The sequence below is a fragment of the Zalophus californianus genome, chromosome 1, assembly GCF_009762305.2.
Source record: "Zalophus californianus isolate mZalCal1 chromosome 1, mZalCal1.pri.v2, whole genome shotgun sequence".
In the NCBI taxonomy this organism is placed as follows: Eukaryota; Metazoa; Chordata; class Mammalia; order Carnivora; family Otariidae; genus Zalophus; species Zalophus californianus.
Genome location: NC_045595.1, coordinates 215,398,284 through 215,523,138, shown reverse-complemented (window position 1 = coordinate 215,523,138; position 124,855 = coordinate 215,398,284). Strand labels below are relative to the sequence as shown.

Genomic DNA, 124,855 nt, shown 5'->3' with positions numbered 1-124,855 from the left:
CTCTTAATCTCAGGAAACAAACTGAGGGTTGCTGGAGTGGTGGGGGGTGGGAGGGATGGGGTGGCTGGGTGATAGACATGGGGGAGGGTATGTGCTATGGTGAGCGCTGTGAATTGTGTAAGACTGATGAATCACAGACCTGTACCTCTGAAACAAATAATACATTATATGTTAAAAAAAATAGGAAGGGAAAAATGAAGTGGGGGAAATTGGAGGGGCAGACGAACCATGAGAGACTATGGACTCTGAGAAACAAACAGGGTTCTAGGGGGGAGGGGGGTGGGGGGACTGGTTAGCCCAGTGACGGGTATTAAGGAGGGCAGTACTGCATGGAGCACTGGGTGTTATACGCAAACAATGGATCGTGGATCACCACATCAATAACTAATGATGTATGGTGACTAACATAAAATAAAATAAAAAAAAAATCAAGTTCTCAACAAAATAGAAACAGACTCATAAATATAGACCAAACTGGTGGATGCCAGAGGGGAGGGCGTGGGGGGACGAGTGAAATAGATGAAGGGGTTTAAGAGTACGAACTTCAGTTACCGCAGTCCCGTTGTGTGGTGACAGGGTTACTGTGCTTTGTGTGGGGAGCACTAAGTAACGTACCTAGTTGTCGGGTCACTGTACTGTACGCCTTGTGTCAGCTGTACTTCAGATCAAACAAAATCAGGTTCTTTCCTGGGCAAATCGTTAAAGACGTCTTAATTCAAATTATTTTTTGGTACTGGGCACAGATTTTGAGTATTACGCTGGGAACTTTTTGCCATATTAAGATTTCTGTATTCACCATGATGGAAACTTCAGACCTTCCCTTTGAGGAATTCTCTACCTAGAAATCCTTAATTCACAGTGAAAACTCATCTCTGAGAAAGTACTTTTCCTTACTGGACACAATATTGCTCCATATATTTATGTTTTACTAAGGCAATAAAATATTTCAAAAATTAATGCTATCTCCTGTTGCTTCTTCATTCTTTTCTCAACTCTGCAGATAGTCTAATTATAGGTTAATTGGTCATTGACCAATTTTCATTTGATTTATTTTCACTTCCATCTGCAATATAAATTTTTATTTATGATTCACTTTGATTGAAAAAGGAATTAAGGGCAGAAACAGGAGGCAAAGGGGAGTCAGTGGGACCTGAGGCACATGCCGGGGTTGGATCCGTTTGCTGTTGTGACCTCGGCTTTAGTGCTCAGCTTTCTAGGAGGTGGCTGGAGCTTATACACAATAGCCCTGTGATCCCACTGGTTGCGGGTGGGTCACAGCACCTCCCTGTAAGGCATCTGCTCACAGCGGGATCCCATAATAGCCGCCCGCACAGGTGGCAGTGGAAGGAGGTTAAGGATGCCACTCTGGAGAGCACTAGGGCCACAGGCCCTTCTGTGGTGTGTGACCTTCATGCCTGGCATTTTCACTTGGGATTTTGGGTGCTGTCTCAGAGACACCCTCCTAACCCTTTTCCTCACTCAGGAGGATGAGGGTGATAACTTCAGGTTTTCTTCAGTGAACATAATTGAATCATTAGTTTGATTTTTGTTGTTGTTGTTGTTAAAGATTTTATTTACTTGACAGAGACACGGGGAGAGGGAACACAAGCAGGGGAAGTGGGGGAGGGAGAAGCAAGCTTCCCGCTGAGCAGGGATCCTGATGTGGGGCTCGGTCCCAGGACCCTCGGATCATGATGAGCCAAAGGCAGATGCTTAACGACTGAGCCATCCAGGCGCCCTGAGCCATTAGTTTCTACACGATGACTGTTGATAGGTGATTTCTAGCCTTTCTCCAGGGACAGTGATGGCCCTGGGGGCTTCTGAAGCCCATGCTTGAGACAGGTGGAGAACAGCTAGCTTGCATGGCCTTAGGCAGCCTCAGACACCTGCCCCACAGCCAGGCCTTCCGGGGGTGTGAGATGCGGTGGGCTTGATACCCTCTGTCTTTGATGCCCCCTCTGGTTCTTGGGAGGGTAGAGGAGTGGGGGCTGCTCTTGGGCCTTCCAGGAACAGGTGAGTGTTGAAACAGCCTATAGTGGCCAGAATACTTAAAAGACAAAACAAACGACCTCTTGGGTGATCTTGAGTGGTCTAACATGCATATAATTGGAGTCCCACAAAATTGGGATGGAGGGAGGCAGAAAACCATCTGAGTAATGGCTGAAATTTTTCCAGATATGAAATATGTAAGCCCACAGACCTGTGAAGCTCAGCAGGCACAGAAGAAGCACCGATTAGCTTTCAGAACTGTAAGAAAAGAAATTTCTATTGTTTAAGCCACTGTGTGCGCTCTTTTGTTAATACAGCCCTAGAAGATGAATACAGCAACCATTAAAGAAATTTTACTAACTGTAAAGGGCTAAGCACTCAAGTTAAAAGGCAGAGACTGTCACATTGAATGAAAAAGCACGACCCAGCTATGTTGTCCATGAGAAATTTTCAATGCAGAAATACAGGATAAAGGTACAAGTTTAGAAAAATATATAACAAACATCCATAAGAAAGCAAAAGTACTGTCTTAATATCAAAGTAGGTTTCAGGAAAAGGAATGGTACTAGAAATAAAGAGACATTTAATAATAATGTATATGCACCTAATAACAGCTTCAGAATATGGGAAACGTGCAGCTGGAGAGGGAATTCGATAAATACACGAAGTGGGAGATTTCAACATTGTCTCAGCAACTGCAGACAAAATCTTGAGCCAGCTTGAAGTAACGTATTTATGGGACACTTCACCTCATTCTTTTCAAGAGCTTACGGACCATTTACTAAGCCCACATGCGGGGTCAGGAAATGAGTCTCGAGAAATTCAAAGGGATTGAAGCCAGACTGTATTCTCTAACCACAATGGAATTAAATTAGAAATCAGTAACTAAAAGAGATAGAAAATCCCAATTATTTGGAAATTGGACAATACACTTCTAAATAAACAATGGTCAAAAATGAAAGTACAAGGGAAATATTTCAAGCTAAATGAAAACAATGACATAAGAGTTTGTGGGATGTAGCTAAAGCAGTGCTTACAGAAATGGTTGCAGGCTTACATGTTAATGCTGTAAATCAGGTTTCAAACCAGTGATCTAAGTGTCCACCTTAAGAAACCTAAAACCAAAGTAGAAGGAAGGAAATAACCAGATAAAAGAGTGCAAGTTAAATGCTGTAGGAGGCTTAATGGAGATCAGTGAAACCGGAAGTTGATGCTTTGAGAAAATTAACAAGCCTCTGGTCTGATCAAGAAAGAAAGAAAACCTACCACAGGCATAGAAAATGTGCATCGCCACAGGTCCTGCAGACAAGCTGGCTGTCCAGCCTGGTCACCTCCAGGCCTGCTGCCCTGGTATGGTCAGCCTGAGTTCGCCATCCCGCCCCCTCTCTGCATCCGCCCACTCCCACTGCCCCGCTTGCGGGTCCTTACATCCTGCCGCACCCATCTGCCAACGCTGCTGCTCCGTGTTCACACTCAGTTTTCTGCCTTGGCCGCGCATCCGTCTGTGCTCAGAGGCATGAGGCCGCAGAGTCAGTACAGGGAGGGAATGTCATGGGCTGCTCGCCAGTATGCCACAACACAGACGGACAAACTCCCTGAAAGACACAGTTGTCATCTAGGTGGTCATGAAAAGAAGTGGGGAATTTAGATAGCCTCGTATCTATTTTAGAAATTGAATTTGAAATTTAAAGCTTTTCCAGAAGAAAGCTCCAGGCTCAGATGGCTTCCCGGTGAATTTTATCAAAAAGTGAAGAAAGCAGTTAACAACCTAACACAAATATCCAGATATTAGAGGAGGAGGGAATACTTTGCAACTCCTTTTATAAGGTCAGCACGACCTTGATAGCAAAACCAGACCAGGACGTTACAGGAAAAGGACATTCAGATCAGTTTCCCTCACACACAGAAAATACTTAACACACTAGTATTAAATTGAATCTAGTGATAAAAGGATGTTGCATCATGATCAGAAAACTGGCAGAGGGTGATGGGCCTGTGGCTGGAGGGGGTGCGGTGTCCAGAAGGTTTTCTAGGGGTAGTAGAAAGTGGCATTTAAATGACACGGGAGGGGCCAGTGTGGGGGGAGGCCTTGCTCTCATCTGGGAGTCCTGGGAGCTCCTGCACACCCTTGCTCAGTGGGGGCTGTCCACATGTCCGCTGTCCTTGTCTGGTGTGAGAGGCTGTGGGTCCAGACACCGGGTCTTTCTCAGGTTGTATAAGGTACGTTTGGGACGTAGAAATCCTCTTTTCTTTTCCACAAAACCTGACTTGAGGCTTTCTCCTCTTGAAGCAACCTTATGCTGACTTGGCAGTCTGGGGGGAAATAATGACTTTGTTTGGCCTGGAGCCCCAGCCCCTGCACCAAGTGCCCTTGACGCCGCGTGGTGTTGGGGCTGAAGGGGATGGAGGACGTGTTGGCTCCTTGTTTGGACTGTATCTCGTCCCAAGAGGATCAGGAGATGATCCCACTGTTGCCTCACGGCTGCCGAGAAGCTCGACCAAGAACTTCAGAGCCAGGAAACAGTGCTGAGTTCACTTTCCCTCCTGAGTAGTTAGTTGGCAGAGTGGGTGTTGGCGTGGGCTCCGCGGTGGTCCCACTAACCAGGGCCCGAAATCCACACCCTGGCAGGACTCTGTGAGCACAGGTCTGCGTGTGATTGGTCCGCACGGCCCTTGTGCCTGGTCAGGGGAGCCTTCAGTTAGGTCCAGTAACGGTCAGTGTTCCAGACACTCAGGGCTCACAGCCTTCTTTCCAAGGGATGTGTGGTCAACAGGCGGCCTCCAACTGCCAGCGCCTCAGAGCCCGCCTGGAGTCCACGGGGCCTGGGGGCTGTTGGGGGCACCTGAGCTCATCTCCTGCGGCCCCACTGCCCCTCCTTCCTTAAGTGTGCATCCCAGGGGTGCACCCTGACATCTGTCTGCACACCAGACACTGGCCCAGGTTCTGGGGGACCCTGCTGATCCCGCAGAGTGCGGAGCCACATGAGAACCATGGGAGGGCTGATGGCTCATGGGGAGGGACACCACAAGTCACGCAGAGTGAAGGCAGAGTCCCCCTGAGGCCTGTGCACACCACAGGGCGTGGATGGCCCACCCTGCACCTCAGCCCAGTGCTCTGGCTGTTCCTAGGAGGGGCTGGAGCATTCCCGTCTCGGCCTGAGCTGCCCTCCCCACAAGCCCCATCCCCATTTCTCCCATCCGCTCCCTGTGTTCTGCTTGGCAGCCCCCTCGGCCGGAGGTGTCGCTCTGTGGGTGCTGGCCCTGGAGGCAAGGTCTGTGGGTGGAGTGGGTGGTCCGGCGCCGGCGGGGGGGGGCTGGCTCTTTAAGGGCGGGCGACATCACAAGGCCGCGGAAGGCCAGACAGCCGTGGAACTCCAGGACCTTGGGCTGTTTCTGGAGCGCCTGTGGGCTCTGGATTTCCACCTCCATGGGGCCGCAGGCCCACACGTGAGCACGTGAAGACGTGGCCATGGCCGAGGGCAGCGAGCTGATGAACAGGCTCATGAGTGAGAACGCAGACCTGAAGAAGCAGGTGCGCCTAATGAAGGAGAACCAGATGCTGAAGCGTCTGCTCAGTGAGAGCTGCCAGGAGCGCTGTGGTCTCGGAAGCCGAGACCTCCTCTTCACCAAGGTGCCCACCTACCCCGAGGACTGCTCCCCTGGGAGTGCAGGTGAGGCCACGGGCCTGGGCAGCCAGGGCTAGCTGGCTGCGGGGCTCCCGGGAGCCGAGGGGAGGCCGCAGGGCGCAGGCAGGGCCTGGCCTGCTGACGCCGGTGCTCTCGGGCCCCCTTCCTTCCCTCAGGTCTGAGTAAACCAAGACCCGGTTCCCCATTCTGCTGTGTGTCCTCAGGTAAGGCCCTTCTCTCTGGGCCACTAAGTCCACACCTGGAAAACGGGGTGGGGGGTTAGCCCCCATAGCAGTGGCTGCCACCCACCAGCCCCCCGCACGGAGCTCATGGGTGCAAAGCCCTGTGAGCAAGCATGTCCCTGGGGTCCTTCATGGCACCTGGATTCCTTCAGCCTCAAGGGGGACCTTGAAGAGGGAGCTCGGGACAAGCAGAGGGCGGTGGGGGGGTGGAGGTGGTTGGGGGGGTGGCGGGAAGAGAATAATGCCGCCCAAAGGGGCGCCTGGGAAACGCCTACCAGTCCTGAGCTCTCACCAGCTGCCAAGGCACATGCTTGTCACCAGACACTTGCTGAGGATGACTGGCCGCACAGGGCCTTGTCCCCTATGTGACATCCCACAACGGGGGGCCAGGACTGCCTTTTTGGGCCACCGGGGATGCCCTTGTGTGGTGGCTGCCAAAGGCACTTGTCCCCAAGCCTTGTCGGTGCTGTGACTCCTGCCAAGAGTCACAAACCCAGTGTGGCTCCATTGTCCTTTGTCTGGAGAATCGGGTCAGCCTGGGGCCTCCTCCAAGGGCTCAGAGCCACCCCTGCGTCTGCAGTGGCAGGAGCCCTGGGGCCTTCCCCCCTCTCTGTTCCTCTGGCGCTGGGTCAGGAGAGGTGCAGACTCTCACTCAAGCCGGGCTGCTCCTAGGGGGACCCTGGTCGGGGCCCAAGTCAGGGTGGCGTCTCTGGGATGGCAGCCGACACCCCTACCTGTGGGTCACCCCCAGCAAGCCCAGACTTGGCAGGACACCAGTCTTAGCAGGAGCTCCAGCCCCTGGCCAGCCTAAGGCCACCAAGCCTTTCACAGAGAGGCCTGGAGCCCCTGCTGCAGGGTGTGGGCCAAGGTCAGCGAGGCCCCGGCCATCCTTGGGGAGGGGCCAGCTCCACTGCAGTCAGGGCCACCCCCGTGCCTGGGGCTCTGGGACGCTGCCTGCAGGCCTGGCCCTGGCCCTCAGCCTTCTTTGGGGACTGAAGTTTGGAACTACTCTTGCACGGTGGCAGGAGTTTGTGAACCGAAGGGAGCTCCCCCCGCAACAGCTCACGTTTCTCACAGTCCCTTAGCATCTGCCTTCAAAGCAGGATGTGCTTTAAAACCCGTTTTCTTTGTTCAACAACACGTACTCATGGCAAACTTACAAATACCCCAGGAGGATGTAACGTACCAGGCCAGGCCCCAGCTCCTGGCCCCATGCCCAAAGTCAGCCACTGTCAACGTTTTCCTGGGTCTCCCTCTGAAATGTGTGGTGGATATGTTCATGTGCCTGTCCCAGGGGGTTGTTTGGGTTTCCCTAAGCAGAGTTGAGCTGTTGTGCACGTTGACGGCCCCCACCGTTCCCCACCACAGCAGCCAGGGCAGGGCAGACCTGCCGCAGGGGTCATGGCGGGAAACCCTTGGGTCAAGGGCCCGGTGCTGTTGAACTGTTGAGATAGAAGCCGCTGGACGCGCTCCGCCAGGCTGTGGCCTTGGCACCCTGCCGGCCCCGGCACCTTCGTGACCCCAGGGCCACACACAGCCACGCTCCGGGGGAGGGTCCCGGGCTGCTAAGTTTCTCAGTGTGTTCTGTTCTGAGTCTACAACTGCACTGTGTGCCAAGGACCATTTTAAATGAGATCGACAGTGTGTGTGTACTTGTTAATTCTGCCTTTGTCTTTGCCCTTGGAACTCTCAGAACCCTGGCATCGGCAGCCAGCGGGTGGGCCTGGGGGCGGGGGACACGCAGGCTGGGCACTGGGAGGACCCTTCTAGTCCTTTCTAAAGAACAAGAAAAATTGAGAACAAGCTTGTCGTGTTCAATTTCCGTGACCCCGGTCCAGCTGGGATGGGGTGCCCTCGGCTGGGGCCCTCGGCCTGCTCCACCCAGAGGCCTCGCGGTCCTGGGCTCCGGCCGGCTGCCCTGGCATCTGCTGGGATGGGGCTTCGCTCAGGATCTCGGGACTCAGTTCCTATGTGAGTTCTGGTTTTGGTTTTCCGTCTGTGGGTTTTCTGTGTGGGGATTTGACATCAGAGTTGTGACCGGTTTATAACCTCGATCAAGCATCTTTTCATTTTTTTTCAGTGTTCCAACCTTGTTCATGTGGCGTAGGGATTAAGAATCATTTGGAATCTGAAAGAACTTACTGTCACCCCGCAGGCCCGTGCCCTTGGAGCATAATGGTTTTGTAACTTCTAGATTTGTCTTCTTTGCTTATTGGTCCATTTAGATTTTCTGCTTCTTACTGAGTCATTTAAAAACACCTTTCGGCGAGAGCTCTCCCATGACTGTGATCTTGGTGACGGGGCGGCGATTCTCGCCTCTTCCTGGTCTTTCTGATGTTGCTTTTCTCATTCCCGGTTTCATCTCCTCATGTTTTCTGTTTCCCCAGAGTCACTGTCCGCAGCTTTGCGGTCTTGTTGACGTTTCGTGGAGCTGCTTCCAGGGTATTCCTGCTGTCATTTCCACTGTTTCTAGATTTTCTGTTTCTTAGAACCTCCTCTTCATGTCTTGATCTGAATGCTTATTTTTTTGATGATTTTTAAAAAGTAATTAAAGCATTTAAATCACTAATTTCAATCCAAATACAGTTTTAAATGTACTCATGTACATTTGTGTTCTGATTTAAATGTACATAGTGTTCTGATTTTCATTATTTCTCAATAATCATTTTTTCATTTCTTCCTTGATGTGATTGCTTTTACTTCTGAGGAATGGAATTTTGTGCCGATGCTTGTTATTCATGTATAGTTTCATTAAAATGTAGCCTGCAAATGTGCCTACTTTTTGGACTTGACTGAAGATTAAACATTTTTGTTTTTTTAATGTTAACACAACTTTACTGAAGGCTTGTGAGTAACAGAAGGGAATCACAACTCACTAAATAGGAACAAAACAAAGCCCAAACCCAGCTGAGCACAACAGAAGTCCCTCTAGCACAGGCCCTTGCCCTCTGTGGGGAGGCCGCCTGCCCTCAGGAGGTCTGAGTCCCGAGCCCTGGGGCAGCCAGAGGTGCTCTTGTGTTGCATTCTTGATCTCTGGAAGGGTGCTCCATGGGCCGTTTCTGGACTGATCAGGACACTGTGAGGCCCCTCAGCAGGCCCACGGGAATGGCCATTTTGGTCAAGTGGGCAGACAGGAGGCAAGACACATCCTGATGGCTGTTCTTTTTTTGAACATTTTTTTTCCTAGGAAAACATTGCTGGAGGTAGATTCATTGGTTCCTGAGGAGGTATATCTTAGGATATAATTTTTCTTTTTTTTCACGTTTTATTTATTTAAGTAATCTCTACCCCAACAACCCTGAGATCAAGAGTTGCATGCTCCTCCAACCGAGCCAGCCAGGTGCCCCTATAATTTTTCATTATAACTCTTAAAAAACACTATTTTTCAAGTATATATTTGCCTTATTGCTAGGAGAACAAGTTGGTCATATGGGAACAGAAAAGGATTATTTTAAATCACAAAAAGAATCAATAAGTTAAAATTGATTACATTATAATTTGAAAAATTCTGCATGACAAGTCACTATAAAAGAGATTAAAATATAAGCAAGGCACCCGATGGAAGAAGACATTTACAACACTTTTCATCAATAAGGAGTTAGTATGCAGGAGAAAAAGAGCTGCTACAAATAATTTTCAAGACTACTCACCTCCCCCCTGCCCCCCCCCCCCCCCCCGCGCTCTTCCCCAAAATCCTAAAACGAACAGAGAAAAGGCAAAGATAAATCACCTAAAGAAAACCTGAGGGGCTAGTAAGCATATATGACAGGATGTTCAGCGTCACTGGGGATTAGGGAAAAGCCATGTGATGTCATCAGCCTGGTCTGTGCTTACCTAGGACTGGTGCAGCTGCTGGAATGTTCTACATTCTACTAATGTAGATCACAGAGAAAGTTTGACAGGCACACACCTGAGCCCAGTGCAGATGGTGGAGGGTGCTCACTGTGAGCAAGGAAGCATATTATGGGATGCTGATTATAGCTTTTTCAAGGAAACCAGGAATAACCCTCATGTCTATCAACAGAGCAACGGGTATGAAAATTGCTCTGTGTGTGTGTGTGTGTGTGTGTGTGTGTGTGTGTGTGTGTGTGTGTATCACACATGTGGCCTGAAACGGTTAAATGTGTCAGGTAAGCTACCAGACAACTCAACATGGACAAATTCCCAAAAAAGATAACGCTGCAGCAAAAAGGTATGCGGCAGAATAAAACATGTATAGGATGATACCATTTATGTAAAAATGTAAAAGCATATACAAGTCCCTCGGTACTGTGTGTGGAGGCACGGGTGGGTAGGAAGCGCATGGAGGCATGCACGCTTGCCTTGCTCATGAACGTGAGGCTGGTGGCTTCCTTGGATGGGGTGGGCACCCACAGTGCCATCTTCTGTAGAGCGAGGAGGAAGGCTCTGAAGCACGGGGTGGGGTGTCACAGCCTGAGGCTGGGCACGCAGGTGTTCTTCAGTAATCTCTCCCTCCTTAGGGGTGTTTCAGGAACAGAGCCTGACTTCCCCTCCCTCCCCCTCCCAGTTGCAGACTTTGGAAGGTTCTCCAGTGCCCCTGATGCACCCTCCCAGCTGCAGACGTCCTCCCTGGAGGACCTGCTGTGCTCGCACGCCCCCATCTCCAGTGAGGACGATGTCTCCCCTGGCTATGCAGCCTCCACCCAGGTGCCCGTCAAGGCTTTCCTCAGTCCCCTCGAGCTGCGTGTACCCCGAGGCACTGACAGGAAGCTGTCCCCACTCCTGAGCCCCTTGCAGGACCCGCTGGCGGACAAGACCCTGCTGGAGCCCAGGGAGATGGTCCGGCCCAAGAAAGTGTGCTTCTCGGAGAGCAGCCTGCCCTCTGGGGACAGGACCAGGAGGAGCTACTACCTTAACGGTATGGCCCAGCAGGGGGTGGGCACCAGGGTGGGCACCGGGATGTGGTGGCGGGCAGCCGGGGAGGGTGGGCTGGTGGCCAGCTGGCCAAAGCGTCTCCATTTTCCAGCAGAGGGTAGAGAGTGTGGCTAGGAGGCCAGGGTCTGGGGCTTTTCTGTTAAAATTTTTTGCCTATTAAAAAAAAAAATTGAGTTGCTTATCTTCTTATGATCCAGTTGTCAGAGTTCTTCATATATTCTGCACACGAGTCCTTTTCTGGGCAAATGTTTTGCAAATGTGGTCCCCCAATCTGTGGCTTTTCCATTTGCATGTGTTCTTTAAAGAGCAAAACTGTTTCATTTGATGAAGTCCGGTTTATTGATTTTTTTCTTTTATGTAGTTCATGCTTTTTGTGTCAGATTTAAGAAATCTTTGTCACACTGAAGGTCACAAAGATTCTCTCCTGTGTGTTCTTCTAGAAGTTTTATGGGTTTAGGTTTTACATTTAGGTTTCTGATCAATTTCAAGTCAGTTTTTGTACGTGGTATGAGATTCACATTAGATCGCTACTTCTTCCAGAATCAGTGTTCAGAAAGATTATTTTTTTCTCCATTGAATTGCCTTGACACTTTTTTTTAAAAGTTCATTTGAGACACAGAGATACAGAGAGAGAAAGCATGAGCAGGGAGAGAGGCAGAGGGAGAAGCAGGCTCCTCGCTGAGCCAGCAGCCCGATGTGGGGCTCGATCCCATGACCCTGGGATCATGACCTGAGCTGAAGGCAGACGCTTAACCATCTCAGCCACCCAGGCGCCCCTGCCTTGACACTTTCATCCATATCTGTATAAGTGTGTTTCTGGATCCTCCATGCTATTCTATTTATCTGTCTGTGTTGATTCCAATGCACACTGTCTCGATTACTGTAGCTTTAAAGTAAGATTGTTAATCAGGTGGTATATGTTCTTCAACTTTGCTCTCCTTTTTCAAAGTTTTTCTGGCTATTGTAGGTCCTTTGCATTTCCATATGAATTTTAGAATCAACTTGTCTATTTTATTTTATTTTATTTTATTTTATTTTTTTGACAGAGAGAGACACAGCGAGAGAGGGAACACAAGCAGGGGGAGTGGGAGAGGGAGAAGCAGACTTCCCATCGAGCTGGGAGCCCGATGCGGGGCTCGATCCCAGGACCCGTGGATCATGACCTGAGCCGAAGGCAGACATTTAATGACTGAGCCAACCAGACGCCCCTGTTTTTTTTTTTTAAAGATTTATTTATTTATTTTAGAGGAGGGGAGGGGCAGAGGGAGAAGGAGAGGGAGAGAGAAACCCAAGCAGACACCCCACTGAGCACAGAGCCAAATGTGGGGCTTGATCCCAATGCCCTGAGATCAGACCTGAGCCAAAATCAAGAGTTGGACACCCAACTGACTGAGCCACCCAAGTGCCCCTCAACTTGTCTGTTTTTACAAAAAATCTTGCTAGGAGTTTGGGATTGCCCTGCATGTACAGATTGATTAGGTTAATTTTCAGGGAAATGACACTTTTAACAATATTGAACCTTTAGATCCACGAATACTGTATATCTCTCTGTTTATGTAGTTGTTTAAAAATTTCTCTCAACAATGTTTATAGTTTTCTAAGTTTGGATCTTGCACATTTTTGTTAAAGTGACCCCTTAGTATTTTCACTTTTAATGCTATAGGAAATACTTGCCTTTATCGTTATCAATTTCTGATTGTTCATTTCTAGTTTATGGTAGCACAATTGGTTTTTGTATATTTATTTCTGTGATGCTTAATCATATTTGTCAACTTGACTGGGCCATGAAGTACCCAGATATTTAGTCAGACATTCTGGGTGTTTCTGGGGAAGCGTTTTGGGTGAGTTTAACATTTAAATCAATAGACTGAATAAGCATTTTGCGCCCCCTGCTGCCCAGTGTGGGTGGGCCTCATCTAATCAGTTGAAGGCCTGCATAGGACAAAATTATCCTCCTCTACCCTGAGGAGGATAGAATTCCTCCTGTCTGACTGTCTTTGGACTTGACCTGAAACATCACTTCTTCTTGAGTCTCAAGCCTGCAGTACTCTGGACTGAAATCACACCATTGGTTCTCTTGGTTCTCAGACCTTCAAAGTTAGGCTAGAGCAACACTTTCAGTCCCTCCAGGTTTCTACTTGCTGACTCACCTTGCAGATCTTGAGACTTGTTAGTCTCTGTAATCACATGAGCTGATTCCTTACTCCCCACCCCCAACACATACACACACACCCACACCATATTGGTTCTGTTTCTATTTCTCTGGAGAACCCTCACAAAACACGACTTTGTATCTTGCAACCTTACTGAACTCATTTACTTGTTACAGGAGCTTTTTGTGGATTCCTTAGGATATATGATTGTGTCATTTGTGAATAAAGACAAGTTTATTTTTTCATTTTTAGTTTGTATTCCTTTTATTTTTTTTCCTTGTCTTATTGCATTGGCTAGAATTTCTAGCACATGTTGAATAGAAATGGTGACAGTGGACATTTTTGTCTTTTCCTAATTTAGGAGAAAAGCATTCAGTCTGTCACTGTTGAGTATGATGTTAGCTCAGGTCTTTGTAGGTACCCTTTATCAGGTTGAGGAAGCTCCCTTTAATTCCTAGTTTTCTAAGAGTTATAATGAATGGATATTGGATTTTGTCAAGTGCTTTTTCTGCATCTATTAGGATGAGCATTTGGTTTTTATTTGTAGTCTATTTCTGCAAATATGGTTAATTACATTGATTTTTTAAAAAGATTTTCTTATTTTTAAGTAATCTCTACACCCAATGTGGAGCTTGAACTTACAACCCTGAGATCGAGAGTCACATGCTCTACTGACTGAGCCAGCCAGGCACACTGCATTGATTGATTTTTGAATTATAAACCAACCTTGCATTCCTGAGATAAACCTCACTTGGTCATCATGTATTATACTTTTTTGTATTGTTGGATTTAATTTCCTAAACTTTTGTTGAGAATTTTTACAGTCTATGAAGGATATTGGGCTATAGTTTTTTTAAATGTCATTTTCTGGTTTTGGTACCAGGTTAGTGTTGACTTCAGAGAATGAGGTAGAAAGTGCTCCATCCTTTTTAATTATCTAGAAGAGTTTTTACAAAATTGGTATTATTTACTCTTTAGACATTTTGTAAAACTCACCACTGAAACCACCTGAGCCTTTAATTTTCTTTGTAGGAATGTTTCCCCTGCTGAAAATTCAATTTCCTTAGTTGATATACGGCTATTCAAATTATCTATTTCTTCTTGAGGGAGCTTTGGCCTTCACTCACAATAGTGAATTTTTGTGTTTTTTAAGGAATTGGTCCATTTCCTCTATCTTGTCAAATTTATTAGCATAAAATTGTTTCTAATGTTCCATTATTATCCTTTTAACATCTGTAGGATCTGCAGTGATACCATCTCCATTTTCTGGTAGTGGTAGTGTTTGTCTTCTTTCTCTTTTTCCCTAATATGTCTGGCTAGAGGTTTGTCAATTTTATTGACTTTTTCTTTGAAGAATAGATTTTGGCTGGATCTTGGAAGGCCCAGGTTGGACAAGAAATGATTTCTAGAACATCTTAGGTGTATATCACTTCTTCCATCTAATTTATGCGTTAAAGACAGGGGTGAGAAGAGAGGCTGATTCCTGGTGAGAGGGGTGTATTAATGTAGAAGGGAGTTTGCACCCTGCACCTCTGTGCCCCTCATGTGCCTTGATGTGTTGCTGGGCAGTGAGTCTGGTTCTCAGCCCTAACTCCCAGGTAGCTGCTGCAGCTTTGCAAAGTGATCAGGGAAGGAGCACACTGAAACTACACTGCACGGCTGAAAGAAAGTGAAGAGGACTCGAATAAGTGGAAAAACATCTTGTGTTCATGGGCCAGATGACTTCATATTATTAAGATGGCAGCACTCTCCAAATTGATCTGCAAATTCAACACAAGTCCCTGTCAAAATCCCAGCTGGCTTCCTTGCAGAAATTGCCAAAATCATCCTGAAATTCAGGTGGAAATGTAAGGGACCCAGAAGAGGCAAAAGAATCTTGAGAAAGGAGAGCAAAATCGGAGGACTCACACCTTCCAGTTCTGAAACTTACTATAAAGCTACAGCAATGCAGACAGTGTGGCAGTCTTAAGGACAGACGTACAGAGATCAGTGGAGTAGAACTGAGAGTCCAGAAATAAGCCCAAGCATTTATAGGTTTAATATGCAACAAGCCACCAAGACAATTCAACGGAGAGAGAACAGTCTGCAACAAATGGTGCGGGGTGGACAAACACATCCATGAGAGTGAAGCTGGCCCTCACACCACAAACAAGAATTAACTCAAAGTGTAGAAAATATAAAAGAGCTCAAGACATTAACTCAAATGTAAAAAATCTAAAAGAGCTCAAGACATAAAACTCTTAGAGGAAAGCACAGAGATAAAACATATAACCTTGGATTTGGCAAGAGATTTTTAGATGTGACACCAAAAGCATGAGCAACAAAAGGAAAAGTATATAGTCTGGGCTTTATCAAAAGTAAAAACTTATGTATTTCAAAGGAACACATTTCAAGAAAATGAATTCAACCCACAGAGTGGGAGAAAATATTTGTCAATCAGATGATAAGGGACTAGTACCCAGGCTATATAAGAACTCTCCACAACTCAACAGTAAAAAGACAAACAATCCGATTACAAATGGGCAAAGAACTCAAAGGAACATTACCTCAGAGAAGACATACAAAAGGAGAATAAGCACGTGAACAGATGCTCAATATTATCCGTCATCAGCAAAGTGCTGATGACACCACAATGAGACACCACTGCATGCCCACTAGGATGGCTTTCATAAAAACGAGGGACAAACACAGGCATTGGTGAGGATGTAGAGACATTGGAACGCATATATGTTGTTGCCGTGGAAACAGTTTGGCATTTCATCAAAAATTAAACACAGAATTACCATGTGTCCCAGAGTTCCACTCCTACGTATATATCTAAAGCAATTGAGCACATTTGACCACACAAAGTTTTTTATGTGAATGTTCATGGCGGCATTATTCACAATAGCCCCCAAGCCGGTCAGCGGACAAAGGGACAACCGGAATGCGGTCCCTGCACACGATGCGGTGCTACTCAGCATAGGAGCTCAGCGCTGACGGACCTCAGGGACAGCAGTGTGGGGCCAGATGCGGGGCCACGTCCTGCGTGACGACGCTGGTGGACATGTCCAGCATAGATGCGTCCACAGAGACAGGACGTACGTTGGTGTTCGCAGGGGCTGCGGGAGAGCGTCGTGTGACTGCTAGCGGGTACAGGGTTTTGTTTGGAATTTGGTTGTGGTGACGGCTGTACAACTCTGTGAATACAGAAAAACATCTGAAGCGCATACTTGAAGAGAGCGAATTTTATACTATGTGATTATGTCTCAGAAAAAATTTTAAGTTAGGTCCAAGGCTGTGTTGGGGGCCATGGCCTGTCCTGCAGCTCTAGCTCCGTGGCCCCGTCTCCCCAGCATTTCACACCAGCGTTTCTCCTCCGCCCTCAGGAACCTGCTCTGCCTCAGCTCATATCCTGCTTCCCCCACCCTGTGACCCTTCGGCCTCGGGCCCCCCCCCCAGCTCCAAGGCCCTCATGGGGTTCTATGGGGGAGCACGTGGCTCTGGGCCGTGTGGCTCAGGCGGGGCCGTCTGCCTGGGGCATCCACACCCTGCTCCCCATCCCCACCTGCAGAGCCACGCTCCCTGTTCAGCGCCCGCAGTGCTCAGTGCCCACAGTGCCCAGTGCGTGGTGCTCAGTGCCCGAGGTGCGTGGCTGAAGGAGCGAAAGCACAGTGCCCCCCGGGCCTATCCTCCGTGGCCATCTGGTGGCCCTACATTAGCGGCCTGCCCTCAAAGGAGCTGATAAGCCCGTGCTGACGGGCTGTTACGTGCTGACGGGCTGTTATGTGCTGGGAGGGGCCACCGTCCTCCTGTGCTGTGAGTGACCTGGCAGCTTTCTGGGTCGAGTGGTTAGGTGGACCCAGGCACAGGATGGGGCCAAGGAGGGCAAACGCCTGCCCACGGCCACAGGCACAGCTGGTCCTGGAGCCCTGCAGCATTCACGGCACAGACGGCTATGCAGGGAGTTCTCTGGGGCTGCTATGGGGTGTCCTGAGTGTTGGGTCACCCAGCCCAGGCACGCACAGCCTGCCCACCAGATGGACCCCGCAGGCTGCACCCAGTCGATGCCCTGGAGGGTTTGCATCATGCTCAGGTTCAGAAAAGCCCCAGGGGCTTTAGGAAAGTCTCTGCAAATGGGGCTGTTCCTGTCTCTCGTGGGGATGAAAGAGCAGAATGTGGAGGTAGCCCGAGTCTGGGGCGCCGTCGGATGGAGGGTCTCCAGTGCGGAGGCTCTGCCTGACTCTGACGCAGGCTCAGCTCACTTTGGATCTCTCACTGTCAGACGCATCTGACCAGGGGTTTTCGGAGAGCACATGGTTCCGAAGGGTGCTGGTGCATACCTGCTGTTTGATGCATAGAGGCTGCCATGGGGGTGCAGGTTGGGAAGCAGGTTTGGGAGGGGAGGGTGAGTGATGTATCTGGTAACGTCAGGGAGATCATTAAAAACAGGATCTCCTGCCAACCCAGCAATCCTCTCCACAAATGTGGGGAAGGCTTTTATTATCAAGTACCCATGAAACCAGCCTGCAATGCACGGGCTGCCAAGACAGCCAGGCAGCCTGGACCCGTGACCTGGGGGCGGGGTTACTTATGCATTCCCAAGTTAACTGGCACCCCGCCCTCAGGAAGGGAGGGGACACGTCTGGCCCACCTAACGTACCTGGTTGTAGGGGTGGGGACTGTGTGATAAGCAGGGGTCACCCTTGACCCAGGTCCCTGGGCGGACTCCCCTGGCGCCGAGGGACAAGACAATCCCGGGCTGTAAAAACAAGCTTTTAAAGACGTTTCTGTCCGTCTCAAAGGGGCAGAGAGAGAGAGGACGTAGGCTCATCGGTTGCTCAGGTTGCTCTAAGAGGGAGAAGAGGATCTCTCTCCCTTTTGGCAACAGAAAAGTCAAAGTTTTCTTCTCCATTTGTATTTACCCTCACCGTTGGGGGTAGGGGGAGCAACGATGGGGGGAGGGCCCCAGTGGCATCACCCCAAACCTGCAGGGGCCGCGTTTAGGTTGGTCCTTTCCCTAAAATGGATCCCGGGGCGCCAGCAGGGGGAAGGCGGGTGGCCCCTGACCGTCCCTGTCCTGGGCCCCGGGGCCCGTCTCACTACCCCCGCCCCTCACAGAGATCCAGAGCTTCTCCAGCCCTGAGAAGGATGGGCGCATCGTCGGGGAGATTGCCTTCCAGCTGGACCGGCGCATTCTGGCCTATGTCTTCCCGGGGGTGACCCGGCTCTATGGGTTCACCGTGTCCAACATCCCTGAGAAGATCAAGCAGGTATGCCTCTATGCCCTGGGGTCCGCTCCCTGCCGCAGATTCCCTCCCTGACGGGGGGGCGCCTCACTGCCCCGGGGACCCTCCCTGATGCAAGTTGCCCTCCCATCCCAGGGTCCCCTCCCTGCTGTAGCCCCTCACCACCCTGGCATCCCTCCCTGCCCTGGGTCCTCCCACTGCCTCCAGGGCCCCTCCCTCGCCGCGGGGCCCCCCTTGCTGCCCTGGGGGAAGGGTGCCCTTGCTGCCCCGTCAACTGTGGTGCTCGCACAGCTGAGGACTGTGGAGGCCCACGTGTGACAGAGGGTGATGAGCCCACTGCCGGGAGCGTCTCTGTTGGCACCCAGCCGCTCTGTGGCCTGGGACAGTCTCGGCCGTGGCTCCCGGGGCCACAGGGCCTTGTGCGTTCCGGCCTCTGCGCTCGCGGGGGAGCGCCCGGCTCTGGTCCCGGATACTGTCTGCTGGGACCCGGGACACTGCGCTCTGCCGGGCTGGGGGCTCGGCTCTGGGCGCGCGTCCCTGTGTCAGCAGCCTCCTTCACGGAAACCTGGTCGCTGTGCCCCCAGACGTCCATCAAGTCCCTGGACGGGTCGGTGGACCAGAAGAAGCTGCATGAGCTGACGCACCGCTACCTGACGCTCACGGCGCGCCTGGAGAGGCTGGGCTACAACCGGGACGTGCACCCGGTGTTCAGCGAGTTCCTCATCAACACCTACGGCATCCTGAAGCAGCGGCCCGACCTGCGTGCCAACCCGCTGCACAGCAGCCCGGCCGCGCTGCGCAAGCTGGTCATCGATGTGGTGCCCCCCAAGTTCCTGGGCGACTCGCTTCTGCTGCTCACCTGCTTGTGCGAGCTCTCCAAGGAGGACCACAAGCCGCTCTTCGCCTGGTGAGCCCGCCCCGGCGCGCGCCGCGCCTTTCCTGCAATAAACGTGTTTGTTCCAATCCCGGGGGCCGCGTGCCTCCTGCGTGTCCCCTCCGGCCGGGGGAAGAGCCGCGTCCGCCGACGGAGCGCCCAGGGCCGCAGGCGCTGGAGCAGGCGCCTCTCTCGGCCCGGGCCACGCACCCCAGGCGCCCAGCCCGCCCGCCGCCCACACCTGCGCGGCACTGTCGCACTTTATTAAAATAATCTATTTACCTGTGTACATTTACCTTTGGCTCTTTGAGGGCATGGAGAACACCACAGGAGGTGCCCGCCGGTATTTGTGGAATGAAGCCTGGACAGAGCCTTGAGGGGAGAGGCTGGGGCTCAGGCTGGACTCCCAGACCCTCCAGCCCTCAGACCTCCCCCCGGAGGTCTCGGTCTCCTCCCCTGAAGGGGACAGCAGCCGGTTTCCCCAAATGCAGAGCCTGAGGCAAGGATTCCATATGGGCAGGACAGCTATAGAATCTGCAGAGTGTGGTGCAAAATGAAAACACAGGTCCCTTGTTCAAAAGGAGGAATTTCAAGATAGCCAGGGCAACACCTTGGATAGAGAGGAGGGCCCATGCAGCTGTGTGGATTCCGGGGAATCTGTTTACTTGGGAGATGATTTGATGCACACACACCCCCTCCCCCCAATGGAGCCATCAGGTCGAGCTGTCTCTCCTGAGGTCTTGAGGACAGGTGACCTCCTGGGCCCCCAATCAGGACCAGGGCCTGGCACAGGCACGTTCCTGGGCCTCGGCTGTGAGTGGAGGGTCTCTGGTCACTTCTCTGCTGTGGGTGTGAGGATGAAAGTATTGGGGTGTCTGGACCAACTTCAGCTGGGGCAACCTATCCCTCGGTCCTCACAGGCCCATGTGTCCCAGAGGCCCCAGCACCTTAGGGTACTCTTTCGTCAGCTTGGGCAGCCAGAACGTGCACCACAGAACAGGGTGGTTCAGAGGACATGCTGGAGGCTAGAAGTCGCAGGTCAAGGCGTTCACAGGGCTGGTTCCTCCTGAGGCCTCTCTCCTGGGCGTGTGGATGCCGCCTTCTCCCTGTGTCCTCACATGCTTGTCCCTGTGCATGTCTCTGTCCTGCTTTCCTCTCACTATAAGGACACCAGTCAGAGGAGATTAGGGTCACCCTATGACAGACATAATTTTAACTTTATTACTTTTTTTTTCCAAAGAGATACTTTTATTTTAAAAGGCTTTAAAATTCATTGTTAATGACTTAATTATTTTTTAAATTGTATTTTATTATGTAATGTTAATCACCTTACATCACATCATTAGTTTTTGATGTAGCTACTTAAGCTCCGTAACACCCATCACCGGGCTAACCCATCCCCCCCCCCCCAGAACCCTCAGTTTGTTTCTCAGAGTCCATCGTCTCTCATGGTTCAAAGACAGTAGGAAGCGAAAAATGAAAAGAGGGGAATTGGAGGAGGAGACCAACTTTATTACCTTTTTAAAGACCCTGTCTCCAAACACAGCTGCATTCTGAGGTGCTGGGGATTAGTGCTTCCACATATGATTTTGGGGGTGGGCACCATTCAGTCCATAACTGACTCCGTCCTCCCCTTCCAGCCACTGGACACCAACCTCCAGCTGGGGGACTCTGCCACCCTGGGGGCCTGTGGAGGGTGCACAAATTTGGTGCTAGGGCTGCTTGTTGGAGGAGGGACTGGTGGGCACTCCTGGGCACCGCTGGGATGCAGGCTCTCTGTGCGTGAGCCTCGGTGCAGGACCCAGGTTTGGAAGAATGCTTTTGTTGGGCCTTTGCCGTCTGCCAGGTCCTGCTGAGGCTCCCCAACCCCGCTGTGGGACCTAGAAGCGGAATAGGTGTGATCGTGTTCTCCCAGGGGAGCCGGCTGGAGAGGACCTGGCTGCCCCCAGCCTGCGAGGGTCTCTGGGCTTCTCTGGCTGCTCCAGGGGTGGGGGCTGGAGGGGTGGGGCCCCAAGGCCCACGCAGCCGGGGGTCTCCTCACCTGCGCCCTGTGGCCGCCCCTGCCCTGCCGTGGCCGTGTGGGTGCCCGTGTCGGGAGGATGGCAGGCGGGGTCTGGCCTGCCTCTGGGAGGGCGCTGCGGAGTTTTCAGAGTGCCCTGAGAGGTGGGGCAGTTGAACCTCAGGTCTGAGGCGTCTGTGCACTGCTGGGGTAGCCACGTGACAGGAAGCTTGGCAGACTGGAAGTGCCCGACCCATTCAAGACAGTGGTGATCCGGCTGGGCTCTCTGGGTGCAGGGCCCTGGGCTGCTGGCCTGGGCACATCAGTCCTTTGTGAGGAGCCACTGGCCTCGGGCAAGAGCAACTGGGAGAGCTGGGGCTTCGTCGTGACCACTTGCCCTGCAGGGCCAACCACGAACAGCACAGACTTGACCCCTCCCCCCACTCTCCTGCCTGACCAGGCCGGGCTGACCTCTGCCGAGGGCCAGGTCCACCGATGGGGCTGCACACACGACCTCTCTTGTCTTCCTGCTACCTCAAGCTCAGAAGTTGACACGAAGAAATTTAGCAGGTCACCGGGAGAGTCATATGGAGGGTCCCTGGAGGGTCACACGGAGGGTCACTGGAGGGTCACTGGAGGGGCACGTGGAGGGTCACATGGAGGGGCACTGGAGGGGCACATGGAGGGGCACTGAAGGGGCACATGGAGGATCATTGGAGGGTCACTGGAAGGTCATATGGAGGGCCACAGAGGGTCATTTGGAGGGTCACATGGAGGGTCCCTGGAGGGTCACTGGAGGATCACATGGAGGGTCATTGGAGGGTCACTGGAAGGTCATATGGAGGGCCACAGAGGGTCATTTGGAGGGTCACACGGAGGGTCACTGGAGGGTCACATGGAGGGTCATTGGAGGGTCACTGGAAGGTCATATGGAGGGCCACAGAGGGTCATTTGGACGGTCACATGGAGGGTCCCTGGAGGGTCACATGGAGGGTCCCTGGAGGGTCACACGGAGGGTCACTGGAGGGTCACTGGAGAGTCACGTGGAGGGTCACTGGAGGGGCACACGGAGTGTCACAGGAATAACCACCAGGAGGCCCTGGGCCAAGCTGGGATTGGAGCCTGGGCTCACCTGAGTCCACCCCCTGCCCCCGCCACGGGGAGGACTTTTACCCCCTGAGGGCCCTGGTCACATGTGCTGCTTTCAGGGGAGCCGGCCCCCAGCTGGGTAGGGGATCCCTCCTCCTCCACTGTCTGGCTCACAGGGTCTGGCCCCCTTCCTGTGCGGCTCTGTGTTTGCACAGGGACCACAGCCTGTCCCTCCTTGCCATGACCGGTGGTTAATCAGCAGCCCGGCCACCATGGGAGGGCCCTGGTGGGTGGATAAAAGCCCCGCCAGGCACCGGAGGGCAGTGTCCCTCCTCCCCTGTGTCCACCCTGTGAGAGGAAAGCCGGGATCAAGGCCCAGACCATGTCCCAGCTGGTGGAATGCGTTCCCAACTTCTCAGAGGGGAACAACCAGGAGGTGAGGTGCAGGGGGCTAGGCAAGGGGCTCGGGGCAAGGAGAAAGGGGTGTGCTTGGTGTGGGGTTGGGGAGTATCTTCTCTGAAATGGAACCACTTCCTGTCGTCAGCCCACAGGGAGGTGCCGCATGGGCGCAGGGACTCAGAGTGGCTGAGCAGGGGTGAGGAAGAGGCTGTGGGCTGGGCAGTCAGGCAGGGGTCCTGGCCCTGGAGCTGGGCCATAGGGCTGTTGGAAGGTCCCCAAACCTTGTCAGTGGGCTCCCCATGTTACCTATGAGGACACTGAGGCGTAGGGAGTGGGTGCAGGCCCCTGAGGGCCACGGAGCCCCTGCTGCCTCAGAAGGTTCCGGACCCTCATGCCCCGCCCCTAGTGCAGATGCTCCCACTAGGGACTGCTTGGGGGGCTAGGGCCCTGACCCTCTGTGACATTGGCCTCTAGGTCACCTTCTTGGAGCCGCAGCAGTCCCTCCACCAGGGTTTTGATTCCTGCCTCAGTTTCTCCTGGAGGGTGCCACCTGTTTCCCTTTTCTTGGTGACCACGGCCCAGTGATGGGCCTCCCTGGGCTTGCGCTCTTTGAGGAATTCCCAAATGCTCAATACCAGCTCCTTAGGCCCATGTTTGGGTGGTGGTTGGGGGCGGCAGGAGAGGCATGGCCACCTCTGAAGCTCCTGTTCCTTCTTCTAAGTGGGGAAACTGAGGCATAGGGTCGGGCTTTCGTCCCCAGGTGATTGACGCCATCTCTCGCGCCGTGGCACAGACCCCAGGCTGTGTGCTGCTGGATGTGGATGCTGGCCCCTCCACCAACCGCACTGTCTACACGTTCGTAGGGCAGCCCAAGGACGTGGTGGAGGGAGCCCTCAATGCCGCCCGGGTTGCCTTCCAGCTCATTGATATGAGGCAGCACAAAGGTGAGGGGTCCCCCACAGGATGTGGGGGCTGCCTGGACTGCAAGCTTGCCCTGGGAGGACCCCAGAGCCCCCTGAAGGGTCTCAGGCGCAGCCCACAGAGGCTGCTGTGCCAGGCTAAGGTCCGTGGAGACCCCCTCTGTGTTTCAGGGGTTCCCAGGAGTGACTGGCAGTGAGGCTCAGGCGTCCTGTGCAGGCCTAGGGGGCTTGGGGGGCAGGGAGAAAAGACGCAGAAACCGGCCGGGCAACAGCCCTCAAAACCAAACACATCTGCTGTGGCAGGCAGGGTCAAAGGTTGGTGGACACGCCGGGGACAGGTCAGAAGGGCAGGGGCTCTGGCTACTCACAGCGGGGGGGTCAGGCCCATGTGATCCCAGCTGGTAGAGAGTTAGCAAGCCAATCTCAAAGCCAGAGCTCCCAGGGGGAGTGGAGTGGTCAGGGTTTGAGAAGGACGCTCGGTAAGCTGCGGGGGCAGGGAGGGTTGGGTAGTGGGAGCTGGTCAGGACTCCGGCTGCTCAGCTCGGCAGGCGGTGCTGGGCAGTGCGCTCTGTGGCTTAGGAGACGGAGGGGCTTGCCGAGGCCAAAATACTTGGCTGGCTGCTTCTCCCGGGATCCCTGTGGTCAGTGGGACCAGCGGCGTGTGTGGATGGAGGGCAGGGTGGGGGCAGGGAGGGCGGGGTCCACGAGCCCGCTGAGCCCACGCCCACGCCTGGGCCCCCTGGCCTCCCCTTCGTCAGCCGCCTCTCTGTGTAGGGGAGCACCCTCGGATGGGCGCCCTGGACGTGTGCCCCTTCATCCCTGTGAGGGGCGTCAGCATGGATGAGTGTGTGCTCTGTGCCCAGGCCTTCGGTCAGCGGCTGGCCGAGGGGCTGGGTGTGCCAGGTGAGTGCCCCGAAAGGGACACCCCAGGGCAGGGGCTCCCCCTCACTGCACTGCCGCGCCCTCAGTTTCTCTGCAGATAGAAGCCGGGTGCGGTGTGCGCTGTGCCTGGCCGGCCGTTTGGGAGCCGGTGGATGCCGCTTAGCTGCTCCACAAAGTCAAGTCCGTGCTTCCTAATGGAATAGTTTCACCTTGGGGAATTAACCAAATCAAGAAATTATTAACCTGAGACAAATGGGGGGCGTCTACACTCGTGGGGCACGGGCTCAGGCAGATGGGGTGTGTGAGGGCAGGGCCCAAGCCCCACCCCCTGCGGGTACAGGCCAGTGTGTTCCAAGCTCTCACCATTGTCATGGGGACATTGGGGTTGCGATGAGTTTTGTTTTCTTTTCTCTGTGTTTCTTAATTTGTCGGCCTATTTATTGTACAATGAAAATACGCTTTAGAAAGAAAGGTGAACATGCTTCCATCCTGAATGTCTACTTCTAACTCTTAGCATCTCGATGATGGGTTTTTCGGGGGGCATCTGTGCAGGGGGAGCAGTGGGGGGGGCTGCCCTGGCCCTGGGTGGGCAGAGGAGTGTCCATCAGCGATGAGGCGCAGGGAGATGGGAGCCAAGGGAGAGGGGGGTTGGTCCTCCAGGCTGAGGCTGGCAGGAGCGGCTGCCCCGTTTCTCCTCCAGGAGTGGGGGTTCTGGGCGGCCCACCGGCTGGGACCCTGACCAGCCCAGCCCCCTTGCAGTGTACCTTTATGGGGAGGCGGCGCGCACAGCCAGTCGCCGGACCCTGCCTGCCATCCGGGCTGGGGAGTACGAGGCCCTCCCTGAGAAGGTGCGTGTCTCCACCAGGGTGGGCAGGTGGAGGGGCAGACCCTGCAAGGGTGGGTGCCCTCCTCCTTCCCTGACCTTGGCGGGGTGTCCCTCCTGTGAGGGACACCGCAGCCTAGGGTGAGTCTCCCCACAGCTCAAGCAGACCGAGTGGGTGCCTGACTTCGGCCCCAGCTCCTTTGTCCCCAGCTGGGGGGCCACTGTCACGGGGGCACGGAAGTTCCTCATTGCATTCAACATCAACCTGCTCAGCACCAAGGAGCAGGCCCACCGCATCGCCCTCAACATTCGGGAGCAGGGGCGTGGGAAGGACAAGGTGAGCAGCCTCCTGTCCCCACGGGGGCTTGGCACTGTCCCTGAGGAATCCTGAGGGGCTCACGGGAGAGAGTCAGAGGTGGGGTGGTGCTGTGGCGTGGACCTGCTGACCAGCCCAGCCGTGGTGTCCATGACAAGGGGGACGAGGCAGGTGGGGTTCCAGTGTTTGAAGTGGGGGAGCACCTACTTAAAAGACCAGGGCCGCAGGTGGGGTGGAGCTGCTGTTAGAATATTGCAGTCCTTCCGTTCTTCTAGGAAAACAGCTCCTTCTGAGCCCCAGGTGCTCCCAGCACATGGTGTGGGCGAAATGCTGGCCTGAGCCTGGTGCCCTGTGAGCAGGGGCCTCAGTTTCCCTGTGGTGGGCGGGACCCTCTGCAGCTGGCTCAGGGGAGAGCTCTGGAGCGTGAGGAGGGCCGCCAACCAGCCGTCCAGGCAGCACTGCAGGACCTGCAGGCCGTGGTGTCTGTGGGGGGAGGGAGCCCTCCAGCCATCTTACGGGGCAGGGGTCGGGGGGTGGGTGCAAGTGGCTTTCAGTGCAGGTACTAGGAGAGGCTGGGCAGGGCCCAAGCTGGGAAAGACTTTTCCTTTGCAGCCAGGACTCCTGAAAAAGGTTCAGGGCATTGGCTGGTACCTGGATGAGAAGAACCTGGCCCAAGTGTCCACAAACCTCTTGGACTTTGAGGTCACAGCACTGCATACCGTCTACGAGGAGACCTGCAGAGAAGCCCAGGTGAGCAGGGCGCGTGTCCCCTGCTGGCTGGGGTGAAGTCCCTGCAGGTGAGCAGGGCGCGTGTCCCCTGCTGGCTGGGGTGAAGTCCCACCAGGTGAGCAGGGCGGGTGTCCCCTGCTGGCTGGGGTGAAGTCCCACCAGGTGAGCAGGGCGGGTGTCCCCTGCTGGCTGGGGTGAAGTCCCTGCAGGTGAGCAGGGCGGGTGTCCCCTGCTGGCTGGGGTGAAGTCCCACCAGGTGAGCAGGGCGCGTGTCCCCTGCTGGCTGGGGTGAAGTCCCACCAGGTGAGCAGGGCGCGTGTCCCCTGCTGGCTGGGGTGAAGTCTCACCAGGTGAGCAGGGCGCGTGTCCCCTGCTGGCTGGGGTGAAGTCCCACCAGGTGAGCAGGGCGGGTGTCCCCTGCTGGCTGGGGTGAAGTCCCTGCAGGTGAGTAGGGCTGGTCCCCAGGACACCCTTCAGGGCATCTCAAGTCCTGCTCCCCTGGACATTGATGCCACTGGACCTCTGCAGGAGCTGAGCCTGCCAGTGGTGGGCTCACAGCTGGTGGGCTTGGTGCCTCTGAAGGCCCTCCTGGATGCTGCCGCCTTCTACTGCGAGAAGGAGAACCTCTTCATCCTGGAGGAGGAGCTCCGCATCAGGCTGGTGAGCCGGGCCCCGGGTGAGGGGCCAGTGCGGAGGCGGAAGCGAGCCTGACGCTCCGGGAGCAGGCCCGGGGCACCCTGTCTGCCAGCCGGGCCCCACTCCTCCTCCTCCTCTGTCTTAGTGTCTGTGCTTAGATGGCGTCATGCCATTAGCATATCAGGGAACTATGGGAGTTTTTCCTTGTGATCTAGAAGATGTTCAGTCTTGTAAAAGTCCCTCGGAGAGGATGCACGCCACTTCCCCTGTCCCTTCTGGTGTCTGTGCTGGAGGCGCCGGGTTGTGGTGGATATGCGTGCACTCCCGTGTCAGCCCTGTGCCCGCCATGGGGTGCGGGCGTGTGGACCATCCACGAACATTGATGGGTTAGTTAGAAGCTGGTGCCACTGTCCCAAGTGACAACTTTAGCTGGAAGTCCTCCACAAAGAGCACATGAGTGGGTTCTCTGAAAGTGTTTGTCTTTGCTAGTTGGGTTTGTATCTCCTGATTCCGCAAATACATCTGGACTCCTTGCCCTGTTTTCAGGTCTGTGGGGTGTTGGGCGTGGTTCCTTCCAGTTTAATGGAAGAGTCTATTTTTTAGGTATTCTGGTGATTACCTTTATAACTTAATACACTTACCCCTGGTTTTGATTTATTGGTTTTAAAATTTTACCCAAATTTTCAAATATATAATTTGATTTATCAGTTTTTATCAGTACACTGATAGCCTGCTATGGAAGCGAGAAAATAAACCTACTTAGCATTTACTCACATCTTTTCTTCCTTCTCTATTTCCTGATTTTTTTTTTTTTTTGAGTTACAGTAGTTTTTAGTGGGGGTGGGAGTTCTTTTGGTTGTTAATTTTTTTGAATGTTTTCTTTTGTAGTAAAATACACAATGTGAAATTGGCATCTTAACCATCTTTTAGGTATGCAGTTGGCGATATTAAGTACATCATAATGTTATGCAGCCCTCATAACCCAGGATGGGCTTTTCTGTGTCTGCAAAGAACACCATTAGGGTTCTGATAAGGACTGCACTGATTCTGTGCGTTGCTTTGGGGAGTACGGCCATCTTAACAGTAGAAGTGTTCTAATCCATGAACATGGGCTTTCCATTTATTTACATTTTCTTTATTTCAGCAATGTTTTGTAGTTTTTATTGTACAAGTCTTTTAATCCTTGGTTAAGTTAATTAAGTCCTAACTATTTTATTCTTCTTGATGCTATTATAAATGGAATTGTTTTTGCAATTTTTTTTTCAGAGTGCTCATTGTTAGTGTATAGAAACGCACTGACTTTTGGTGTTGACTTCATATCCTGCTTCCTCGCTGAATTCATTTATTAGTTCTAGGTGGTTAAATTATTAAGTTTAAATAATATACTTAAATCCTTTTGCTCTTTATCCCTGTTAGACAGTGTCTGTTGACTCTTGGTGAAGACGGACAAGAATATTAGTGTGCTCCTGTGAGTGGTCATCATCGCAGCTCTTGATTTAAATTGTTATTCGCTATTTTCACGTTGTCAAATTTATGACATTTACCTTCTGTAAATGTTCCACATGTCTTAAATACCCACAGATATTTAACCTTAGCTCTGTACACAGGTGAAGTCATCTCTGTTCCTACTTGTCTGTCTGTTGCCCGAATCTCACAGTCAAGCAAATTTTTTAAAGAAAGGCTCATGGTGCTTTACTCTGTGGGATATGGCATGTCTGGCCACGTCTTTCTGTGAATTTGTTCTTTCAAGATAGTTGGACAATCAAAATCCCAAGTCACTTGTTTTCACCTGAGAATATGGCAAACATATCTTTTTTTTTTTTTTAAGATTTTACTTATTTATTTGTCAGAGAGAGCACAAGCACACAGCGGGGGAGTGGCAGGCAGAGGGAGAGAGAGAGAGCACGCACACGAGTAGGGGGAAGGGCAGAGGGAGAAGCAGCCTCCCGCCTGAGCAGGGAGCCCGATGCGGGGCTCCATCCCAGGACCCCGGGATCATGACCTGAGCCGAAGGCAGACGCTTAACCGACTGAGCCACCCAGGCACTCCTGCAAACTATCTTTACCATCTTCCGAAATCACATGTCCCTTGGGGAGGTCTAAGTCGGCCTGGTTATCTCCCCATCTCCAGGGACTTGTTTTACGCCCTGATGCCTGAAGTCCCCTTGTATTCACTGTGGTTTTCTCCAGCCTAGCTTCTAAGTGACTGATACAGTTTATGGCCAGGTCTGTTCTCTTTCGATCTGTTACAAAATTTTGTGTAAATTTTTTATGTTGATGTACACAGCAAAGGTGTAGGAATGGTCCCAGGAGCCTCCTCACGAGCTCCAGATTCTCCAATTATTTGCATCCGCCCCATTTGCTATATCATTCCCTCTCTGTATCCACGCATAGTCATATATTTTTTTTGGACCACTTCAGAGTAGGTTAAAGACATTGTACCATTTTACCTCAAATTTATTCAGGTTTTATTTCTTAAGAACAAGGACATTTCTTTTGCACAACCCTAGTACAATGATCAAAATCAGGAAATTCAACATTAATACTGTTCTAGTATCTCATCTACAGGCCACAATCAAATTATGCCAATGTCTCCGTAATCCCCATTATAGCCACTTATCCTCTCAGCCCAGGGTCCAGTCTGATGACAGTCCTTTTCTGCCATGTCTTCTATTGCCTTTAATTGGGAGCAGCTCCTTGTGCTCTTGCTCTTCAATGATGTTGACATAGTTTAAAAGGACAGGAAGTTGTTTTGTGCAGCATCTCATGACTACTGGGTTGTGGGCTTCTGACGGGAGCAGGGCACACGGGACGTGCTGTCCTCAGAGTGCGGGGTCGGGGGGGGACACTCACTCTCCCTGTTGCCTGGGGTCCTTGGTTCAAGCTGCTGTTATTCGCTGCAGTGTTTTTCCTTTTGTAGTGAGTGCTGTGTGGGAGGTACTGTAACAATATGTAGATACCCCGTTTCTCTTGAAATTCCAGCCATAAGTTTTAGCAGCCTGTAACGGGTTTCTAACTTTACCCTTTTTCTTTAAGAAAATGCTTTCATTTTTTTCCCCCTCAGGAAACAGAATTTATTCACAAAGTTTAAAAAGTAATGTGTACAAGTATTAACCAATGCATATTTTTATCTATGTTACAAATATTAAAAAATGCCTTAACTAGTTTCAATGCACTGTCTTTACAGATATGTGGCTTTTTAAAAATTCTTTATTTAAATTCATTTTAGTTAACATATAGTGTATTGTTAGGTTCAGGGGTAGAATTTAGTGATTCATCAGCTGTGTGTAACACCCAGTGCTCATTCTATCACAGGCCCTCCTTAATGCCCGTCACCCAGTTACCCCATCTCCCCACCCACCTCCCCTCCAGAAACCCTCAGTTCGTTTCCTATGATTAAGAGTCTCTTATGGTTTGTCTCCCTATTTTCATCTTATTTTATTTTTCTTTCCCTTCTCCTAAGCTCCTCTGCTTTGTTTCTTAAATTCCACATATGAGTGAAATCATATGGTATTTGTCTTTCTCTGATTGACTTATTTCACTTAGCATAATACGCTCTAGCTCCATTCATGTTGTTGCAAATGGCAAGATTTCATTCTTTTTGGTGGCTGAGTAATATTCTATTGTATATATATACCACATCTTCTTTATCCATTCATGTGTTGATGGACATCTGGGCTCTTTCCATACTTTGGCTATTGTGGACATTATTGCTATAAACATTGGGGTGTAGGTGCCCCTTCGGATCACTCATTTGTATCTTTGGGGTAAATACCTAGTAGGGCAATTGCTGGGTCATTGAGTAGTTCTATTTTCAACTTTTTAAAGAACCTCCATACTGTTCTCCAGAGTGGTGGCACCAGCTTGCATTCCCACCAACAGTGTAGGAGGGTTCCCCTTTCTCCACATCCCCGCCAACATCTGTCGTTTCCTAACTTGTTAATTTTAGCCATTCTGACTGGTGTGAGGTGGTATCTCATTGAGGTGTTGATTTGTACTTCCCTGATGCTGCCTGATGTTGAACAGTTTTTCATGTGTCTGTTGGCCATTTGGATGTCTTCTTTGCAGAACTGTCTGTTCATGTCTTCTGCCCATTTCTTGATTGGATTATTTGTTCTCTGGGTGTTGAGTTTGATAAGTTCTTTATAGATTTTGGATACTAGCCCTTTATCTGATAAAACATTTGCAGATATCTTCTCCCATTCTGTCGGCTGTCTTTTGGTTTTCTCCACTGTTTCCTTTGCTGTGCAAATCTTTTTATCTTGATGAAGTCCCAATAGTTCATTTTAACTTTTGTTTCCCTTGCCTTTGGAGACGTGTCTAGCAAGAAGTTGCTGCCTGTTTTCTCCTCTAGGATTTTAATGGCTTCCTGTCTCACATTTAGGTCTTCCATCCATTTTGAGTTTATTTTTGTGTGTGGTGTAAGAAAATGGTCCAGTTTCATTCTTCTGCATATGGCTGTCCAATTTTCCCAACACCATTTGTTGAAGAGACTGTCTTTTTTCCATTGGACGTTCTTTCCTACTTTGTCAAAGATAAGTTGATCATAGAGTTGAGGGTCCATTTCTGGGCTCTCTATTCTGTTCCATTGATCTATGTGTCTGTTTTTGTGCCAGTACCATACTAAAAAAAAAAAAAAAGAAAAGAAAATCCTTTCATCTCTCCCACATTTATTTATTCCTTATTAATGTGTTTGATGCTCTCCTGTACTTAACATGTTGTTTTATATTCTTTATCTGAAAGTTCTGATATCTGCCGTCTCTGAAGGTCTGACTTTGCAAATTGCTGCGTCTGTTGACTTTCTCATGGTGACTTGCTTCTTCACGTGTTTTGTGATTTTTGATTGTACATGCATGTTCTTTGCAAATTGATCTGTGGTAATTCTTGGACACCTGGGTTTAAAGTTTGGATTTGCCTCTGTTAGGTCTTGGGTACATGATCACACAGGGCCCCCCAGACTCAGTCTTTTGCTTGGAGCTTTAGAACTATTCAGGTAGAGGGTTCTATGTGAACTGTGGCCCACATCCCCTCAGCGTGGCTTGTGGTTATAATTCCAGGAAGGGTTTCTCCTGCTTCACCAAAGGGAAGGCAGAAACTGAGGAGTACCCCAATTACATCTTTCAGTGCTTTTTGTTTTTTTAATCCTAGTTCATCCTTGGAAAGGTCACCTTTCAGGGGCCTGCAGTCTGACCCTCATTCTTCAGGACTTGAGACCTCCCTGCTCATGAGGGGCTGCCTGAGGCTCTCAGATGTCCCAGGGTGGACCCAGCATTAGGGTGAGCAGGCCTGTCTGGTTCCCTTTCTGGTCATTTCTGGCCTTGAATGAGCACCTTTACTTCCTGCCAGCTTAGCCAGGCATTTAAATTCATGTTTAAATTTCTGTTTGTCTTTCTGAGGTCTTCTGTGCCAGGAGGGCTTTGCTTTATTGCTTGCTGAAGACTCTCAGGTGGGCTCTCAATTTTAGTATATGTGCTGCCGAGGCGAGCACTCAGGTGGGCTCTCAGGAGGCACTTTTGCCCATCTCCATGTCCTCGGGGAGACCTCTCGGCCACCCCCACCCCCGGGACTCTGCTGGCTTGTTTCTGTCAAGGACCACCTGTCACTTTCCAGTTTTCTAGAAAGTGTCAGCCTGCTTGGCTCAGAACGCGCTGGATTGTGCCACTGGCACATAGCACCATAAAGTGTTTTGAGTATTTTTGGTGGAAAGAATTCTAATCTTAAATGGAGATTTTTTTCCAACTTTATTTTGAATTTAAGTAAAATCCATTTTGCCTCATATATGTTTAGGTCAATCAGGCAGCTCCCGGGCTTTAAAAGTTGTGAGAACTGACACCCAAAGAATTAGGAATCTTGTGCAAAGGTGTAGTTTTGTGGGTCCCTTTCCGTGATGGGCTCAGTGTGTGGTGTTGTCTGTGGGACGCACGTGGCTTAGAACGAGGGCACCTCCTCTCTCTGGGTCCCGGTTTCCCTGTGGGGGAAGATGGGTGGGTGGATGTGTCAGGGAGTCTGTGGGGGGCCTGCTCTGGGCTGGGGGCTTTCCCAGAAGCCAGCAGTCACAAGCTTGTGGTGGGTATGTGGCCAGCTATGCCTGGCTCCCCACACAAAGGTGGGTCAGAGCAGGGACACCACCGTGACCTCAGGGGGACCCCACCATTCAGTGGCCTGCCTCGGGTGGGGGGGCCGAGCTGGCTCATCATCACCAGCCCCTCTTTCCAGGTGGTGAGCAGGCTGGGCCTGGACTCTCTGTCCCCCTTCAACCCTAAGGAGCGGATCATCGAGTGAGCACCTCCCCTACCCCCACAGAGACCTGCCTCAATCCTTCCAGAGCCTTCTGTGTAGCCACTTATTCATCAGTAAAACCAGGGTGTCTGTGCCGGTCATGAGGCTGGGGGCCAGTTGGGGGAACACAGTGAGACCCCAACAAGGTCCCACCATATCGTCATGGGGGCTTATGTGTGGTCAGGGCCACTCTGCACACTGGGACTGTGTCCCCTCCCCCGTGTGTGGGGAGAGGCCTGGGGTCAGCGATCAGGGTCTGAACCAGCCCTGCCCTCACAGCCTGGCAGTGGTGACCCTGGACCCTGCCCTCCATTCCCTGTCCCCCAAAGCCCCATCCCCTGTCCCTAGCCCTGCACAACCCAGGATGCATCCCCTGTCCTGGCCCTAGGGCCTCCCCACCCCGAGCCTCGCTGAGCCGACCCCTCCCCACAGGTACCTGGTCGCTGATGGTGGGCCTGGGCAGAGCCTGGTGGACAAGCCCCTGCGTGCCTTTGTCCGTGAGGTGGGCGCCCGCTCCGCAGCCCCAGGGGGTGGCTCTGTGGCAGCGGCCAGTGCAGCCATGGTGAGTGCGAAACGAGAGGCAAGGGGTGAGGACAGGGCCGAGGGCGCCTGGCCTGTGGTCCCGAGTCACATGCACAGCACATCTCTTGCCCAGGGCGCTGCGCTGGCCTCCATGGCCGGCCTGATGACCTATGGGCGGCGGCAGTTTGAGCACCTGGATACAACCATGCGGCGCCTGATTCCGCCCTTTCATGCGGCCTCGGCTGAGCTGACCAAGCTGGTAGACGCTGATGCCCGGGCCTTCCAGGCGTACCTGGTAAGTGCTCAGAGGGCCCACCACCAGCCTGTGGGCAGCCCCGAGTGAGATGGGGTCAGCAGACAGTGGGGGGCGTCCTGGGGAGAGAGAGCTCCCCCAGGGTCATAGGGAACTGGCACAGAGGGTAGGGGCTGTTGCAAGCTCAGGTGTCTGGAAAACAGGGGAGGTTGGAGGGAGGGGATGGTGGTCTGGCTGCTATGGGCCCTCCCCTGACTATGAAAGGCTGAGTTCAGGGGTTCTCAGGGTTTGGCCCAGGCGTGGCCCCACGCTCACATCCACAGCAGCGGGAGCGTGGGGTGGGAGGGAGAGAGGGTCCACCCAGGCTCAGCACCCCTGCCCCAGCTACCCTGAGTCTTGGAGTTGGGTCGGCGCCCCGACCTACAGATGCTGGAGGAAGGCCAGGTTCCCAGAGAAGGGCTCACATCCAGGACGGACAGGCCACAGAAATCCTAAAAGAAGAGCCAGTGACTGATGGTCTCAGAGGCTGGAGAAGACATTCCAGCCAGAAGACAAAGAGAGGACCATGGAGAGAGCTGGGAGCTCTTCACACGATGTGACAGGCCGGTCAAGTTGGAATCGGCTCGCCCACCCAATAGGGAGTCTGTGCATCAGGCGGTGGGCGCCAGAGAAGGGGCGTAGCTCAGAACCGAGGGCAGGGGATGGAGTACTCGCAGGAAGATCCGAGACGTGAGTCCAGACCAAGCCCTGCTGTGCGTCTGTGTCCCAGAGCAGTTCATGGTGGAAGGACCAGGTCGATGCATGAGCTCACAGCCACCAGCCACCCCACAGGCTTCAGGGCAGAGCCGCCTCGCGGGCCGGACTGCGCTGAAGGGAAGTCAGGGCTCCGACGACCACCGGTGGCCTCCAGGGCACGCCGTGCACCTCCGAGTGAAGACTGTATCCAGATGGGGACAATCAGAGTCTCACCTAAATAAGTTACCATCTGGAGCTAAAGTTCATGTCCTCTGGGCGGGAGGTATAGATACTGGTCATCTTTTTCCATTTGTGTTTTTACACTTAAATTTCATTTATTTGCTATTTAAAGTAGGTAAAACCTTCAGGCAGTTCAGAATTCACAGGACAGAAGAGTAGTGGGTGAGAAGTCTCTGTGCTCTGCCCCCCGCTATACCCCTGCACATCCCAAACAGGCACAATTTCTAGGGCAAGCATCCGGAGATGTTTATTTATATTGGTGTAGATCCAATTTTCCTTTTTCTCCTCATTTCTTACACAAATGGCATCATATGTGTTCTTAGTTTGCCTCTTGGGCTCGTCCCTTGACGTTCTATTAGAGATCTTTCTACATTGGTGCACACACCCCAGTTGCTAGTACAGATCTGCCCTGACTTACGGTGGAGTAATGACCGACAAACCCATCGTAAACTGAAAATACCGTAGGTTGAAAATGCATTTACTACACCCAGCCGGCGGCACCTCACAGCTTAGCCTGGCCCGCCTTCAGCTGCTGAGCACACTTGCGTTGGCCGACAGCTGGGCAGAACCACTTGCACACGGCCTGTCTCACAAGAGAGTGTTGAATAGCTCCTGTAACTGACCGAATACCGTACCCAAAGTGACCAGCGGAACGGCTGTGCGACCGCGGGCCTGCGCAGCCCCAGGACAGGGCCGCACACCGCTAGCCTGGGCAGAGACCCACACCCCACACTCCAAGCACTGGTTCTCCTGACTGCATGTCCCTTTCACACCACCACGAAGTCAAAGTATCTGATGTCGAACCCGTGTAAGTCGGGGACTGTCTGTACCGTGTAGACGTCTGGATCGCAGCACCTTTGGCCAACTCCACGGGGGGATCGTAGGCCTCTTCGTCTGCACCTGGGTTGCCTCTGTGTGAACACCTCTGGTGTCCGTCACCAGGCATACGGTGGGCAGCCTGTGGGAGTGATTCATAGAAGGACTTGCTGCCAAGTGGCCCTTGGAGGGCTGCATGGATGGGGCTCCACGGTCCAAATCTGAGGGCTCCTTCCCGGACTCCATGCCATGGACGTGGCAGTCACACGTGGTCTGCATCTCCAAGCTGCTCACTGTGCGCGGCAGGGAGCGTTTCTCAGGCTCCGCACAGCGGTGTTGTGCGCCTTTCGGAAAAGCAAGGCTCCCCTCCTTCCCGGAGCTCCCGGACTGCAGGCTACACTCGGAACTCGGGCGGGCAGCTTCTGGCGGAGGTCGTGCCGGTTCCTGACGGAGCAGCTTTGAGTTTTCCATCCTTGAACCCAGAGTCTCCCAGCTCTTCCCCGGGGCTCGTGTCTCAGTTTACAGGGCCTCCCCCGGTAAGTTACTGAGCTTCTCCCACGGTGCTTCCCAGACTCCTGTGCTCTGATGACCTTCAGACATGGAGGGGCTTTTAGGGGGGAAGCACCAGTTTAAGTATAAACACAGAACATTTCAGGCTAACCACTAGAGATTAGAAATAAGGCGAATAAGTAGAAAACAACTGGAAGGAAGTAGAAAAACAAAAATCTAATCAGAAGGCAGGGGAGAAAAGAAAGATGACCGGCAAAGGTGTCTGGTTCAGAGCCTGAAATGCAACTCGGAGACGCACAGTCGAAAGCCACACGCATGAGGGGAACGAGGTGCTTTACCCTTCCTGGGGCAACAAGAAGATGGAGATCTGAAGAAGCAAGCATCCTCATCTTGGGCCAAATCGCTTCCCAAATGAGGAAGCGATTTCCAGCTGGGGAAAAGCAAAGCTTGCGATAACCTAACTGCAGGTGGGCGGGCTCCTCTGCTGGGTGCAGCCGTGACCATGGAAAGGACAGGCCTGACTGAAACCAGCCCTGTTCCGCCTGGCGGAGACCCCGAGCACCCGGTCAGGCTGCCTCGCGGACAGGACGAATGCCCCCCTGTGTGAGGACTGCTGTGGGGCTGCACGCGGGAGACTGGGGGGAGGTGTGCGCCGCCCCAGCGGCCCAGGCAGCCCCTGGGGAACTTGGGATGGTTTCGTCCACCAGCAGGAGTAGGGGTGCTGACCCGGCGGGCTCAGGCGGGCCGGGGCCCCCTTGCTCTCAGGCATGCTGACAGAAGCGTCGACTTTTGGATGGAGATTTAGCCGAATCCAGGATGGACACATTCCCTACCTGGCCAGGCCCTTGGCCCTTGCAGGCGGGCAGGGTGGGGCCTGGGTGTGTGAGGGACAGGCCTGGGCAGACGCAGGGGCGCGGATGGGGGGCTGTCCAGGGCAGCGACCAGCGTGACCACTGTGGAGGAGGGCCTGAGCTGGTTCAGGCGGGAGGGGGAGTGGGGCACACACCCCTAACCCCGAGGCCGAGGGCTGTGTCTTGTGTCACAGGCAGTGCCTGGAGCCCGTGCTGTATGAGGGGACGCCCAGCCCCTGGGTGTGGACACTGCCCAGACTCTCCATGTGGCCCCGGGGTACGGCCACTGCTCACCCCACGTTCTGTGATTTCTTCTGGCAGGAAGCCACGAAGCTGCCTACCAACACACCTGAGGAGAGGGACAGGTGAGTGCCACAGTGGCCGTGGGGGAGGTGCCACCCCAGACGGTGGACGCCCAGGCATTTGACCTTGGAGCCATCTAACCCACCCTGTGGGGGTGTGTTTGTCCCTGTTGTCGCCCCGCTGTTCTGTCTGCTGGGGTGGAGCTGGGGGGGCAGTCCAGGTGGCCCCTGGGTGCCCTGGGCTCTGACCATCGACCTGCTTGGATTCAGGCGTGCGACAGCCCTGCAGGAAGGGCTGAGGCGGGCGGTAGCTGTGCCCCTGGCGCTAGCAGAGACGGTGGCCTCGCTGTGGCCGGTGCTGCAGGAGCTGGTGCAGTGTGGGAACCTGGCCTGCCGGTCGGACCTGCAGGTACGGGAGCGGGGGCTCGGCCTCCTGCTGCAGGGGGAGCAGCGTGGAGGGTCCAGGGACATTTATGGAGCCAGCCCAGACAAGAGCGCTTGGCAGAGGCCTTGGCCAGTCTCAGCCAGCAGAGCCCATTGGTTTATCCCGTTTTAAGAGTGGAAAGTAAGGATTTCATTTAAGCTTGCATGGCAGAGAGGCAGAAGAAACTCAACCGTACCTCGAGTCCACCCCTAAGCCCCATCCCCCAGACCCTCCTGGTGACCCCATCTCCTCCCGCTCCCTTGTTCTCTCCTCTTCCCTCCTGCTCATGGCCTCTCATCCTTCGGAAAACCCCTACACCAGCTCACAGAGGTGCACCTGTCGCCCTGTCCATAGCCCGTGGTGGAGGGCTCAGGGTTGGGGACATGGAGTGGGCGCTGAGATTTCTCAGCCCATCCTGATCACCACAGCTGTAGGGCTTTACAAGAAAGACACCTGTTCTCAGTGTCTGTCCTGAGGCTCCAGACAAGCGTCCCCTCCTTCCCTGGGGAGGCGGCCATGTGCCGTCTGGGCACAAACGGCCTGCCGTTCTGGGTTCGTCCCTGAGCCCATGCTCCCACCTGCTCTCCCCACCCTGTGGCCTGCATGTGGGAAGCCAGGAGGTGACTCAGGAGCATTGGCTGTAGGCTGGGCCCGAGGCTGGTGTGCCGGGAGGCCTCACCTCCCCCAGGGCTTCATTTTCTGTGCTCAGAGGTGGAAGGCTGTGGTTGTTCTCTCTGTCTGGAAGGGCCAGGCCGGAGCCCACCCTTCTGCACGTCCACTGCTGGGGCCTCTACAGACAGGCTGGCCCTGGGCCTCCTGGGGACCCCCAGGTGCTCAGTGCACCATCCTTACTGATGAAGTGTGAGAGGCCCTGGCTGTGGCCCTGGGTGGTGGAGAGGGCAGTGTGAGCCACCTGGGTCACGGATGGCCAGCTCCGCTCCTGGCACCTGTTGCAGGTGGCGGTCAAGGCCCTGGAGACGGGCATGTTTGGTGCATATTTCAATGTGCTCATCAACCTGAAGGACATCACCGACAATGCATTTAAGGACCAGGTGAGCAGGAGGCCCACAGGGGCCGGGCCCTGCAGCGGGACCCGGAGGTTGCCCTCAGGGCTATGGTTCCGCAGTGTGCGCCTGGGGGAAGTGTCCATCTGCTGAGATGTTCTTTGGCCTCTGCGGTGGCTGTTGTCCTACCAGGGAGTTCTGGAGTTGGGGGGCTAGGCATCGTCTGTGCCTCCACCTTCTAATGGCTGGGGGGCTGGGGAGCCATCGGGATTGGGGGCCCCCGTGCCCTCGACCCTGAACCTGCCCACCATGTTCACCTGCCCAGCGGGGCCACCCAGGGCTGAGGCACCCAAGGTAGGCCCTTACACTGACAGCACGGGGCCTCAAAGAACAGTCGCCAAACCACGAAATGGCCTTAGCTTCAGCATTTGTTATAATTTCATTGTTACTGCTATCGAGGTACATTTGAGGAATATACAAGTCACCATTTTAGAGTGTACCACTCAGGGCATTTTGCACACTCACAATGTGTGACCACCACCTCTGTCATGTTCCAGAACATTCTCATTGTCCCAAAGGAAGCCCCCCACCCATTAGAAGACCCCCGTTTCCCTGCCTCCAGCCCCGGACACCACCCATCTGCCTCTGATTCTGTGATAATCTTTAAAAACTAACAGCTCAGAATGAAGGCCTTTTCAGGGACTGAGCTTGGCCCCTTAAGGGAAGTCACTGTCTACCATGTAACCACAGTGTGTTGACTTAAAGGATAGGCTGCATGAACCCCCTCTGGGCTCAGGGCCACAGTCCTGCCCTCTGCAGTTGTGGCTAACATGGGAAGACCAAGAGGGTGGGGGGCCTGGGCCTGGCTGTCCTCAAATCTCAGGACAGACAGAGGGACTCTCTCATCCTTGCTGAGAGGCCTGCAAGGAGTTAGGGGTCCCCAGGTCAGGGGCTTGGGATCACCCCGGAGAGGACAGGCAACGTAGCATGGCCAGAGGGCACAGGGAGGTGGCAGGGGTCCAGGGTTGGTGGGGGTGGGCTGCAGGGGCAGACTGATGTCTGGGCCTGTGTCTGTCAGACCCACCAGCACATCTCCAGCCTCCTGCAGGAAGCCAAGACCCAGGCAGCCCTGGTGCTGGAGCGCCTGGAGGCCCGGCAGGAGTGACGGCAGGTGGGGAGACCGCGCGGACTCCACAGCCCTTGGTGCCCCTCCCCCTTCCTGGCAGCCTCCAGACACAGTCCCCGTGGGGTCCAGAGTGGGCTGGGGGGGGAGTCAGGGGTCCGCTTGGTGGCGGAGTCACACCCCCATCACTTGCAGCTTTTAGTAAAGTCATGACCCACCAGTGCCTGTGTAGTGTGTTTGGAGCTGGAAGAAGGGAAGGGCCAAGCTAAGTGGGCAGGATGGGGGACTCGAGATGAGTGAGCATGGGGAGAGGTGGTCAGAGGAAATGGGGGTGCTGCATGGGGGTGACACACTGGTTCCCGGGTTCCACAGATGTGTGTGAGATGCCCCTGGAGCCTGAGCCAAGCCACAGGTCACTGGGAGATGTGGGGGCTATGGGTAGGGTTCGGGGCAGGCGTCTGGGGTTCAGTGGCCCTGGGGTCATGCATGGGACAGAAGCCCCACACCAGATAGCAGGGCTCCTCCATCATGTCTCAGGAAGGAGGTGTGGCCGGTACTGCCTGATGCTGTGGGGGTGGCCGGGCAGGTGAGGATGAGGAGGAACAGGGTGCCGGGAGTTCCTGGGGAGGGGATGAGTTCCCTTGATCTGGCTGGGAGGTGACAAAGCATGAGACCCAGGGGTCCCAGGAGGGATGGACCCTGGCCACAGACTTCTCTCACAGTGGAAGCTCAGGGGGCCGAGGCTCAGTGATGGGGGTCTCAGGAGGACAGCTCCCCCATCTCCCAGCCCACAGCCCCCCTGCCTGCTACTGCATCTCCCCACAGAGCCAGGTGGCGAGGGACAGGGAGGGGGTGTGGTGGAGAGCCCCCCCGACAGACAGCCCCAGATTCAGATCCTGCTGAGCCAAGCGTGACCGCGGTGGCTGAGGGAGGGCCGTGGGGTCCTGGGTGGGAGCTCCAGAAGGAGGAAGGCAGCAAGGCTGTGGCGGGCATGAGGCTGCTGTGGTCTGGTCCTACTGGGGGCACCAGAGAGGCTGTGCACAGGTGGCCGTGTTCCCCAGGGGATGCCACCCTGGGGGCTCCGAGCCTTGAGTGAGTGCACATGGGCTCTGCCACAGGCTGAGGTTTTCCCAGTTTCGTCTTCCAAAATAGGGAATGAGTTACGTGCTCCAAAACCGGAGTGACATGGGTTCTGTGGGGAAGCCTCACCAGCCCGTTCCCGCCGGGCCCCCTTCACACCCTCCTCAGAAAATCACTGTGTTCTGTTTCATACCCACTTCATGCCCATTTAAGCAAACACAAACACATGCGAATATATGTTCTTAATTCTTCCTTCAGTGTGTAAAGAGAACGGGTTACATGCTGGATTTCGAGTCTACTTAACAAGAGCACCTTTCTTATCGGTATTTAGAGAGACTCCTACTCAAAATGGGTTTTATTCACTCATCCTTTCCCCCTATTTTCTTAACCATTTTATGGTGAAATGTAAGAAACATTCAGAAACCACGACCAACTTCTCAAGGGTTTGTGACCATATCCTGGGTGACCCTCTCCTGTCACAGAATACCCCTGACTCCCACAACGCTACTCTAGGGTGACTGGACCTGTTTTCCTGTTGGTCCATCTGGCAGAAGCAAGCATGGCGGTTTGCTGACCTCCGAGTCCATCTGGTCCAGTGTGTCATTCAGAGCCCTTGTTTCCTTGCTGATCTTCTGCTTAGATGATCTGTCCATTGCAGTGAGGGGGGGTGTTAAAATCCCCCGCTATTATTGTATTATTATCAATGTGTTTCTTTGATTTTTGTTATTAATTGGCTTATATAATTGGCTGCTCTCATGTTAGGGGCATAAATATTTACAATTGTTAGATCTTCTTTTGGATAGACCCTTTAATTATGATATAGTGTCCTTCTGCATCTCTTATTACAGTTTTGATTTAAAATTTGATTTGTCTGATATAAGGATTGCCACCCCAGCTTTCTTTTGGTGTCCATTAGCATGGTAAATGGTTTTCCACCCCTTCACTTTCAATCTGGGGGTGTCTTTGGGTCTAAAATGAGTCTCTTGCAGACAGCATATCGATGGGTCTTGCTTTTTTATCCAATCGGATACCCCGTGTCCTTTGATTGGAGCATTTAGCCCATTTACATTCAGGGTAACTATTGAAAGATATGAATTTAGTGCCATTGTATTGCCTGTAAGGTGATTATTTCTGTATATTTTCTCCGTTTCTTTGTCTTTGTTCCTTTTGGGCTCTCTTCGCTCAAAGGATCTCCTTTAATATTTCTTGCAGGGCTGGTTTAGTGATCCCAAATTCTTTTAGTTTCTGTTTGTCCTGGAAGCTCTTTATCTCTCCTATTCTGAATGTCATCCTAGCTGGATAAAGTATTCTTGGCTGCATATTTTTCTCATTTAGTGCCCTGAATATATCATGCCAGTCCTTTATGTCCTGCCAGGTCTCTGCTGCCAGTCTAATGTTTCTACCCTTGTAGGTTAAAGACCTCTTGTCCCAAGCTGCTTTCAGGATTTTCTTTGTCTCTGAGATTTACAAGTTTCACTATTATATGTCGAGATGTTGACCTATTTTTATTGATTTTGAGAGGGGTCCTCTGTGCCTCCTGGACTTGAATGCCTGTTTCCTTACCCAGATTAGGGAAGTTCTCAAGTATAATTTGTTCAAATAAGCCTTCTGCCCCCCACCCTCTCTCTCCTTCTCTTTTGGGACCCCTATTTTTCAAATATTATTTCACTTTAGGTATTATTGATTTCTTGAATTCTCCCCTCGTGATCCAGTAGTTGTTTCTCTCTCTTTTTCTCAGTTTTCTTATTCTCCATCATTTTGTCTTCTATGTCACTGACCCTCTCTTTTGCCTCGCTTATCCCAGAAGTTAGAGCCTCCATTTTTTACTGCAACTCAATAATAGCGTTTTAATTTCAGCCTGATTAGATTTTAGTTCTTTCATTTCTCCAGTGATTTCTCCTCTGTGTTTTTCAAACCCAGTTAGTATCTTTCTAATCATTGTTTTGAATTCTGGTTCTGACATCTTACTTATGTCCATATTGATTAAATCCCTGGCCATGAGTACTGCCTTCTGTTCTTTCTTTTGGGGCAAGTTTCTCCATCTCATCATTATGTACAGAAAAGAATAGATGAAAGACAGAGAAGACAGAAACAGCAACAACACCACCAGAAAAATACAAACAAAACAAAGTAAGAAAAAAATCAAGAAGTAAAACAGAATGAAACAGTAAACTAGATCCTGGTGTACTTTGATCTGTTAAAAGAAACTAGATCTCAAAATAGGAAAGAAAGAAAAACTTATGTATATACACAAATAAAATACAATGAAAGGAAACCAAGAATAAAAAAATTTATATAATGTATATATAAAAATTAAAAAATTAAAAAAAGAATGGATAAAATAAGAAAATAACTGAAAAAAAAAAAACAAAACTGAAAGACTCAAGAAGGATAAAAGCACGAATGCTACATACCGTTTTCCCCAAGAGCTGAAGTTGCAGTTCTGTGTGATCGTGAACTTGGTGTTTGCCGGGTTCCTGCGAGTCTTCTGGGGAGGGACCTGTTGTGCTGGTTCTCAGGTGTCCTTGCCCGGGTAGAAGTGCACCCCTACCAGGGGGCCTGGCTCAGTGTAAGCAGCTCTGAATCGCACTGTGTGACCCTGTGTGCTCCCTGAAAGCTTTCCGCACCTTCCAGGAAGGGGTCACCTTCTTAGTTATAGAACTGAAGCAGTTCTTTTCTCAGATCTCCCATTGATTCTGCAGGTGTTCTGAATGATTTGAAAACTAGCTAGCTGGATTCCAGGGGCCAGGTGAAATTAGGGTCCCCTACTCCCCTGCCATCTTGACTCCTCCCCCCAACAAACATTTTTAAAGCACTTCGGCTTAGTCTGGGGATAGAGGGGGACTTCACTGATGCAACAGCATCCTTCTCGGCTCAAGGCCAGCTAGACAAGGGCAGATTCCAGGGTCAAGGCTGCCCGGCCTATACACTTGGGGTGGTGTGGACGGCCAGTGCCTGGAGTCAGAACCTGCCCCAGGAGAGTGGGGCAGGGAGGAGCACCATGATCAGTCCTGGTGGCACATGAACGGTCTGAATGTCTCCTTAGCCACCATGGGGGGTCCCTGGTGGGCACAGAGATAAGGAGGCTGAGAGCAGGAGGCAGCTGAAAGCCTTTATTGTACTGGGGCATGTGCATACAGGAATGTGCACGGCCTGCTGTCACGGCTCAGTCTGGGGTAGGTGACCTCCAAGGGCCAGGCAGAGACCTCAGAGCAAGCCCAGGAGAGCTGGTGGGGCCCACCGAGAGCCTTTGGAGGGCACTGGAGGGGCTGAGGAGTCCAGGGATGAGGCTGGGCTGAGGAAGGCCAGGGGAACTGCAGACCATCCATGAGGGTCTGGAGCACTGGCCACCAGAGTGCACCCTGCAAAACCTCTGGGATCCAGGGAGGGCATGGAGGGCAGGGTGCGGACCGACGGACAGGAGTGTAGCGTGGTGGCACGCTCTGGCGGAGCTGGGGATGGGCGGGGGTCCTCTTTTCCTGACTTCACACCCACACCTGGAGATGGAGTCTGCAGCATGCGGGACCTCTGGGTGAGTCTGAGTAGCACCACGGATAGAGGACGGTGCCCGCGGGGCTGGGGAGCCCGGGGCACAAGCCTGAGTGCACAGGCAGGGCCGGGGGCGGAGGCAGGGCGGCGGGCTGGGAATGCGAGATGGGGGCTGGAAGCCGGGGCCAGGGGCTCGAGGCTGGGGGCCTGGGCGTGGGTCTGGGGGCGAGGGGCAAGAGCGGGGGGGCGCTAGCAGATCCAGCGGATGAACCTGTCGAAGAAGCCGGGCTGGGCCAGGCTGTCATAGTCCTTCTCGCGGAAGACGGCGGTGGTGTCACCCAGGCTGATCTTGGATAGCACGTCTGTGTCCACGTCGCCGCCCACGGCCACCACGGTGGGCACCACGTTCTGCTTGCGCATGGAGTGCACGGCCTCCTCCAGGCTGTCGTTGCCCGTGACGCCGTCGGTGAGGAACACGAAGGCCAGCTCGGCGTGGCGGCGCGCCCCCGCCCGCGCGCCGCGCACCACGTGGTTGATGGCGTGCACGATGCCCGCGCCCACGTGCGAGAAGGAGTTGAGGTAGCGCGCGCCTTCCAGTGCCTGGTGGATGACCGTCAGGTTGGAGGTGAGCGGGAATTCCACCTGCTGCTCACCCGGGCCCCCGAACTGCAGTAGGGCCACGCGCGCGTTGAGCGGGTCGTCGTCCCTGCGCGCCAGCGTCAGCCGCCGGGACACCTCCTCCACGAAGCGCCGCGCCTTGTAGAAGTTCTGCTCGCCCAGCCGCTCGGAGCCGTCCAGCAGGAAGACGATGTCCACAGGCCTCTGTGTGCACTGGGCCACGTACAGCTCTGGGGGCAAAACGGGGTGGTGGGCAGGCGACCCGGGTGAGGCCCCCCCGCCCCCGCCGGCAGGGCCCTGCGCTGGCCGCTCCTCCTGGCCACTCCAGGCCCTGGCACAGTCTGGTTCCCGGCCCTGGCCATGCCCTGCACCCATCTCTGTGCACACCCCTCCCACTGGAGCCCTAAGAACCACCACGGTTGTCGGGTTGCATCCAAAGGCACGCATGGCCGGGAGCCCCCACCACAGTGCGCCGGGGTGGGCCCCGTTTTCTGGAACCTGTCACCGTCTTTGCTGGTTTTGCCTTCACCAGGAAATGTCCCCAAATCTGAGGACTGAGGGGTTTATTTCCACCCTCCAAGCACCATCTCTGCTCAGTGGCCTCCTCCAGGCCCTTCTGGGGCAGGAGGGGGACCCCAAAAGGGCCTCAGTCCACAGTAGGGGTGGGAGAGAGGATCAGGGAGGCTGTCTCTGTGTTGGTAATTGACAAAAATGATCTCACAAAGACCTCCAGCCCTGAAAACCCCAGGAGGCAAGGACCCACATCTGCCATGTTGTCCCAGAGCTGCCCAATGCTGACTGGGCCACGTCTCTCCCAGCTTTGGGAGCAGCGGAGAGAGGAGCCTGCGTCCTCTGGGACTGGACATCTCTCTGGTAGGCCCTGAGCACAGGGTGGCCAGGCCCCTGCAGCCTCTCCAATGACTCACTATTACCTGAGGAGAGCCCTGCTCCCATCTGGGTGGTCACCAGCCCTGGACTTGCCAGACAGCTTTGGGAGTGAGGCTGCAGCCAAGGCTGAGGCCAAGCCTCTGGGGGATGTGGGTGCCACAGCACAGGCCGAAAACCCACTCTTCACATACACGGGACATGGTCCACCCTCCGCAGACACGCAGCCAGGCCCCTCTGCCGTGGCCTTGCTGGAGACTTCACCTCTAACCGTAGCTGGGGCTGGGGGAGGACAGAGCTGGTCCTCCTGCTTGCATCCAATTTCTCAGCCCCGCAAGCCCCACTCTGGGATGTGGGTCCAGGTATGCTGACCCCTGGGGCCAGGAGTGTGGGGATCCCATCAAGGAGGAGGTCCTGACTCCTGGCACCGACGAGCAGGGCTTCAGCCCAGGCTCCAGCCTTGGGGCAGTCCTGCAGGCACCAGCCGCCCAACTATGCAGTTGCCCGCTCCAGACCAGTCCCCAGCCACAGCATGTCACCCCAGCACATCACGTGACCACAGCAATGCGTTCACACTCTTTTTCAGCTTTTATAGAATGTTTAAGGTGTGCTCACAGCACCTGAAGGTCGCTCCCTGGGTGTGTCACCACGTGGTGTGGGCGCCAGGCTACCCGCAGATGGAACAGCTATTTCTGGCAGGCGGGATTTTTTTTTTTTTTTTTTTTTTGGAGCTTATATTAATGATGTAGCTTATTTTGGTGGCCATGCAGACGAAAAGCAGCTTCTGCTTTAAATCCACGTGGCCAGAACTTGCTGAAAAAGTCTAGCAAGCAGTCTGGGTGCCCCTGCGCTCCCAAGTCACCACCAGCAGAGACACACATGGGGGGCGGCTGGCTTGGGGAGCAGTTTTCCTCAATGCACCAACCAGGGAGGCCGAGAAAAATGCATAAGGGGTGGTGGCAGGCACAGAGGCTGCAGGGGAATCGAAGAGTTTAGGGATTATGAGGCTCTGCTCTTCTCTTTTCTTTTCTGGCCAAATAATGTCTCCCCCAAAGATGCCCATGTCCTAGTCCTGGAGACTGTGAATATGACCTTATATGGCAAAAAAAGACTGCAGGTGGAATTAAATTATGAGCTTGAGACTACTCTGGACTCTCCAGTGGGCCCGAAGTGCCACCACAAGGTCCTTATAAGAGGGAGGCAGGGGGGTCAGGCTCCAAAAAGTGTGGGCTCCGTGACCACAGAGGCAGAGACAGGAGCTGGAGGAGACAGGAAGGGTCCTCCCTGAGCCCCCGGAGAGAGCGTGGCTCTGCCACACCTGGATCTTGGGTTTTCGGCCTCCAGACTGAGAGAGAACAGCTTTCTGTTGTTTTAAGCCCCTTCTTGTGTGGTAGGCTGCCCCAGGGAGCTAAGAGGTCTGGGTGGGGGCAGCTCTGGCCAGCCCTGCACGCAGGCGGCCTCTGCAGCTTCAGCAGAGCGCCAGCACGGTCTCAGGGTCCCCCACGATGTCCCTGTGCACCAGCTTAAATGTGTCAATGAACAGTTCCATCCAGTCCTGCCGCTCGCCTCCTGTGGCGAACTTGGCTCGCTCGGCGGTGTAGACCAGCACGGCCACCAGCCTGGAGTAGGCGGCCGGGTCCTGCGTGAACTCCGTGGCGTTTAGCAACTGTTGGATCAGGGGGATGGTCCTGGGGAAGGAGGCATCCGGGCCCTCTTCCGTGCGGAGGAAGGTGACCGGGGGCTCGCCGCCAGGCCGCGGTCCATCTGCAGGGGCATCCAGAGAAGGCTTTAAGGGACTAAGTTGGCGTGAGTGGGCCTCCAGCCGCCCTCCTGGGCTGAGCGTACTGTGAGAGCCAAGGGCCTCTCTCCTCCGGGATGACTTAGGACCAAAGCGAGGAATGGGTGTTAGGCTCAGCAAGGGGGTCGGATGAGGAGGCTGCGGGGGGGCTACAGCGCCCCCATGTCAGCACGCGGGTGCCTAAGCTCACAGTGGCATGGGGAGCCAGCAGCAAAGCACGTTGCCGAGGAGACGGGGAGTAGAAGCACCTTTGGGGTTCCCACAAGACTCTTGGCACAAATAGTGGCACTGAGACTTGACCAGTCTCGGGGGTGGCTTCTAGCAGCTCAAGGCTGTGCCCCTGGACCCCCCTCAGAACAGCTTCCAGAAAGCTTGCGATTCTAATCCTTCTCTGCGCTTTGAGATGCCCATTGTCCGCTGCCCAGAACTGTCCCCTCGAGGACCCGGGAGTGGCCGTGCCGCATACACTTGGGGCTCCGCTCTCCCTCCCAGTCCCCCTGGGAGGTCAGGGCCGGACCCCGCGGGCGCCTTGCTCCGAGTGCACCACGGCCTCTGTCCTAGGGGCCCAGGAGTTTCTTTCCCCTCCAGGGAGGTGCCAGGTGGCCAACCCAGGTGACCTGGTCGCACGGGCCCCCCACCCCGGCACACACACCGCCCTCTGAGCCTCTCCTCTGCACACCCGGCCCCGGAGAGTCTCCCGCGTCTATCCCAAGGAAGCGGGGCTCGGGTCACACTGGGGCCCCTCCCTCCTTGCAGCAGCTCTCCAGAACCAGCTCAGTCTTTGCCGCCTCAGACCCTGGCCAGCTCTGTTGCTCCCTGAAACCCTCATAGCTCTGACCCAATTGAGCAAGCTGCCCCCTGGTTGGGTCCAAGCCTAGGATAGTGGGCCTCTGGGTGGATGGGGCCATGTGGCCCAGAAGGTCAGTGTCATGCCCCAGCCAGCAGCATCCACCCAGCACCCTGTTTGGGGCCTTGAAATGCTGAACAGCACACCCAGCCCCTGGCGTGTCGGGTTTGTAAGATCTCATCGCCCAGCGACCTCTGCTTTCTTCCTCTCTGGTCACAATGTCTACGACACTTGGAAATCTTCATCACTTTAAAGGATAAGCTTGTGAGTTCAGCAGAGAAGGTAACTGGGAGAAGGAGAAGGGACTCCTAGGGGGCCACACCCTTCCACTGCTGGGTCTCGGAGGCACAGGGGAAGCAAGGTCACCACCCCACCAACAGCAAAACCACACGGAGACATCACAAGAAAGGGAGCTGTGGCCGGATAGCCCTCATGAACACAGATGCAGACATCCTCAGCAGAATATTAGCAAACCAAACCTAACAACACATAAAACGATTTATACACGGCAACCAAATGGGATTAATCCCGGGCCGGCGAGGTTGGCTCACCATCTGAAAATCAACGTCATCCATCACATCAACACGGCAAAGAAGAGAAACTGCCGAAGCAGCCTGTGACAAAGCCCCACACTCACTCAGGATGAAGTCCTCAGTAACTAGGAGCAGAGGGGACCATCTCAACTTGACAAGGCGCATCGGTAAAAAGAACCTCGGCTCACTTTGAACTCAGTGGTGAGAAACTGGAAGCTTCCCTGCCAAGACCAGGGCGAGGATGCTGGGTCCCTGCTGAGCCCTGACACCAGGGCTTGGGGTCTGGAGTCTGCCCTCGAGGGGCCGACCTGACTGTGGGACCCACTGCAGGATGACGGGGTGCCCTTGGGGTCTGGAGTCTGCCCTCGAGGGGCCAACCTGACTGTGGGACCCACTGCAGGATGACGGGGTGCCCTTGGGGTCTGGAGTCTGCCCTCGAGGGGCCAACCTGACTGTGGGACCCACTGCAGGATGACGGGGTGCCCTTGGGGTCTGGAGTCTGCCCTCGAGGGGCCAACCTGACTGTGGGACCCACTGCAGGATGACGGGGTGCCCTTGGGGTCTGGAGTCTGCCCTCGAGGGGCCAACCTGACTGTGGGACCCACTGCAGGATGACGGGGTGCCCTTGGGGTCTGGAGTCTGCCCTCGAGGGGCCAACCTGACTGTGGGACCCACTGCAGGATGACGGGGTGCCCTTGGGGTCTGGAGTTTGCCCTCGAGGGGCCAACCTGACTGTGGGACCCACTGCAGGATGACGGGGTGCCCTTGGGGTCTGGAGTCTGCCCTCGAGGGGCCAACCTGACTGTGGGACCCACTGCAGGATGACGGGGGTGCCCTTGGGGTCTGGAGTCTGCCCTCGAGGGGCCAACCTGACTGTGGGACCCACTGCAGGATGACGGGGTGCCCTTGGGGTCTGGAGTCTGCCCTCGAGGGGCCAACCTGACTGTGGGACCCACTGCAGGATGACGGGGTGCCCTTGGGGTCTGGAGTCTGCCCTCGAGGGGCCAACCTGACTGTGGGACCCACTGCAGGATGACGGGGGTGCCCTTGGGGTCTGGAGTCTGCCCTCGAGGGGCCAACCTGACTGTGGGACCCACTGCAGGATGACGGGGGTGCCCTGCGGGCAGGCAGAGGCACAGCCTGTGGGGTGCTTGGCCACTCTGTGTGGCCTCTGGCAGAGACTGCGCTGGCCCAGCTCTGAGGCCGGCACCTGGGGTTTGGGCAGCTCTGGGCACTGCGTACAGCCGTCCCCAGCGGACTTGAGGGACCCCAGGCCCAGGTCCCCAGAGTGAAGCCCAGAGCTCACAGGCAGCCATGGTGTGGTCAGGCTACCACCGTGATGACCATTTCCTGGGAAGCTCTCTGTCAGACAGTGTGGGGACCCCTGACCCCAGCTCAACACAGTTCCTTCCCTTGGGCCGCCTCTGTGCCTTCGGACCTGCCCAGCGGGCCCACCTGACACTCCATGAGGAGTACGCACGCAAGCCCAGGAAATGCTGACTTCGCCCAGCAGAGGAGGGTGTGGATGCGGGCTCCACGTTTCTTATCTGTGTCCTCTGTGGGATCTGCCAGCACAGCCCAGCCTGCCCGCTCCGGCGGCCCCCGCCAGACACGTGCAGGCCTAGACAGGAGCCCCCCACAACCCCCCCGAGTGTGCGAGCTGGGTGGGCAGGCTGAAGGGCTCAAGACGTCAAACCTCACCCCCAGCCCCTCCTCAGACGTGCCAGGGTCCTGGGGTTGAGTCGCCCATCTGAAGGTTTCTTGCCAGGGAGGGCTCCCGCAGCAGCCCCTCCTCCCCAGCCCTGGGCCGCTTGTGAGTCTGGGGTGGGGGGCTTGGCAGCACCCCGAGTTACCTGTCTGGCAGGGAAGGTCCGGGCACACGATCTGAGGGTCTAGGAGCAAGGAAAGAGGCCAGGCGTCCCAGTCAGTGTCCACTGGCCGGGTCAGGGGCTGGACTCCCTCAGCGGCCCTTGGATGTCCCAGCCGCTTCTGGCCCGCCGCATGTCCTCCCCCCACCGCGCGGACCCGGGCTGGGCGGGCCGCCGCTCACCTGGGCACAGGACGTCCTCCATGTCGTCGATGAACTTCTCGGCCACCAGATCAGAGAAGAGGGTCATGTTCCGCACCTGCTGCGGCTTGTCGCACGCGATGGAGTAGAGGTTCTCGCTCTCGTGCCTCTCGTGGAACATGTCCCCGATGCCGATGGCCGTCACCGTGACGTCATGGTTGCACAGCGCCCGCAGGTTCAGGTCGTCGTCCCGGGGGTCGTGGCGGCCGTCCGTGATGACCACCGCAAACACGCGGGTCTTCTGGCGCCGGCTCTCCTTGATGAGCTGGTTGTAGGCGAACTTGAGGGCTGAGGGCGTCCAGGTGCCGCCCGCGATCCACTCCAGGTTCTTGACGGCCTCCTTGAAGCTGGACAGTGAGTCGATGCGCTCATCGTCCAGCTGGATGGCCTCAAACGTGCCCTCGTGACTGTATTGCACCACGCCCACGCGGGTTCCTGCGGTGGCCAGGCCGGGCGTGAGGTGCCGCCGCTGCCCCCGCCCCGCACGGCCTGCCACCCTCAAGCGGGGACCTCGGCGGCTCTGGGCAAAGCTGACACCCGTCCCTTGAATGTCTGTCCGCCGCCTCCCGTGACGGGGCCTCGGGACGTCCCGTCTGCCCGGCCTCCCTCCCGCCGGTGCGTGGGACCTCCCACCTCCCCTTGCCCCACGGCAGGCACAGCTGACCTGTCTCTGACTTGGGGTCCTTGGCAATGGCCCCCAGCCTGTTGACCACGTTGATGACGAAGTTCTTCTCCAGGGTGAAGTTGGTGTAGCCAATACTCTCGGAGCTGTCGATGACGAACACCACGTCCAGGGCCCCACACCGCTTCTCGCAGTCTGCCGGGAGGGGCAGGGTCAGCGGGGGGAGGGGGGGGCGGCGGGGGGCAGGTGGCTGTGTTCACTGACCCCGGGACCTGGGAGACAGGCCCGAGGCCCACAGCCAGGTGCACGAGCGGGAGGGCGTGACCCAGGCAGATGACCCTGACCCCTGGACCAGAGCCCTCCAAGGACACTGGAGTCCTAGTTCCTCTGCCACGTGGGGGCCGAGACTCACCGCAACACCCGCACGTCTCCCTCACGTAGGTCATGACATCACACTCCTGCAACACAGGGGCATCAGTCCCGGCCCGAGAAAGCGAGCTCCATGGAGGGGCCGAGAAGGGGCTCCTGGGAAGTCTTCAAGCAAGCTCCTGCTGACCTCTGACCTCACCCCTGCTGCCCTTGCTTTCCCATTTCAGGAGGGAGGGGAACACGGATTCCATCCCTGCCTGACACTCACCGTGAGGCCGGGGTCTCCAGGGGGGCCGGGCTCTCCCTGGAGGAATGGTGACAGTGAGAAGTGGCCCGGGTCTGGGCTGAGGTGGGGCAGCCCCCACACCCTGTGCACTGCCACGACCCTGAGGTTCGGGGTGGCCCAGGGCTGTGACCTGAGGGCTGGAGGCACCAGCAGCTGACCTACCTCGGGTCCTGGGGATCCTCTCGGCCCCCGAGGGCCGGGCTCACCAGGGGGACCGGGATCTGCCTGAGGGGTGAGAAGGGCAAGTGGGCGGTGGCCTCAACCTTGGGCGTGCGCCCCCCCAGCCCCGCGGCTCCCATGCGCCCCCGGCCCAGAGTACTCACAGGCTCGCCCTTCTCGCCTTTCCTCCCGGGCTCTCCTTTAGGACCAAAGTCACCTCTGCCCCCCTGAGACACAGGACACATGTCAGCCCGGGGTGAGGAGCTCGGCATGGCCCCCCCCCCCAGCCAAGACCTCCAGGGGGCCTGCTAAGGGGTACAGGTGTGCTCTTGTCCGAAGAGCCTGTGCCTGGTGGTTGGGTGGGTTACGGGGCCGCGTTTCGGGAGAGGCGGGGTTTTTGGCTGGAGAGTGGCGAGCAGGCTCAGAGCTCAGCACAGGAAGCTCGCTGGGGCCCGGTGTGAGCTGAGGGGCATGCAGGCTGCCCCATGGTGGGTGCGGAGGAGGCCTCTATACATACATACCTCAGGGCCGGGTGGGCCAGCCTCGCCTTTCTCTCCCTGGGAAGCAAGCACAGGTCACCGTAACTCAGCACAGAACCCGAAGGGCTGTCCCTGGGGCAGGAAGCTGGCTCTCCGGGGGACCCAGAGATTTTTGGAAGACCCCTCCTGCCCCCTTAGGGTGGCCTCACTTATACAATCTGTGTGCAACCGTGAGCGCCGTGGGTGAAGGCCACACCACCTGCCCTGTGTCTGGGACAATTCCTGGGGGTCTCTGCCACAGACGAGTGACCCTAGGCCCACTCGCCCTCGCCTCGACCCCCAGGAGGGAGGACCTCGCAGGAACTGGTGGGAACCTTCAGGGCCTCCCAGGGCCCCCCGACTCCTGCCAGGACTTACGGGTGTTCCTCGGGGTCCCGGGTAGCTAAATCCAGGCCTGCCAGGGTCTCCCTGTGGGAAGGGGAGCTGGTCAGCGCGGGTCCAGTGGGAAGGGAAGAGGCTGAGCTGGCACGGGCTGAGGGTGAGGGCGGACGGGGCTGGGCTGTCGGTCTGGGGGCTGTGCGTGCAGTGCCAGCCTTGGGACGTGCTCCCCCCGAGGGAGACACAGGAGGGGCTGCCCGGCCCCCGCAGGTCCCCCACGCCAAGGGGGCTGGCCGGGCATGCTCCTGGCAGCCTTGCTCGGGAGCTGAGAAGGGGCTCAGGCCCCCTGCGGCCAGTCTTGCCCAGCAGGGTAGGGGACATACCTTGGGACCAGGCTGTCCTGACTCTCCACGGGGACCAGCGTCACCGGGGTCTCCCCGAGATCCCTGAGGGCAGAGAGAACACGGAGTCGGTACAGGTAGGGACTGACCACGTCCGGCAACACTACCCTTCTCCCCTGCTGCCCTGTGGGGACCGGGTAGCCGGGGTTCACTTCTTCCAGGTGCCCCATCCTGGCTCCCAGGCCCCGCACCCTGCCTCCCCCTTGCTGCCACCTGCCTGATACAGCCGGACCCCTCAGGGCGGGACGACCGTGGGAGGTACGGGGTGCCCCCCCATGCTGCTGCCCGAGCGTGTCATGGGGACCATGTCCTGAGGGCAGGAGACCCAAGCAGCACTATGGGGGTGGATGGTGAGATTGAAGGGCAGCGAGGGGCCCGAGCCCCAGAGCCACCCAGGTGTCCTGCTACTGACCTTATTCCCGGGTTCGCCCAGAGCCCCCTGAGGGCCTCTGGGTCCAGGCAAGCCTCGGTCTCCCTGGAAAGAAGGGACACCGCTCTGTCGATCACTGAAGATTAGGCGGGAATGGGGGGTGCCCCTGCTGGGCAGGGGGGCAGGGGGGTCCCAGTTACCCGCCCCCAACCGGGGAGCTGGGTGCCTGCCCCAGGAGGACGAGTGGCCTCACTTACCTTGGCTCCTTTGTTGCCAACCTCGCCAGCCAGACCCCGGGGACCCTCAGGGCCAGGGTCTCCCTGTGAGCAGAGAGGACAAGTCAGTCTCGGGCATGTGGGGGCGGGTCACTTAACTCCCTGGAGAGGGTGACACTGGAACTCAGCCCTGCCCACTGAGTCTCATGCACCAGGGAAGGGACTGCCACCCATTTCTCGGAGGGGAAGCCCCTCCTTCAAGCCCTTGACCCACATCTTGCAGGGAACTGTCAGTCCTCTGATTTGCCACAAAGACGTCCTGAGTCAGCTCCAGGTATGTGTGTGTCTACGGCGGGGAGCCGCCGGGCGGAGCAGTGCACGGCACTCACGAAGCTGGCCCTGCCCTGCCCCTGCCCCTCGCAGGGAGCGTGGATGGGGATCGCCTGTCTGCCCCTCCTGCTTTCTGAGAACCTGCAGGGGGTGCCTCTGCCAGCGGCCGGGTACCGGGGGTCATTTTTTTATTTATTTGAGAGAGAGCAAGAGTGAGAGGGAGCACAAGCAAGCGGAGGGGCAGAGGGAGAAGCAGGCTTCCCACCGAGCAGGGCCTCGAGCCCAGGACCCCGGGATCATGACCTGAGCGGAAGGCAGACGCTTCACCCACTCAGCCACCCAGGCGCCCCTGGGGGTCACTTTTGTTTTCCCTGGTGGACCGTGGTGGGGGGACTGTTGGTTGTCCTTTGTCCCAGGGCCCTGTTGACCCTCTGGTGAGATCCCGGTGCAGGAACAGACGCGGCCAACGGCTCCCCCTCTCAGACACTCACCTTCTCACCCTTGGGGCCGTTGCTGCCCGGGCTGCCCTTGGCTCCTGGGTCCCCCCTGCGCCCCTGCAGAGAACAGGTATGTAGGTGGGGGGCCTGATGGTGGGGCCACGTGGGGACCCCCTGCTCTGCTCTCCTCACTCAGGCTTTGGGGCAGGGGCCTGGTCCTCTGTCGCGTAAGATTAGTTGCAGTCAAGGATTTAGGAGATGAGGGGCTCCTGGTCAGCGTGTAAGACCAATTAGGTCAATTAGGAGTTTTAGTTGATGTGACCGGGGCCCCGCCTGGACCAGCTATCAGCATGGTCACTTGGTCCACTTCCGGGCCAGGCCGGGCCTCGGGATGTTTCCCCTTGAGGGCCAGCCCTGCCGTGAAGCACAAGGGGACAGGGGACATGGGGGGGACAGGAGGCAGTTTCCAGGCAGGGGTGCCCCGGCCCCGGCCAGCAGGGGTTCTGCCCTACCTGGGATGCTTCCCCGGTGGTGCCCAGAGCAGGGTGTGTGCAGGAGGGGCGAGACAGGCAGGCCGGGCCCAGAGGGGACAGCGCACCCTGGCCAGCAGCCACTGAGCTCTGGGCCCCAGGCACTGGCGGGGTGGGGGTGGGGGGGGACAGAGCATGAACTCACAGGCTCGCCTTTGGGTCCTCGGGGCCCAGGTCCACCCTTGGCTCCTTTCACACCGGGACTTCCTGGGGATCCATTGTTGCCTTGGTAACCCTGCAGAGAAGAGCCACGTCGGCCCCACAGGGAAGGGCCCTGCAGAGCGCCCTCGCCCCCAGCCCGGCCGCTGCTGGGTGGGAGCAGGTCTGCCTCAGGTCGCCCAGCAGCAGGGCCGGAGGGCCTGGCAAGGGTGCCCGTGCCTCTTACTGCCCTTCTCCCGTCTGCGTCAGTGATCACAGCTGGTGTGTGGCTGGGGGGCGGGGAGCAGGGACCCGCCAGGGGCACTTGCCTTGCTTCCTTTGGCCCCGCTGTCTCCTGGGGGTCCTCTGCGCCCTGGGCGACCAGCATCTCCCTGGAAAGGTTGGAGAAATCAGCCTCGCGTCCCTGAGACGTTGGCAACAGGCCCGTGCAGCTGCACAGGTGAATCCGTCAGATAGGTGCCCCGTCCAAGGGGGCTGCCTTCTTGGGAAGGGCGGTCATTTCTGCTCCTCCAGAGGCCTGGGCAGCCAGGACTGTGGATGCAGAACAGCCAGGGCGCCCGAGAGCTTGGCAAAGGGGCCTGCGAGGCCTAGGGGGACAGTGGCTTGGTTGCTGGGGCCACCTGGGCACTGCAGAGCCGCCTGACTGGACACACAGTCCTGAGCTAGCCACACGCTGGCATTTTGGGGCAAGGCACCCCACACCCCCGGGCATGAGCGCCACGACCCCTCAGGCAGGGCACTCCTAGGCCTCCTACCCCCAAGCGCCAGTTTGCAGGGACAGGCTCTCTCTGCCGGACTTCTTGGCCGGGCTGCCCCCAGCACCGCCCCCTCCCCCCCAGAGGCCTGGCGCTGCCCTCGAAGGCCCATCACCTTGGCCGGGCTGCCTACCTTGGTGCCCTGGTCACCTTGCTCCCCAGGGTTGCCGGCTTCCCCTGCGTATCCATCGGGGCCCTGCAAGACAGGGTGACAGGGCTGTGCTGGGCTTTCCCCAGGAGTCCAGATGAGCAGAAGCCTCGTCTGGACTGAGGTTCCGCCTGGGTCTGGGCTTCCAGAACCCACCGTCAGGACTCCCAGGAGCACTGTCCCCGACCCGCCCCAGAAGCCCCCAAGAGTATTTCCTCATCGTGAGACCACAACTCTGGCTGAACCCTGGGTGGGGGTCAGAGGGGCAGGGAGAGGCTGAAAGAAACGTCCACGCCAGGTGACTCCCAGTTCCCTCACTGCAGCTCGAGGGGCTGGCCGCCACCCTGCCCACCCCCACCACGACCCTGCATCCCCTGGAGCTGGGGCTGAACCCCAGGAGGAGCACCAGCTAGCCTTACCCGACTCCCAGGGTCTCCCTTGCAGCCTGGAGGCCCGATGCGCCCCAGCTTGCCCTGGAGGAGAAGAGGGGGGCAGAGGGTGGGTCAAGGTCGTGCACCAATGACGGGCGAATGTGCAGGGCAGTCCCCTCCGCTTCACACCCAGTGGGCACCCAGCTGTGTGTTTCAGGGCCTGGACGGTATGGTGGCCTCTCTGTGGGTGGCAGGGAGTCCCTGGGATGCAGCAGCAGCATGCGGGTGGCCCGCCAGTCAGGCCAGGCTGGGCAATTCCCACGAGCTGGTCCTCAGAAGCACACATCCACTCTGGCTAGGTGCCAGTGGGGGCCGTCCAGCCACAGGCTGTGGGCAGGGGCTAGGGAGGCCCAGGGGCCCCAGGTAGGGACCCGAGGGTCTCGGGGAGGCTCTGCTCACTCCTACGTCAGAAATGCTGACATGCACCCGGCCCGGGGAGGGAGCCCGGGCGAATGAACTCTACCTTCTGTCCATCGGTCCCGTTCTTGCCGGCCAGGCCAGGGGCTCCCTGGAGGGAGAGGTGTAATCGTCAACCCGTGGAGCAGCAGGAAGGTGGGGTGCCCCGCCTGCCGGCCAACACAGCCCGCTTACCTTCCGCCCCTCGGCTCCAAATTCACCCTGCGCAGGAGGAAAGCGAGGCCAGTTAGCTTGGCGTCCCAGACACCACTGCCGCAGGGCCCAGGTCTGCCTCGGGCCGAGCAAGAGGCCAGAAGGACCCGAGAGGGCCGCCCCCCTGCGGGACTCCTGTGCCCCGATCAGGGCCACGGACTCGCTGACGGACGCAGCCGGGGGCTGGTGCTGAGTTGGAGCCGCGGCCACGTCACAGTCTCACCTTCTCTCCTTTGAAACCAGGAACACCCTGAGGTTGGAAGGAAGGAAGGGTGGCGTTACTGCGATGCCCACCGGCTCAGGGGACAGCAGGGCTGGTGGCCAGCCTCCGGGGAGAGGCATGACCAGTACTCGGCGGGGGGCGCGGTTCAGGGACAGCATTCAGGATATTGAGGCTCTTGGCTTCTCGCACTGGGGGGGGCAGGCTGGAGACACCCTGACCCTGTGGCCAGCCCCACCTGGCCCAGGCAGCCCTTGGCTTGTCCCCGGTACCCCCCCAGCCACGGGGGGCAGCGACTTGCCTTGGGTCCTGGGAATCCAATGGGGCCTTCGATGCCTGGGTCTCCCTGTGGAAGAACGAAGAGCCGTGGCTGAACCCCAGTCCTGGGGAACCGGGGCCAACGGGGCAGGGGTGCAGAGGGCACTCACCTGTCGTCCCTTCTGCCCGGGCTCTCCTGGCTCGCCCATGTTGCCCTTGGCGCCCTAAACGCAGATCATGGGGAAAGGGGTAAACTAAGGCAGGAAGCGGGCAGGGGCTTCTGAATGTCCTCTGTGTCCCCTCAGATGCCGCCGTGGGCGCCCCTCACCCCACGGGGGGCCACTGCAGTGAAGCTGCCTCCGTGGGCACCTCCAGCCCGGGCCATGGTGGGTGGCAGTGCCACCGAGGACGGGGCGCGCGGGAACATCTGGCCGGTGACCCGGTGGACGGGCATCTACAGTCCTGCTGGTCTAGACGGCTCCTTCCAGATTTAGAAAGGGAAACAGGAAGCCGTGTAGCTCATCTTCCCTTCCCTCCTCTGCCTTCGCGTGCGGCCTCTGACCAGAACTACTGGTCGTCGGACACCCCGGCAGCGAGTGCGTAAGAAGTGGGTGCACCTAATGGATTAGCAGACACCTGTTTCAGGTTCCTTGGAACAGGTGTCTGCTAATCGAGGTTCCTTGCTTTACCAGAGCGCTGCAGTGGGCAAAGCTATAATAAAAAAGCATCCCTGCTTTTCTCCAAATGCCATTTAAGAGGGAGATAAAAACTGAATTTTAGTTCGTCCAGGATCAGGAGGGCTGAGGTCATTCCAGGGGCACGTGGCCCCACGTCTGGAGCTGAAGAGAGGTTGGGGCTTCCTGGCAGCTGACCCCGGGGGCGGTCTGGGCGGCTTACCTTCTGTCCACGGTAGCCCTTGGGGCCGGGGGGCCCGGGGATCTCCAGACAGCTCACCTTGTAGCACTGAAACAAGAAGCAAGTGGTGTAGAGGAAGCGGGCGCAAAGAGCCCCAGGTGGGGGGCCGAGGACCCCTGGGCGGTAGGCCATCGGGAGCACAGGGCTGGATGGAGGAGCAGACTCGAGAGGTGCCCAGGAGGCCCCCGAACCCACAGGCACTCTGGCCGAGTCTGGGAGAACCAAGGTTACACAATGGCCGAGTGTAGGAAGGATGGAAGAGCCCTCGGCCAAGCCCCACAAATGCTCGTGTGTGGCACCGCCTTTGTAGGAGCCTCGCTGAGTGGGAAGAGCCGGGGCCGGGGATGCACAGGGACGGGGGATGCGAGGGGCCCTGAGCTGAAGTCCCGAGCTGGGTGCCACCTGTGCTGTCCTCCTGGCCCGGAGCTTGGAGGATGACCCCGAGCCTCGCCCCTCATCCACTTGGTGTGTGCTGGGTGAGTGACCCTAACGCCGACCCCTGGGTTTAAACAGCCTGGTTTGGGCCGGGAGCCCTTCATCCAAACGTAGGCTCTCAGGCCTGACATGGAGCAGAGGGGTCTTGCTCCCTGGCCTCCTCCCGTTTGTCCTGGACCCCGGGGAGCAGCGGGGGCGCTGGTGCAGTGGTCATCTCTGCTGGGTCAGTGCCTCAGAGGCCTAGCGAGCAGCCCCCGGCCAGGGTGGCAGGACCGGAAAACGCCTCTCACCTCTCCATAGGCTTCATGTTTCTGCAGAAAAGACCAAGAAATGCTACTTAGCCAGAGCCGGAGATTTGGGTGAGAATGCCCAGGCTTACCCTCACAGAGGGGTAAACTGAGGCCCAGAGCAGGACACTGCCCACTGCCGTAGTGGGGGAGCGGGCTCCAGGGCTCTGGCCTCCACCCTCCACTCCTGGTGCCCAGTGGGCGGGCGTGGCCCCGGGAGCGGCTCACCATGACCTTGATGATGCGGTTGATGGTGTCTTGGTCAATCTCCAAGTCGGGACGCACGGTGGCATAGTTGTTACGGTAGAGCTCAAGGGGCATGCTGGCCATGTCCCGCAGACCCTGCTCGTTCGGGATCTGGTCGGGGGCCACGGTGAAGATCCGGATGCCCTCCTCACGGGCCCGCTCAGCCTGCAGCTTGATGCCCCCGCACGGGCTGCCGGTGACGTAGCCGTCGGTGATAACCACCGCGAAGTGGACCCCACCCTTGCTCTTGAGCTGCCGGATCTCCTGGGTCATGTTGGCCAGCGCGCAGTCGGTGAAGGTGCCCTTCCGGATGGAGACGATGTTCTCCAGGCTCTTGGTGAAGGAGGCCCGGTCGCTGTCCGGTGGGCTGAACACCTTCACCACGTCGGAGAAGTGCAGGCCGCCATAGCGCCAGCTCAGGGCTACCTGCTCCAGGTAGGTCTCGTCCTGCAGCTGGCTGATGAACTGGCGCACGAACTGTCTCATGTGGTAGAGCAGGCTGTCGATGGGGGACTGCATGGTGACGCTCTCCGAGGTGTCCAGCACGAAGTACACGTTGATGGGGCAGTCGGCCTTCTCTGGGGGGCACGGGACGTATCACGGGCCTGCCTGTGTGGAGGGCCTGCAGCGCGAGCCCGTCGCCAGGCCTCGTGCATGTGGGCGATTCTGGGCTCTGCCCTCACTGTGGCCCTGCCACACCCCTTTCCTACCCACACCGAGCCGCCGCCCCCATGGCCCCTACCTGGGCAGCTGTTCCTCTCAGAGGCGCCGGGGGTGATGATCTGCTGCTGGGCACGGAGGGCCCCCAGGAGCCCCCAGAGCACGAGGGCGGAGCAGGGGCCTCGGAGCATCTTGGCAGCACCCACGTCCTGCAACAGGGAGAAACAGCCACTGCAGACAGCGCCCAGTGCCCCTCTGGGACCCCAGAGCCCCCTCCCCAGATGGTAGGGGCAGCCAGGGAGACGCCCTCTTCCCTCGCCCCAAGTGAGGCCCATGAATACTCAGTGGACGCACAGACCGCAAGCTTTGGGCTTGGTTCTGGGTGAGTTTCAGACGTTCGTGGCCCGTCCCTGCCCTGTGGGGGCTGGGTGTGCTGAGCAGACAGGTGCATTCGCGGAAACTGAAATGCCAGTGGTGGGCGCTGGTGGCAACAGAGCCCTGCGTGGGGGGCTCAGTAGGTGGTGACTGGGGACGGGTGCCGGGGGCGGGGGGAGAAAGGCCCAGGCTGGGGTGGGGTGGGCCTTGGCACTGGATGTCAGCCATCCACGTGACCCCATGCTGACAGACTGGGGGAAGGCCCTGGGGATGCGGTATGGGGGCTGGGATGCAGACAGGCCTCAGGGGCTGGTAGGCAGCGAGTGCCAGGGTCCTGCTCGGATGGGGGGGTCCTTCCCCAGAGGGGGTCGCCGTGCCCTGACACATCTCTGTGAGAATGGAGGGTTCCCTGCTTCTGGCTGCCTGCCTGGCAACCAGATGGGGGGAGAGGACCTGGGGCTTGGGGACGGGGGCTGGGCAGGCACTGGGGACGAGAAGGGACAAGAAGGGGCTTGTCCTGGTGCAACTCTTTGTTCACACAAACGCCTCACGGCTTCCTGGAGTCCCCAGAGCAGAGGAATGGAATATAGGGACTCACGGCCTGCAAGTGGGGCATGCAGGTGGGCTGGGCCCTCAGGGGACGGGGGGGGGAGGTGGTGCCTGGAGAGCTTTGGGGGAAAGCAAAGGAATGGGGGCACTTTGGTGCCATTTTCCTGGTGATGCCCCTCAATGCATTTTTGAGAGGAGGTGGATGGACTTTGGGGGGCAGATTTAAGGTTCATATCACTTGAGTTTAAGGTGAGAGGAGCTGGTCCTGGCATCGTTAGGGGTGAACAGGACATGGCCCTGCCTCCCCAGCCTAGGTCATGGTCAGGCCAAGAGGCCATGACCCTGCAGGTAGGGGCTGTGACCCAGCAAGGTCGTGACAGTTGCCCAGGCAAAGCAAAGCCCAGGGGGTGTGCCAGGGAATCCAGGCAGGCTTCCTGCATGAGGCGATGGAAGTGTCCAGACTGAGGGGACTGGCCAGAGGAAGGGGAGTGCCTGACTCAGGGAAGGTTCATTCAGGGAGGGCTGGGATGGAGCTGAGAAGATGGTGAGGGGCAAACCAGGGGCCCCAAAGAACCTGGGAGCCAAGAGGATGTTGGTGGCAATGGTCAGAGAAAAGAGGTCCAGAGCCATCAACCCCGCATGACAGCCAACGTGGGGACTGTGGGAGCTCGGCAGGGCGGGGCGGGGGGCTGGTCAGGGCTGAGCACCGGGATGTGGGTGCAGCTTTGTCCTCCCCCGGCCCTCCCCCTGCTGCCCCGCAGTGGGGGAGCCGTGAGTCCCCTCTGCTGTGGGAGGGAGGGGGTTGCCGAAGGGCCAGGGACTCTGCACCCACGTTGGCACCATGCCCCGTGCGTGTGCACACACCACACCAGTCACACACATCACACACACCCTCACACACACAATCAATTCAAAGAGGCCCCCATACTAAAGTGTTCTGCTGGAAAATGCCACTCTTGAAGGAAATGAAGAATTCTAAAAATAATTTACACAGGAGAAAAACACAATAGCAGCAACAATATATATATATATATATATATAAACAACACCTAAAGGGAAGAATGATTTTGGTGTCATGGTGGGCAACCCCCGAGGTGGGCCCAATTCCTCCTGCTTCCTGCTGCCACCCTCTCACAAAATCCTCACACACTCAGCTGTCACTGGCCTGCCTGTATGACCAACAGCTCGGCACACAGCTGACGGTGTGTGCCTCCTGAGATAAGCTCACAGAAGACATCACGGCTGCTGCCTGGCCCTCTCTTGGGGTCCTCACTGGGAGGAAGCCCACGGCTGTCACATGAAGGCACTCATGCAGCCCTCCAGAAGCCCAAGAGGGAGGGATCGAGGCCTCTAGCCAACAGCCAGGTGAGTGAGCTATCTCAGCCCAGTCAAGGCACCAGCTGAGCAGAGCCCTGGCCAATCCCCCCGACTCTGGCTGCACCTCATTAGGGACCCTGAGCTAGAGCCACCTAGGCAAGTCATTCCCGACCCGAATCAATTAAGACATAGTAAACGCTTATGGTTTTAAATTACTAAGTTCTGAGGTAATTTATACATAGCAATAGATAATTAATTCAGGCATCAAAATTTCTCTCCACAATATTTTATACAGAAAAACAATGAGACAGTAACTGGAGAATTTTGAGGGCAAAATAAAATGACCGAAAGATGTCTGCCTAGTCAACTTAGATTTCATGTAAAGGATAAAAGTCTCAGATGTAAAAGGGCTCACCTACATACCATTCTTAAAAAAAATTCTGCAGACAACAAAGGAATAAAAGTAAGTAAGATAGCAAAGAAACTTGAGGAATACAGTAAAATATAAAAAATGAAGAAAAAAGGAACCAGAAAGCGCAATTAATATCACTTGGATCAGCTATGACAATATATGTGAATGCTTTAAATTCTTCTGCTGAAGACAAATGTTCCCATGCACCCTGATGTTTATAGCAGCATTATCACAATAGCCAAACTATGGAAACAGCCTAAGTGTCCATCTACTGATGAGTGAATAAAGAAGATTGGTTCATATATACAATAGAACATTACTCAGTCATAGAAAGGATGAAATCTTGCCATTTAAACGATGTGGATGGAACTAGAGGGTATTATTGTAAGTGAAATAAGTCAGTCAGAGAAAGATAAATACCATATGATCTCACTCAAATGTGGTATTTAAGAAATGAAACAAACAAAGGGGAAAAAGAGAGAACCCCCCAAACAGACTCTTAATATAGAGAAGACACCGATGGTTACCAGAGGGGAGGTGGGTGGGGAGAAGGGTAAAGTAGGGGATGGGGAGTCAGGGGTGAACTTGTGATGAGCACCAGGTGATGTGAGGAAGTGTTGAGTCATTATATTGCACACCTGAAACTAATATAACACTATGGTAACTACATTGGAATTAAGATTAAAAAATGGGTAAAGAAGATGTGGCATATATATATGTATATGTATGTGTGTGTGTGGATACACAACACACACACATATACACACAATGGTATACTACTCAGTCATAAAAAAAGAATGAGATCTTGCTATTTGCAACAACATGAACCTAGAGAATACTATGCTAAAGACATAAGTCAGACAAAGACAAATACCATATGGTTTCACTTGTCTGTGGAATCTAAAAAACAAAACAAATGAACAAATAAACAAAAACGAAAATAGAATCATGAATACAGAGAACAAACTGGTGGCTGCCAGAGGGAAAGTGGTGGGGGATGGGTGAAGTAGATAAAGGGGATGAACATCTGCACATTTCCAGTGATAAATGAGTCGTGGGGATGAAAAGGAGAGCACGGGGCACCCACTCAGTCATAGTGTACTAGTGTTGTGTGGGGACGCATGGTGATGACACTTACGGTGGTGAGCAGAGCTGAATGTACAGAACTGTCAAATCACTATGCCGTACACCTGAAATTAAAAGACATCAACTATACTGCAATAAAAAAAGGAAGAAAAAAATAAAAAGATAAATATTCCTAAATTGGATCAAAAAACAAGACCCATCTGGATGAGGTTCGTGAGTCACACCGGAGGCTGTCACAGTGCAGAGGAAAGCAGGGCAGGGTGAGACAGAGAGGACAGCGGTGGGACAGCGTGGGGGCCCTTCGAAGGTGAGACAGAAGGGCGAGGAATGGTGCCAAGGGCAAGATAAAGGCTGCATCTGAGTCTAGTTTTGAGGACGTATGTATCGGATTTCATAACAAAATTATATAAAGCAAAAGTGGTGAAAAATCAAAGAAAAAGCTGACAAACTGCAGTCATAATAGAAGACTTTAATTCACCTTTGAAAGTTCTTGACAGATCACATAAACAACAAAAAAGAAGATGTGAATGTCCTCTTTTATAAAACTTTGATAGTAACGAGTAGGGAATACGTATTTTCCAAACATTTGGATTTGGATAATGAACACACACACATACCTGCCTAGCTATCATCTATATCTATCTTTGAAACCTACAAGTAGGGAATGCATGTTCTTTTAAAAATTTTACAAAATTCAATCCTAGAGTAACCACAAAAGCAGCCTTAATTAATCTTTTAAAAAATCAGAAATTGTACATGAAATTTTCTGAACCACAATACAAAAGCAGTCACTAGTAAGACAAAAAAAAAAAAAATCAAAACACCTGGAAATTTAAACAACTCTTTCTTGCTAAAACTACATAGGAATTAGGGACAGTGACAATGTTATACATATAAACAAATATGAGAAGGCCAAAGCTATAATTAGAGGACAATATATAGCCTTAGACGCTTTACGTTGTAAGATAGGAAATTAGCATAACAAATTAGGCACATAGTTGAAGCAGCTAGGGACAAAAATAAATTAACAACATGAATCTCAGGAAAACAAAGGAAAGAAAATAGTAAGAAATAAACCAACTGATTAAAAAAAACAAGAGAATTATAAATATATATATATATCTCTAAGAGCTGGTTCTTTGAAAAAGCCAATAAAGTAGAAAAATTTAATCAGAAACGAAAATGATGAAGCACAAATATAGTAATACACAAATTTAGGAATGAGTAAAATCATATAATGATGAGTGAAGAAGGTTTTTAAGAGCATACCAAGTGCAGCTCTAAGCTAATGAACGTGAAAGACCAGGTTCTGGGAAAGTCTTGAGATGAGGTGGGGACCTGACTGGACTCTGCCCAGGAAGGACTGGAAATGCTGGCAGGGGACGTGCCCCAGGGCTCCGCCCACATGGATTTGGTAGAGTTCTTTTGCATCTTCAAGGACAAATACTTCTCTACTATTTAGCTTGTTCCAAAACATAAAAAGATAAGCTTTTCAATTCATTTTTAAACTTGGAAAACCCAAGACCAAAACTTGATAAAAGAAATCCCTAAAAGAAACTCTGTGGACAAATCCCACTTTGGAATACAGTTGCAAAAACCCTAACAGATGTTAGAAAATAAAATCCAGCAGCATATCAAGGACAACTGCACCAGAACTGGACAAAGTCAGTTTAGAAATACAATGATGATGTAACACTTACAAAGTACATTAACGTAAGGCACATTAATATAAAAAGAAAATGATGTAATTGCTTTAATGGTGCCTGAAACATCCACTGCTGATTGGAAAAAAAAAAAAGGCAAAACTTGATAAGAAATTTAGGAGTTGAATTAATGTTATAAAGCATATAAGTTTCAAACTGACAACCAAGATCATATTTTATACAAAAACTGATATAGGTGTTCTTCCTTCCAGAATCTGGACCATTCCACTTGAGACAAATGCACACATACCTATATACTGAAATCACACCCTTCCTGAACTCACGGAATCCACCATGGACCTGACCCCGCATTAAAAACTCCTGCACTGAAAGAATGTCTACGAGAGCACAAGAGACACATAAGACAAAGAGTGCTGCTCTCACTCGTTACTCAGAGTTGTGTTGAAAGCCAATGCAACAGGACTCTAAAAAGAAACAAAGCATAAATCCTGGAAAGGGAAGAGGTGGAAACTGTCCTCACTAAATGGGAAATCGAAAACCCAATTAAGTCAACTATACAAAGTTTAGGGGAAGGAAGGGGATTCAGTGAGACAATTATAAGAAAAATATATACAAAAAGCTATAGATTTTCTTCTATCGGCAACAACGAATTAGGAAGTTTAATGGAAAAATACTATTTACCCTAGCAACAAAAACGACATAAAGTTAAGGAGTAAACTTAAGAATCTAAGAAAGTGCAGGACTTATTAAAAAAAATCTCAAACATTTTCTAAGGAACACTTTGGAGAGACGAACCTTGTTTCTGGATGAGAAACACAATACTTAAGAATATTCGTTATTTCTAATGGAATCGATAATTGAATGTAATTTTGATTAGAATCTCCAAGGAACATTTTTGCCTTTTTGCTTGTACATGTGGACAGAATGAATCTAAGGAAGAATAAGTAAGAGTAGCTGAGAAAAACCAGAGAGAAGGGGTGCTGGGGGGACTTGAGCTATTAAGGGCACATGATAGAATAAAATCAGAGCAATAGGGCATCTGTGGTTTAGTGGTGGAGCGGCAGCAACCCGCAAGATGACCCACAACTGAGGAGGCAAGACAATGGCCCTTTGGAGCAGTGAAGGGGCTGGGGGCCGGGGGCTTACGACGTGGCTGGAGGCAGGAGTCATCTTACCACCGAATAAATCCCAGAAGGGAGTGCAAAACACGCACCAAAAAGTCTTTGAAAAGGATGGATGAAGTGATGAGGAAATGTCTCCTGTGGTTACCAGATGACAGCTATGCCTTCTCCTGTAAGGCCCACCCCACCCTCAGGCATGGGTACTGCTACAGTTCCCACCTCACACAGGAGGACACTGACCCAGCGTAGGTAGCTTGTCCAGGGGGCTCAACTAGCAGCCAGGTGGCACGGCTTGGGGTCCACACTCTTTTTTTCTTTTTTAAAAGATTTTATTTATTTATTAATTTGGGAGACAGCACAGGAGCACAAGAGGGGTGGGGGCGGGCAGAGGGAGAGGGAGAAGCAGATTCCTCGCTGAGCAGGGAGCCTGATGCGGGACTCGATCCCAGCACCGCAAGATCATGACCTGAGCCGAAGGCAGATGCCTAACTGACTGAGCCACCCAGGCAGCCTGGGGTCCACACTCTTGATACCTGGGCACCCATGGATGACACTTCCTTCCAATAAAAACAACATGAGCAGATTGGGAGCAGACCAAGAGCCAGATTTTCCAATATATGATCAAGACTTCATATATTTTTAAAAAGATTTTATTTATTTGACAGAGACACAGCGAGAGAGGGAGCACAGCAGGAGGAGTACGGGAGGGAGAAGCAGGCTTCCCGCCGAGCAGGGAGCCCGACGTGGGGCTTGATCCCAGGACCCTGGGACCATGACCTGAGCCGAAGGCAGACGCCTAACGACTGAGCCACCCAGGTGCCCCAGGATTTCATATTTTTAAGGTTTAAAAATTTTGATGGCCTGCTATTAGGTGTGCAATGTTTATAATTGTTATAGCTTCCTGCTGTATCAAAATTTTTATTAAGATATCATGTCTTTGTCTCTCTTTTGGCCTTATACAAAGGCAAGAAGGAAAGACCAAGATCCTAAGTTTTGATGGTGAAAACATGACAATAATAAATTTTTGTAAGCCAAAAAAAAAAAAAAGATATCATGTCTTTTGTCTCTTGTAACTGTTTTTGAATTAGAGTCCATTTTATCTGATATTAGTATGGCCACCCGGCTCTCTTCTGGTTCCTATTTGCATGGAATAACATTTTTAACCTCTTCGTGTCTCTGGATGTAATGTGAGTCTCTTGTAGACAGCTAACTCTGGAACAGTGCAAGGGTCAGTGGTGCTGACCCCCTCCCCACACAGTTGATAATCTGCATATAACTTTTGACTCCCCCAAAACGTAACTGCTAATAGCCTACTGTTGACCAGAAGTCTGACTGATAATAGAGCAGTCAATAGAGGCATATTGTGTGTGTGTATTATGGATTCTTACAACAAGGTAAGCTAGAGGAAAAATGTTGAGGAAATCATACAGAAGACAAAACACATTTACAGTACTGTACTGTAAAAAAATCTGCATAGAAGTAGACCTGTACTGTTCAAACTCATGCTGATCCAGCCACAGTTGGACTGTGGGTTTTTTTTTATAATCTGTTCTGCCAGTCTCTGTCTTTTGATTGGAGAGTGGATTTGTTTACAATTAAAGTAACAACTGATAAGGAGAGATTTCTGTCACTTTGCTATTTGTTTTCCATATACCTTATAGCTTTTTGTTTCTCATTTTCTAAATTACTGTCTTTTATTTTTGTTGATTTTTGTAGTGAAACATTTACATCTTTTCCTCATTTCTTTTTGTGTATAATCTTTAGGTATTTTCTTAGTGGTTACCATAAGGGTTATATTGAACATCCTAAAGTTATAATGCTCTAATTGGAATTTATACTGGTTTTATATATATAAAGCCAGTATAAATTCAGTATGTATGTGTGTATATATGTACATACACACATATACTGCTGTCACAAAACTATATCTTTATACATTGTGTGTTCAAAGCATAACCAAATATTATTTTTAATGCATTAGTTTCTTAAATTGTGTAAAAAAATGTGGAGTCACATACCATTACCACAGTAAATTAGCTTGTATAATTGCTCATGTGTTGATCTTTACTGAGACCTTTATTTCTCCACATGGCTTCAAGTTACTGTCTAGTGTCCTTTTATTTCACCCTACAGGAACCCCTTCAGCATTTCTTTAGGTCAGGTCTAGTAGTAATGAACTCCCTCAGCTTCTGTTCATCTGGGAATGTTTTAATTTTACCCTCACTTTTGGAGGACAGTTTTGCTAGATATAGAATTTTTGGGTGACAGGGTTTTTTTTTTTCTTTTTCTTTTAGCATTTTGAATATTATCAGCCCACTGTCTCTGGTCTCCCAAGTTTCTGATGAAAAACCTGCTGATAATCTTATTGAGGATACCTTGAATATCATGAGTCACATCTCTTTTGCTGATTTCAAAATTTTGTCTTTGTCTTGGTTTTTTGAGAGTTTGATGATGATATGTCTCAGTGTGAATCCCTTTGAATTTATCCTACTTGGAGTTCATTGAGCTTCTTGGATTTTATGTTCATGTCTTCATCACCTGGGAAGTTTTGAGCCATTATTTCCTCACCTAATTTCTCTGCCGCTGCCTCTCCCTCTTCTCCTTCTGGGACTCCCATACCATGCATGCGGGTTCTTTAGGTTCTGTTCACTTTAATCTTTTTTCTTTCTGTTCCTTAGACTAAATAATCTGCATTGTCTTATCTTCAGCTTCACTGGTTGTTTCTTCTATCTGCTCAAATCTGCCTTTGAATTCCTCTAGTGAAATTTCCATTTTAGTTATTTTATTTTTCAGCTCCATTATTTCTTTTTGAATTCTACCATGGATTTCTCTTTATTGATATTTCCATCTTATTCAGACATTGTTTTCTTGGCTTCTTTAACGCCTTCCTTTAGTTTTTCGAGCATCTTTAAGATGGTTGTGTTCAGGTCTGTGGCCACTAGGTCCACCATCAGGTCTTTTTCAGGGATAGTTTCTGTTAGTTTATATATATATGTTTTCCTTAGAATGGACCATACTTTCCAGTTTCTTTGTGCTTTGTGATTCTTTTGTTGAAAATGACATTTAAATCTGATAATGTGGTATGTCTGGTAATCAGATTCTTCTTCTTCTCTAGGGCTTGCTGTTTTTGTTTATTTATTTTCTTATTTTATTGTTGTAGGCTGTCTCTGTGCCAAGGATCAGCCTGAAGTCTAAGTATAAGGTGTTCTCAGGTGTTTCCTGAGCATACATCTTCCCTGAACGTGTGCAGTGCCTGTCTAATTTCCCCCATACATGCAGTTGCATTAGAATGTCCTAATCTTCAATGTCTGGCTCCCCAAAAAAGAAAGAGAAAAGTGAATAGGGAAAAAGGGTGCCAATACTTTAAATCCCCTGGAGTAAATTCAGCCAGAGAAGGAAGGGAGGGGCTTGCAATAATGGGAAAAGATGAAACAACAATGGCAACCTCCATGGGTTTAAGAAGAAAATATCATAGAAAGTATCTTCTCTGATCACAATGGGATGACGTTAGAAGTCAATAACAGAAGGAAAAATGGAAAATTCACAGAATTGTGGAAGTTAAAGACTCACTTTTAAACAATCAGTAGATCAAAGAATAAATCACAAGGGAAATTAGAAAATACTCAGAGACCAATAAAAATGAAAATAAAACATGCCAGAATGCATGGAACACAGTGAAAGCAGTGTTTAGGAGGAAATTTACAACTATACATGTTTTCATACAAAACCAAGAAAGAGCTCAGGGGCACCTGGGTGGTTCAGTCGGTTAGGAGTCCAACTCTTGATTTCAACTCACGTCATGATCTCAGCGTTGTGAGATCGAGCCCTGAGACGGGCTCTGCACTCAGCAGGGAGCCTGCTTGAAGTTCTTTCCCTCTGCCCCTCCCCCTGTTCATGCACAGGTACAGCAGGCACGTTCTCTCTCTCTCTAAAATAAATTAAAAAGTCTTTTTAAAAATTAAAAAGAAAAAATACAAGAAAGAGCTCAAATCAACAACCTAACTGTACAGCTTAAGGAACTGGAAAAAGAAGAACAAATGAAACCCAAAGCTAGCAGAATGAAGGAAATAATAAAGATTAGAGCAGAGTTACATGAAATATATGACAGAAAAGCAACAGAGAATAACAATGAAACCAAAAGTTTGTTTTTCAAAAAGATCAACATCGACAAACCTTTAGTGAGATGAACTAAGAAAAAAAGAGAGAAGACTCAAATTACTAAAATCAGAAATTAATGTGGGGACATTACTACTGATTTGAGAGAAATAGAAAGGATCATAAGCGAGAACTATGAACAACTGTACACCACCAAACTGGATAACCTAGGTGAAATGGACAAATTCCTAGCCGTGCAAAACCTCAAAACCATGAAGAAATAGAAATTCTGAACAGATCTATAGGGAGTAAGGAGATTGAATCAGTAACGGAAAATCTCCTGACAAAACAAAAAACAAACCTAAATCTGATGGCTTCACTGGTGAATTCTACCAAACACTTAAAGAAGAACTAACATCAGGGGCGCCTGGGTGGCTCAGTCATTAAGTGTCTGCCTTTGGCTCACGTCATGATCCCAGGGTCCTGGGATCGAGCCCCGCATTGGGCTCCCCGCTCCGTGGGAAGCCTGCTTCTCCCTCTCCCCCTCCCCCTTGTTCTCTTTCTCGCTGTGTCTCTCTCTGTCAAATAAATAAATAAAATCTTTAAAAAAAAAAAAGAAGAACTAACATCAATACTTCTCAAACTTTTCAAAACAAGCTGAAGAGGAGGGAATATTCCCTCACTCATTCTATGATGTTGGCATTACCCTAATGCCAAAGTCAGACAAAGACACTACAAGAAAAGAAACTACAAACCGATATTCCTACTGAACACCAACACAAAAATCTTCAACAAAATATTAGCAAACAGAATTCAATAGGATAGTAAAAGTATTAAACACCATGAGCAAGTGGCATTTATTCCTGGAAGGCAAGGATGAATCAACATATGAAAATTGATCAATGTAATATAATCCACATGATCTCAAAAAATCTTTTGCTAAAACTTAACATCCTCTCATGATAAAAACACCCCAAAACTAGGAATAGAAAGAACCCACCTCAATATAATAAAAGCCATATATGAAAATTCCACAGCAAATATCATTCTCAATGGTGAGAGACTGAAAGCTTTTCCTCTAAGATCAGGAACAAAGCAAAGATGCCTACTTTCATCCCTTCTATTCAACATAGTACTGGAAGTCCTCACCAGAACAATTAGGCAAGAAAAAGACATAAAAGACACTCAAAGTGGAAAGGAAGAAGTAAATTATCCCTGTTCACAGATGATAGGACCTTACATGTAGAAAACCCTAAAGATCCCACAAAAGGAACTCTTAGAATAAACCAACAGAGCAAAGTAGTAGAATACAAAGTCAATACACAAAAATCCATTGCATTTCTATATACTAACAATGAACAATGCAAAACAATTCAATTTACATTAGCATCAAAAGAATAAAACATTTAGGAATTACCTTTACCAAGGAGGTAAAAGATTTATTCACTGAAAACTATAAAATCTTTTTGAGAGGCATTAAAGAAGATATAAACAAATGGAAAGACAGTCCATGTTCATGGATTGGAAGACAATATTAGGATGTCAATACCACCCAATGTGATTTACAGGTTTAATTCAATTTCTATGAAAAGCCCAATGATGATTTTTGCAGAAATAGAAAAAGCCAAAATGAAATTTGTAAGAAATCTCAAGAAACCTTGAATAGCAAAAACAATCCTAAAAGAGAAGACCAAAGCTGAGGACTCACACTTCCTGATTTCAAAACTTACTGCAGAGCAACAGTAATGAAAACAAAGTGGTACTAGCATAAAGACAGACATATACACCAGTGGAGTTGAACAGAGTCCAGAAATAAACTCTTGCATATACATTCAAGTACTTTTCAGCAAAGGAGTCATGATCATTCAGTGGGGGATAAGACAGTTCTTTAGAACAAATGGTGTGGTGAAAACTGGGTATCCACAAGCAAAAGAATGAAGTCGGACCCTTACCTCACACCATACACAAAATTTAATTCAAAGTGGATCCATGATCTAAATATAAGACCGAAATCTATAAAAGTTTTAGAAGAAGTATAGGGCAAAAGATTCACAACATTGCAGTTGGCAATGATTTCTTGGATATGACACCAAAAGCACAAGCAACTAAAGAAAAAAATAAGCAAATTGAACTTTATGGAAAATAACACATTTTGTGTATGAAAAGACACTATCCACAGAGTTAAAAGGCAACCCTATAGAATGGGACAAAGTCTTTGCAAATCACAGATGTGAACAGGGATTAGTGTCCAAAATATATAGAGAACTCTTAAAACTCAAAAACAAAAACGTGATTCAAAAATGGACAAAGGACTCGAACAGACCTTTCTCTACAGAAGACATACAAATGGCCAATGGACACATGAAAAGATGCTCAACATCACTAATTATTAGAGAAAAACAAATCAAAACTGTAAGGATATCACCTAACACTCATTAGGATGGCTAATATTAAAAAAGCCCCAGAAAATAACAAGTGTTGGAGGATGTGGAGAAATTGGAAGTGTTGGTGGGAATGTAACATGGTAGGAACTCTGTGGACAACAGTATGGTGGTTCCTCAAAAAAATAAAAATAAAATTACAATATGATCTAGCAATTCCACTTCTGGCTATATACCCCCTAAAATTAAAAGCAAGATCTCAAAGAGATATTTGTATACCCATCTTCATTGTTCACATTAGTGATTATTCACAACAGGTAAAACAGGGAAGAATCCAAGTGTCCACTGATGGATGAATGGATAATCATAATGTGGTACATTCACACCAGGGCATACGATTCAGTCTTAAAGAGAAAGCACATTCTGATACCTGATCCAACATGGATGAACCTTGAGGGCATGATGCTCAGTGACAAAATGACAAATACTGTATGATTCTAATTATATGAGATGCTTAGACTATCTAAAAATTCATAGAAAGTAGAATGGAAGCTTGCAGGGAGGGAATGGGGAGTTAGTGTTTAATGGGTAGAGTTTCCGTTTTTCAAGATGAAAGGAATTTCAGAGAAGAATGGAGGTAACAGTAGCACAACAATATGAATACCACTGAACTCTACACTTAAAAAATGGTTAAGATAATAAATTTTATGTTATGTGTATTTTACCACAATTTTTAAGAAAACTGGGGGAAAAAGTTCTTACAGATTAGTAGAACTGAGCACTCATTATGAACATGGGGGAAATCGTAACCAGGCAAATGGTCAGTAATCAAAAAATGCTGAATGCACAAAAATCGAGGACGTGCAGACAGACCAACAGCACACCATTCCTCATCTAGGACACTGGCGTACAAGAAAGGAAAAATGAACAAAACCAAACCGCAGTACAGTGGGCTGTGCAGAATACTGGGGTGCCTCTTCACTTTTCTGGTGAGTATCTGACTGCAGGCATGAAAGCCTCGACACTTTTCAGAGCTTTAGACCCAGAGTCTGCTCTCCTAGCAGCAGGGGCCCCTTACAGCTGGATGCCCGCCCTCCACTTGCTTATTTCAGCCACTGCAATGGGCCACCACGAGGCTGACCACCGGTGTGGTGTGGAGTGCTGACATGTTTAGGTCAGCGGGGAGGGTGTGCACACAGTCTGTGGAGAATGTTGCTTTATGATATGGCCTGATGCCTGCACTGGCCCTAGGGTGGGGGCTGGGCTCCGCCAGGCGCTGTTCAGTGAGAAGCATCCCAGGACCCTTGCTTCTCTGCAGGTGTGCCCCACACCAGGGTTCCCACCCCGCGCCCCCCACCCCCTGCCGGCTTTGCACAAATGTGTGAAAGAAGCCAAAGAAAGGACTGATCCACTGAAACGTGGAAAGAATCAAACTATTTGTGGTTTTCTTAAAATAATCACAAGAGGGGCGCCTGGGTGGCTCAGTTGTTAAGCACCTGCCTTCAGTTCAGGTCATGATCCCAGGGCCCTGGGATCCAGCCCTGCATCGGGCTCCTTACTCAGCGGGGAGCCTGCCTCTCCCTGTCCCTCTGCCGCTCCCCCTGCTTGTACGCTCTCTCTCTGTCAAATAAATAAATAAATCTTTAAAAAATAATCACAAGAACTAAGTTTTTCCAGCATCATAAAGCATTTTGTGCGTGCAAACATAGTCTTCCCACACTCTGTGCCCTTGGACACCCTTAGCAGTCCTGGCAGGTAGGAAGGTCAGGTGCTATAAAGCCCAGCCTGATTCTGCAGATGAGAAAATGCTGGCCGGGGTACGGCCGGGCCACACCCTCTGCCACGGCCCCAGCTCCTTCTCCCAGGCACTGGCCGTCCCTTCTCTGACCTGGCCCAGCCCACGGAGCTCGTCTGAAGGCCTCTCTGCTGCCCACAGCTCCCCTGCCGGCCAGTGATGCAAAGGCACTGCTGGGTGTGACAGGCGCTGACCATAGCAGGGACCCGAGCTCCGTCCAACCAGGGGGCCCCGTGGCATGGGCCTGACTCTGCATGTTGCCTTCCCTGTGGCTTCCCGACAGACTCCCCCAACAATGCCCCCCCCCGCCCCCTGCCACGGGCTTTGCTGGCCTCCCAGGTTACTTTCCTTAGCAGAGGGTGGCAGCTTCACAGTGGCCAGAGGGGCCCAGGGGCCCATCAAGACCTGAGCCCTGCCGAGGGGACACACCTGGGCCCCTTGTAACCACCTGCTCTAGTCTGGCCTGGGAGACTGCGGGCCACCTAGGCTGGGGGCTCAGGCCCACTCCCCGGCCCTACCCTCCTGCCTTTGGATGACATCAGGAAGGCAGAAAACAAGGAAGGCAGACAGCGTCCCTCCTCAGCCCCAAATGCCTTTTTTGTTGTTGTTAAACAAATAAAAGACCACCTCTGGGCCCAAACTCCTTTATTGGAAGAAAAAAATCAGAAATCTGTGGATCTCACGCTTACTTCTTTTGGCTATTAAACTAAAAGTGAAGCTCCTTTCCTTGGGGACAGTTGGGTGGATCAGGGGTGTGGGTGCTCCAGCAGCGGTGTTCTCGCTGGGTATGGGGGATGGTGCCCCATGTGGGCCCTGGGCAGGTCGCCCGCACACCTGAGGCACCACCCTGTGTTTCTTGCTGTGTTGTTATTAACGACAGCAGAGACCTCGCAGGGGGTGGCCCACCCACCCCCACCCCAAAGCCATGCTCTGAGTGTGCGGGCCCCTAGGGTTCTGCTAAAGTGAGTGAGGAGTCCGGGAGGGTGTGGGGTCTGGCCTAGCCCGGAGCCATCACAGGTTCCATCGGCCTGGGCTCTGGCTTCACCCCGATGCCCACCATGCAGCCCCCTGCACATTTTGGATGTGGGGGGGAGATGCCCAGTGGGTCACTTCCAGCCTCAGAGGAATGGGGGACAGGCTGGGCTCCTGCTGATTCCGGGGTGGGGTAAGGTGGGGGTGTGACCTGTCCTCTCCACTGGGGTGTCAGAGAGCCTCTGTCACCTGAAGAGTGCCTGGGAAGCCCTGGAGAGCTCACTCTAGCCACGGGCACACTGCATCCAGAAGAAGGAGGAAGAGCCTCTCCCTCTTGATCCCAGGGGAGGGGGGCCAGCTCCACGTGAAAAGGGCTGGTCTTCCCGCGGGGGTGACTTGGGCTCCCCAGCCCTCTGAATGTGATCTCCAGGCCAGAGATAAAACCAAGTCTCCCAGGAACCAGCCAGGGGTCCGACTGCAGATGCTGAGCCCTCGGGGCTATTTGGTGACCCAGTGGTGGCGGTGACGGTGGCGAAGGCTCCCCAGCCGTCCCAGCAGACAGCTCGAAAGCTGTAGAGTCTCTGCATGGAGCCCTGCATCGAGCCCAGGAACAGGGAGGAATCCCCTCCCCCCCCCCCACCCGGCCCTGCCCCAGAATGGGCCAAGGAGGGGGCGGCCAGAAAGTTAACTCAGTGGCCCCTGGTCCCAACGCGCGACGCTCCCCTAAGGAGCGCCCTGGGGAGCTCTGAGAGAGGGCAAGTGGCTGCAATGGGGCCACCAGGCCGGCGTGGCCCCCACGCCCGGCAGCCCGCGGGACACTCGCTGCCACAGGGGAGACCAGTCTGCCCTGCCTGGGGGAGGTCCCCGCCCGGTCACAGCCCGCCACTGCGCGGCCGCGGCTCCAGGCGGGTCCCGGGCCGGCGGAGCGGCGCTTACCTGACCCCGGAGCGCGCCGGGCGCCCTGGCGGGACACGTCTAGAGGAGCTCAGGGTCCTGGCCGCCGAGACGCGGGCTCCGAGCGGGCAGGAGGGAGGGGTCCGCGGCGGGGGCCGCCCACTTTATACCAGTCCCTCCTCCGCCAGGGCCGCGCCCCGACAGCGGGGACCAGCGGGAGGCGCTGCGGCCCCGCGGATGGCCGGATGGGGGGCGGGGAGGGGGGGCGAGGGTCCCGGGGCGGAAAGCGGTGGGGTGAGACGAGGGGCGGGATACCGGGGGAAATGGAGGGTGGGGTGGGGTGGATTAGTGGATGGAAGCGAGGGCGGTGGGGTGGGGCGGAAGGGAGGGGTGCGGGGGTGGGGGCGCTGGGGTGAGAGGAGGGGCTGGGGGGGAATGGAGGGTGGGGGGTGGACGAGTGGATGGAAGTGAGGGCGGCGGGGTGGGGCGGAGGGGAGGGGTGCGCGGGTGGGGGCGCTGGGGTGAGAGGAGGGGCGGGACGCGGCGGGGGATGGAGGGGCGCCACCAGGACGAGGAATGCGGGAGGGAGGTTGGAGGGTCGGAGGGGGACACGGGAGGCGACTGGGATGGGGCGGGACGAGGAGGCGCGGCCAGGGGGGCGCGCTGCACCTCTCCTTGAACGAGTCCGACGTCAGCACCGCCTGCATGCCCGCCGGCGGGTTCTCCCAGCCCTCCGCGCCGCCCTGCCTCACGGGTAACCCCTGGACCGCATCCTGGCCGCTGCTTGGACTTCAGGCCCCGGCCTGGCTGCCCCTGCCCCATTTCCAGGGAGACCTGACCTGGGATGTTGGGAGTCGCGCCCTGCACCTGGACTGGCGAGGGGGCCCTGGGACGCGCCGCGCCCCTGGGTGGAGCCACGGGTCCTCCTCCCCCGCAGCGTCCCCCTTGCTCGGGCTTTGTCCGGAAACGCCAGCTCCAGCTCCGCGACCCTGCGCGTCAGAACGCGTGTCCGCGCCCTGGGCTCGCTGCTCCCCTGGGCCGAAGAGGGCCGCGGTCAGATGGTTGGGGGCAGGCTGGGAAAGGGCAGGGGGGCCAGGACAGTGGGAGCCTCAGGTGCTCTGGGCAGGAATGAGGGTCTGGAGGTGCAGGCTGAGGTGTCCCCTCTTTGCAGGAACCCCACAGATGGGCTTGGTGCTGGGCCCTGAGGCCACCGTGTTGGCCTTATAGCAGAGTCTTGGAAAGGGGGGCGGTCTCTGGCAGAGCTGTGGTGGGGATTCCTGCTCCCCACCCTGGAGCAGCAGACGCCCAGGACCAGGGTCCTCATTTAGGTGGGGTGCAGGCAGGGCTGAGCAGCGGCCCCTGGGCTCTGGGACAGTGGGGAGGTGTAGCTCCATCTTAAGAAGAGCTGTTTTGGGTGCCTGGGTGGCTCAGTTGGTTGGGCGACTGCCTTCGGCTCAGGTCATGATCCTGGAGTCCCGGGATCGAGTCCCGCATCGGGCTCCCCGCTGAGCGGGGAGTCTGCTTCTCCCTCTGACCCTCCCCTCCTCTCATGTACTCTCTCTATCTCATTCTCTATCTCAAACAAATAAATAAAATATTAAAAAAAAGAAGAGCAGTTTTGCAAATCTCTGATTTAGCCCCACCCCCCCCCCCCAAGAGGAGAGACGTCCCAGAGCTTCTTGGTCACCTGTGTGTGCCCCAGGGGCTGCCGTCTCTGCATGCATGCCTTCTGGTCTTCCTGACCATTTCTTTCCATCTGCACCCTGAGTCTAGTGCACCCAGCTCCCATGGCCTGGTCAGGCTATAAGGTGGCTGAGGGCAGGGGTCTAAGGAGGCAACTTTGTGTTTTCAGGGAGTCCAGCCATAGACCCAGGCTATTCGAGCAGAGGGAAGCAGTGTCTCCTAGGAGGAGGGTTAGGCCACCCCTGCAGCTGCACAACACGACGCCCCTGCTCTCATGTCCAGAGGGCCTGCAAGGTGTGCCCTGTCCCCAGCAAATGGCCTTCCACCTGCTCCTGGCTCCCAGAGCCCCCCTTGGCCTGGCGCATAATCTGTGGCCACTCTGCCTCCCCCTGCCCACCCTGCCCAGGCGGCACCAGTCTCTCCTCTCGTCCACCACAGTGTTTTTCTGTGTGCAGCGGATGCCCTGAGCCAGGGGCACGGAGGAGGGTGTGTGAGTGTGTGTCTGTGTGCACTTGTCAGCACCACACCTTGACAAGTATGGACTTTGTTCCCCCAAAGAGACCTACAGCATTTCCTTGGGTGACTGGATTCGTACCCAAAGTATCTCATGGCTTCCCTGTTGGAGGGAAGTTTTGGGGCCAGGTCATAAAAGGGATCTTGGCTAAAGTGTTGGTCACAGGAGGACCCTTAGTCGTTTCCCTGGTCCCCAAGTGTGTTATCGTAATTCCCATACCTGGCCATTGGAGTGACCGGGATCCAGCTTGTGTGGTCATGGACATGGTAGTGGGGAAATCCAGGGGAACTTGGACGCTGCCCCCTCTACAGCCCAGAGAGCAAACCACAAACAATACTGTGCCCTGGAGGTGGAGACCTGGAGGATGCAGGGGTGGTGGGCCTCGCAGAGACTGGAGAGCGACAGGTCCTGAAGACAATCTATAGACCACTGAGGTTTAACCAAGTAGCTGCGCCACCTCCTCTTCTGCTGTGCTGGGCTTGGAATTCTGGTGACAGCAGATTAAGGAGGCCTGGGTGTTCCTGCAGGCAGAGGTGGGGTAGCTCTGGAAATCTGAGGTGCAGAGGGATACGGAGGGGCACCCGGCTCACCTACCTCAGCCAGGTGTCCCAAGTCCGAGGGTCTGTCTGTGCGAAGGGCCTGCAGAGTTTGGTGCTGGAGGCTCACGGCACCCCATATGGTTTGTACTATTCTGTGTCCAGAGAGGAAGCCCATCCAAGGTCGCATGACTGTGCCATTTTGCTGCTTTTGACCATGTTTGTAGGGAGATGGCTCAGATGGTCTGGAATTTAAAAGACCTGCGGTAACCCACAAAGATGTGTGGGAGCATCTTGTACTGGGGCCGTTGGCCCACGCTGGCCCGCCTGCAGGACGGTTAAGGAATGCCGTTTCCTTCTCTGCCCACGTGTACTCAGGTGGAGGGAAGCCTGAGTGGTTATGAGTGGACAGGCTCTCCGTGGCTTTCTCATGCTCTGTCTGTCTTGAGGGACTGTCCTGGGCGGTGGGGCTTTGCTCTATGGCCCTAGAAATGTATTTCAGAAGACGCTTGCGTACCTTTGCTCACTCAGGGGGTTGAAGGGTAACGTTCCCCTCCTCCACCCCAACTGCTCTCCACTTCCTCCAGGGACATGAAAATGTTACACAACCCACCTTCCTGGGGCACTGGGTGGCTCCGTCAGCTAAGTGGCTGCCTTTGGCTTGGTTCAGGGCCCAGGGTCTTGGGATCGAGTGCTGCGTCTCTCGTGGAGCCCCGGGGACTGGCAGGGAGTCTGCTTCTCCCTCTGGCTCGGCCCCCCACCCCCCACCGCTCGTGCCCTCTCCAAATAAATAAATAACATCTTAAAAAAAAATAACCTACCACCCATGGGAAACACGTGGGAGTCAGTGTGTCACGGTGTGGGTTACCGTTGGTGATGGAGAGTGGGCTTTTATTTTTTTTAAAGCCAAAGCTACTTCGTTAGTCCCAATAATCCCTCTGGGTCTTGGGCGGCTGAGTGTTTTATGTAGGTCTTCCAAGTGTATGACTGCACTTGGGTGCTGGAGAGCTTGTTGTCCGCATCTCCAGGGAGCCAGAACACAGGCCGGGCAACTGGGCAGGGCCTGCAGGGGCCAAGAGTACCAGGAGGCAGGGAGGTCCAGGGACACATGCTGGTGGAGGGGAGCTGCCCCCTCGGTGGCAAGGGGCTGAGTGCTCCCAGTGGATCTGTCCCGGCAGGGCGGTGCTCCTGAGGGGCCCTCTCTTCCTCTGACATTTGGCTTTGGGCAGGTGGTCATTTCTTGGAAAGTGAAGCCAGCCTGAGAGCAGGAGCATTCCAGTGTGGCACCTGCGACTCTTCCCGTCCACACCTGACCCGGTCAGGTTCTGCTGGTGAGAGTCTCACCCAGGACACGGGGGCTCATGGGGGAGACCAGGTGAGGGGAAGAGGTTCTGGTCCGGGAAGGGGTTCTTTCCCCTCTGCCACCTCCAGCTGATTGTAAACTACATGAAACTCGTTTATAAAATGTTTCAAAATATTTATGACTCGTGGGAAGCTCCTCTTAACCAGCTGTGCTTCACTGAATGGAAAGGGTCCCCCGAGCGTCACGCGCCTCATTTCCCTGCTGGCCCAGGAAGGCCACACCGACACACTCCAGGGGCTGGCCCGCCTGGGTGTGAGAACACTGCAGAGCCCTACCCCAGAGCCCTACCCTGGGGCTTCTTACCAGGGGCCTGCTCCGGGAGGCAGGGTCGCAGCGAAACCTTGCCTGCATGCATTTTCCTGGGAAGAGGCCACAGGTTTCTTCGGATTCTCAAAGGTACGTGTAGTTTCAGAAGTACTATACATTTTCAATGAACTGGGACACACGAACCACACACAAATCATACTGCTGATGTTTCCGTGGTGATTCGGGAGGTCTGGGGGTGTCCTCCTCATGGTGACCCCCCACCACCTCCACCCTGTTATCTGTTTCTCCATAACAGACCTTCCCTGCACTCAGTGGGTTAAACAACAACCATCTTATTTGCTCATTTTTGGTGGGGTGACACTTTGGGCTGGGCTTCGCCGAGTGGTTCCCCTGAGCTCATTCAGGTGACAGTGGTTTGCAGGAGGCTTGCAGGACGAGGGCGATCCAGGACGGCATTGCCTACAGATCTCCCAGGCTGGCTATCAGTCAGGGCCTTGCTGTGGCCTCTCTAGAAAGACAACTCAGCCCCACTGACGTGGGGGCCATATTACCACAGAATAAGAGCAGAAGCTCACAGACTCTTGAGATCTGGGCTCAGGAGCGACACCATCACTTGGCCACAGTCTGTGGGTCAAAGCAAGGCAGAAGGTCAACCATGACTCAAGAAATGGAGACACAGACTCCAGCTCTTGATGGGAAGAGCTGCAGGGATTATAGGACCATCGTTCGTCTACACCACCACCTGCACTACCACTACCCTCTCCCACTGCCTCGTCCATCAGCTTCACCTCCCCTCACCTTCCTCTCCCCAGGCAGGCACTGACCGTTGAGGGGCTAGGATTTTAGAAAGATGTAGTCCCTGTCCTCAGAGGTCTTGCCATGCAGATGAAGGTAAAGGGCGTATTCGTGATGGATAAATAGTGGTATTGGAAAGGCTGTGAGGCACATCATCATTCTCCTCGCTTACACTCACAAGCCCTTGAGGGAGACAGGCGGGCAGAGGTTCTGGCGTCTGGGACTCTCCCATTTTGGGGCAGGCAGTGGGGTCTCTGATGCAGGAGACGATTGTGCCACCTGCAAGAGTGTGCTGTTTGTCAGTTCTGCTTACTTTTCTGTGCCTTTTAAATTTTTGCTAATTTTAAAATTTTACTAGTGGTTGGCATTAAACTTTTGTAATAGTGAGACTCCCCCATCCCATCCCAGACGCCAGAACCTCTGCCCGCCTGTCTCCCTCAAGGGCTTGTGAGTGTAAGCGAGGAGAATGATGTCTTGCTTCACAGCCTTTCCAATACCACTATTTATCCATCACGAATACGCCCTTTACCTTCATCTGCATGGCAAGACCTCTGAGGACAAAGGCTACATCTGGCATTAAACTTTTGTAATATTTATTTTTTGGGGAGCAGATAATGCACGTTCATTGTTCAAAATTCATAAGGTACCACAGGGCATGGGGTGAAAAGCAGACTTCTCTCTCAGCCTATCCTGCAAGGTCTGGCTGGGAACAATCATCCCAGGTTCACTTACGTGGCCGTGGCAGGTCTCAGCTCCTGTGGCCAGAGGCATTAACCTCCCCCCATAGTTCCCCCATGCAAGCATGGCAGCTCAATGCCCCCAGAGTGGGAGCTGAGAGAGACAGAGAAAGAGCCTGCGAGAGAAGGCAAGAGAAGGGGACAGAGGTCTATCAAGAGAGACGCCAACATTTTTTGGTAAGCTAACCTCAGGATTGACCTATCACTTTTGCCACGATCTGCTTGTTGGAAATGAGTCTGGGGTCCAGCCCACGCTCCAGGGGCGGGGTTACACTATGTCATGGATACAAGGGGCAGCTTCATGAAGGTCATTTTAGAGACTGCTTACCATCATTCCCTTTATTGTTCTGTTTAGTGTGGGTCTGCCGGCCATACAGCTTTCAGTATTCACCTTTCTCAACGGCTTTTTATTAAGCCTTCAGGTTTGAAGGTTACTTTCCTAGGTGAGAATTCCATTAGCCATTACTTTCTTTTCATTTTCTAAAGATGACATTTCATTGTCTTCTGGCTTCCAGAATCGTGGAAAATCTGTCTTTTCTTCATTCCACTGAAGATAATATGCCTTTCTTCTCTGGTTGTTCCTAAGATTTCCCATTCTCTTTGGCTTATGACAGTTTTACTGTGATGGACCTACTGTGCTTCTCTCTGCACTTACCCTGCTTGGCATGGGTAGATTTCTCTTTCAAATCTGTGGAAAGATGTCTTTTATTGGTTTTAGAAATCCTTTAGAAAATCTCTTCAAGTACTGCTTCCACTCCATTCTGTCTGTATTCTCCATTTGGGCCTTTGGACATTTTCAAAGTCCCCCATATACACCTCACGCTCTTTTCTGTTTTTGATATCTGTTCTTAATTTGTCCTTCAGTCTTGCCCATTTTCTATTGACCTATTTTCCAATTAATATATCCTCTCTTCTGCTTTGTTTAATCTACTGGTAACCCCAATCCTTTGAATTTTAACTATCGATTATTGCATTTTTTAGTTTTAGAATGTCCATTTTCTCTTCAACTTACAGATTACAGTTCTCTTATTCAGTTGTCTGTCTCATCTTCCACTTTCCTGAGATATTAATCACATTTACTTTAAAGTCTATCTATGACAACTCTAAAATCAGGGCCTCCTGTGCGTCTGTTTCTCTTGTTTGTTCTTTCCCATAGAGTTGTGTGGTCCCATCTCTTGACCAGCTTGGTGATTTTTTATTAAATGCTGGACATTATATGTGAAAGATTGTCAAGGTCCTGCTTAGTGTTATCTTTTTTTTTTTTAAATCAGATTTAATTTTATTTTGGTGGGCAGTTAGTGTAGGGACAGATTGGCTTTTCCAGTCAGGGGTTATGATTTGAATCTAGGTTTATCTGTGTGAAGATTGGGCTGTTTTCAGTTCTTCCTTACTCCTGGAACATAACTTTCTAAGGGACCCAGTTGAGAGCCTGGGATGTTTATGTTTAACCAAGGCTCTTGTTCCTTTGAGTGTCCTGAATTCTAGGTGTTATCTTCCTACCACTGAGAGATGGCAAAAGCTATGTTATGCTTTTTTTTTTAAGATTTTATTTATTGATTTATTATTTATTATTTTTTAAAAGATTTTATTTATTTATTTGACAGAGACAGACACAGTGAGAGAGGGAACACAAGCAGGGGGAGTGGGAGAGGGAGAAGCAGGCTTCCCGCAGAGCAGGGAGCCCGATGCGGGACTCGATCCCAGGACCCCAGGATCATGACCTGAGTCGAAGGCAGACACTTAATGACTGAGCCACCCAGGCGCCCCTAAGATTTTATTTATTTATTTGAGAGAGAGAGAGATAGTGCATACATGTGCATGAATGAGGGAGTAAGAGGGGGGAGGGAGAGGGAGAATCTCCAGCAGACTCCCCACTGAGCTCAGAGCCCAACACAGGTCTCGATCTCATGACCCTGAGATCATCACCTGAGCCAAAATCAAGAGTCAGAAAGTTAACTGGCTCAGTCATTGGCTAGCAATGCTGGCTAGGATAGCCCCTATGCTATGCTTTTTTTTTAAAAACAGACTTACTGAGGTATATTTTGCTTAACAAAATTCACCCTATTCAGGTATGTAATTCAGTAATTTTTGGTAGATTTACTGAATAGTATGATCATAAATCAGTTGTAGAAATTTTTCATCACCCCATAAGACCCCTCATGTCCCTTACAGTTAAGCCCTTTTCCTCCAACCCAGGAAATCACTGGTCTAATTTCTTTCTTTATATATTTGCCTTTTTTTGGATGTTTCATATAGAATTCTCTACATTATTGTTCGAGAATCAATTCTCATCATGTTGATGGTTTGGTGGATTTGCTGATGTTTCTTTGTGCTCTCAACTAAAGAAGAAATATGATGGCCAACGTTATGCCAATATTTAGACAACTTATATGAAATAAACAAATGCCTTGAAATATACAAATCATCTAACTAAGCCAAGAAGAAATAGTCCTATGTTTATTAAAGGGGTTGGAATTGACTATCTGCGAGGGCTGCACTGGGGAGTTCCAGCAAACATTTAGGAAAGAAGATAACACCCATCCTAGATAAACTTTTTCACAAGATAGAGGAGAAGGAAGGGAACATTTCACCGCTCATTTTATGAGGCCAGCCTTACTCTGAAACCCAAACCAGATAAAGATATCTCTGCCTGTCTGCCTTGTGTGGCTGGGCCTGTCTCTATCTGGGAGGACGACCAGGCACAGTCCAGTCCCAGCCAGTCCGTCCGGGGAGAGCCATGCCTCTGGCTGGCCCGTGATGATCGTGGTCAGGATGGTGCTGTCAAGGCATCGAGTTGTGCAGGGCACGGCACTGGGCTCCCACCGGGGCTCTGGGATGCTGGCTTCATAGCCCGGTGCCAAGTGAACCCTTCCATGTAAGCAGCCTTGCAGGGTTCCAGGGCCAGTGTGGTCTGGGTCTTGAACTCTCCGGCAACTTCTCAAGCTCACTGGTGGTGTCAATATTGCGTCTTGTTGGCACGATCACGTGCACACTTTGTCCAGCTGAACCCAGGGAGGCACGTCCAAGTGTCCTATGTGGAGAGAAGAGGAGAAAACCTGTCATTGGCTGAAGACGGGCCCAAACTGCATCAATGACTGCTAATAATCCATTTCTGATGGACTTGATCCTCACATTATTACAAGTGTCTACTCACGCTTGGTGGCAAAACCAGGGGTGCTTGCTTGTATGTTCCTCATTTTCCCAACTCCCACCTAGCATGGGACTTGTCCCCATCTGGACTTACCTCTGCTCTTCTTACTGAATCCGTGACCCCCGCCAGCTCTATTATGTTATCTGCAGGGTCAGAGCCTCATCTGGGTGGTAGCCACGTGCCCCCCACGCCCCAGCATGGCTTTGACCCGGCCCCCCAGGACAGCAGAGGTGTGCAGATGCTGAGTACTGGGCACACAGGAGCAGACCGTGCCCACCACCTCCCACGAGAAGTCCCAGAGGTGATGGTGACCACAGGGTGGGCTGTGGGCAGAGCTGGTGACACATTGCTTGTGAGTAGTGGGAGCCCAGGAAATCCGAGGTTTGTTCCAGCTTTAGGAGGCAGGGGGGATGTCACAAGGTTCAGGACAGGGCACTGGGTCCTCTTCCAGAGCTGGAGTTTGAGGCCTGAGGCCAAAGGTGACCTGGGGTGTGTCAGGACCCAGAGAACAGACAGCAAGTCGGGTTGCTGTGGCTAAGATGCCAACATGGGGAGGGGTCAGGAAGCAGAGGGCCCCCCGGGCACCAGGAGCAGTGTGCACGCAGCCAAGTGTAAATGAGACATTCCCTGAGAATTAGGAGCACCCCTGGAGGGGGCCCTTGGACTCACCTGGGCAGGGACGCCTGTCTCACAGCTCGACCCCTCACCCCGGGCTGGGACTCTAGGACTCTGGTGCAGGCTTCCCTACAGTCAGGAAGGGGGGGCACTTTAACGGCCTGTCTGTGCCCTGCTGTGCTTCTGCAGGAGGCTGACTCTCTTGAGGCTGCCCAGACCCCCCCGCCCCGGTTTGCACTCGTGCGGCCCCTGGCCCCCCTTCTCTGTGGGCTGCCTCTGGGCGGGAGCCTCAGGACATCAGCCAGAGAAGGATCACTTCCTTTGGATGGACCCAGTCTCTGGCAGGAAGAAAATTTTAAACGGTCTGACAAATCAAGCCCTAACCGGAACCAGCTTGACCAAAGATGAGCAGTGCTGAGACCCAGAACAAACGAGCAGCGTGGGTGAATTCCTACATTCAGGGGGCGAGCCAGCGCTATGGGTGCTGACTGGGGCGGATTTGCCAGTTGGAAGGGACTTCAAGAGAGCCCTGATTCCGGGCTCAGGGTAATCATGGGTGTGGGGTCTTCTGGAAAGCTACAGAGCCTGTCAACTTCTCCTCGGGTCAGGGACTCCCAGGTCGGGGTGGGGGTGGTTCGCCGTGGCGGCTGTTACCTGCACTCCAAACCCACAGCCTCTCCTTGTGTGCCCTGAGTGATGTCCAGCCCCCGAGCGATGTGTGGGCCCTGCCTTGTCATGAGCACAGGCCCACATGGACGTGGTCCAGGCGAGGCCAGCAACGTGCCGCTCACCCTCCCTCCCTCTACCCACTCCATTATTCCACACACTTGACCCTCCGCGTGTGTCGCCGTGGTGGCAAGTGCGGGAGGGCCCATCTGCAGGTGAGGCAGGGTCTCACGAATGAACAACCTCAGCTGGGGACGATGCTCTTCCGCCCGGAGAACCCGACTGGTGAAGAAGCCCAGTGGCCCTTATGTCACCTTTTCCAAGCTCCGGTCCTGCTGGTGAGTGTCTGAAGGGTCCCTGCCTGTGTGTTCCCCAAAGGAGTTTGGGCCGTGGGCCTGGCTGCCCTGTCCCCTTTGGAGTGGCACCAAGGCCTGTGCCCATCACTGAGTCTGAGCCTGGACCCTGGCAGAGCCCCCCTCCGGCCGGCTCTTCCTGGAACACACTTTCTACCAGCTCTGGTAGAAGCTTATCAGGGAAGCCCGGCCACCTGCCCCGCCCTAGGCCCCCGACAGCCTGTCATCTCACTTGGCCTGTCAGCTGACCTGGCCTCCCCTTCTGAGTGGACACAGAGGCCCACCTGGGGGCAGCCCTGGCCAACGGGGTCCTCCTCAGCCTTCTCTCCCCGCTGGTCCACACGCGCCCCTGCGGCTGGCAGTCCTGGGCTCAGTGCCGGGTGACTTGGGCCCAAAGGGCGAGGACCCGCTGGTCTGCCCGGCTTTGCCCTTGGGGCCTGGCCTACCGGGAGGGGCGGGCTCGGGGTGTCTCTGGAGAGCTGGCAGCCTGGACTGGAGGTCAGACGAGGTGAGAGGGGCAGGCAGCTGCTGGTGGTTGCGGAGGACACGGCAGTGCCTGGGAATGAAGGTGGTGGATCCGGAGCAAGTGGGCGAGGGTCAGTCCCTACGGGAGGAGAGGCCAACCACCGTCCGGGCTGCTGGCTCCAGGACCGAGTGCGGCCTCCCAGGGGCCCCTCCCCAGTCTAGTCTCGGTTCCTGCACCCTCTGATCTCTGCCCACACACGGCACCGACTCGGAAGCCAGGTGCTCGGACCCCATCCATCTGCTGCGCTACCCCAGGCCGACCACTCACTCCCTGGTTGCCTCAGTTTCCCCACCTGGACAGTAGGTGAGCATGTCCTATGAGACTGTGAGATGGAGCAGGTGCTCCCCGCTGTCCCTAAGAGCAGGAGAGAGGACATCCCCACTCAGTGAGCCACCAGCGGGAGGCCTTATCAGTTAGTCCTCTACTTCTGGTCAGGTTAAACCCGCAGCCCTGGAGGTCAGGGTGCACCTGTCCTCCCCGCCCTCCCCCCACACACTGGACACTGCAGAGGCGTCCCTGGGGCGGCTCCTCTTTCCTGCTCCCGATGTGGCACCCACAGAAGAGCTATGGTGGCTCCCGGAAGGCAGGTAGTGTATGTGCTGCTCACTGGCCCGGGCAGCCCCGCTGTCTGGGGCTGGAAGGCGCTGGGGCTCTGAGCGAGCTGCGGTTGGCCCGGGCAGCATGGGCAGGGGGCGTGCCAGGAGCCTGGGCGCCAGAGAGGGGGTGACTGGCCAGCCCGCAGCAGGGACCCCAAGGCAGGGCTCCTCCCCTCCCTGCTCTGGGCCCACTCCTCCGTTCCCCGTGCAGGGGCCAGCCGGGTGGGGGGCTCCCATCCATCCCTAGCCCACTGCTCAGGGAGACGTGGCCACAGTCCCTCCCCCGGGGCAGCTGAACTGGCCGTGGCGATTCCCGTGGTGACACACTTTCCAGAAACCGGGCAGTGAGCTGCATTAGTCACTCGGAGAAAATGTTCCGAAGGTGGTCGGGTCCAGGTGAGTGCGTCACAGCAAATTTATCAGAAAGAAATGTGGCTGTTGGTGAATAACTGTGGAAACAAGCCCCACACCTGCTGCCAAATGGACCCTCGGTGTCTGGTGCTCGGTGCGTGGGAGTCTCCTCCTCTACCCCCTTGTCCCACAGAAGCCACTTTAGGCCCCAGGAGGAGGTCTCTGGGGGCCTTGGTGTGCACACCACTCCCGCCTCCTGGCCCTGGCATGCAGCTGGGTCCGGCCCCTCCTATGGCCACTTGGGGCCACCACGTCGTGCCTGCCACGTCACACCCACCACGTCACGCCTGCCACGTCACGCCTGCCACGTCACACCTGCAGGTGTGATGAAGCTCGCCAATCAGTAGACCTCAGGATGAGGTGACCTGGGTGGGCCTGACTGTGTGGCCCAGCCTTCACAGAGCAGTTTTCTCTGCTGGAAACAGGAAAGGAAGCCTGAGGGATGGGGAGCCCCAAGGAATTCAGGGTGAGGGAGGTGGGGGTTCTCGTGGCTGAGGTGGGGGGGCCCCCAGCTAATAACCGGGCCAGAAGACCTCCTCCTACAGCCGCAGGGATATAGGTGTGGCCAGTGACCCAAATGAGCTGGGGAGAGCGTTCTCCTTGCAGCCTCCCAATTGGACCCCAGCCCAACCATCACCTTCACGTCGACATGTGAGGATCCGCTGAGCCCCTGGCTGCTCAGCTAGAGTGTGGGCTAGGAGTGGGTGCTCCGTCCAGTGTGGAGTGAGTGGGAAACAAATACACTTCTGGGGGTCCCCTCCTGCCACGCCCAGGGGCACCATCCCCGAGCAAGGCCGGCAGCATCTCCACACTGCCCTGCATGTTTAGCCGCGGTTTTGTAGCCCTGCTGGACAGTGCCCCGCGGAACCCCCAGCTGCGGGCTGGCATCACCCTGACACTCACTGAATGTGCTCCTGGCTCCTAGCAAGAAGCTCACAGCTCTTCCCTGGTCAGCTGCTGGTGGGTGTTGGGAAGCCAGACATTAGAGGGTGTCACAGGTCCCATCTGGACCACCCTCCAGGGAACAAGAGTGGGTGAGGCAAAGATCGGGTGCAGGAGGTGAAGGTGCTCAGGCTGATGGGGCAAGGCTGGGAACAGGTGGTAGGTGTCCTCCATCAGGAATGCACCCCTAAGGCACACCCCATGGTACATTCACCCTGAAACACACCCCATGGTGCACCCACTGTACACGATGCCCACACCTCCCCATAGCACGCACACCCCATGGTGGACACACTCCACTGTACACTCCATGGTGCACGTCCCATGGCACACACCTCACAGCATATAAAGCCTTGCACACCCATGAAGCAGGCGCTGATTTGCTGTGAGCACAAGGGCTGCTTCTTGGGGGGTTGAGGGAGAGTGGTGTGGCTCGTAGAAGGGGCTCAGTGCCCCTCACATCCCCTCACATCCCCAGTGAAGACTGCTGCTCGCCGCTGCATTTTCCTGAAGGAGAACACTGGAGCGGGACCTGGGACAGGGTGTTGGGATCCCTGCCAGGTTGCTGCAGTGCACCAGGATCCCTTGTCCTTTAGGAGCTGACTGCACATGCTGTGTATGTGTGGCTATGCATGTGTGCATATATGTTTATGAACATGCACATATACATGCACGCACGTGTACATGGGCGTGTACTCGCATGTGCACGCACGTGTGTGCATGTCCATGTGTGTGCGTGTGCATGCGTGCATGTGTGCACATGTCCGTGTGTGTATGCACGCGTGCGCGTGTCCATGTGTGTACGTGCATGCATGCACGTGTGCGCACATCCATGTGTGTGCGTGTGCATGTATGTGTGCCTGTGTGTACGTGCATTTATGTATATGTATGTAGACACGTGCTCTTGGCAGGGATGAGGCATGGTGGTGGCCACTCTCCTGGAGTCAGGGGAGACATGTTTGGAGCAGAACCTTCTAGAATACCCTGACTGGATAAGATTAATTGTGTGGCCAACACATGTTAGCCAGATGGAGCCGGGAGCTCACAGGAAGTAAAACTCCTTGTTAAAAAGCCTGTGTGAGTTGGATGGGGGAGGGTGGTGCTGGCTTCCTCTGAGTCACACAAAGGGTCTGTTTTCAATTACGTGTCCCAGTGGCAGAGAGACCGCCGTGTGTGGAAGTTGGAATCTGAGAGCAGCTATACAAAGCCTCATGTACTCCTTGGACCCTATGGGGGCCTGTGTCCTCCCCCTGCCCCGCTGCCAGCAGCACCCCCTGCCTCAGACCCCAGGCCCCAGTGTTTTTTCGGGGTCTGCAGATGCCCCTTCTCCGCTGGCCCTGTGCTGACTGTGGGAATCCCAGGAGGCTGTGGGCCTGGAGACCCTGCCCCCCCGCCCACCCCGAGACCCTGTCCCACCCTGGAGGCCCTGCCCCACCCTGGAGACCCTGCCGCATCCTAGAGGCCCTGCCCCATGGTGGAGACCCCGTCCCATCCTGGAGGCCCTTGCTTCTGTGCCCTCCACACTTCCCACACTCAGGTTGCTTTCCAGGCTCAGCCTGTGATGCAGGATCTTCTGGAACTTTCCACTCCCTGAGGTCCTTCTAGCCCCTCAGGGACTAAGATTTTGAAATATGAAAGTAGGAATAAGCCAATTTTCTCTGTTTTCCGTGTTAACTGGAGTCAGGGGGGCCAGGAGGTGCATCCAGTGCAGGGGGGAGGGGTGGCAGGGAGCCAGCAACACACAGAAACCATCCATGACTCTTTTGACAATGGTAACCCCCCTCCCCACCCCAGGGCCATGTAGGGCAGTGTGGTGGCTATCGGGGAGGAGGGAGTTGTGGGATGCTTGCTCTGGTACAGGGAGCATTAGGAAGGAGGCTGAGGGCCTTGGCCTGTTACTGGCTCTGCCCTTCTAGGCTGTGGGGCAAGAATATTGAGTATTAGCCAAAGGTTCTCCAGAGAAACAGAACCAATAAAATAGCTATCTGTAAAAATTTCTATCTATCAACTATCTATCTATCATCTATCCATCTTCTATCATCTATCTCTCAATATATATGAGAAGATGTATTATAGGGATTGGCTCAGTGGGATGTGGAGGCCTGAGGCCCCAGGACCCCTGTCTGCAAGCTGGAGGCCCAGGAAAGCGGGTGGTGGTGGTCAGTCCAAGTCCAAAGGCCCGAGAACCAGAGCTCCATTGTCTGAGCGCAGGACAAGACGGATGTCCCAGCTCAGGAAGGGGGAGAGGATTCACTCTTCTTCCTCCGTTTTGTTCTATCGGGGCCCTCAGTGTGTTGGGTGAGGCCCAACCACCTTGGGGAGGGTGATCTTCTTTATTCTGTCTACCAGTTCGAATGCTAATGTCTTCTGTAGACACCACAGACATACCCAGAAATAATGTTTTATCAGCTATCGGGGCGCACTTAGCTCTGTCAGACTGACACATAAAATTAATCACCACACATCCACCCCTTGTCAACTTGGTGCCCATACGTATCTCCTTAAACCATACTCAATCTCCAAATAAAGACAATAGAAGATCATATACAATTTTGCCTAGCATGATACAACCATCTGCATACAACTGAAAATGCATTAACCTTTTCCCCAGAAGAAGAGGTAAAGTCCTTGGGTGATGCTTACAGCCTTCTCCTTGATGTCCCATAGCTTAAAAACTACGATGCAAAATTAACAATACTTAATACTGATGGGAAGTCAATACATTTTGTATTATATGATAAGGGAATAAGAAAGGAAAGAAGACAAGACATTTGCTTAATATATGTGTGCATATATACACATACACAAACGTATCCTTTACAAGATACAGAGAAAATACTCATGGGAATGACAGCCTTGTTACTGGTCATACGGCCATAGTTGACATTCATAACTATCTTCTTCTACTCATTCTGCATTCCTTTTTCTTCAGCAAGCACCTCAACTAGTCATGATTCCTTACCTGCTGGGGTGGCCTGAACCTTCATTCCTGGGGGGTCTGTAGGTCATTAGTGGTCCTACCTGGATTGGGCTGTTCTGGTTTTCCACCAACCTTAATTCCAGGGCGTAGGAATACCAAGACATGCCCTAAGGCATCTCCTGAGTCCAGACACACTCTTCCCCACCTCCACTGTGGAGGAGCAGTCTGATCTTCCCTTGGTGGCTGGGATGAGTCACCCAGCCAGCACAAGAACTCCCTTCCCTGCCTTTGATGCACAGGCATGAAGCTCTCAGAGTGTCTGGGCAGCCGTCTGAACTTGCACTCCAGTGGAATCGTGCTATCTCCTGGGAAGTACTCTTCCTTCTGGAACTAAGGCTGCTCGGCCAGCAGAACATAACGTCACAGGACTAGGAAGCAAAAATTTTGCTACTAGGTCACTAGGGGTAATAGTGGGTGGCACTTCTTCCATTTCCACCCCTTGATTCCTGGACCCATGAATCTTGACTATGGGAGAGACAGCATGACACGTTCAGCCTTCTGGAGAACTTTGCCCCAGCCCTGAAAGGTGCTGCCACCTGACTGGCACCGTGATTGAGTCTTCACAAGGTCATGTCACTATTCTAGCAAAACAGCTGTTTTGGGCTGGGTTGGGGGCATGGCAAGGCCAATGAATCCTATGAGTATAGACCACAGACACACTTCTTTTGTTGGGAAGTGAGTTCCTAGATTGGAGACTGTACTGTGCAGAATGCCATGATGTTGGAAAAGACATTCTGTAAGTCCAGGGATGGTGGTTTTATCAAAAGCATTGTGCACAGGAAAAGCAAATCCATACCCAGAGTAAGTGTCTACTCCAGGAACGACAACATGCTGTCCCTTCCTTGATCAAGTGGTCCAATGTAATCAACTGCCACTGGGTAGCTGCCTGATCACCCAAGGGATGGTGCCACATGGGTCCTTAGTGTTGGTCTCTACTGCTGGTAGATTGGGCATGCAGTGGTGGCTGTAGCCAGGTCAGCCTTGGTGAGCGGAAGTCCCTGTTGCTGAGCCCATGCATAACCTCCATCCCGGCCACCATGGCCACTTTGTTCATGAGCCCATCGGATGATGACAGGGTGGCTGGGGAAAGAGGCTGAGTAGTATCTGCAGAAGAGTACATCCCATCCACTTGATTATTAAAATCCTCTTCTCCGGTCACTCCTTGGTGGTCATTCACATGGGACACAAATATCCTCACTTTGGAAGATAGAAGGCTATCCACAAATCTCTTCCCCAAATTTCTCTGTTACCAGTTTTCTAATCATGTCCTAATCTAATCAAAGTCCTTGGCAGTCCAGCCAAACCACTGGCCAGGGCCCTTTCACTGGATAATTGCATGTTAGGCCACTTCTCCTAACCAAAGTGGACAACCAGGTGCACTGCCTCAATTTTTGCCCATCACCCCTGTCCTTCAGGGATGTCCCAGAGTGGGGCTGTCGTGCGGTAGCTGTGTCCACTCCGAGTGGTGTCTGTACATTGTGCAGAGTCACCTGTAAACCAGGCTGAGTCTTCTCTTCTTCCGTCAGTTAGTCACAGGGCATTCCCCAAGAGGCCATAGGTGCAGGCTGGGAGAAAGAAAGTCATGTAGCGGGAGTGGGGGCCGTGGGCATTTGGGCCACTTGTTCACTTGAAGCGCTCGAGCCTTAAGGGCCCGCATGGGTCATGTACAACGGCGTCCGTGTGATGATAGGGTTCTGCTGTGCACAGCCAACGGCATGGCTTTATGAGGTGGGTAACACCCAGTCACTGACGGGCAACTCAGGCCACAGGGTAATGTGGTGGCCCCTGGTCAGTGCAGATTGTCTTGGGGAGAGTTTTACTTTAACATTATTGTGTTTTTTGGTTCATAAACATGGTATACCTTTCCTCTTACTTAGGTCTTAATTTCTCTCAGCAATGTTTATAGTTTTAGGGGCACATGTCTCAAATGGATTGTGTGAAATTTATCCCTAAGCTTTTCCCGTTGTTGCTGTCCTTTTATGCTATTGTAAATTATATTTTAAAAAATTATAGCTTTCAATTGTTTGCTGCCAGACTCTAGAAATACAATTAATTTTTTGAGGGTGTATTGATCTTGTATTCTGGGACTGTTAAACTCATATGTTCACTCTAGTAGCTTTTTAGTAGATTCCTGAAGATTTTTTTAAATATGCAATAATACTGTCTGTACGTTGAGACGATTTTACATTTTCTTTCCAATCTGTGTGCCTTTTATGTCTAGGCTTATGGTAAGGCTCGGCTGGTGGCGGGCACCCGGAGCGCCATGTTGGGTAGACACGCGGGTCTCCTCTGTCTTGGATTAGCACAGCAATCCCATCCTTGCCTTGTGCCTTTGCTTAAGAAGAATGCATTTAGCTTTTCACATTAAATTGACATTAGCTATAAAATTTTTCTGTGAATGTTCCTTATCAGGTTGAGGAAAATCCTGCTATTTCTGATTTCTAAGAGTTTTGATTTACATATAGCAGTTAAATTTTGGCAAATGTTTTTTCTACATCTATTAAGAATCGTATTTTTTAAATTATTTATTTTTTAATTTATTTAAATTCAATTAATTAACATATAGTGTATTATTAGTTTCAGAGGTAGAGGTCAGTGATTCATCAGTCTTATATAACACCCAGTGCTCATTACGTCACGTGCCCTCCTTCATGCCCGTCATCCAGTTACCCCCTCCCACCACCCCCCTCTCCTCCAGAGACCCTCAGTTTGTTTCCTATGATTAAGAGTCTCTTATGGTTTGTCTCCCTCTCTGATTCCATCTTGTTTTATTTTTCCCTCCCTTCCTCTATGCTCCTCTGTTTTGTTTTCTTAAATTCTACATATGAATGAAGTCATATAATTGTCTTTTGCTGATTGACTTGTTTCCCTTAGCACAATACCCTCTAGTTCCATTCACGTCATTGCAAATGGCAAAATTTCATTTTTTGGTGGCTGAGTAATATTCCATTGTATATATACCACATTTTCTTTATCCATTCATCTGTCAGTGGACATCTGGGCTCTTTCCATAGTTTGGCTATTGTGGACATTGCTGCTATAAACATTGGGGTGCAGGTGCCCCTTGGATCACTCCATTTTTTTAAAAGATTTTATTTATTTATTTGCCAGAGAGAGAGAATGAAAGTGAGGGAGCACAAGCAGGGGGAGCGGCAGGCAGAGGGAGAAGCAGGCTACCCGCTGAGCAAGGAACCCAATGTGGGACTCGATCCCAGGACCCTGGGATCATTACCTGAACCAAAGGCAGACACTTAACCAACTGAGCCACTCAGGCGTCCCTGGATCACTCCATTTGTATCTTTGGGGTAAATACCTAGTAGTGCAATTGCTGGGTCGTAGGGTAGCTCTATTTTCAACTTTTTGAGGAATCTTCATCCTGTTTTCCAGAGTGGCTGCACCGGCTTGCCTTCCCACCGACAGTGTAGGAGGGTCCCCCCTTTTCCGCATCTTCACCAACATCTATTGTTTCCTGACTTGTTCATTTTAGCCATTCTGACAGGTGTGAGGTGGTATCTCAATGTGGTTTTGATTTATATTTCCCTGATATTGAGTGATGTTGATCATTTTTTCATGTGTCTGTTGGCCATTTGGATATCTTCTTTGGAGAAATGTCTGTTCATGTCTTTTGTCCATTTCTTGATCGGATTATTTGTTCTTTGGGTGTTGAGTTTGATAAATTCTTTATAGATTTTGGGTACTAGCCCTTTATCTGATAAGACATTTGCAAATATCTTCTCCCATTCTATCGGTTAAGACAATCAAATTTTTTTAAAAAAATTATTCTATTAATATGATGACTTGCATTGTTTGATTTATAGATGTTAAATGAATCTAACATTTCTGGGATATATCTTATTTGATCACTTGCATTTGAAAAAATGTTGTTGGATTTGATTTTGTTAAGGATGTTTTCATCTATGCTTATGAGGGATAGTGGCCTGTAGGTCTTCATCTGTTGTGGATGCAAGGGCAATACTAGCATCAAAACATGAGTTGGTAATGTTTACCTTTTCTATTTTCTGAATGTCTGTGAAGATTGGTATTACTGTTTCCTTAAATGTGTGGCAGAATTCACCAGAGCAGCCATCTGGGCCTGGAGTTTCCATTTTGGAAGGTTCTAGATAATGATTTTAATTAATCTATAGGTGCATTCTGATTTTCTATTTTTTCCCCTTGATTTACTTAGGCAATTTGTGTCTTTCAATGAGTTTTTCCATTTCTTCTAAGTTGTCAGTTTGGGGGAGATAAAGGTCTTTATAATAGTCCTTGTCCTTTTAATGTCTGTAGGATCTCTAGTTTTGGACTCCTGTTTTACTCCTGATGTTGATAACTTGAGGTTTTTCTTCTTTAACGTAATCAGTTGATCTGGATGTTTATGAATTTTATTGATATTTTCAGTAAATCAGCTTTGGTTTCATTGATTTTTATTTCATTGATATCTACTCTTTTCTTTTTAATTTTCTTCTTTCTACTTACTTTTTAATTTTTCTAGCTTCTGAATGTAAGAACCTACATCTTTCATTTTAGGTCTGTTTTCTTTTCTTTTTTTTTTTTTTTAAGATTTTATTATTTATTTGAAAGAGAGAGAGAACACGAGTGTGGGGGTAGGGGCAGAGGGAGAAGCAGACTCCCCGCTGAGCAGGGAGCCCCATGTGGGGCTAGGTCCCAGGACCTTGAGATCATGACCTGAGCCAAAGGTAGACGCTTAACCGACTGAGCCACACAGGCGCCCCTGTTTTCTTTTCTAATATAAGCACATTATGTGTACATCTCCTTCTATACACTGCTTTAGCTACACCACCTGATATACTGGGTTTTCATTTTCACTCAGTAAAAAATATTTTCTGAATTCCTTTTGATCTCTTCTTTGACTAAAGTATTATGTATAAGAATTTTGTTTAATTTCAAAATATTTGGGGATTGTCCAGATACCTTTTGTTATTGACTTCTAGATTCATTCCACTGTGGTCATAGAACATGTTCTGTATGATTCTGTCCCTTTTAAATTTATTGAGACTAATTTTATGGCCCTGTATATGGTCTGTTTTACAGAATATTTCATATGCCCTTGAAAAGTATTTTCATTCTACCATTGTTAAATGCAGATTTCTATAAATGTCAATTAGGTAAATTGGTTAATGGAGTTTTTTACAACTTTACTGATTTTTTTTTTTTGCTTATATTCTATTGGTTACTGAGAATAGTGTTGAAGTCCCCACTGTAATTGTGTATTTGTCATTTCTCTCTTCAGGTCTGTCAGTTTTTAATTCATGTATTTTGAAGATTCTTTCGTTAGATGAATACCCATTTAGATTGTCTTCCTGATGAATTGACAATCTTATCATTAGGTAACACTTCTCTTTATTTTTCATAATATTGCTTGTCCTGAGTCTACTTTGTCTGATTTTATATAGCCACTCCAGCTTTCTTATGATTAGCACTTAAATGGCTTATCTTTTTTATCCTTCTATTTTTACCTGTGTGTTTTTGTATTTAAAGTTTCTTTATTTTTTTAAAGTTTATTTATTTTTAAGTAATCTCTATACTCAAAGTGGGGCTTGAAGTCAAGACCCTGAGATCAAGAGTCATATGCTCTACAGGCTGAACCAGCCAGGTGGCCCTAAAGCATGTTTCTTTAAATATTGTTGGATCTCGCATTTTTATGTATTCTGACATCTCTGCTTTTTATTAAGGGTATTTTGACCATTTCTATTTCATGTAATTATTGATATATTTGGGATTAAATATACCAATTTGCTAATTGTTTTTATTTGCCACATCTTTTTTTTGCTCCTTTCCCCCTCTTTTTCTGCCATCATTTGGATCGAGTATTTTTTAGTATTCTATTTTATCTCCTCTATTTGTTTATTAGCTCTACCTCTTTGTTTTCTTTTTCCAATGGTTGCTCTAGGGTTTACAAGATACATCTTTCACTTTCTTCTAATATTCTACTTCTCATGTATTTTAATAAACTTATGACAGTGAACTTCCATGTCTCTCTCCTGTCCTTTGTGCTGTTGCTGTTATACATTTCATTTATACATATGTTATAAGCTCCAAAGTACATTGGCATTATTTTCATTTTAAACAATTATCTTATAATTTTATTTTTTAAAAAGATTTTATTGATTTATTTGAGAGAGAGAGAGTGAGAAACAGCACGAGAGGGGAGAGGGTCAGAGGGAAAAGCAGGCTCCTCGCTGAGCAGGGAGCCTGACGTGGGGCTCGATCCCAGGACTCTAGGATCATGACCTGAGCTGAAGGCAGTCACTTAACCAACTGAGCCACCCAGGCGCCATTATGAAGTAATTTTAAAATGAGACAAATTCTTACATATCTGTCTGGAATACTCATTATTTTATGTAACTTTGAGTTTCCATCTGGTATAACTCCTTTCTGAAGAACTTCTTTTATCATTTCTTGTAGGTACAATTCTGTTAGAGAAGGATTCTCTTAGTTTTTGATTGTTTGAAGATGTCTTTATTCTGCTTTCATTTTTTAAGGTATTTTGCTAATTACAGACTTCTAGGTTAATGTTTTTCCCTTCAGTACTGCCAGTATGTTGTTCCATCATCAGTGGCTTGCATGGCTGATGTCAAGAAGTCTGCTTCCCTAGATGTAAGATGTCTTCCCCAGCCCTTAATGATACTGTCTTTTTCTCTATGACTGCTTTAAGGAATTTCTTTTTACCACAGTTTTTAAGCAATTTTATGATGATGTTCCCTAGCATTTATTTCATTTGTTTATAATGTGTGGTGCTTGTTGAGTTTCTTGTATTTGTAACTTCAAAGTTTTTATCAAATTAAAAAAAGTCAATTGTTTCGTCAAATATTTTTCTCACTCCCTTTGTCCCAGAATTCCAGTTACAACTATGCCTGATCAGTTGACAACGTCCCTTAGGTCTCTGACACTCTGCTCTTTGTTTTATGCATTTTCCTCTGTGTATTTCAGCTTGTGGTTTCCATTGCTGTTTCTTCTGTTTCACTGATCTTTTCATCTCTAGTGCCCAATCTATTTAAAAACCAACCAATGATCTTTTAAGTCAGGTATTTTATTTTGGCTCTAGCAATTCCCTTTGTTTCTTTTTAAATGTAACTTCCATTCCTCTCCATTCCTTCCATAAATGGCGGACCTGTGGCCAGAGCCCAGTATGTCTCACTCTGACTTCAGGACTCTCTTAACTTCGTTTGCATTCCTTTGAGTAGCTGGAGCAGCTATGGTACCAGCTGCTCAGGGTGTCAAGGCCGCACAGCCTGGCTCTTACTCCACTGCACTCACCACTGTCTTTCACGGGCCCATCTCCAAGCACTTGACTTCCTGCTTTCGGGACTCCCTGGGCCTTTACTACCAAACTCAGCTTGGGCTCCACCCCCTGCAACCCTAGGCTGGCCATCCTAGGTATTAGGCCTTCAGGGTCCTTTGTTAATGTGAGACAATGGAGAAGTGTGTCACCCCACCCAGAAAACAGATGCATATGTTATCAGTGCCTTAGTCCCCAAGGCCTCTTGTGCATTCCCAGTGAGGATGATGGGTCTCAGGCATGTGTCAGGTAGGGCAGTTGACCTTTGGTTGGGTGACAGAGCACATTCTGAGGCCTGGTCAGCCTGTATAGCCCTGGCACCTTCTTATACCCAAACCTACAGCTTTAATTAAATGCAAACTCATCTAGCCCTCAAAGTGTTAATTTCCCACCAACAGCTGTATCTTAAAGAGGAAGGACAAGGGGGCGGAGCAAGATGGCGGAGGAGTAGGAGACCTGGATTTCGTCTGGTCTCAGGAATTCAGCTGGATAGGGATCAAACCGTTCTGAACACCTACGAACTCAACAGGAGATCGAAGAGGAGAGTAGCAACAACTCTCTGAACAGAAAAGAGTCCACTTACTGGAAGGTACGACGTGCGGAGAAATGAATACGAGGCGATATTCGGGAGGATAGACAGCGGGGGAGGGGGCCTCCGTCGGCCGCTTCTGGCAAGTGCTAGAGCCGCGGAGCACAAAATCGGAACTTTTAGAAGTCGTCTCCGCTGAGGGACGTCGCTGCAGTGGCTAAGCGGGGGTGGAACCCTCCCGGGACAGTGTGGTCTCAGGACCCTCGGGGTCACAGAAAGACCGGGGGTGCCTGAGTGCGGCAGAGCTCCCAGGTATCGGAGTGGGGAAGCCGGCTGCAGAGACGGAGCCGAGGCGCGGGCTCTCAGCTCGGGGTGGCCATAGACTGTGATCTGCGGCCCAGTCGGGCCACTGCTCCTCCAGCAGGGACCCAACAAGCGGCAGATCCGGGGAGACTCCCCTCCCTCCCCCGGGAGGAGCGGCGCGGGAGCGCACCGCGGGGATCTGCTGGGTTTGGAGACTCCACACGGGGTCGGGTGCCAGAGATAGAAACGCCCGGCCCAGGCCGGGTGAGCACGGAGTGCGGCCGGAGACCGGGGACACGGGAGTGACCGCTTTTCTCTGGGGGCGCACTGAGGAGCGGGGCCCCGAGTTCTCGGCTCCTCTGGGGTGGATACTGGGAGGCCACCATTTTCACTCTCATCCTCCAAAGGTGTACGGAGAGCTTGCAGGGAACAAAAGCTCCCGAGAGAAAACCCGAGCAGATTCCTTAGCCCGGACCGACAAGGGTGGGGCAAATCCGCCTCCGGCAAAGATATTTGGGAACCACGGCAACAGGCCCCTCCCGCTGAAGATCAGCACGAACAGCCAGCCAAGACCAAGTTTACCGATCAATGAGAATGGCAGATCTCCAGTGCTAGGGGAATACTGCACATAGAATTCATGGCTTTTTTACCATGATTCATTAGTCTTTCAAAGTTAATTTTTCATTAACTTTTTTTTTGAATTTTTCGTTTTCCTTTTTTCAACTAACATCTTATCAATCCCTTTTTAAAAAAATTTTTTATTTTTCATTTTTAGAGTCATATTCTAACCCTTCATAGTAGTTACCCTTATTTTTGGCATATATATATAAGTTGTTCTCTCTTTAAAATTTTGAGATACAGTTTCTTCTAACAAATCAAAGCATACCCTAAATCTCTAGTGTATGGCTTTGTTCTAGTCTCCTGCCTGATCACATTCTCTCCCCCCCCTTTTTTTACTTTCTTTCTTTCTTTTTTTAATCCTCTTCTTTCTTTTTTCAAGCACCTTATCAATTCCTTTTTAAAATTTTTTATAATTCTCATGTTTACAGTCATATTCCATCCCTTCATTGTATCAACCCTTATTTTGTACATATATAAGTCTTTCTTCCTTTAAAACTTTAGGAGGCACTTTCTTCTACCAGACCAAAATACACCCAACATCTAGTGTGTGGCACTGATCTATGCACCAGCCTGATCATATTTGATCATATTATGTTTTTTTTCTTTTGTGCTGTTTTTGTTTGTTTTTATCTTTTTCTTTTTCTTTTTTCTTTCTTTCCCTTTCTTTTCCCCTCGTTTCAGGTCTTTTCTGATTTGTTTAGAGTATATTTTCTGGGGACGTTGTTAACGTGTTAGCATTTTGTTCTCTCAATCATCTGTTCTCCTCTGGACAAAATGACAAGATGAAAAAAATCACCTCAACAAAAAGAACAAGAGGTAGTACCGTCTGCCAGGGACCTACTCAATATGGACATTAGTACGATGTCAGACCTAGAATTCAGAAACATGATTTTAAAGATACTAGCTGGACTTGAAAAAAGCGTGGAAGTTATTAGAGAAACCCTTCCTGGAGAAATAAAAGAACTAAAATCTAACCAAGTCGAAATCAAAAAGGCTATTAATGAGATGCAATCAAAAATGGGGGCACTAACTGCTAGGATAAATGAGGCAGAAGAGAGAATTAGCGGTATAGAAGACCAAATGATGGAAAATAAAGAAGCTGAGAAAAAGAGAGATAAACAACTACTGGATCACGAGGGCAGAATTCGAGAGATAAGCGATACGATAAGATGAAAAACATTAGAATAATTGGGATCCCAGAAGAAGAAGAAAGGGAGAGAGGGGCAGAAGGTATATTGGAGCAAATTATAGCAGAGAACTTCCCTAATGTGGGGAAGGAAACAGGCATCAAAATCCAGGAGGCACAGAGAACCCCTCTCAAAATCAATAAAAATAGGTCAACACCCCGACATCTAATAGTAAAACTTACGAGTCTCAGAGACAAAGAGAATATCTTGCAAGCAGCTTGGAAGAACAGATATGTAACCTATAATGGTAGAAGCATTAGATTGGCAACAGACCTATCCACAGAGACCTGGCAGGCCAGAAAGGACTGGCATGATATCTTCAGAGCACTAAACGAGAAAAATATGCAGCCAAGAATACTATATCCAGCTAGGCTGTCATTGAAAATAGAAGGAGAGATAAGAAGCTTCCAGGACAAACAAAAACTAAAGGAATTTGCAAACACGAAACCAGCCCTCCAAGAAATATTGAAAGGGGTCCTCTAAGCAAAGAGAGAGCCTAAAAGCAGCATAGACCAGAAAGGAACACAGACAATATACAGTAACTGTCACCTTACAGGCAATACAACGGCACTAAATTCATATCTTTCAATAGTTACCCTGAATGTAAATGGGTAAATGCCCCAATCAAATGACACAGGCTATCAGACTGGATTAAAAAACAAGACCCATCAATATGCTGTCTGCAAGAGACTCATTTTAGACCCAAAGACACCCCCACATTGAAAGTGAGGGGGTGGAAAACCATTTACCATGCTAATGGACACCAAAAGAAAGCTGGGGTGGCAATCCTTATATCAGACAAATTAGATTTTAAAACAAAGGCTGTAATAAGAGATGAGGAAGGAGACTATATCCTACTTAAAGGGTCTATCCAACAAGAAGATCTAACAATTGTAAATATCTATGCCCCTAACATGGGAGCAGCCAATTACATAAGACAATTAATAACAGAAGCAAAGAAACACATTGACAACAATACAATAATAATGGGGGACTTTAACACCCCCCTGACTGAAATGGACAGATCATCTAAGCAAAAGATCAACAAGGAAATAAAGACTTTAAACGACACACTGGACCAAATGGACTTCACAGACATATTCAGAACATTCCATCCCAAAGGAACGGAATACACATTCTTCTCTAGTGCCCATGGAACATTCTCCAGAATAGATCACATCCTAGGTCACAAATCAGGTCTCAACTGGTACCAAAAGATTGGGATCATTCCCTGCATATTTTCAGACCACAATGCTTTGAAACTAGAACTCAATCACAGGAGGAAAGTCAGAAAGAACTCAAATACATGGAGGCTAAAGAGCATCCTACTAAAGAATGAATGGGTCAACCAGGAAATTAAAGAAGAATTAAAAAAATTCATGGAAACCAATGAAATGAAAACACAACTGTTCAAAATCTTTGGGATGTAGCAAAGGCAGTCCCAAGAGGAAAGTATATAGCAATACAAGCTTTTCTCAAGAAACAAGAAAGGTCTCAAATACACAACCTAACCCTACACCTAAAGGAGCTAGAGAAAAAACAGCAAATAAAGCCTAAACCCAGCAGGAGAAGAGAAATAATAAAGATCAGAGCAGAAATCAATGAACTAGAAACCAAAAGAACCATAGAACAGATCAACGAAACTAAGAGCTGGTTCTTTGAAAGAATTAACAAGATTGATAAGCCCCTGGCCAGACTTAACAAAAAGAGAAGAGAAATGACCCAAATCAACAAAATCATGAATGAAAGAGGAGAGATCACAACTAACACCAAAGAAATGCAAACAATTATAAGAACATATTATGAGCAACTCTATGCCAGCAAATTAGATAACCTCGAAGAAATGGATGCATTCCTAGAGATGTATCAACTACCAAAACTGAACCAGGAAGAAATAGAAAACCTGAACAGATGTAAAACCACTAAGGAAATTGAAGCAGTCATCAAAAATCTCCCAACAAACAAAAGCCCAGGGCCAGATGGCTTCCCAGGGGAATTCTACCAAACATTTCAAGAAGAATTAATACCTATTCTCCTGAAACTGTTCCAAAAAATAGAAATGGAAGGAAAACTTCCAAACTCATTTTATGAGGCCACCATTACCTTGATCCCCAAACCAGACAAAGACCCCATCAAAAAGGAGAATTACAGACCAATATCCTTGATGAACATGGATGCAAAAATTCTCACCAAAATACTAGCCAATAGGATCTAACAGTACATTAAAAGGATTATTCACCACGACCAAGTGGGATTTATCCCTGGGCTGCAAGGTTGGTTCAACATCCGCAAATCAATCAACGTGATACAATACATTAACAAAAGAAAGAACAAGAATCATATGATCCTCTCAATAGATGCAGAAAAAGCATTTGACAAAGTACAGCACCCTTTCTTGATCAAAACTCTTCAGAGTACAGGGATAGAGGGTATGTACCTCAATATCATAAAAGCCATCTACGAAAAACCTACAGCGAATATCATTCTCAATGGGGAAAAGCTGAGAGCTTTGCCCCTAAGGTCAGGAACGCGGCAGGGATGTCCACTCTCACCACTGCTATTCAACATAGTATTAGAAGTCCTAGCCACAGCAATCAGACAACAAAAAGAAATCCAAGGCATCCAGATCGGCAAAGAGGAAGTCAAACTCTCACTCTTTGCAGATGATATGATACTTTATGTGGAAAACCCAAAAGACTCCACCCCAAAACTGCTAGAACTCATACAGAAATTCAGTCAAGTAGCAGGCTATAAAATCAATGCACAGAAATCAGTGGCATTCCTGTACACCAACAACAAGACAGAAGAGAGAGAAATTAAGGAGTCGATCCCATTTACGATTGCACCCAAAACCATAAGATACCTAGGAATAAATCTAACCAAAGAGACAAAGGATCTGTACTGAGAAAACTAAAATACTCATGAAAGAAATTGAGGAGGACGCAAAGAAATGGAAAAACGTTCCATGGCCATGGATTGGAAGAACAAACATTGTGAAGATGTCAATGCTACCTAGAGCAATCTACACATTCAATGCAATCCCCATCAAAATACCATCCACTTTTTTCAAACAAATGGAACAAATAATCCTAAAATTTGTATGGAACCAGAAGAGACCCCGAATAGCCACAGGAATGTTGAAAAAGGAAATCAAAGCTGGCGGCATCACAATTCCGGACTTCCAGCTCTATTACAAAGCTGTCATCATCAAGACAGTGTGGTACTGGCACAAAAACAGACACATCGATCAATGGAACAGAATCGAGAGCCCAGAAATGGACCCTCAACTCTATGGTCAACTAATCTTTGACAAAGTAGGAAAGAATGTCCAATGGAAAAAAGACAGTCTCTTCAACAAATGGTGTTGGGAAAATTGGACAGCCACATGCAGAAGAATGAAACTGGACCATTTCGTTACACCACACACAAAAATAGACTCCAAGTGGTTGAAGGACCTAAATGTGAGATAGGAATCCATCAAAATCTTAAGGAGAACACAGGCAGCAACCTCTTCGACCTCAGCTGCAGCAACTTCTTCGTAGAAACATCGCCAAAGGCAAGGGCAGCAAGGGCAAAAATGAACTATTGGGACTTCATCAAGATAAAAAGCTTTTGCACAGCAAAAGAAACAGTCAACAAACCAAAGGACAACTGACAGAATGGGAGAAAATATTTGCAAATGACAGATCAGATAAAGGGCTACTATCCAAAATCTATAAAGAACTTATCAAACTCAACACCCAAAGAACAAATGATCCAATCAAGAAATGGGCAGAAGACATGAATAGACATTTTTCCAAAGAAGACATCCAAATGGCCAACAGACACATGAAAAAGTGCTCAACATCACTCGGCATCAGGGAAATCCAAATCAAAACCTCAATGAGATACCACCTCACACCCGTCAGAATGGCTAAAATTAACAAGTCAGGAAACTTCAGATGTTGGTGAGGATGCGGAGAAAGGGGAACCCTCCTCCACTGTTGGTGGGAATGCAAGCTGGTGCAACCACTCTGGAAAACAGTATGGAGTTTCCTCAAAAAGTTGAAAATAGAGCTACCATACGATCCAGCAATTGCACTATTGGGTATTTGCCACAAAGGTACAAATGTAGGGATTCGAAGGGGTACATGCACCCCAATGTTTATAGCAGCAATGTCCACAATAGCCAAACTGTGGAAAGAGCCAAGATGTCCATCGACAGATGAATAGATAAAGAAGAAGTGGTATATATACACAATGGAATATTACGCAGCCATCAAAAGGAATGAGATCTTGCCATTTGCAACGACGTGGATGGAACTGGAGGGTGTTATGCTGAGTGAAATAAGTCAATGAGAGAACGACATGTATCATATGACCTCACTGATATGAGGAATTCTTAATCTCAGGAAACAAAGTGAGGGTTGCTGGAGTGGTGGGGGGTGGGAGGGATGGGGTGGCTGGGTGATAGTGGGGAAGGTATGTGCTATGGTGAGCGCTGTGAATTGTGCAAGACTGTTGAATCTCAGATCTGTACCTCGGAAACAAATAATGCAATATATATTAAGAAAAAAAAGAAGAAGAAGATAGCAGGAGGGGAAGAATGAAGGGGAGTAAGTCGGAGGGGGAGACGAACCATGAGAGACGATGGACTCTGAAAAACAAACTGAGGGTTCTAGAGGGGAGGGGGGTGGGGGGATGGGTTAGCCTGGTGATGGGTATTGAGGAGGGCACGTTCTGCGTGGAGCACTGGGTGTTATGCACAAACAATGAATCATGGAACACTACATCAAAAACGAATGATGTAATGTATGGTGTTTAACATAACAATAAAAAATTTAAAGAAAAAAATGATTTACAAAAAGAAAAAAAGATGAATTATATATACATGACATTTGAGATATCAGTTATTAGGGATATTTGGTAAATTAATATTTAAAGATTCAATGCCTCTATCATATTATATACCAAAGTTTATTCCAGAAGGATTAGATTTAAATGTTAAGAAATTAGATATTTCATGTTTGCTAGGAAATTATATATTGTATCATTTAGCTAAATATAGTATTTCCTTATGATGTTTTGTGACCTATTTGTATTATATACTTTTCCTAATTTCTATTGTTTTGAATGTTTAAATTTTTCATCCAGGTTGTCCAGCTATTATTTTTTTCCTTTAAAAAATAATTTCAAATAACTAACCCTTGGAATTATACATTACTGGCTGAACTATCCTGAGTTGCTTGGAAAAATAAATGTTGCTTAGTTAAAAAAAAAAAAAGAGGAAGGACAAAGCCAACCTAAGGAGACGCGACCACAAATGACCCCTTTGAAAGATGATTGGAAGGTGATTGGAGACTCTGTTTTCAAAGAGTTCAGCAATTAGCAAGCAAGCCTTCTGTTGCAGATGCAAAAATGTCAGGGACTTCTGGATGTACTGAGAGCTCATGTGAGTGGCAAAGAGAAAGTCAGAGCTTTGAAAGAATCCTTACTAACACTTTTGGGCATTATCCAGTAAAGTCATTGGATCAATCTCTGGCACACTAATTCAATTAATCAGTATTTTTGATGCTTGAAACTATATCTCAAACCATCACGCATCTCCCTACACGCAGAGAGCCACCAAGCCCTATGAATTTTCCAGTCATTCATTTTTTATTTATGAATAAATATTTATTTATCTATGTGTTACATTTATTTATTACACATTCAAAAGACAATTATTGAGCACCTGCTCTGGGCTGGGCCCTGTGTTGGGCCCTGGAGATATATCAATGAACAACATGGACAAGACTCCTCTTCCTCTAAGCTCATCTGCAACTTCCTTGACCTTTTTGTCTGCGATGCCTCTCCGAGGGACACCAGGCACTACTGGCCACCTCCTTAGTTCCCTGTGAGTCAAGAACCTTTGACTGCAATGACAGCCTCACTAGTCATTAAAATAGTTGCAGCCTGACCCGGGCAGCTAAGTGCTGCCATCTGGCCTCTATTATTTTGGGGCCTCATCATCCCCTGGATATTAACAAGTCCAGCTCTGTGACCATATTTCCTACTCTAGCCCACAGAGGGGAGCCACCCCTGAACTTGTGAGTGATTCAAGTTCCCCCTCATCAGTTCATTTATGATGGCCTTGGTGGATGATGTGTCCTCTGGGTCATTCCGTGAAACATAGTCCAGGTTGATTTTCTGGGTAAATTTGTTTCTCATAGGATACAGGTTAGCAATTCTATAACTGCTTTATCTGAATATTAGGATTGAACAAATAAGTAAATGAATATGGGTGGTGGGAGCTAGGTTTCTCACTTTTGGGATGGAAGTTACAGATAAGTCAGAAAAGGAAACTAGAATGAACCCTGGAGTACTGGGTTGGAGTTGGAGGCATTGGTATGAAGTCATGTTTAGCTACACACACACACACACACACACACACACACACACACACACACACACACACACACACACCCGCAGATAGATGGCTGGGAAGAAAGAAAGCCGTCCTCAGCCATTTCATTGGGTGACTGGGAAAAAGAAAAGGCTCAGACATTTTGAGAACAACTGGGCACAGAGTCTGAGCACACACTATTACTCAAGACCTAAAATGTGACTGTGGCCCCTATTAGAGGAGGGCTTGCAGATAATAGAGTTGTGGCTAATCTCCAGCTCACCATGGGTTCACTGGGGCTACCAATCCACCTAGTGGTCATGTCCTGCCTCCTGGAGTGGAGAATCACAATCGATATACTTGGCAATGGGGTGAAGTCCACATTGGTTTCTTGAGCTGTGGGTTATAAGCTATAATAATGGAAACCTCTGAAATTGCTCCCCACCTCCAGACGAGACAGGGAGACAGAAACCATATCACATTCTAGAGAGGATGACAGAGAATAGTGCCATTAAAGACTAAAATATGTAGACTCCTAACATAGCTGTGTTAAATTCACCCAGTCAGCGCTTGGATGTGTCCTGGGGAGTGACTATAATCTACTACAGGAGTAACCAGCTGCTGTTCTAGATATGGTATTTTTGATAAAGTAGATTAGTAAGAACTCAGGTACATGGTATGTGGCCATTGATTTGGTGAATGTGTTCTCTTCTATTCCGATTAGAAAAACTACGAGAATCAGTCTGCAATCATGTGGGATGGACTAAAATATGTATTTGCTGTTTAACCTCAGGTTCTGTTACATCTATCCTCTGTCATAATATAGTCCAAGGAAATCTGGGCTGCCTGGAAATCCCACAGAACATGACACTGATCAGTTACATTGATGGCCTCCTGTTGATCAGGTAGGAGGAGAAAGAGGGTCTCTGGATCAAGCCCGTGCTGTCCACAGCAGTGAATCACACGCTCTCGGAGAAACATCTCTTGGAATGTTACAGGGCCTTGATGGGCAGAGCACTTGACCAGGGACAGCAAGTGACTATGTGTTTAAAACTCCCCATTTTGCGGTAGAGTCTGCTGGATTCACCAAGGAAAAGACTGCAAGAGGAGAGGAATTCTGGGGTAGAGGCAGGTACATGTACATTTGGGAGTGGACACAAAGTGTGAAGATGTTTTTTACCACTTATTAACACCCACCAGAAAACATTCACCACAGAAAAAGGCCCTAAACTACCAAGCCAACAAAATGTCTTGGCCAGTGACATTAGCCAGTCTTCATGACTAGTTACCCAGAACCAGCAGCATGATGGACATCTAAATGGAGGGGCCATGCTGGTAGAGATGGGTGCAAGAATATGGACTTCCACTTCCAAGGCAGATCCAGCTCTGAATGTCCCAGCTCTCAGCAACAGAGACCAGCACTGAGCCTCTGTTATTCCTCAAGGAGACCAACTGGATACTTGGTGGTAAGTCAACTACACTGGACTCTGTCTATCCTGGAAGAACTTGGTAAATAGATGTTCCAGAAGACATTTACCCTGCTCACAGAACCTCAGCCTGTAGGGCTGCAGAATGCCTGACCCACAGGCATGCAGGCATGGAATCTCACAAACATGGCAGCCAATCAGGGGCCCATGTCACAGTGAAGGAGCATGGGTGTGGGCTCATGACCATGGAGCCTGCTCGTCATACCATGTACTCTACCTCCCAGAGCTGGCCAGCCTCACAGAAAGCTGGGGCCTGTTTTAAAGGCAGAGCTGGAGCACTGGTGAGGAGGCAAACCCTCAGAGGCAGGGTACCCCCCCCTTTAGGATGCAGTGCTGCATTAAATTGGAGACATTAATATGGTGCTGTGTCCCCAGCAGAAAAGATATATGGGCCCAGGAACAGAAGGGTCCCACCTACCATCACTCCCACTGGCCCACGGGGAGTTTTGGGCTTCCTGTTCCTGCAACTCTGGGCTCTATGGGGTTGAAGGTCTGGTCCCCAAAGAGTCCTGTTGGACCATATGTCACAGCTGCCAACATGGGACTGTAGACTCCTATGTCCAGGGACCAACAGATGAGATGGGGAGTTGCCGGTTTAGTGGGGTAACTGCTCTGATCATCAGGAGGTAGGACAGACTTCAAGGTTTTGGGGGCTCGTAAGAACACCTGTGAAGCCCAGGTGATTCACATTGGTGCCTCCAGGCACTCCCTTTCCCCACCACAGCTGTGGACAGACACCTGCAGCCATGTGGTCTTCGGTTTATGCCAGCCCACTCCTCCAGGATGGAGGTTTGAGTCACGCTCCGGGAAGCCGTGGAGACCTGCTTAGGTGGTCCCCCCGCTGACCCTGGAAGCGTGGGAGTCACAGAGGAGAGGACGCACACAGTGCCTGGGGGGTACTGCCTGGGAAGCAGAAGTGACTGACAGGCCCATCTCCCTCCCCAGCCCCCGCCAAGTGCTGGGGCGAGGCCCATACCAGGGGTGCTCCCGTCCAGTGACCTAGCTGGGGGTGCAAATGCCTGGGGGTGTGTGAGGGGCGTGTGGCCTGTCTGAGCCTGTCCCATGTCCTGCCCAGTCGGCCCCTCTGCCCTGCACCTTCCCTGGCTGCCCCCATTCTCCACAGATGTTTCCCCAGGATGTCTCTTGTACCTTCAGGGCATCTGCCTCTTGAAGGACATGAACTCTTGTCTATTTTCTTCTAATGGTAACATTTTTTATTAAGCCCATGATTTTCTTTATTCAGTGTTTTTGAAGGAAGTCTTTAAGTGGTTCGTTGCTTAGGGTCACACGGGACCTGGGATGAACCCTGTGGAGACTGAAGTATGCTCCTGTCAGAATTTCTTCACAGCCAGACGAGAGGAGGATTTACTCCGAGTTTGCATGGGTAGCTTAAGATCCAGACCCAGTGAGGAAGGCCACAGTAGGAGGAGCTGCAGATGGTTCTGGAAGGGAGCAGAAACTGTGTGCCAGCCAGGCGGCTAATCCAGGAACAGTCCTGGGGTCACCCTAACTGCTGATGTGACCCACATGCATAGGAGATAAGAGAGCCTGGGCATCATCTCTGTCCCATATAGCAGTGCCAGGCCTGCCCTCCCTTGGCCCTGGGCCTGGGTCCCTCACAGGGGGAGAGCCTCGGCTGGTCCTGACAGGCTTATCATTTATACAGTGGGCTCCAGGCTGCGAGACTCCTGGGCAGCCGCCCAGCCTCTCCCTTCCCTTCCAACCTGAACACATTTTTGAGGGGGGTGGGGAATTTCTAGCCCAGATATTTTATTTATTTTAACTTAATTTTATTTTTTTTAAAGATTTTATTTATTTATTTGAGAGCGAGACAGGCAGACATAGTGAGAGAGGGAACACAAGCAGGGGGAGCGGGAGAGGGAGAAGCAGGCTTCCCACGGAGCAGGGAGCCCGATGCGGGGCTCGATCCCAGGACCCCGGGATCATGACCTGAGTGGAAGGCGGACACTTAACAACTGAGCCACCAGGCGACCCTAGCGCAGATATTTTATAGGGATCCTGATTGGGAGAATTAGATGTTGCTTTTCAAATTACTGTTTTGCTTGAAATTCTTTCCCCAAACTTTACCATCAGCTGTAAAGTTACATGGTGCTCATCCTTGTATACACTCTCATTGGATGTATGGTAGGTGCTCAGTAGGATCACCTTTAGCAAACAGTAATAAGATACCTTGAGAGTCTTTTGCTATTGTCCAATCAGACAGGCCGAGAGAGGTGCATGGGTGTGCATAGGAACAAGGACTGTACCAAGGATTTTAAAACATGGAGCTGGGGCACCCGGGTGGCTCAGCTGTTAAGTGCCTGTGGGAAGCCTGCCTCTCCCTCTCCCACTCCCCCCTGCTTGTGTTCCCTCTCTCGCTGTCTCTCTCTCTGTCAAATAAATAAATAAATAAAATCTTTAAAGAAAATAAAACATGGAGTTTTTATAATTGGTTTGCTGTTTTGTTTCCTTTGGGTAGGACTAAGATAATGTAAGTTTTTTTTTTTTTTTTTTGAAGATTTTATTTGACAGAGAGAGAGACAGCGAGAGAGGGAACATAAACAAGGGGAGTGGGAGACGGAGCAGCAGGCTTCCCGCGGAGCAGGGAGCCTGACACAGGGCTCCAACCCAGGACCCTGGGATCATGACCTGAGCTGAAGGGGCAGACGCCCAACCGACTGAGCCACCTAGGCGCCCCAAGATAATGTGAGTACTATTGTTTTGCCAAGTAACCAAAGCAACAGATATTCTTGCCCTGTGAAACATTGCAGAAGGGGTGCAAATTTCCACGTGAACCTCTGTTAGCTCTCGTGGTCCACATGGCAAACGCCACCTGTCCACAGCTGTGTCTGCAGTGCCTCAGGAGACTAGGAGCTGCTCCAGCTCTTGAGGGTGGAGACCTGGTCTTTTCCACCCCCCATTCCCACCACATGGTGCTCTGCTCATAGTAAGTGTTGAATAAACACTTGGTTAATTAATGAGTAAAAGGGGGGAATTTGACTAAGATGCTCATATGTGTTAGCAAAGTTTCTGTGTTGTCAAGACTACATATTTGAGTCTCAAAACTGGGCAGAGATTTGGAATTCCTTATTTTGAACAAAAATAGAACAAGTCAGCAAAAAACAGCCTTAGTGAGGCAGCTAGTTCTTGGAACGTGGGTGCGTGGGGGGGCCTTCCCCACTGTACATGCAGCAGCTTGCTGTCAGTGGGGACCAGCCAAGTAGTGTGAAGGGTGGACTGGAGCATGGGAGTGGAGGTTCCTCCTTCTGACTTTGCCACTAATTTGCTGTGTGGCTTTCTGTTTGCTCCTTGGCTGCTTCATTTTACAATGAAACATTTGGAATAAAGGAACAATATTTTTCTAGCAACCGAATTCCGTGATATTTAGAGACAAGGCATAGATAGCCTATTCCACCATCAAAAGCTCTGGTGGTTTGAAGAGGAGAAGGCAAATGCTGTGAATTTGTTGTTGTTATTGTTGTTTTTATATTTAAATCATGAACAGGGTTGGGAGACACAGGAGCAGAGATGTTCCCCACGACACAGGTCTGGGAAGAAGCCTGTTCTACGGCGAAAAGGTAGCCATGGCCCTTTCTCCTTGGTGCCCTGGAAACAGGCATTTGCAGCTAGCTCTGCGGTGGGGGTGAGCACAGAGTGAGATGGGGGAGCAGGGGTTAAGTGAGAGTTAGTTTGAAGTTCTGGAGTCCAAGTCTTGCTGACTTTCCAGCCGTAGGTGTCTGCTGGAAAAATGTAGCTGGGAGCCAGGTGACGCAGCTGTGTGTGTTTGTTTTTGATGTTACCAGAGAAACAAGAGGGAAAAATTAAAAAATGAAGTTTCCACAAAAATTCAAACTGACTTCAGAAACGTCTCTGTGTGTGGAGCAAGGAGAAACAGTCCAATAATGGTGTGCTCTGTCCTGCCTCGGCAGCCCACACCCCACCCACACCCGGGCGTGCACATACACTCACACACGGGAAGTGGAAGAGAAAATTGGTTTTTCCATGCGGGGACCGGCTGCCCCCTTGTCTCTGTGCCAGCCACATGAACTCAGTCTCAGCCAGGGCAGGAGAAACACTGCACTGACTGTTAGCATTAGGTTAGTGGGTGGATTAAATAAAACCAGCCGGCCACAGAGAGACCCTGGTCTGCATTATTAAGTGGTTATAAATAGGAAGGGAGGGATTTGCTATTAGCAATTGAACACTGAGAATCAGGAGACGGGAAAGGAGGTGGCTGTGAACTCAAAGAAAAGGCGGAGAGCCAAACACCACAGGCCAGGGGGCCTCGCTCCCTTCCACAGGCCCCGATGTGCCTTGTTGCAACTTTGGGTTACAGGCTCTGCCAACGCCATCTCCAAGGCACACAATGGGGTGGGACCCGTGTCCTAACCAGGACCCAGAGTAAAGGGCACCGCACAAGCAGAGTGCCAGGCAAGCGGGCCTGCGGGTAGGTCTCGGCCCTGCCGCCAGCTGGTCACCCTGGGCAGCCCCTGGGCTCTTGTCTAGCTGTCAGGCGGCTCGTGGCTCCCTCTGGGCCTCAGCGTGTGCACTTCCGACACTTCTGCACAACCACCAGCACCATCACTGATGCCCTCCAAGGCAGTGTTCCTCAAAAAGACCCAGACACAGGGCCTGGCTTCAGGTACTTACTGTGGAGACAGTCTGCTTAGGCGCCGCCTCCCTCCCTCCCTCCCCCTCTTTCCTTTCCTCCTTCCACCCTTGCAGAGAAAATTCATAATTTTAACGATTTTAAGGTGCACAGTTCATTGCATCTTGTGCCTTCACAATGTTGTGTAACCACCCCTGCATCTGGTTCTGGAGCACTTTCATCACCCCAGAAAGAAAGGCTGTACCCGTTAGGCAGTAGCTCCCTCCCCCGCTCCCTCCCCCCCCCAACCCCCCAATCACCAGTCTGTTCTCCACCGCTATGGATTCGCTTATTCTGGACGACACATATAAATGGGATCATACAACAAGTGACTTTTTCTATCTGGATTCTCTTAGTGTGGCGCTTCGAGGTTTACTCATGTTGTAGCATGTATCGGTATGTATCAGTATGTCATTCCCTTAACGACTGGTAAGATTCCGCTGCATGGACAGACCACATTATCTTTACCCACTTGACCTCCGATGGGCACTTGGGTTGTTCCCACTTTTTGGCTATTAAAAAGAACCCTGTGAATTGAGCGTCTCTACCCCAGTCTCTGTGGGAGTGGGGCTATTTCTCCCAGTACTGATCCTGGACAAGCCCCCCGGCAGGACCCTCAGCACCCACGGCAGGGGCCAAGAGCAGCAACAAGGAAGCCCGGCTCCCACCCCCGCAGAACGTGGGGGCGCGTTCCCGGCTCAGGCCCACCTGACTTCCGGGGCGGGGCTTCCTCCTCCAACTCGGCAGGCCCTGTGGGGGCGAACTTGGACTTCCCAGCGCCTACTCCTGGCGAGGGCTGGGACTTCCACCGCCGGGCACTGGGGACCAGGACGTGCTTGCTGCGGGGATCAAACTCCGCCCCAGGTGGAGGCCTTGTTTGCCCGGCTTGTAGTGAGCGTATTTGGGATCGGAGGCCCCGGGCAATGCGGGGGCACGCAGTTCTTAAGCTGGGTCATGGGCATGGAGCCTCTGCCCTGGAGTCTCAGGCCGGACCCCGGCCCACTTCTTGGTCCCTGGGCCCGTGGTGGAGGCAGGTGGCCTGTGTGGGGCTTATTACGGCTCATAATTGGAAAAAAAAAAAAAAAGAAAGAAAGAAAGGGCATGAAAGCTACAGCAAATGAGGAAAGGAAAAGGCAGCGTCTACTGGGGCCAGGCGGAGGGCCGTCTGTCCGTCCGGTGCTGTGCAGAATCAGCCAGAAAACGGGACCCGTGCGTGTCGCTGGTGACCTCTAAGGCGTCGAGGGTTTAGCCTTGAAGAGTTAGACCCTCTTATGCAGGGATTTAGAATGATTCTGAGTGCTTGGTTGTTCCTCTATGCTGTTCTCGCAGCTTAATGAATGATACATTTCATAAACCAATGAGTGGTTCCTATTCTTAAAGTGTTGGTTCCACTTGGTTTTCTTTTATCCGAATTTTCATTTTCCTTTTTTGCAGACACTCCTTGAAGGTGGTAGGAAACAAGGGGACGGAGGGGAGGCCCAAGAGGGAATATGCCACTTTAGCTTTCTTCATTAGAACTCGCCAGGCTTTGACTGCATAAAAGAGAGGGGGCATCCTGTTTAGAGGACCGTGCCTGTTGACCAAACAGTGTACATTTGTATTTCCCGGTTGCCTAGGAGCTGAGGTGTCACATTTCACCCCTAGTGCCCCAAACTTCAAACCCAGTTCTCAGACAGTGTTCCTTTCTGGAAAGCCAGAACCAGAGTCCATGCTTTAAATAAAGGGAGCTGATCGCTACAGCTGGGAGTTAGAGACTTCCTGCCTGGTGTGGGAAAAAATGTGAGAATGTCTTGCAACAGCCAAAATAAGGGTCATGCGGAGGGCCTAAAGTAGTATGGGAAGGGAAGAGGGGTGGGGATGAGAGGCCCCACGGAGACAGGGTCTGTGTTGACAGCTAGTTGATGGTTTAAGGAAGAGGGAGAGTAGAGCATGGCTCTGAGGCTGAGGCCGGGATTATGGTGGAATTGGGACAGAACTAGGAAAGCCAGGAAGGAGGGAAAGCACGGACACAAAGGGTGGACTGTGGGGCAATGCCCCCCCCCAACAGCAACCCTAATCTGAGAGTTGGCGACAACCAGCACTGGAATTTTCCCATGGAAGTAGATGCTCTGCATTCCCCAGGGATGGTTCGTGAGGTTCCACCTCATGGGTTCCCTTATGTTCTTCCCAATGTCTGAAATGCCTTTCCTACAATCTCCATCTATCGAAATTCAACCACCTCCCAAGACCTAAAATGATTTCTGAAACTTTTCCTGATACCATCCAAATTTATGTGGCTCCCTTTGAGATAATGCACAGGGTTTGGCAAAGGTGGATTCATAAAAGCTCAATAAACATTTATTTTAAATTGAATTAAGTTACATTGATTTCCTTAAGTGTTCCCACTGGGACAGGCTATCCCATCCATGTTGGTCAGAAGCAGAGACTTTCCACTGGAAATTCCCAAGGACCCGGCAGCCTGGGGTATGTGTGTGTGCTGTACCCCATCCAGAATGACTCACTGTGGTCACTCTGTGACCCATTTTCCACTGTGAGCTTTGGCTGAGTAGATTCTCATGATGCTTCTTTTTTACCATGGTCACCTCCTCACTGAAAAAGCAAGGCTAAATGAAGGATGAATTGGAAACAGTGAGCTTTGCCATGACACTCCTGAGGGTGGAAAAAAGGAATTGGAAGGGAAAAGGCAGGTCCCTTAATACTGTGGCATTACCTGGATTGCTCTTCTCCAAAATCAAATAACTTCCTCTAGCTCCTCTTGTAGAACGGCAAGTCCTGTGACAAATGGAAAAAGGAGGTTGGGTGGGTGGGGGCAACTTGTCCAAGGCTCCGAGACAGCGAGCCGTGAGTCCGGGATTACAACCAGAGTTCTCTGCCTCCGCAGCCGTGCGCTGTCGTGTCAGGGACAGGTAGGTTCTCCCTCTCCCACAACATCATGTAAGAATGAATTCTTAAGTGTGACTAAGTTTTTGACAAATGCTTTTAGCCCTGTGACCCTTTTACCTTCAGAGAGTTCTGGGACGAGGCGTTCTGCTCTCTCTGTGCCCGTTTGTGCCCCAGTGTGTCATTTCAGTGTCCTTGATGGGCTTAGGGGGTTTGGGGAAACATGATTTTCAACTGAGCATCATCAAACACTCCCTTTAATTAGAAACATAAAATATTCTGTTAATTTTTCAAAATTTAGAGTATGGGACATACAACTCTGCCAAGCAAATACTGTGAATAACAACAATATTGGATATTTTCAAGATGGCCTCATGTAAGAAAAAGACAAAAGTGAAAGATGACACACAAGCCTATCTGCAGACACACTAGAGGATGGGGGAGCTCAGGCAGCCATGGGTGTTCTAGCATCCTCGCCTGTAGCCTTTGGTTATTTAAAACTTGGCAATAAGGCAAAAGGCTAGCGATGTGCTGTTTCAATGTCATCCTGGGGCATTGTTGAACCAGCTCACCCAGGAATTATTTGAGACTGTGCTTGACATCACCATACCCTAAGGACTCAGTTTCTGTGAAGTTTCATGTTGGCTGGCGGGCTGTTTCTGGGAGAAATGTGAGTAACTGCCTGGTAGAAGGGATAACTGTAGAGGTTATGATCTGACTGCTCTGTAGGACATAACACTTTGTCTTTAATTCAGCACACTCACCTCAGAAAGTCCTTCCTGATGGGTGGACTGTCCCCGCTCCTCTGAGGCCTGTGGGAACTGGTCCTACCATCTCCCTGGCTGCTCATGAATGAGCTGGAGAGAATCTTTGCTATGTCTTCATCCCATACTTGTGTGAGAAGCATGTTTTTAACTTTCTGAAAACCATACTTTGACAGTGAAAATGTGCAAATCTGTGTGGGGACTTTGCAGCTATAAGTGAAAGTGGCCAGGCCATCTCACTTGCCTCATGAGCCCACAGGAGCTCCTGAACCAGCCTGGAGTAGAGAGGAGCCCTACATGCTGTCATCTGGATGTCTCCTAGGTACACAGATACTTAATCCAGGTCGTGACGATAGGTCAGACTTCTCTCTCCGGGGGAATGAGGAAAGCCCAGCTCCAAAGGGAAAAGCTTTGCTCTTTCTAGGAAAGAATGTTGGTTCTAGGCACAAAATCTCTTAAGGGGATTAAAGCTCAAAAAATGCACAATGTAATGCTGTCCCCCACCTTCCCTCCCTGCTACTGAGCATCTACGATGGGGAAGAAGACTTGTGGTCCGAGCTCTCATGGGGCTTGCTATCTAGGTGATAGAACAAGACACAAAGAATGAGTACCTTTCTTTAACATAAAGGGAGAAAATGTTATTTTGAAAATTGGCTGCACTTCAGCTGATAGGTTGAAGAAGGACAGAAGATTTCCTTGGGTTGGGGTCCCCTTCCTGGATGTTTAGACTGTGGAGGACAGTTCCTGCCCCATCTGTGCCTTCTGCTGCCCTGGGTGGAAGAGCACCATGACAGGGAGGAGTGGGTTGCATGGACGGTCAAGTCACAGGAGTGCTGAGCAGAACCCAAGAGGCTGGGGTCCTTGACGGGAAGAGACAGGAGCAAGGTTTCAGGGCATAAAGAAGGTGCAGGGGCTTGGGGGCTGGTTTCCAGGGTGTGCTATACTTCCCCTGGGCCCTCCAGATGTCCAGGACCATCGTGGTCACCCCAGCCCCCTGTCTAGGGTGTGCTCCTGGCTGGGTTCACACTCGGGCTGAGGCAGTGACCGGCCTGGGGGGCTCCCCACCCTTCACTGTCCCTCCCCAAACTGGACAGATTTATAGTCTCCTGGGGGCATGAGGCATTAAATAAACAGAGCCAGGCAACAAGACTAACTGTACCAAGTGAGCCCTATGGGGGCACTGATTCCCTGCCAGGCGTGTGCTCCCTGGGTGATGGGCGTCTGTGATGCGTGGCGAGCGTGGCCGCCCAGTCGCAGCTGCGGTGGAGCCCCTGCCTGCACCGGGCCCCCTGCTGACTTCGGCTGCTCTCGAGAGTAGCTCTGTGGTGCCCTCTGTTCCCTTAAGCCTTCCCATCTGTGACCAAACTGAGAAGATCGAATTCTAGCCATAAATGGAAACATTTCTAAGAGGCCCCAGTCAACTGCCAAATGAGCTGGGAGGTGACTAAGCGGCCAGAAGGAGGGAGAGAAGTTTCTTGGTGCAGAAGTGTGGCTCTCTTCCCAGAGGGCCAGCGTGTGACCCTCCCCCAACATGCCACCAGCAGCAGCGATTCTCAGCGCCTCCTTGTAAAAGGCGAACTTGGAAGATTCTCAGTTGGTAAAAGGAAATCTCAAGCTTGGCCACAAAGTCAGTTGAAAGTTAGTGAAAAGGGACTTTTCTTTTTCAAAGTTAGGTCCCAATGATGTTGGGAAACATCAGAGTGAAGCTATTTCTACATAAACTTACACATAGTATATGTGTACATACCACAAAACCATTAAACATCATCAGATTTGGTCAATTTAATGAAAACCAGGCCATGAAGATTCGCGACGCGCTCGCGTGCGACTACCATGGCTTCCGCAGCCACCCAGAGGAGCGTGGAGTGCGTCTCCTCCGCACAGGGCTGCAGCTCGGCCTCCCTCGAGGATCGAGGATCGCCGAGGGGTCTTGGGACACTGGACCCCTCGGAGGGTCACACGGGAAGGTGAGGAAGGGGAAGAGCACTCCTGGTGCTCACCCTCCCCTCCGTGACGGGGGGACCCCAGCACAGAGAGGGAGCTTGTGTTGGGTAACACAGGTAATGAGCGCAGGCCTGGGACTTGAAGGACACTCGGTTTCCTAGCCTCCTTCTTGTCGGATGGAGTCCTGAGGCCGAGCGGTGGCCATGGACTGCAGGTGGAGGTGATTTCCAGCCCATCCTGTGAACCACCTCCGTGTGATCCTCCACACTGTCTTTCTCTCACTGCCTAGGAGCGGAGGGCTCCAGAGACGGACCCGCAAGGCACGGGGAGGGGCACAGCCATCAGACGGAAGGATCCCGAGTCCCCCAGTTTCCACATGGATCGAAGCACCATCCTTGCCAACTTGCTCTGAGTCGTGGAGGGAGAAGCGGTGGCCGGTTAAGTGCTGAGCTGCTGGGGTACTAGAGTGCTCGGTGACAGCACCCCTGTCCCCAGGCCCTGCTTCCCAGGCCCTGAACTTGCTGCGTCCTGAGCACCGCCCTGCTGAGGCTCGGTGCCACAGAGGACGACGCACGGAGGTCATCGGGTCTGAGGTTCAACTGTGCCGCTGAGATGGAATGGATGAGAAACCTCAAGCAGGGGCCCAGATGGCCAAGCAGACTCTCAGGCGGGGGGACTGAGACCCCGCTGGAAGGCAGCCACACCTACGGGCTGCCCACCAGTGGGCCCAGAGTGGAGAGCGCAGGATTTGTGGAGCTCCTTCTTTACTGCAGCTGCTGCTGGGGCCCTCACTCCTGGCCTGCCCGGTGGGGCTCCATGGACACTCAGCGGTGAGCGGCCATGCTGGGCCTGTCTGGGACCTGCAGGACGGTGAAGACACACCAGTGCAGGGTGGGGGGCTATGCTGGGGACAAGCCATATTCCACTCAGAGATGGCAGGGTGGGAGAGAAAGGGGTATGCAGGCCGTGGGGGAGAGAAGCTGACAGGTGGCTCTGAAGTCCGGCCACAGGGCGCCCGGGACGGGCGGACAGCTCCAACAGAGACAGACCCTGGGGACAGGCTGGCCTTCAGGCTCTGGGGCTCCTGGGAATTGGGTTTGCTGAGGGAAACGTGCATTGCCACATCACAGGACACAGGTCAGAGGACCCTGCCTGCGGCTGGGCATCGGCTTGCTGCTTCTGGAACCCGTTTGCAGCATTCCAGTGCTTGGCTCCATGTCATTGGAGCCGACCCTACAAACTGTGCACCCCTGCAGGATGCCATGTAACCCATGAATTCAACCAAGTGATATATTCCAGGAATGAAAGCTAAACTTATCAGTAATAGTAGCATTAAAGGGGGCACCTGGGTGGCTCAGTTGGTAAAGTATCTGCCTTCGGCTCAGGTCATGATCCCAGGGTCCTGGGATTGAGCCCCATGTCGGGCTCCTTGCTCCACGGGGAGTCTGCTTCTCCCTCTCCCACTCCTTCTGTCACTCTCTTCCTCTCTCTTTCTCTCTCAAATAAATAATCTTTAAGAAAAAAACAATAGCATCAAAGAATGCACATTACTTAGGGATAAATCTAAGAAAATAGATGTGGGACCCACACACTGAAAACTAAGACTCATTGTTGAGATCAAAGAAGACTAGAGAGGCAGAGAAGTAGTCCGTGTTCATGGACCCGAAGACTTCGTGTTGTCAGCCTCGGAGTTTCTCCCAAATTGATCTTCAGATTTCACGTGATCTCAGTCGATCCCACCAGGCTTGTTTGTGGACGTTGAAAGTTTGATTCTAAAATGTACATGGAAATTCAAAACTTTGAATGGAAAAAAATAATCTCTAAAAGAAGAACAAAACGGGAGGTTTTGTACCACTTGATTTTTTTAAAAAGATTTTATTTTTTATTTATTCATGAGAGAGAGAGAAGCAGAGGGAGAAGTAGACTCCCCGCTGAGCAGGGAGCCCGATGTGGGACTCGATCCCAGGACCCTGGGACCATGACCTGAGCCGAAGGCAGATGCCCAACCATCTGAGCCACCCAGGCGCCCTGTACCACTTGATTTTAAGACTTAGAATAAAGCTATAATAATTAAGACTGCAGTGTTGATGTAAGGATATATCTATAATATATTAATATATTATGCTACATATAATAGTTAAGTAGTTAATTTAATGCAAATTACAATCATGGTGAGATACCACTGCACGTCCACTGAGATTTCTACAGTTAAAAGGTGACAATACCAAGTGTTAGCAAGGCCGTGGAGCAACACACTGACAGGGGACATTTAAAGTGGAGCAACTACTTGGGAAACTGGCCATTTTCTATAAAGCGAAATTTATGCTCGCCTGATGGCTGGACCATTCCTTTCCTGAATATTTCCTTAAGACAGGTAAAGACATGTCCCCATCCATATCTGTATAAGGGTGTTCACAGTGGCTTTATAACAAGCAAAAAGTGGAAACCATCCAGGGCGGTGGCCACGAGAGGATGGCAGGTGCCGTGTCCCACCCCCCATGCCCCATTCCCGCCATGGGCAGCTCCTCAGCTAGAAGTTGACTGAGCCCTGGTACTGTCTCTCTGCAGCAGCCCAGGGAAATCTCAGCAACATGTTCCTGAGGAAAAGAAGTCAGATATGGAGGGGTAGTGCTGTGGAGTCCATTCTTGTGAAATTCTAGAGCAGGTGAGAAAGTCACCTTTAGTGACTGAGAGCAGATGAGCAGTGGGCTGGGGCAGGGGCGAGGGATGCGTTGTGTACTCGAGCGGGGTGGTTACACACTGTGTGCATTTGTAAAACGTCACCAGACAATATGCTCAAAGTAATCTTTCTTTATATGAATTGTGCCTCAATAAGATTGATTACAAAAGTTATAAAAAGGCACCACTGTTTGGAAAGTGCAGGTGAATTCTGCCCATCCCCCACTGCAGGGATGGCTGTGGAGAAGCCAGCCACGGACAGCCACTGACTCCGTGGCACCCTGTAGGGATCCCATGGGAGTGTGTCAGTCACCGTGGTCTTGCAGCTCTTGCCAGACTCCACTTCCCAGAAGGATGGTGGGGCCGAGGTTGGGGGGAAGCATGGAGACGGGAGGAAAGGGGCTGGTGCAGGAGGGGAGAGGCACGGCGTGGGGCCGACGAAAGGACTGGGTGGCGCGGCTCTGCGAGGGAAGGGCG

General features: G+C 51.8%; 3 protein-coding genes across 6 annotated transcripts; 2 read left to right on the top strand and 1 right to left on the bottom strand.

Annotated features, from left to right (window-relative positions):
* The first annotated feature begins 3,542 nt into the window (after positions 1-3,542).
* On the top strand, positions 3,543-19,285 carry SPATC1L (spermatogenesis and centriole associated 1 like). 3 transcript variants are annotated; one of them, XM_027584738.2, is made up of 6 exons: positions 3,543-5,660; positions 5,792-5,839; positions 10,386-10,525; positions 10,616-10,736; positions 18,007-18,158; positions 18,719-19,285. In XM_027584738.2, exons 1-6 carry the CDS (start codon positions 5,459-5,461, stop codon positions 19,043-19,045), a joined length of 990 nt encoding a protein of 329 aa, XP_027440539.1. In that variant the 5' UTR covers positions 3,543-5,458; the 3' UTR covers positions 19,046-19,285. The 3 variants fall into 3 exon arrangements, with proteins under 3 accessions (XP_027440539.1, XP_027440537.1, XP_027440538.1); XM_027584736.2 differs by having other exon boundaries at positions 3,548-5,660; positions 10,386-10,736; XM_027584737.2 differs by lacking the exon at positions 5,792-5,839 and having other exon boundaries at positions 3,549-5,660; positions 10,386-10,736.
* Positions 19,286-22,308: 3,023 nt separating this feature from the next.
* FTCD (formimidoyltransferase cyclodeaminase) lies at positions 22,309-40,079 on the top strand. Its single transcript, XM_027585607.1, has 14 exons — positions 22,309-22,532; positions 23,256-23,439; positions 24,190-24,318; positions 25,057-25,145; positions 25,278-25,457; positions 26,049-26,186; positions 26,694-26,825; positions 33,017-33,078; positions 33,512-33,641; positions 33,735-33,896; positions 37,328-37,371; positions 37,579-37,717; positions 38,689-38,784; positions 39,815-40,079. The coding sequence occupies exons 1-14, from the start codon at positions 22,479-22,481 to the stop codon at positions 39,899-39,901; spliced, it is 1,626 nt and encodes a 541-aa protein (XP_027441408.1). The 5' UTR covers positions 22,309-22,478; the 3' UTR covers positions 39,902-40,079.
* Positions 40,080-44,037: 3,958 nt separating this feature from the next.
* COL6A2 (collagen type VI alpha 2 chain) lies at positions 44,038-77,732 on the bottom strand. Of its 2 annotated transcripts, none has more exons than XM_027586099.1 (28): positions 77,580-77,732; positions 60,959-61,085; positions 60,199-60,794; positions 59,974-59,994; positions 59,231-59,296; positions 58,504-58,557; positions 58,377-58,421; positions 58,079-58,105; positions 57,838-57,864; positions 57,710-57,754; positions 57,235-57,288; positions 56,801-56,863; positions 56,221-56,283; positions 55,899-55,988; positions 55,278-55,340; positions 54,499-54,561; positions 54,284-54,346; positions 53,854-53,916; positions 53,510-53,560; positions 53,135-53,170; positions 52,778-52,840; positions 52,617-52,679; positions 52,437-52,472; positions 52,212-52,257; positions 51,842-51,994; positions 51,160-51,612; positions 50,963-51,001; positions 44,038-45,276 (listed from the first exon to the last, which is right to left on the bottom strand). In XM_027586099.1, the coding sequence occupies exons 2-28, from the start codon at positions 61,065-61,067 to the stop codon at positions 44,678-44,680; spliced, it is 3,051 nt and encodes a 1,016-aa protein (XP_027441900.1). In that variant the 5' UTR covers positions 61,068-61,085; positions 77,580-77,732; the 3' UTR covers positions 44,038-44,677. The 2 variants fall into 2 exon arrangements, with proteins under 2 accessions (XP_027441900.1, XP_027441901.1); XM_027586100.1 differs by lacking the exon at positions 44,038-45,276 and adding an exon at positions 46,501-47,695.
* Between the last annotated feature and the right edge of the window lie 47,123 nt (positions 77,733-124,855).

Coding starts and splice junctions, on each gene's coding strand:
- SPATC1L (XM_027584736.2), top strand. CDS start 5,459: ATGGCCGAGGGCAGCGAGCTGATGAACAGGCTCATGAGTGAGAACGCA. Junction 5,661..5,791: donor CTGCTCCCCTGGGAGTGCAG/GTGAGGCCACGG, acceptor TCCTTCCCTCAG/GTCTGAGTAAACCAAGACCC. Junction 10,737..18,006: donor GAGGAGCTACTACCTTAACG/GTATGGCCCAGC, acceptor CGCCCCTCACAG/AGATCCAGAGCTTCTCCAGC.
- FTCD (XM_027585607.1), top strand. CDS start 22,479: ATGTCCCAGCTGGTGGAATGCGTTCCCAACTTCTCAGAGGGGAACAAC. Junction 25,458..26,048: donor AGGGGCGTGGGAAGGACAAG/GTGAGCAGCCTC, acceptor TTTCCTTTGCAG/CCAGGACTCCTGAAAAAGGT. Junction 37,718..38,688: donor CCTGCCGGTCGGACCTGCAG/GTACGGGAGCGG, acceptor CACCTGTTGCAG/GTGGCGGTCAAGGCCCTGGA.
- COL6A2 (XM_027586099.1), bottom strand. CDS start 61,067: ATGCTCCGAGGCCCCTGCTCCGCCCTCGTGCTCTGGGGGCTCCTGGGG. Junction 57,755..57,837: donor TTGGAGCCGAGGGGCGGAAG/GTAAGCGGGCTG, acceptor CTCTCCCTCCAG/GGAGCCCCTGGCCTGGCCGG. Junction 55,341..55,898: donor GAGGACCCAAAGGCGAGCCT/GTGAGTTCATGC, acceptor TGTTCTCTGCAG/GGGCGCAGGGGGGACCCAGG.